At 45.4% G+C, this 144,179-nt stretch overlaps 1 protein-coding gene and 1 long non-coding RNA gene across 2 annotated transcripts; both read right to left on the bottom strand.

The window, feature by feature from the left end:
- Positions 1 to 3,201: 3,201 nt before the first annotated feature.
- LOC144798834 (uncharacterized) lies at positions 3,202 to 9,255 on the bottom strand. The gene is made up of 2 exons (XR_013603673.1): positions 8,372 to 9,255; positions 3,202 to 8,321 (listed from the first exon to the last, which is right to left on the bottom strand). It is a non-coding gene; the product is annotated as an uncharacterized LOC144798834 (long non-coding RNA).
- A 44,610-nt stretch (positions 9,256 to 53,865) lies between these two features.
- Positions 53,866 to 113,589, bottom strand: LOC144798833 (uncharacterized). The gene is made up of 5 exons (XM_078669883.1): positions 113,303 to 113,589; positions 94,565 to 94,657; positions 90,608 to 90,775; positions 54,843 to 54,865; positions 53,866 to 54,747 (listed from the first exon to the last, which is right to left on the bottom strand). Exons 1-5 carry the CDS (start codon positions 113,483 to 113,485, stop codon positions 54,705 to 54,707), a joined length of 510 nt encoding a protein of 169 aa, XP_078526009.1. The 5' UTR covers positions 113,486 to 113,589; the 3' UTR covers positions 53,866 to 54,704.
- Between the last annotated feature and the right edge of the window lie 30,590 nt (positions 113,590 to 144,179).

Here is a 144,179-nt window from a genome sequence, read left to right as displayed (position 1 = left end):
GAGAATTCGTTAATATTTGCGAATTCTCAAATTGCGAGGGCCTTCACCCTTCATGCATTCCAAAAGCAGATTTAGCGATCGCAAATGGCCGATTTTTGCGATTCGCACCGTTTGCGATCGCAAAATCCTTTGATGCATGTGCCTGTATGTGCTGTCATCCAGAGATGGCGGGAAAAACGATTTACATGAAAAACAGGGAGCTCTTATGGATGCAAAGGGCACAGTGAACTACTGGAAGGGCATTGGGAAATGCAACATTTCTGTGTATGTGATGGAAAGTTCTCAATGAGAAGATCAACATCCATGGAAATAAACAAATATGACTCTGACTGTCTGCTGCATAAAAGCTGAACAGTGTACATGCAGGGGCAGACAATTATTTTAAACAAAATGGCATCTAAGCCTAAATTGAGGCTTAGTTAACATAAGCCTGAAAAACACAATTCTATAAGCCATAGTGAATTTGTTTCAAAGGCATTAGCACCAAGTCAACATGTACTTGTAAAATCAGGAAAAAATCCATGTTCTGCACGTTGCAAATAATGCTCACAAATATAAAATGCACAACAATTTCCACTAATCATGTGACACAACACAGCCTATCCACCCCATTTAACGCATAAAGGCAGCTACAACCTTGTGCTTCATGCACCGCGGCCTCCTAACCTCACGCAAGTTACCAGCTCTATTTTTTTCAGACTAGACTTTCCACCGCACCAACTAAACAACATGAAGACAAGTACTTACCTATCCACTTTTTTGTTTTGTTTACGGAGTTTTATATAGTTAAAACTTGACCCGAAGGTATAGGGTATCAGAGCGCTTTACATAGCACCAGTTGCGTTACATGAGGACAAGTGAAGACAGTGGGCCTCATTTATGAGAAATGACGCATCGCTGCGTGAAAGCAGCGATGCGTCACTTCTCAGTGCGCACTCATTGTGATATACCTGATGCGTCATATTTAATGTATGACGCATCATGTCGCAAGGAGGTACAGATACGTCAGTATTTCTGAAGTATCTGTAAGCGCAAAAGTGACGCATTGCCAGAGTGTGTCACAAAAGTGATGCAACTTCAGCAATGCATCCTGAGTCAGTCTTACGCCTGCTGTGATGCAGGCGCAAGATTTTGACGCAACGGCGTCCTAGAAGTGACACAGTGAAATCTCATAGATTTCACTGCGTCACTTCTACGAGGCTTTTTGCGGGGTAACGCCCCCCCTGCATACATTATACCCGACGCAGGTATAATGTAGCGCAGGGGTTTACAAAGTGATGCATCTGCTTAGATGCGTCACTTTGTAAATAGTGCGCAACAGGAGGCATGTTTTGCGGCGCCGATGCGTCACAAAAAGTGACGCATCTGGAGCGCAAAACTGACGCAAGGCCTCATAAATGAGGCCCAGTAAGTATAATGCTGAATAAGGCTTGCCCTATGTGTCTCACTGCAACAAGTTCACCACCACACAAACAAATGACGTCAGGGGCTTCTACACCACTCCGGATTCTCTCTTGCAGTTCATACTACTTCCACACATTTCTTTAACCAAGTCTATAGGTCTGCTTTTAAGCCCTCCAGGCAGATGACAGCATTATGGGGCCAAGCAAAAAAAAAAACATAACACAAGCAGGATAGAAATAGAAAGGAAGAAAATGCCGGGGCCAACATTTACACACTGAGGTCTAAGCACACACCCACACCAAAATAATGATGAGATGGAAAATTAACTGGAAATATCAATGTTTCTGGAGTCAAGTCAAAAATATTTGCTGTAGGAATTGGTGAAGAGGTCAGGGACCTGTCCCATTTACTATTCAGAGATCATTATGTGACTTTGAACTGTAGGTTGTAAAGTTGTGCAGCTGATTAAGGTGGCCTTCTCCCAGAAGTTTGAAGTGCTCTGATGTCTTCGGTGCTAATATTCCAAGCTGGTGAATCTGTGAAGGTTCCTAGGCTGGTAAAAGAAGTATTTTGATGCAGGTAGCAGGAATGTAGATAGTGTGGAGCAGGAACCTCTTCCTTTGGTTTCAACACAGATCAAGAAAATGCACAGACCACATCTGGTTGGCAGCTACCTTCACTAAGGATGCCTCTCAGATGATATTATAGGAATCCTCAATGTATAGGAGTAAGGCTCACACACTTTTCTGTCTCAGTGAGAGGGTGATGTATGACTTTGTCTCATTTAGGGAGTGCACCAGACTAAGGGGGTCCTTTAGACTATGTCAAGCGCCCCATCAGGTAAGAAAAGGCTGAGGCTCCTGCTCCCCTGTGGAAGAATAGCTCACTGTATTTGGAGATCCCTACATCATTGAAACAATATGGTGGCTGTTTCTCCAGAACAAATGACCTGGACAAGCAGTGCATTTTGTACCTATGCATGAGGGATATTTGAGGGACATTTGAGAAGTTCCCATAACTGGGTCGACCTGCCTCATGCGACACTTAATAGGATGATGAGGCAACACCGGTAACTGCCAACCCAGTAGCACACAGCATTCCATGATCAAGTGGTCCCGTCTGCAGAACCAGCTAATGTTCCAATGACTGAAACCGGTTCATCTCCACAGCTTTACAAGGAGGGCAGCCGCTGGTTAGACGGTGAAAGCGCAACCGAATTCGTGGCTGTGCACTCACTGTGCCAAGCTCTAAGTGACTCGCAAAATGTGCGTCACACTATATAAAGGCAGCTCTTTTGTCCTGAGTAGGGATATGGCAGATGAACCAGTATTGTATTTCAGTAGAGAGAAATGGACGACATTACATCTTTGAGTAATGCAAGGTATGTGGAACCCCTAATCCTTTCCAAATCGCAAGAAAATAGTTGTAAGTGACCTATACTTATTTATTAGTACCAATATTACTAGTATTAGTATATTAATAATAATAAATACAATTATTGGTGTTGTTTGTTGTTGATATTATTATTTTTGTTTTTATTATTATTATTAATATATTAATTTGCCATTTCGTCATTCTACTACTCATAAAACACCTTCTGTTAATGCATGATGTAGATACTTGATAATCCTCCACACAAGAGATTTTTTTTAATAATGATTATTAAGCTTTGAATACAAGTTCACTCCTTTAATTCTCTAATACCATCATTAAAGTTCCCGCTGACTGCCAATCCCGGGAGAACAAAGCTGACGTCAGAAGGGAAATGAAAACTGGTAACAAAGAAAAATGAACATCTTTATTGTTTCTCAGATCTTGAATTTATTGCTGCATCATTCGAAATCTGAAAGTATCTATGTCTTATCCAGATATATTTATTTATCATTAAAACAATATGAAATGAATCTGAATGCCTTGCATCTGTAGTCAGAGCTGCCAGTGATCTGCATGAGTAATTATGAAATTACCCAACTAACATAGATTGAGAGAGTGCTTCGAAGTACAGAAAGTGTAAAGTGTCTTTTGTATATCACATACTTTAAAAATTACATAAAAACAACTTTTCTCATTTATTTGCTCTAGATGTTATTGCACCACATGTGGAAATGTTATACTTTGAAATTATGTTGGTTGAAATTAAAAGGTTACATACCTATATCAGTAAATATATTAAACAATCAAAATGTAAAGCGTAAAAATGTATAGTGCAAATACAGAACTTCTTAAAGAGATGCTATATCACAGGCGGGCCACAGCCAAATGTTTTGAGATTAAGTAAGGGTCAGTGATCAAATTCAACTATTATGTCCTCATTATGAAAAATATGCAATTGCAAAGCCAAATGTCTTGCTTCAATATGCCAGTGCATACAAACACTTGCATTAACAAATGCTGCTTATATGCATTGCATACATAAATTATGTTTATGTTATCGAAGACGGTCCTACTGACTGCCAATGCTGGGAAAACAGTAGCACAAAGAATTGTATTCCACATTCAATGCATATATATTAATTAAAGAACTGAATGTGAAAAACATTTGGATGACAGGACATACTTTTGAAATCTAAAATAATTCCTTATGCATTCCAATAGAAGTACACCCTGAATGGCAAAATGAAAAATAAAAGGCAAAATGAAAAACAGCCAATAGCGTGAGGTGAGTGAGAAATACTCTGGGTCCAGCCAAAACATTCTGTATGTTTATTTTAAAGAATTGTTAACAGTGAGCCTTACAGATTGATGCACTGTCATGCACACCCTAAAATAAATTAAAAACAGAGAAGCAGAACCAAGAAAAATAATTGTGAAATCATCATTAAAGTTTAAGCATAGAGATTACCAACCAAGTAATAAACATTAAGAGATCTGGCAAATAAAAAGATTAAAAACCCGGTCCCACCCAATTCTGGATCACCTACGATAAGTATCCAAGAATGGGTCTTTGGTGAAGACACGTTATGTTCACTGTATTTATTTAGTGCAACTTTTGCGAAGCTATTTGGCTGTCGGTTAAAAAGACATAAAGAGTAATAAAAAAGGCACAAAACATCAAGGTTAAAAGCTTCATGATGTACAAAACGGGATGGAGGACCTGCAACATGATTCATTAATGTCCCTGTAAGCATTCTCTCTTTCCAAACAATAAAGACATCTCGAAAGTAAAGAATGGCAAAAGATCAGTAACAACAGACACACTGCAGCAGACCAACTCCTTGGGGGACAGTTGGAACTGTGAGTGAGCCTGTAAGTGGAACATATGCAAATTCTCACATGTGAATAGGTTTTCAGTTCATTCATGTATTTATATTGTTCAAAACCGGGGCAAAACCAAGTACTTCTCGAAAGACAAAAACATGATTTCAATAATATTGCTAGACTTGATCTTGCAGTGTGTCATAGATGCAAACTCAAATTTAAGATGTGGTGCTCATAACCTAAACTGATTGAATCAGAAAGGGGGAGGAATTACTATAGCCTTACAGCCCCGGCTATTAAAGGCCCGCTCCTGCGGTAAAACGCCAAAGGCGAAGGACTTTAAAAAGGGAACGGGACTTTAATAGCCGGTACAGCCCTTCTACGAAGGGCTATAAGGCAATTAGAACATTCTGCCACTAGAGGGCAGAATGTTCTAACAAATAAAAGGAAGGCCTCTTGAAGCTCGCTGGGATTTAAATCCCCTCAAGCTCAGAGAGGCCTTTGGAAAACATTGGAATGGTGCCCTGCGGGCCTTTACCGCCCTGTAGAAGCAGGAAGCACTCCATTGTCTGCAATTGAGATCCCAACATTCCAATGTTCTAATGGTCCTTAAATAGTTTAGATGCATCAATGTTTCCCTTTAAGCAGACCTCTAGGCCAAGTAGGCAAATGTGGACATTTCCCTCCTCTACACATCCTTGCAAGAAGTAGTCTGTGAAAATTCAGGGAAAGTGCTTATATCTCACCATTCCCTTTTGATATGTCTGACTGGCATTCAGATGCACAACTAGTGTCAAGGGATCTGTTATCTGTTTGCAATTTCCCATATTAGCATAACATGCGGCAGAAACTAAATAAGACTGTTATGGAAGGCCAACTAACTAGTAGGGTAAAAATTAGGTATAGAGGCTCAGAATGTTCAAAGCAGAGTATTCAAAAAAAGGCCGAATGTGAAGATCTGAAGTTATTCCCCAAAACCAAGATTAATGTTTAAAGTGTCTTCTTTTACCTTTTTAAGTGATTAAAGACCAAATCCCAACATTTTTCATCTACGGCGGCCGGTAGTACCATAGATCCTTCTATCTTGCATAGTAAATAGTTATACATTGGGGAACATGGAGGATCTAGCAGAGCTAACTAGCAGATCTACTGACATCAGCCATCTGAGTATAGTGGATTGTGCATGCAGCTATATATGCATGTTATATATGGCTGTAGATCACAATGTCCTTGTATTAGTAGGTGATAAACTGCTTGCCGTTCACTTGGCATGCCTGATTTTAGTTTTGTAGTAATGAAGGTACACTCCAAGATGATTAAACTGCTCTTTTTCCCCCGGAATTTTATATAGCACAAACTTGACCTGAAGGTATCAAGTATCAGAGCGCTTTAAACGAGCACCAGTTGCGTTACATAGGGAGGCACGGGGAGATTAAATGATTTGCCCAGAATCACAGGATGTTGAAAGTCATTGCCGAGGCTCGAACCCGGTTTCCCAGATTTGAGATCGACTGCCATAGCCCGTTAGGCCACATCCTCTCCCCCATTTTAACTGTGGTACCTCATCATTGCGTATATGTCTTCAGAAACACAAATATTTTGGGGAAATTTGAGAAAATGTGACAGGCAAACAAGAAGCTGGCTATGAATGACATGTACATGCCATAAATAGATATGTCAGCCAGAAATGTTTTCTACTACGCTCATCAATAACAATTATGGCGCCTTATAATTTATGGGGGGGTCTATGATGTGGATAAACAATGGGCAGGTCTATGTCAGTCATCTGAATATATGGGTTTTGCTACCATCTTAAAGTTGACTGCAGAACACTGTGCTTGAACTCATTAAGCCAGCAAACATTGAATTTATTTAAGGGCAATATATTCCATGCATACATCTTTGCATCTGTGCACATATCATCGAGGCCTTCACTGTGTACATACATAGCTGTGATCTGCTTACTAAGCACCTATCTCTGAAGACTTTATATTTGCACACCTGTACAATGCATAGAATTCTCTGATGCCTACACATTGTATACAACTCCCTGAAGTATTCTTTGAATATATCCATGTGGCCTACATTAGACACACACATTTTGAGACCTCTGTGCTGTGCATATAGGTCTCCAATCTGTGTACTATGGCACCATGTATAAAGGTTGTGTACTATGTACGTGTTACTGCCACCAGACCACTATGATTATGCTGAAATATATATATTGTGTCTTCACCTCAAGTCTACAATATAGATATGTCTGTGAATTGAGTAACAGGTGGAAAAATCTATCTATTGCGCAGAAACCAATAGGCAAGCTTTTTCTGGCCTAGTAACTTATTGACAGGTATGCTGTGCAGGATGCAAGCGCAGTAACCAATGGACAATCATTCCATGGGATAAAACAGAGGGCAAGCATTGTAGGCACAATAACCGTTGTAGAAAGTTGTTTCTATTTAGGCACTGTAGCTAATTTGTGTTGAGTAATCAATGACTATGATTTTTACCCAAATTATTGATGAGTAGACATCCACTAAACAGCTGCCAGTGAGAAACTATTCTGTGCCTAGTAAGTGATGGGCACAGAAGTTATTGCACAGCAACTAAGGTGCACCACTCTGGGTTAAGTATGTTTTAATATATTTTTTATCTTTCTTGCATATGTTAGATATTCTTACATGAATGTATTACATACAAATGCCAACACTGTTTCACATGTAGGACTTTGATGCAAACAGTAATTCACATTGATTGTCATTTTTGTGGCACTGGAACTCTCATTAGCATAGTTAGGTGACAGAAGAATTCTGACGTATATGCTCTCCAACAGGGAGAATTTTGGCTACCGTTACATTTCCTACGTGAACTCTGATGGATCTTCATTCTCTTGGCAAATAAGTTATAAGAGGCATTATTTTTTTAAGTGGGCATGACAGCTACTGCAATAGAATATTATTTTTCTGAGCATTAATTGTTTGTTCTTAGCACAGAATGCTGCTGATGGTTACATACTGTATTTTATAGAACAGACTATATGCTTTTTATTAAGAGGCAGGGGTCCCAACCTGTTAATGAATCAATGCCTGATGGCCATAATACATGTGATTCAGAAAAGCAACAAACACTTAAATATTCTGGTGCATGGACAACAGAAGTGTTCAAAAACTGGGGTAGGCATAGAAGACTGGTGAATTGTGGCACTAAGGTGTCGATTATGATGGCGGACAGACCTGTGTCCGTCCGCCACCCCCGAGGTTGAGGGACCGTCCGCAGGGGCAGTGGCGTTCCCTCCATTGCGATTAGGATGTGACCGCCACCCTGGCGGTCACATCCCATATATTTAACATTGCGGTGGGTGCTGCTTGAAGCAGCACCCGCCGCAAAGTTAAAAGTGCATGCTGTGCATTTGCATGCACAAAGCGGCAGGCACCGCGTGGTGCCTGCCACATTGTGCATGCAACTGCAGGGGGGTACCATAGGTACAAGGGGCCCCCAGAAGCAAAGGTCCACAAGCTTTTCAACGGCAGAAAAGCCGCCGCGGAAAAGGATGTTTCTGCACACATCCTAATGTGGCTGGCGGTGTCTTGCAGACACCGCCACCATATTATGGTCCACACCCCGCGGATCAGCGGCGGACGGACCTGCTGTCCGCCGCTGATCCCACCGCCATCATAATCTGGTGGTGGGTGTTTTCTGTGCGGCGGGGGTGAATCCGCATCCTCCGGCCCGGCGGTGGCTTCCACCGGCCCGGAGGATGCGGATTCACCACCATCGTAATCGACCCCTATGTCCCTCACTATCATAAATTTCAAGCTCCCTGTAGCGCTCTGAAGTATTAGAAGGGGATGCACATAGGGATGCACATAGCTAGATAAAACAAACAAAAAATGCATACGTTTATTTAATGCATTAGATAAATGTGCCTCTTAAAGCCTAAACTCCCAGGAGGATTTTTATTTTTTTCTCACCAATAATTCTATAAAGCTGGAAAATGTCCTTATACATTCCACAAGTAAAACCTTCTTTCCTTAAAGATTGGTGCAGTAGTTATAGCAGTGGATTTGCTAGTCGATAACATCTGCCTTTCATTATTTACAAATCCTGGGGTAGATTTACAAGAAACTGACGTAACTGCATTTTAGCAGAGATGTGTCAGTTTAATTGCGTCACGCAAAAAAACCCTTGCTCCACCATGGATGCGTCACATTAACAATGCGGCGCACCGTGGCGCAAGGATTGACAGATGCGTCACGCATCTGTTGGCGTAAAGGTAACGCATTGCTGGAGTCATGTTGCAACCACGCCGCAACTCCAGCAATGCTCTGGAATGCCTATTCCTATTGTGCTGCCTCACTCCTTACGCCTGCTTCAAGCAGGCCTAAGGTTTTGACGTAGTGGCGTCGTCGAAGTGACGCAGTGATTTCACTGCATCACTTTTAGGAGGTTTGCTTGCGTCGGAACTCCCCCCCTGCGTACATTATATCTGACGCAGGTATAATGTGATACAGGGCTTTACGACGTGATGCATCTTCCTAGATGGGTCACGTTCTAAATGTGTCACAACGTGGCGCATTGTTTATGATGCCGCTGCATCACAAAAGTGACGCAACAGCGGCGTAAAAGTGTTGCAAGGGGCTTGTAAATCTGCCCCCCTGTCTTTCTCCTGCTTCAGTATAGCCTTATAGCTCACTGACAAAGGCTAGACAGGTTGTTAAAGGCCCTGAACCTCCGATAGAGCCTATTACGAGGGGGATGGCCTTTAACAACAGGTATGGTCCTAGGCAGAAGGGCTATAAGTAACGCTATTAGAAGATTCCACCCACTTAAGGTACAATGTTCTAAATAAAAAAGGAAGAAACATGAAGACAAACATTGGAATGTTAGAGCCATCATAAGCCCAGAGCTACTCCATTGTCTTCAATGGAACTCTCAACATTCCAAAGTTCTTATATCTATTTATGCATGTATATGTTATTTCAATAGCGCAAACTTAACCAAAAGGAGGTGGAGCACTCTACATGGTCAAAGGCAGTCTTACAGTCAGTGAGTAATAGAAGAGGCTAATTTGTGGAGCATTAATGCATATACTGTAGTGATTTAAAGAGGTATCTCTTCAACTCTTTCCTAAAATGGAGCAGCATTGGCGTGGTTCGATGGATACCGGAATACTGTTCTAGATCCGGAGTGCAAACTGGAAATGATGTTGTCTTGTTTTTACTTTTTTACACTTCCTAATCGGCATTCTGGTGTATTATGACCATTTTTATGTGTGAAATGTCCATTGCATGCCACCTGCCAAGTTTTTGTGCATTATTTGTGGTAAAAGGCAGTCCATTGTTCTGTTCTTATCTTTCACATACACATATCTTTCCAATATGTGGACTATCATTAGAGCTACCAGTATTATGGTGTTTATATTTTGTCATTTCCGTCTGTATTTAGCCATATTTATTTTTTCCACATTTTACCTGTATTTATCCATATTTATTTTAGATTTTGAGAAACAATTAAGCTGAAATGTGTATATTTCTGCATTTATTTAACAAGTTCATGTACACTTGTGCCTGAACGTCTGACAGGTTTTAATATCTTCACACTCGGATGATAAAATATACACATATAAGAAAACATGCACATTTTAGTCCCAAGGTTGTGCAAATCTACTGCTGTTTAAGGCTCTTTACTAAAATTAATAAATTTTTTTAATCCCCTTATGTGTCAATCTGAACAGCTATTGGCCTGTCAGTCATGATAGACAGCATTTAGAGTCACTCAAAAACAACCCAATTTCTGTTTTTATACACATTTAAAAATAAATACAGACAGGAAAATAAATGTTTTTTCTGTCTGTATTTATCTGAAAAAATCACTAAAATCAAAAACAGGGAGCCTTAACTATCATCTACATTTACTTTTTATGAGCAAATACTAATGATTATTACCTGTCAGTGAATACAGCCTGGAGATTGAGCAATATTAGTAGGCAAATGAAAAGAGACTTAAAAAATACACATCAAGATAACCATATATAATAAGGTGATCACTTAGACACCTGTGGGCAGTCTGTCAGCCCTGAGGTGTGGAGAATTTTCTCAGTGTGTGTCGGAGACACAACTTGTTTTGTTCCTCTTGACGTCTGCCATGCCTCAGAAGGTAACCTCAAGCAGGAACAATTCAGTAGGCCCATCCAAAATATGGCATACACAGCTGGAAGCCCTTTGACGTACACAAAGGACTTTGACTAGGGGCTCTCAACAGTGGAGTCAGCAGATACTCTGCAGTCAGACCCGCAGCGGTTCGACCACCTCTGTGTGTGGATCAGGTATTTGGTGGCACTGAAGCTCAGACAATTTATGGTGGTACTTGCATCCCATCAAACCGTCAGTAAATGATCTCCTAAGCAGAGTCTATTGAGTTGCAATCAATCAATCAAAAAATCATTATTTCGACAAGAATGTCATAAAAGCATACATTATTAAAACAGTAAAAGTAAGCGGTGGGATTTAAAAATGGAGTTAAAACACATTGAGTTGCAATATGAGAGAAATCCACAGAACCCATAGTTGGGGTTATTTTCCTCCATCATTCCTTGTCCGTATGCCTGACGTGGGTATGCTTATAACTACAAACAGCATATAACTATATAGAAGAACCTGTGTGCATGGATATAGTGGTGTATTTGAAGTGATGAGTGTCTGGTCAACGATTCTGGATTAGATGGGGACACATAGGTGGGTGGTGTGAAAGTTGGAAAGGCAACTACTTTGAGATGGGGAAGCTCTACATGATAGCTGAGGAAGGAGATTTTAATTCTACAAGATAATAGGATACTTGCCTCGTGTTTGTTTGTTATAATGCCAAAAATTGGAAGTATTAATAATTAGGATTCAGTTGAAAGTCGGAGGAAGTAGATTTATTGTACTGCCACAATTTGAACATAAAATTTTGGTGTGCGATCTACAAGCATTAAGTTAAATATTTGTGTGTTGATGCTCTAATTACTATTACTAACAAGGGGGGGAGAGAGAGATATATATCGAAATGGATTCGTTCTCCCTGGTCAAATGTACATAAACAAAAAGAATGTTCTAATTACATCCTAATGAATGCTAACCCATTTTAATTGATGGCAAACAACCTCGCAGTAGAAGACTATACCACACAGTTAGTAAATGCACTCTTCAAGTCTCAAAGGGCCTATCACCTTGGAGGGGTAGGTAGAAACTGGCATTCCCCAAAGTAGAAATTCTACAATGATTTTAGATAATATCATTGACTGGGGAAAGAATTTTCTATATTAAATAAAATAAAACTGACAAACAATATCTCTCTGGGTATTCTTCAATGTAGGTCACAATATTCAAATGTTCAAATAGTCATTAAATATTCTCCGACCTGCAAAAAGAAGACAACTCTGGAAGGAGTAATGTTTCCATTATCGTCTGCATAATATATATGCAATTTAGTTTGATTTATGCCCTTTATTTAATGCCTTGATTATAAAGCAAACCATGCAAAATAAAAACGGCTCTGCTGGTAAGCAGGGATATTCAGTCTTAAAAATCGAGGATTTACATGGTCTTAATTTTGGCTCTGCCTCCTATGTTCTCCACCCTTGTACATAGGGGGCAGCGTCAAACACAATCGGTGTTGCGGTGGAACGCCCACTGGAACTCCCACTGCACGCCCTTTTCACACTAACCATAGCGTGAAAGGGGGTATTATGTACAAGAAAGTGTTAAGCGGCTTAAGCCTGCTTTGTGTATAAGGCACAGCCCCTATCGCCACTACAATGTCAGTAAACGTGACGTTGTGGTGTCAATAGGGGCTTGTACATTTGCCCCCTAGTGTCACTTGTACATTTTAACGCGAAAGAAAACAGCATGATTTGAAGTTTGTGAAGATGTTGGAAATGGCATTAATACGTAAGTTCATGTTCAAGTCATGTTTTACCAGAACTGCAACTCTCTGGATCAATTTGTAAAATGTATTAAAGCGATCCAATAAAGCATGAAGAGTAGAATTGGAATTCAGCAGCTTGTGCCTTGGTGTTATTTAGCTGAAACCCACTCCTCCAATTAACCGAGGCACCTGAATCAAGAATCAAGAGGGCGGCTGACTCGAAGATCGATCAGTCTGACGTCAAATAGGACACGCTGTGCCCTTCCAAAGGAACTGGCCGCTTTCAAGGAGAGACCTGAAACTCCTGTGTCTTGGGTTCCATAGTTGGGCTACATAGTGAATGCCTGTGACAATATGGATGCAATGCTTTTTTGACAAAATATCTTCTGCTTACTGGATTAATCATAATGAGAGCGATTTAGGCTAAAGCTGCCTATCCAACATTCATAGTGGCGAGAGCATTAATAGCCAGTTTTCCATTAGGGGAGCTGTTTTTTTTAGCAAATACACTTTTGAGCAATTTAGGCACTTGGTCAGCTTTCAACATTTTTATGACAAACTGGAGCAACTGTTTGACCTTCTCATGGACTGCCCCTACAACACCTCCCACAATCCCTCCAACAAACCCTGCTGCAAACAATGGAGCAACTGCTGCTGCCGCCACTCCTGCCAGCCCTCCCACCACCCCTCCCACTGCTGCTTTGCGATACATATTTGAACCTCTGGAATAATGATCTACTGCGGCTGCAGCCGCACCTCCAGCTGCTCCTCCCACACCTCCAACTATTGCTCCCGCTACCAGTCCTGCTGGCCCAGCGGTCAGTCCTCCTCCAATCGCACCGACTGCCCCACCTGCAAAAAACCCATATCCCATAGCACATAACATTTTAATTACAAAAGTTTCTACCTCTTCTTGGGTTGGTTGCTGATGAACCTCTGGCTCGTTTCCATGTGTATCGTTATTTGTTGTCGCTGTGTTTCTACCCCTACGGCGTAATCCTCCATGTCTGGAGATCACTTGTTGAACCGCCTCCCATCCCGTTTCAAACATTTCATTTGTAAAACAAGAGCCCCCATTCTCCTCCACCATCTTGTCTATGATGGTGAAAAGTTCAGCTACCTGCTGCCGACTCTCCGGTCTTGTCTTCTTATTGTCAAAGGCACAAAACCGATCTCCGCACCCGGCCACCAGCTGGCTGAGCTCGTCGCTTTTTTCAACATAGTTTTGTATCGTCTCATTTTCTAGTTGGTCTCCTGAAGTGAACAAGACAATCGTGTACTTTTCGGCTCCAGGACCAAACATATCTTTCACTCTTTGAACAGCTTCCTTTTCTTCATCCGTAAATCGCGGTCACCGACAGCACGAGCACAATGGCATGAAATCCCTCAGGACAGCGCATGCAACACTTAGCTACAGCCGCAATGGTAGCCTCTACAGAGGTGTTTGTGTCAAGATGCCCAGGACTATCAACAACAGTGACTTTCTTCTCAGGACAGCTCGCTTTCTGACACTCTTTGGTGACTGATGCAGGACTTCTTTCAGATTTAAATCTCTCTTCCCCAAGAATGGTGTTTCCTGTGGCACTTTTCCCCACTCCAGTTTTACCAACAAGGACAATGCGCCGCTCTTCTTTCAGCGAGTACCCAGCATCCTCAGTAGTGGGATCTGCAAAAAGTGGATTTTACATATTTCAATCATAGTTAGGGAATTAGAGCTACAAGCAACCTAAGGGGCACGTCCACTCCCCAAGCAAGCCCCACAAACACATAGGCATGCACGCGGCCAACTAGCAAGTGGCAGTATAGAAGGAAGCATGTCCACCAGAAACCATCAGCTATGTATTTATACTTATAGTCCTAAGGTACTGCATGGTATGATATAGGACACTGGTTCCTAACCTGTGGTACGTAGACACCTAGGTGTCTATAGAGAGTGCTATTCAGTGGCTCCGCCAACACATACGACCTAACAATTATTTTCTATCAATAAACTTAAGCATGTCGATGTAATCAACTTTATAAAGGTGGCTCTTTCTATTAGAACAATTGTTTGTCAGAAGGTGATTGCTTGTTCAAGGAAGAACATTTGTTAATGTCCACAGGCACTGTCCACATTTAGACAATTTTCAATGTGGGTTAGCAGTTTGCTTCAGATTAAAAACACCTTTGATTTTTTTAATTCCTAGAAAATCTGCACGATAAGACAACCAGTGTTTTAACCACACAGTGATCTATGATTGTATATGAAAGAAGACGATCTAAAAAAGACCTTGCTGGCTGCACATTCTGCAAACTAGTGTTTACAGACTCAAAGCGCTTATATTTCCTTTATTGGAAAGGGGAGACAGCCATCACAACGCGGTCTTTACACCGCACTACCTTTACGAAGCGGCCATCACAACGCAAGTCGTTACAACGACTTGCGCTGGATGGCGCTATATACTAAGGAATAGTATGATTTACTATTCCAACACCTTCCCTACTGTTACGTAGGCTGGAGTTGGAATAGTAAATCATACTATTCCTAAGTCCAGCACCTACAGCCCAAGTCGTTGTAACGACTTACGTTGTGATGACCGCGTTGTAAAGGTAGCGCGGTGTAAAAACCGAGTTGTGATGACATCCATCCATTGGAAAGAGGGCATGCATGCACTTTGTAGCAGCAAAGTAACACTTCTCAGTAGGCAACATGTACTCTGGAAAATATGAGCACCCGGTCTTCTAGCTTTTATGCAATCACTATCTTTGTCACCCTTTTACACATAAAATCTTCATGGTCTCCAGCTTGGTCCATATCAAACTCAATTGCTGTCTGTCCAAGGCCAATGGTAAGACAGTTACTACTTCTGTCCCACCACTTCTGCTGAGATCTCCGATTTTGCATGATCACCCAATGATTATTGAATATGATCTGGATCTTAAACTGGTATGTAGTAACTCTCAAATGTAAACATGCAGTTGCAGGAGAGTGTAAATGTGCTGAGTACATATCTGTGTGAAAGAATTTTCTTTTCTGGCTTCCTTAAAAGGGGCTCGACCGGGACGAAAAGCCTGCTTAGAAAACACAAACTAAATAGGTCAAACTATTTACACTGATTATTTGGGAGGAATAGACCCTCTGGAGGAATATATAATTCTTTGTTTAAGCAAAGCAACTGACATCACTTAATATCCAAGGGAAAGTGATGATGTCCTTGTCTCTGTCCTGAAGAGGCCTTTCAAGTAGATAGGTCAAAACTTGTCAACAACAAAATTTGATGAGTGCTCAAAGGATCAACTTTTAGGCTTCATTCAATGTAAAAGACACCTGGACAAACACATTTTCATCTAACAAAATCTTGACCTCCACATGCAAGAAAAGACACGGGAAGAAGAGGAGTGGAACCAGATAAGCAATACTACAATTTAAAGATATTCACGAATATAACACTAATGCACTTAAGGACAGATAAAATAATGATGTCCTTAATGTTTTTGATTTCAGTATCGCTCTTATTTCCGAATCTAAGTGGGACAAAGGAGCTGAGTAAATAGATTAGCTAGAATGAAAGAGTGGGTGGAAGGAAGACAGATGTAATCCAAGGCAGTTATCTGACAAGGATCCCACTTCTCTAGGAAGGATTTCAAAACTGAAACTGATTACTCTAGATGGAATCCTTAGCATTAAAGAGACACTGCAAAGAATATGCCTTTGCTGTGAGACTGTGACTTTGCTACTTTACTACAAGTATACGCGGTCTGTTATCGAGCAGGCCAATTTTGTGGGGCAGCAACGGATTTAGTATGTCCACTGGCACACCGAGGCCCATCTTCAATGTTACAGCAGTAGCATTGTGCACTCCATTGGGAGATAAAGGACACTACAAGGTCCATAATGCTCTGCTAGTCGAGGCAGAGTGTCCCATTCAGGGCATGCATTGGAGCATTTAAATGATGAGGGCGGTGTCCTATGCGCCTTCAATTGCCGAAGTCTCTGAAGAGAAGTGGGGACACTTCGAAACGCGTCAGCATCCATGGCACATTGACCTGCTTAAAGCTATCGTTGTACTGGTGGGCTGAATACCATAAAGACTCTTTAGGAGCATGTTGTTGCTCGAGTGCTCCTTGTACGTTGGGTACTTGGAGCTTGGATATATATATATATATATATATATATATATATATATATATATATATATATATATATATATATATATATATATATATATATATATATATATATATATATTATATATATATATATATATGTGTATGTATAGCTACAGCCACAGATACATATATATAAATATACATATGACCAAGCCCAAATAATCAAAATTGGTGATCACTCAGAATGTCAACGATTCAGTGGGTTGCTGCTTATGACTAGTGAGTAAACAATTGAATCACTGACATCCTGAGGGAGCACATATTTGGCGTACTTGTACATATGTAAAGGCAGAATGCTACTTCTGGCACCGCGATACACTCAGTTGGGTAAGAAGGCTTTTGCGGAGCATTGCAACTTGGAGATGGATGGATGAATAGATAGATAGTTCCTGGACATAGTGGGTATCTACCTATGTACAGAGGATACCTAAATTATATGTTAATAGCACCTATTTTTCAGAACATTATCTGGCACTATTTTCTTTTTTGTCTGAAGTAGAGACATGTTTATGAAATCTGCAAATATGATATTTATGGGTAGGGGCTACATAAGTGGCAAATGCACAAAATCCATAATTATGCAGCCACAGAATCATATAAATTAACTGGAACTCATCATTGCCTATTTGTTATCACCAATTTATTAATTGAAGGTTAAGGAAACGTCAACAGTATAATTCCAAACAGTGGCCATTGTTTTTTGATCTTATGAAAAAACTGCCTTTTTCAAGCCGAGTACCCCAAAATATACATTAAATATGTACTGGGTAACATATGTAATATGGTCCTTTGGGGTTACCATGTTGCTGTCGCTGGGCCGCTGATGGCGCCGACCACCAGTTTCCGAATTAATTGTGTCAGAGGAGCAGGCAGTGAGAAAATGAGCGCTGGCAATTGCAGAACTGAAGTCTCAACATAGCCAAACTGCGGCCCCCGGGGGAAGTGAAGGTCGTAGACCAGTCTTCCCCTGGGGTATTCGCAATAGTGGAAGGACAAGGTGGGGGTGGGACTAGAGGGGTTAAAGGAGGGGGTGGGAGTTGGTAGGGCATATAAGGTGTCAGGAGAGGAAGATCGGCCTCTTCTTGACACCGGAGCACCACCGGGGGGAGATAGAAAAGTTTGTGGTCAGTTGGAGGGTGGCTGGGGGCTAGGCTGCCGATTTGTCGATCGGTGGGGGTCTAGGAATCAGCAGCTGTCTGGGTAGGGTCAGGGCGAGTGCTTCCATGGATTGTGGGTGATGAGAATATCCGACGCAGCGGTTGGCTTTGATGTGCTACATGCGCGGGTCCGAGTGGACCGGGAAGAGCAGGCTCGGCTGGGTGTGTGCAGCAGGCGTGGGCCTGTCGTGCCTGTGTCCACAGGAGGACGAGGGAGAAGAGGCTGCTGCGGTGGTGGCTGGTGCATGTGAGCCACCACCGGGAGCGACAGCTGTCAGCAGGTAGGGGGCAACCTTTTTCTGGTGACCGGGAGGTGGGGGGCGGGCGGTGGAGCCTTGCGCGCGCCTGCCCGCTGCAAGGGGAGGTTGCCCCGTGCAGCCTGCTCAGCTCGCTCAGCCCTGCGGACTGATTGAATCTGGTTCCTCGCCCCGCTCCCGCCGAGCGAGCCCACTCCTCTCCGGCGGCCGCCCTCCGCCTCACCGCAGGCCGATGAACCCTTCCAGGCTGACGGGCTCAAGGCGCCAGGGACGCGGCCACAGAGCGCACGGATGTGCCGCCCGGTGCCGGGCTCAAGGCGCTGCGCACGGACGGATTTTTAAATAGTTTCCATGTTAGACTCGGGGTTAAGGGGGGCTGCTCCTTGGAGTACAGGGCTGGGTGCAAAGAAGTTGTGATGCGACCAGGTGCAAAACCTGGTTATGAAGGTCCGGTGCCCCTATTGAGCGCTACTGCTGTGGTCGGCGGAGGCGAGAAGGGGCTAAAAGCCGAGATTGCTCCCTCCCTGCTCGGCATGTTTTCAAGCGGCAAGATGGCGCCCGCGATCGGCGAGACTGGCACCAGGCAGTGAGGGGGACTGACGAGTCTGATGGCCGCACCGGAGACGCTAGGACACTGCTGCTGAGACCGGAGGGAAGGCTGCTGCTCCCGCTTCTGACTGTGGTGAGGAGGTGTCCCATAGCGGCGGGCGGGGGCCCTACAATTGCATCTGATCTGATTTGCCATGGCTGCCTATCCTTAAGATGGTGGCGCCCGGGACAGGGCAGGCGCCGTTTGAAAATCGGCACGATTTCCTCTATTGAGGGCCCTACAAGTTCTCCACTGCAGGCAGTAGGGGGCCTTACATTGACTCAGGCCCAGGGCGCCTTGAGGAGATCTGAAGAGCGTCCAAGGCAGCACCTGAGAAAACCACTCTTCCCCGTGCCTGGAAGGTGTCTGGTTCTCTTGTAAAGCGCTGAAGTGCTCTCGAGCCAGAGTCATGCTATATAAAACTGCAAAGATATAGGAAAACAATCTTTCGAAATTAAAGGGCCATTACTCACTGTGGATCATAAAATAGTGCCACCTACAGACATTTATGAGAAAGGTGCTCCAAAATGGCGCCACCCGACTCCGAGCACAGCACTGCTGAAACTGCCTGAAACTGCCTGTTTTAGCTCAATCTTACTGACACAGCATCAAACGGTCCCCATTTTGGCTCAGTACTGCTGTTTCACGACCAGCCCATGCCACCTGACCTGAAATTGGCAGAATTTGAGACCTCGACGCCGCGCACGGCGGTGAGCCAGTGAAACTTTTACTCAGCGCGATTTCAATGCGCGTCCGGTGCCGCTTGCCCTTATGTTACACCGGCATACCTGCAGGCCCGCCTATTGGCACCTTAAATTGCGGAAGTGTGAGCGGAGAGCCCCTGTTGACTCCCGGATAAGCCCTACAAGTTTGGCAGCATTTGCACATGTGCCCCAAAATGGCGCCGCCCGACTCCGAGCACTGCACTGCTGTAACGGCCTGAAACTGCCTGCTTTAGCTCAATCTTACTGACCCAGCCTCAAACGGCCCCCATATTGGCTCAGTACGGCTGTTTCACGACCAGCTCATGCCGCCTGACCTGAAAATGGCGGAATTGGAGACCTCGACGCCGCGCGCAGCGCGCACCTTCACGCCTAATTACCGAGCTGTATTAAGTGAGTCCACAGCCTGTCTTCCAGATGTTTCATCTTCACGGCCAGTGCTTCCTGCAGCAATCGGACAGCCCTGCGGGCGTCTGCGAGTAATGCATTCCTCCATCAAAATCGCCATCCGCTTAACTCTTTAATTGTGCGGTATTTATTTTAAACACTTTTACAGCTGCGCAGCAAATAGTGCCAGCTGCACCGTTTAGGCCTTTTACAGCTGCGCAGCAAGTAGTGCCAGCTGCACCGTTTAGGCCTTTTACAGCTGCGCAGCAAGTAGTGCCAGCTGCACCGTTTAGGCCTTTTACAGCTGCGCAGCAAGTAGTGCCAGCTGCATCGTTTAGGCCTTTTCACAGCCTGACGGCACATTAACCCGGATTCTGCGCCCCCTTTTTGCCCTCTTATTTCTCCTCACTACCGCTCTCCCAGTAACACCCCTCTCATCTCTCCCCCACCCTCCTTCGCCTCATCTTCTCAACATGGCCACCTCTCGAGTTAAGTCTGGAGCCAATTGCTACAAAATCATTTATCCTCCCGACCAGTCTAAAGCTACAATAAAACGACTGAAGCATAACACTATTGAACGTTTCCCGGACTCCCTTTTTGTGGATCAATTTTACAATGGCCGTCTTGGGAGGCTCAAAAACGATTTCATCTTCTTCACTCGCGACACCCCCTCTTGGTCCAACAGTTTTTACAATTCCCTTAACGTCATCTCCTCCTCCTCTATCCCTTATGGGAAACAACTAAAAATTTCCCCCTCTGGGTGCTTTAATGGCTACCTCACTATCTCACTCTATAACAACGGTACCGTCATGATCCAAGGCAAAGACTCCTGCCTCTCGCTCTTTGACCACCTCTTCCCCTCCTTACTCCCCTTCTCTGCAACCGGGTTTCCCCTTGACTCTCCATACAGCTCCACCCATTACTCCCTTTCTCCTCCGCTGACCCCACCTCACTCCAATTGGCTGCACTCTCGAGAAGCGCAGGTCGGCCCTCTTCCCTCCCCCCCCACTTACCTCATCTCCTATTCCTCCCCCCCACAGTATGTACCCTCCCACATTACTTCAGCCTTACCACTAGCTAACACGCTCCTCGTCCCATCTGCACTATCACGATACTCCAATCTCTTCTCCTCCCCCATACTTCTTCCCATCACCCCCTTCTTCTCCTCCCCCATACTTCTTCCCATCACCCCCCTCTTTAGTCCACCTCTCCTCCAACACTCTCCCCCAATTAACTTTCCCTATGCTCCCCTTAGCCCTCCTTCCATCCCTCCTCTCCAACCCTTCATCCCCTCGTCATTCACCCCGTTTTTGCCACATTCCCACTGCATCTCTCTCCTCCCTCCTACTCCTCCAGTACTGCCGCACTACCCCCTTTCCCCTCCTAGTAACCCCTTCCATCTCCCTCCCTCGGGCCCAGCAGAACCACTTCCCCTCCTCAACTTCCCTTTCTCTCAACCCCCCTCACTCTGCCAGATGACTGTTCCCTCACTGCTACCTCTCCTAACTGACAGGACCTCCGCAACCACTACACCTCTCTTCCTCCCAAACCTCCTACATTCCCATGACGCCACACAGGCCTCCCCCCTACTACTTCCCTACCGACGTGTTTCGCACCTTTCTCCCTCTAAATTTGTCCTTAATTCCTCTCCCTCTTGCAACACCAACAATGACAACTCTCCCTTAACCCCCAATTCACTTACTCCCGCTCCCAACCTCCACCTTTCCCCACCTGTGAACCCCACCCCCCGACTCACCTCCTGTCCCCCCACCTCTCCCTGCCTTCCACCACCAATTCCACCCCCCCTTATTTCAATCGAGCCACCCAACCTTCCGTGCTCTGCCTCTTTCTCACTGGAAAATAAGCTAGGCTCTCTTATCACCTCCATCTCCCAGCTTACAGCTGCCATTTCACTTTTATGCTCTAAGATCTCCACCCCTCCATGCACCTCTACTCCCTCCCAACTTCCCCGGAGATGCACCTCGCCCCCTCACCCCAACACAGCCAAGCTCAACCTTTCGTCTGCAAACGTCGTTAACTCACACAAGCCCTTGAATGCCACCCTTCTTTAACAGGCATACCCTAGCAACCCCACTGTCTACACTATTCCGACCATCACCTCTGTCAGAACAAAGCGTCCACCTAAACCCTCCCGAGCACCCCGCAAATGTACAATATCCCGATCACCCTTCAGAGCCCAAGTGCCCCCGTCACCAAAACAGTCTTGACAGAGCTGCGCTGTATGCTTCACAACTGCAGATCTGCAGTAAAACACAAACTTGAAATCTCCGACACCATCACCCTTCACAAACTTGACATGCTCTTCCTCACAGAAACCTGGTTCAAAGATACCTCTCACTCTATTTTTGATCTCCTGTTACCCACAGGTTATTCCATATTTAGGAATGACAGAACTGAAAACACGGGGGGAGGTGTTGCAGTCATCTTCAGAAACGCCCTCCAACTTAAGGCCTCTCCTATCAGCTCCCCCCACACCTTTGAATGCCTTTCTCTTGAGCTTCAATTGCAACACCGTTCACCGCTCAGATTCCATATCATTTACCGCCCGCCTCGTAGCGGCTCTTCGTTTATAGAAGATCTCAAAGACTTCATCAGCGACCAATACTCTCAAAGTGACAATCAGACCATCGTGGGTGACTTCAATCTCCACTGGGGCGCACCGCAAGACTCCTCTGCGAACTCACTGGCCACCTTCCTCTCTGCAAATGATCTTATCCAACACTGCACAGAATCAACCCACTCCAAAGGCGCAATCCTGGACCTTGTTATTTCTAAAGCAGGCATGCTTTCTACTACTACCCCAATTCATGTAGACTGGTCTGACCACCACCTCATCCCATTCTCTCTTCAACTTTCACACTCTATAACTCTTGGCCAACCCAACAGGGCCATCTCCTGGTTCCGTGATGCCAAAAACATTGATGTCGGTCCCCTCTGTGAATCAGCTTTGCTATCACTTCCAAGGCTAGACCCGAACATAGCTGTTGACGATCTCACCTCCCAATGCCTCACAGTTCTTGCAGCTGAAATTAATAACGTCGCTCCACTCAAAAGCAAAAGGATAAGGCCCACTCCCTCAGCACCTTGGTTCAACAAATCCCTTTATGAGGAAAGGAAGCAGCTAAGATTCCAGGAGAAGAAATGGAGGCAATTGCCCTCCACTGACAATTTAGCCATGCTTCGCACAGCAAGATCCAAGTACCACAAGCACATCTTCCTTGAGAAAGCGACGCACTTCAAAACCCTCCTTGATTCCGCCAAAAATAGACCCAAAAAACTATTCGATCTCATCAAGACTCCGAGCTGCTCTCCCCCAACCTCCAAGGTGGAGGATTCTTCAAAGAGAGCAGCAGATTTCGCTATTTTCTTCGATGGAAAAGTGAAATCACTTGTGGATCAGGTTGCTCATCCTACACCTCCAGAGGAGCGCAAATCCTTAGCCATTTGGCAGAGCTTTGACCCCATATCTGAAGATGCCCTTCTCAAGTGCATACGCGAAACAAAGCCCTCCAACCATTCTCTTGACCCTATCCCCAGTGCCATTGCCTTTGACTTCTATACCCATTCCCTTTCCTATTGGATCACTCTGATCAACCTCTCCCTCTGGCAAGGCTCCCTTCCTGTCTCCTTCAAAACTGGGCAGGTCACCCCTCTGCTTAAAAAGCCCACTGCTGATGCGAATGACCTCAACAACTTCCGCCCCATCACTAACCTTCCCTTTCTTGCGAAGATCACAGAAAGATGTGTAGCAAAACAACTCTCTCGTCATATCAAGGACAATGATCTTCTTGACAATTGTCAGTCCGGCTTCATCCAAAACTGCAGCACTGAAACAGCCCTACTGCAAGTGGTTGATGATGCACTGAGGATACTAGACTCAGGGGGGTCCTGTCTGCTAATTCTCCTTGACCTTGCCGCAGCCTTCGACACTGTTAATCACAACACCCTCCTCAATATTCTTCAACAGAGAATGGGCATGGAGGGCACTGTGCTTAAATGGTTTGCATCCTTCCTCTCTGACAGATCTTAAATGATCAAAATAGCAAACAGTCTTTCTTCTCCTGTGGCGGTGGGTCAAGGTGTTCCCCAAGGCTCTATACTTGCACCCACATTGTTCAATCTCTACTTAGAACCACTGGGAAACCTCCTAAGCAAATCTGGGATTCACTATCATCTCTATGCAGACGACACTCAACTCTACCTCAAGGTTGCCTCCACTCATGATCTCTCCATCCTAAGATCTACTCTTGACTCCATTCAAAACTGGATGTCAACTCATCAATTGATTCTGAAACCCTCCAAAACTGAATTCCTCCTCTTCTCCTCCTCACTCTCTCCTCCCCCGGTTCAATCATGGATGGATCAGATGAATCTACTAAACAATAAAACCCATCATTGTCGACAGTTCAAAATCCCTTGGTGTCATTCTAGACAAAAAACTCAATCTAACTCCCCACATCAATTCTATTGCAAAATCTGCTCGCTACCAACTGCGCCTTCTTTGGGGAATCCGTCGCTTCTTCCCGGAGCAGGACCTTATAACCCTGGTGCAATCGCTGGTCCTCTCCAGACTAGACTACTGCAATTCTCTTCTTACTGGCCTCCCCAAATCTCACCTGTCCCCACTTAAGTCTGTCTTCCATTCAGCAGCTCGTTTCATTTATGGGGCCAAAAGAAGCGATCACATCACACCGATGTTATCCACCCTCCGCTGGCTTCCCTTCGAGGCTAGTGCTATCTACAAGACCGCTTGTATCACCCACAAAGCCTTGCACTCCTCCTCTCCCCGCTACCTGGCGAATAAACTGAAACTCTCTGGAGGCTCTAGACCTTCACGCAATGCGGAGAATCTACTGCTTGAACCTCCCACTTTCAAGAAGGAAAGAACGATGGCCCAATCCTTTTCAGGCAACGCAGTGAGAATCTGGAACTCCTTTCCGCCTCAGCTCCGGACCACCACCTCCTCCCAGGCCTTCAAAAGGGACCTCAAAGTTCTCCTCCTCCAGAGACACCTCCAAAAGTAATTCACGTCCTCTTGCTATTTGTGAGGAAGACTTCCCACTACTGATAATTTCTACTTTCCATGACCATGGAAGTGCCTTCCCAGTGTATTCCTGTGGTTGGAGTGTCTGCCTTTTTGCAGTATTTTCCATGTACTGGTGTTCGGTGCCCTTTTGTAACATGCACACACCACTCTGCCCTTGTAACACACGGTTGCTACCTCTCACATGTTTTTACCTTTGATACTTGCACAAGTGCCACCTTGCCTACGTAACGCTTGTTCTTGTGCCTGAGTGTCTAGCACTTATTGCAGTACTATACCTCAAATTATACTCTGTTTTCTCTTATAACTGCACACTTGTCACTTTTCCTCTTGTGCACTTTTGACTACCTCATGTATTTTTGGTTGCTCACAATTTTTACTACCTCAAGTATTTTGTTTGCTCACAATTGTCACTATTACCTTTACTACCTCATGTATTTTTGGTTGCTCACAATTTTTACTACCTCATGTGTTTTGTTTGCTCACAATTGTCACTATTACCTTATGTAAGTAACATATGTTTTTGTAATCTGTTCTTTTGTAATGTTTCTCATTATGTTTCATTTCTGTTCCTAATGTGAAGCGCTCTGACGCCTTCGGGTAAAGTCTGCGCTATATAAAAATGCATAAATAAATAAATAAATAAATAAATAACGTTCTATGGTTTATGCATGTCACAATCACCTGCGTGGTGGGGGGGGCGGGTGGGACTCCTGAGTGCGTGGCTCGGGTGGAGGCCCAGGGTCGTCTGGAGGCATGGGTGGGTGGGCAGGACTTTAGCGGATTTGCACGCCTGGACGCTGAGCCAGGCTGTGTGTGGAGGGGGGGTGCCGGCGGCAGTATGGGTGGAGAACAGGTGTTGCTCTCAATTGTAGGGAGCTGGCCATCCGTTCAGGGTTGGGAGGGGGGACTTCAGAGTGCTGTGAGGCATTGTGATGCTTGGACTTCGGGTTACAACAGGGGGGGCACTCATGCTTTGCGGGCTATTTGGGGCCTCCCTACCAGCGGACTTGCACCGCATTAGGGGGGAGGCCCGGGGGTCTGGCTGGTGCGCCGGGCGGGCCATGCGGGGAGGGGGGGTGGTGGGGTGGGAGATGGGTCCTGGCGGGGGTTGCTGCCTAGTAGGGAGGTTGGGGGGGCGGGGCCAGGGAAGCGGTTGGGGTTTGCAGGTGGCATTTTCAAGGGTACTTGGGGCAGGGATAAGGGACTGCCTGCACGCCACGAGGCCCGGTGGTGCTTGGGGCCCACCTGGTTTGAGAGACCTGGTGGGGGGATCCAGGACCGGGGATTGAGCCCGGCAGTCGGGGGGATGCCAGCGGGGCGCACAACGGCCTCAGAGCGCTGGCTAGAAGCAGTAGGGGGATCCACCGTGGCCTGCCCTCTGTTGAGGGATCACGCAGCGCACAATGCACTGTTATGAATTTTGCAAAGTTTGATGATAATTTGTGTGAGATGGCATTGATGTTGTGGATAGGAGTGGGGGTCAGTTGGCATGGATGTTGAGGGTCGAAGTGGGAGCTATGGGACGATGTGCGACGGGGGTGAGGTGTGGGATGGCAGTTGTGGTGAAAGGGGCTGAGGCTGAGTGGGTTTGCTACAGAGGGTGAGGGGGGGTGCATGGTAACCGGACTGTTTCATTGTTGTTGCAGGGGTCAAGTGCGGCCACAGTCTGACCTGAGGGCATGGAGACTGAGGGAGCAGCAGCTCTGGGCAAACGGAGGAGGTCCTGGACTGACCCTCAGGTACAGGATTAGGGCTGGGGATGGGGAAAGCGATATGTGGGGACTTCGGCTGGTCAGCTGAGGTGTGCGATGGGTGTGAGGATTGTTGCGGAGACACAAGTGCTGCTGCGGCAGGAGAAATGATTAGACCTAGCGCTGGGTGGCATGGGTCTGAGGACAATATGGCGACCAAGGGAGAGACGAGTGTCAACAAGGGGTCACTGATCACGACATCACATGGGGCCAGAGGTGCCGTTCGACACACAAGCGGTCATTGGTAGCAAAGCATTGAGGACGTATATGATGGTAGGGCTCAGGGTACGGGCACGTGCCCTGGCGGCAGCTGGGTGGCGCAGTGAAGGGCGAGAAGACTGAGGGGTTGTTTCCGCTGGGCTACGACAGGTGGGGAGTCAGGTCAAAGTAGGCCGAAACGTGGCAAAGTCAGGGGTGGCGTCAATGCAAGATGCAGACACTACCCGCAGCTGGGGCCTGCTGGCGATTTTGGCGGCATTACATGGGCTCATTTCAGTAGCGGAGACGGGGGCAGAGCAGATTGATCCGGGGGGGGGCGGGGGAGGTTTCCGTGGGATGTTATATACCGGACGGGTCCCTTCCGGGAACAGGGGACCAGATACCCAATGACGTTACGCAGGCGGTTGGGGGGGGGGGAACGTCGGGGCACGGAGATCCTTCCTGGTTAGCTGGAGGCCATGGGTCCATGGCGCTGATGTCTCCTGAGAGGAAGCCAGGCGGCGACGTAGGAGGTGACATCACAGCTTACTGAATGTGCGGTGTGGGCTTGTTGGATAGGCTGTACACACTTGGTGGGGGCTGGTTGCGAAGTGCTATATAACAGAGGGTATAGGGGTTAGTATCGGGGACTTGTTGCATTGCATTTTCTCTATGAGGGGCGGGTTACTCGAGCCAAGTGCGGGATGGAAGGCACGGTCTACGACAGTGAATACAGGGTTGGACAGTGCTACGCAAGGGGTACGTGGGGTGAAGGTACTAGGGGGATGGGCGGCTGACGCACAGGCATGGCCAGGGTAGGTTTGCTGTACAGTAGGGGGTGTGGTTTTTAGGCGGGGGAACAAGGGGATACTGAAGGCATGAGTGCAGGGGTGCAGGCGGAGGCTCGGAGGGGGACATTGTTTGGACAAGTGCAAATGGTATGACAAAGGCGTGTAAGGTGGGGTTTGTGCGGGGATGGCCGAGGAGGTAGGGAACAGGAAGCCGGAACACTGTGGTAGTATCGTAGAGATGCTGACAATATAATATAGTCCAAGGGTTTTTGTTGAACTGGGTGTATGGTAAAGCAAGCCCTGGAGGCGTGAGGTTATGGTCCAGGTGGAGCTGCAGACAGAGGGGGCTGTGGTGAGGGACAGGCTATGTAGCGCCGGGCGTTTGGAGGTGACAAAATGGGGCACATGAATTTCGAGAGGAGCAGCGTTGGTGCGGTACGGAACAGATGTGAAAGAGGTGTGCCCGGGAGTTGGGCAGTTGGGGAGGGGTGTAGCGGCTCTGTTGGTGGCAGTTTTCGGGGACAGGGGAGTGTGTGTCAAAACAGCAAGGGGAAGCAGAGAGAGTGCATGAGGCGGCGGTGATTGGGGGGCATGAGAGTGAAGGCCATTGAATGGGGACGTTGTTTTTCCGAAGGGGGAAGGTAATTTCTACAGGTCATTATTGGCCTTGTACGAAGGCCGGGTGTTTGTGATAGGGCTATCTTACGGAGACATATGGTTCTTGTGAACTGGGGGCTGTAGTGTCAGTCGGGCCCTGGGGTGGGGGGAGGGGACTGCAGAATGTGGACGACAGGAGTACAGTAAGGTGGGATGTATGACGTTACAACGCAGGCTATTACAACGCCTGCCTTTACAATGCGGTTTTTACATCGCAATCCATTACAACGCATAGTGCTTTTGGGTGTTGGATAGTGATTAGTTTAATTTACTATTCCAACTCCAGTCCCCGTGGACACTAGGGAAGGTTATTCGATAGTAAATTAACCTATTCCCTATCCTAGAGCGCCCCCCAGCGCAATGCGTTGTAATAGTTTGCGCTGTAATGACCGCGTTGTAATGGTAGTGCGTTGTAAAAGTTTCGTTGTAAAGGTTGTTTACCAGTAAGGTGTTCTGAGGCGACATAGGTAATGGGCTTGGGGCTTTTCGGATGGTTTTAGGACGACTGCCAAACGAGGGCCGAGAGAACAGGATGTATTTCTTGCCAGACTAACTTTTCTTATTCTACCATAGGACTTGGGAGTAGAGCGGGAGCTAGGGCGGTCCCCTGGATGGGGTGGCCATTCTCCCGGCAATTGGACAGCACAGGAGGCGAACTAGCAGGTGTACAGACGTCACCGCCGGGGACCGCAGTCATCAGGCTGTAAGATGATGGGGGAAACAGTCGAATGAAATTGGGGGGGTGTTGTTGCCAGTACGGCTGACATTGTGTCACAAGAAATAAGAAGTTGCCCCGATCTGAGGATACATGCGGGGGAAAAAAGTTTTCTGGGATATGACAGGACTGGCGTTATCCTATGGTGCATGGACGGGGATATAGTTCAAGGGAACGGAGCATGGGGCAACCTGGTCACGTAAATGAATTGTGAATTGCAGAAGACGGGATTGGGAGGTTATTGAATTGGCTGGCCAGGTAATGGCACACTGGTGATGAGACTGTTTTCAAGGTGAAATGGGGGCCTATTGTTCAAAACGGGGCACCTGTCACGGACAAGGATTGGTCGGGAACTGTTCATCATTTACATTGGGACACAGGTGCAGGTGGTGGATGGTCGTCCACGGGGGACAAGGGCACCTCTCATGGATGAAGAGTGGCCCGAGCATGTTCCGTGTTTACAAGGACACAGGTTCAGTTGGTGAATGGTCATTCACTGCGTTGGGGGCACCTTTTCACAGACAAGGAATGGTCCAAAATGTTATTGTTTACAAGGGACGCAGGTCCAAAGGGTGGATGGTCGTTCACCGCGAGGGGGGCTCCGTGTGTGGGAGAATGGATTGGCCCAAACATTTTGCTCGTTTGCTGGGAACACAGGTCCGGGTGGAGTATGGGCGTCCACTGCGATGGGGGCACCTTTTTACAGACAGGGATTGGCCCGCAGATGCTAATTGCTTTCAAGAGAAACAGGTACAGGTGGTGGATGGTCATTCGCCGCGAGGGGGGCATTTTTCTTGGACAAGGATAGGCCCAAAAAATGTTGCATGTTTACATGGGACCCAGGTCCAGGTGTTGAATGGTTGTTCACTGCGATGGGGGCACCTTTTTTGCAGACAGGGATTGGCCCAAAAAGGTTACTTGTTCCACGGGATGCAGGTCCAGGTGGTGGATGGTCATTCACCGCGAAGGGGCCCCTTTTTCGGTCAAATGATTGGCCCAGACATGTTGCTTGTTTATATGGGACACAGGTCCAGGTGGTTCATGGTCGTTCACCGCGATGGGGGGAACCGTTTGCGGCAAGGAGTGGCACCATGAAATGTTGCTTGTTTACACTGGACACAGGTCCAGGTGGGTGATAGACAATCACCGCGTTGTGGGCACCTTTCATGGTTGAGGTTTGGCCCAGGAAAGTTCCTGGTTTGCAAGGGACGCACGTTGAGGTGGATGGTCATTCACCGGGTGCTGCAGAGTGGGGAAGCGTTTAGGTGCACAGGACTGAAGGGGCACGTGGTCCCTCTTAGGATGGGCACCTTTCACGATCAACGTTTGTCCCAATAATAGTAATTTTTCTACGGGACACAGGGGGAGGTGGTGGATTGGTCGTCCACTGTGGGGCTGCAGGGTCGGCTGACAGGAGGCGAAAGGTGCCCAGGAACGTGGGGGTGGGGGGGTGGGGCAAGGAACCACCCTAGGGGGGTTCCCTGGTTGGCGGTACTTCGGATGGGTGGTGAGTCACATACGGGCAGATCCACCCCTCGGTGGGGAGACCGGTACACAGGTGACTGATAGCGGGGCGCAGGAGGCAATGATCAATGAAGATAAAGTCAACAGAGGATGCTTGGAGGGCAAGTGAAGGTGAGAATGGGGAAAGGAAGGAGGTTACCGAGTGAATGGGGAAGAGTCAAACAGGTGAGATGGTTTTGAGAAGGCTGAATGGAGAATGTGGGGCTAAGGGATGGGAAAGTATATTTCTTGCATTTATGTACTGTTAATAAGCCTAAATGATTACAACCTTGTCATAGTAAAATGGCCTTTTAGGCTTCAAGTAACAGCGTGGAGTGTAGTTATTGCGCGATGCGGCCCCAGGGGGAAGTGAAGGCCGCAGACCTGTCTTCCCCCGGGGTATTCGGGCAATAGCGGAAGGACAAGGTGGGGGTGGGACTACAGGGGTTAAAGGAGGGCATATAAGGTGTCAGGAGAGGAAGGTCCGGCCTCTTCCTGACACCTGAGCACCACCGGGGGGAGATAGAAAAGTTTGTCCACCCACCCACCCTACAGATCTTAAGCAAAGGACTAGGGGTGTTTTTTTGGGTCTGAGAGTGCCAGTTTAGGGCAGGTTGCGGAGCAGAGACCTAACTTTGGAGGGGTGGTGAGTCACATACAGGCGGATCCACCCCTCGGGGGTGGTGGGGAAGAACGGTACACAGGTGACTGATAGTAGGGTGCGAGAGGCAATGAGCACTGAAGGCAAAGTCAACAGAGGATGCTTGGAGGCTAAGTGAAGGTGAGAATGGGGAAAGGAAGGAGGTTACCGAGTGAATCGAGAAGGTGAGATGGTTTTGCGTGCGTGCCCAGCGCCTTGAGACCCTCATGGGTGTGGTGTAGCGCGCTCTACAAATGTAATGATTGATTGATTGATTGATTGAGAAGGCTGAATGGAGAATGTGTGGGTATGGGATGGAAAAGTATATTTCTTGCATTTATGTACTGTTAATAAGTCTAAATGATTGAAACCTTGTCCTAATAAAATGGCCTTTTACGCTTCAAGTAACAGCGTGGAGTGTAGTTATTACGCAATGAGACTTCGCCCAACTGCGCTGCGGACATACCAGAGAGAGAATTGGCCCATGCCCTGGATGATAGCCACCAGAACTCTGGTCTGGCCCTATTCTTAACCTCATCACTGCAGACCAAGTGATTTGACCAGAAATAAGATATCTGTTTCATTAATTTTCACAGTGGGTTTGTATGTGAGCATGAGTGGGGCCTTAACGTAACTGTATTATAGGCATTACATACTCACATTACCTTATCACATATGGACACTTCACACCCCAGTTCCCAATGGACTTTCTTATTTTTTATGTGTTATGCAGTTTGTATTTGGTCTAGTGCTTGTTCTTGTTCTGACCTGGGGATGGGAGTTTGGGAGAAGCATCCATCACAATAGTCCGTATAGGGAATGCTCTTGTGGAACGGAACTCCTTGAGGAGATTCTCTGCCGAATACCACTATCTGAGGGATTGTTTTTTTTTTTTTTTTTTTTTTTAAGAACCTTTATTGTTATAGTACGGAGATACAAACATGGGCCTACAACCAGTCCGGCCGGCCGCTATTCAAATCGATTAAAAACAAAGTAATATAAAAACATACAGCGGTCCGGAGTTCAAAGGCTGAGTAGCATCCAGGATATATCATATAATGAAAGCACCATGCGAGAATAATGAGCAAAGCCGGTTCATTTTGTAATAACGAAAAATAAAATAAAAATCAATGTCGCATAATCACACACACCCCTGATACAGCTATCTAAAGCAAAAGATTTTACGCCAGTGATGTACATAAATGAAAAAAACGGGGGAGGGGGTATACGAGTCAGGATAGATGCAATAACACTAAGCAATCATGGCGAACTAGCCCCACCCCTCAAGGCGAAACACAACATGGGAGACATGGAAGACGACGACATCGAAAAAGGAAAAGGGCAAAGGGCCATTGAAACAAAGATAGAACAAAATAACAAACCCATCCCCCAACCCTCAACCCTGCACCCCTGCAAAAGGCTACGGCCTACCCCCCCAGCAGCGTGCCTGTCGCCCTAAATAAGAGACCCGAAATACAGAGAAGAAAAGAGAAAAAGAAGAGAAAAAAATACAGGAGAAGGGCCCACGATCTGGTTGTCCGGCCCCTCCCACCTCCGCGTGCAAAAATCGAATAATCAGTAATAGTAGAAGAAGCACAGGTAGCAGCAATCACGTATAACGCAATCAATGACATCCCCGCTAAGCGCCCCTCAAACCACCATCAACCAGCCATGAGTCCCTCCATGTTCCAGGCGAATTCACCCCTGGCCTCGTTTGTCAATAGTAACAACGTTGAACCATCCCTCAAACGGGATACAAAGCAGCACAAAGGGTCCGAAAACACCGGGAGGGCCAGGCAGCGTCGCCGCTCCATAGGACCCCGGCCACCGAAACTTCACCGATGAGGCATGGCGGAAGTCTGAGTGGAACAATGTCAACACCGCCAATAGTCGCGGGTCCGAACACAGTCCCACCAGACACGGAAAGGGAAACACACGATGCGGGAAGCGCCAAAACCCCCGCGGGGCCGCCCAAGCCGTGTAACGAAGCTGTTCCTCCACTTGCTGATCAGAGAAAGGCCCCGGTGAGACAATCGCATGCGCCACAGGGGCATCCACAGTAAGCTCACGAACCAGTTCTATCCACGTCCCTAAGAATGGAGACTCATCCGGGGAACACGTCGATGAAGCAGAGGCAGACACATCGGCGCCTCCTTGAGAGCAATCCGTGCCATTACAAGATGGCGGGACAACAATGGTGGCCATCCTTTGTCCCAAATCTCGGGCCTCCAGGATCAGGGCCGTCTGCAGGGTTGTTAGTGCAGCCAATACATGGTGGAGCGTGGGCGGTTTCTCACATAGCCAGACCCCGGGAGTCTCTTGTGCACCGGTATCTCTGCCCGGGTGAGGGGTGCACGGGACAGTATCATCCGCCATTGCAGCCGTCACGTTCTCTTTCCCCTTCACCGCACCTCAGGAGCGGGTCCGACCCCCGGAATCCGCAGGATTCACAGCGGGATCTCAATAGTCAGGGCAGGCAGCAGAAAGGAGAGTCACCGAAAGGCTAAACAAGCTCCCCGCTGCCCGGGAGTCACCCACCGGTTCCCAGGGAGGGCTGTTAGCATAACCGGGTATCACACCGAAGGGGAACTGGGCATCATGGACTCTCTCCGTCCCAGCCACGGCGCACCTCCCGCAGGGCAACCCACTATTGGGAGTGGGTTGGTATCACCTCTTCCGGCTCGCAGATCTCAGGTTCTCTCCAACTGGCTTCCCATCGCAACCAGGGGCCGCTGGTGTTGCAATTGCGGCCGGACACTCTCCGCACTCGAGATCCCGGCCCCAACACCTCGAAGGCCGCCAAAGAGACGGGGACAGTTCTTCGGGTCTACTGCGCGGTGGAGCCTCAAAAGCAGACGGTAAGTGAATGCTTCCCTTCACCTACTTAAATTAGCAAATGCTGCTCAGGGTTATCGACAGGATATATGTGCGGGGCGGGAGGGCTCACGGAGCCAAGCGGTTATGCAGCCATCCCGATCGCCATCTTGGCTCCTCCCCTATCTGAGGGATTGTTGAGCGTGCAGAGAATGTTGGATAATGTCGTCCCAGCTCCCTTGTTTCTGGTCCCATTGATCCTCCAGACATTCCTGCAGCGGTCTCATATGGGGGTGTGCATGTGGTGTGAAGAAGATGCAAGAAGCCATCGACCCCAGAAGAGACGACACCGTCCTCACTGTCGTTGATGGAACGGGCATGAGAGCCTGAGCCTTCCGAAGGATCGATAAGTGACACTCCTCCGAAGGAGACACGCTTGCCCTGAGAGTATTGATGGAGGCTCCCAAGTACTGCAGGCACTGAACAGGAGTCGGAACGGACTTGGACATGTTGATGTGTAAACCCAGCTGGTTCAACAGAATGGCCGTCCTGTTGAAATGCAATTGCGCTTCCTGGAAGGTGGAGGCTTTGATCAACCAGTCGTCCAGGTACGGGTAGACAAACCCCTTGTTCTTTCTCAGGTGCGCTGCCACCACTGCCATGCATTTTGAAAAAGTCCTGGATGCAGACTTCAGACCAAACGGTAGTACAGTGTACTGATAGTGATTGGTGCCGACTAGGAAGCGCAGGAACTTCCGGTGTTTCCGTGCAATGGGCACATGGAAGTATGCATCCTGCAGATCTATTGCACAAAGCAAGTCTCCTCGTTGCAGCTGAGGATAAATCTGGTGCAAGGACAGCATGCAAAATTTCTCCCTGAGAATCCATTTGTTTGCTTGTCGCAAATCCAGAATGGGCCTGAACTCGTTTTTGTCCTTTTTGCGTACCAGAAAGAACCTTGAGTATAGACCCTTTTCCCTTTGAGACAGAGGGACGTCTTCTATCACCCTTTTTCTTAACAGGGTATCGGCCTCTGCTTGAAGTGCGAACGAACCGGTGGAATAACTGGAGGAGGACTGACAAAATGAAGATTGTATCCATTGCAAACAATATTCAGCACCCACTTGTCCTGAGTCATTTTTCTCCACTCTGCCAAGTAATTCTGTATGCTTCCCCCCACCGGAGCAGGTAACGGACGAGGGGGAAGTAACTCCTCAGGGCTTAGATCCGGCCAGGCCTTATTCGCCGAGGAGGCCTACTGACCGCCTCTGCCCCTCTGACGCTTCTGGAAGGCTTGTCGCTGGTATTGCTGCTGCTGTTGGCCAGCTTGGCGACCTTGCCCTCGCTGATATCTCTGGGAAGAGTAATACCTCTGGAAGGGGCAGAAGGACTTCCGCTGTTCCTTTGGTTTCTCCAAACCTACAGCTTTCAGCGTTTCCACTTCCGCCTTCATGTGGGCCATCACTTTGTCCGCAGGAGTCCGAAGAGGGTAGATCCTGAAAAGGGCAAGTTAGCAATCCGCTGTTGTGCCTCAGGCTGAAGAGAGGAAAGACGCAGCCAGAAGTGTCGTCTCAAGTTTATGCCATGGCAGTACCCATGAGCAGCCAGGAGAGAGGCATCTGCCGCCGAACTGATGACCTGATTCGAGACCATCATGGCCTCATTTAAGATCTCCTGGAAGTCTTCTCTCCTGTCCTCGGAAGGAGCTCAATGAATTGCTGCAGGGACTCCACAAGGAGCGGTCATACCGACCCAAAAGCGCTGATGAACTCGCCGCTTTCATAGAGGTGGCCGCTGTACTGCAGACCTTCCTTCCTGCCGAATCCATTTGACGGCTCTCCTTGTCGGGAGGGACTGTAGACAAAGGGGCAGTAGAATGCTGCTTCTTGGCCGCTGTCACAATGACAGAATCCGGGACCGGATCTGATCTTAGGATCTTTTGAAGTCGAGACGTCGCCGACTTCACCGAGTCCTGGCACCAAAGGCAGCAAAGGGCGAGAGAGGTGCCTGCGCTACAACGTTTCAAAGATCACAGTGGTAGAAGGGGTGGGCACCGTCAGTGTGATCCCCAACTTCGCTGCCCCCCTCAGCAGCACATCCTGGAACGTCACAATGTCATCCACTAGCAACACTCTCGTAGGAGGAGAGTCCGACAAAGTGGGAGAATATCTCCAGTCACTGGATGAGTCTGTGAATCTGGACCGTGACCTCTCCCTCCGCGGGCGATGACGTGACCTCGTTGAAGATCTACGCTCACTGCGAGAGCGATGCCTCCATCTGGATCTTGACCATGGCTTTCTGGGCCTTGCAGGAACCACCGGCCCCGGAGGCTGCAGAAGCAGAAGAGGCTGAGCCGGAACCAAAGGCTACGGTTGTGGAGGCCGAGGCGGTATTGGAGGAGGAGGAGGAGGTGGAGAAGGAGGTGGAGGCGGAGGAGGCGGTGGAGGAGGAAGTTGTGGAAGAGTAGGAGGCGTGGGCGTCCTGGGCCTTGAGGGCGAATAGGTCCGGAATAATCAGAGTCCGGTGACCTAAGAACTCTCCTCTTTTTACGAGCAGGCCTCGGGGAGGATGCTCTGGAGGTAGATCTCTCTGAGGACGAGTGCCGGTGCCACCGTGATCGGTGACTCGCTGATGATGATGAGATGCTATCCACAGAGGGACTAGACACCGTTCTGGGCCTCAACTTCCTCTTTGACGTCGACTTGTCGTTCCTCGACGTTGACCTCTTCGACGTCCGTCTTCTCGACGTCGACGAACTCCCCGACGTCGAGTGTCCTCGCCTTGACGTCGATCTGCCTCTCCTTGACGACGAGCACTGGCCTCTTCGGGACTCATCGAGGTCTTGACGTCCTGCCCCTCGTCGCCAAACATCGATGTCACTTCGACCCAGAGCCCTGGGTCGACGGGGAACAGACGGTAGTCCTATCTCTCGACGCCGACGTCGAAGCCATCGATGTCGACCGGGACCGGTGCCTTTTCTGGGCCTTTTCTTGAGTGGGGAGCCCCCCAGAGGCCGATGCACGGGCAGAGGATGATGAGAGAGTCCCTCCATGCCCAGAAGTCCCACCTGGTTCTTGATGTCTCCTCTGCTCCAGGCCTTGGAGACAAATCTTCTCCCTGTCACGCAGGGTCCTCCTGGAGAAAGAGTGACAGATATCACAAGAGTCAGGGACATGGGTAGAAGCGAGACAGAGTATGCACACTCTGTGGGGGTCAGATTTAGCCTTCTTCCTACCACACTCAGGGCACTTGTCGAATAAAGCTGGCATTTCGACAATATAGAGGTGGCAAAACCGGTCAAAAAAGACAGCAACTGGAAGAGGAAGAGCCCAGACATCGAGTGGAACACTCAAATCACTGGAAAAGATCCAAAAATTGAAGAAATACCCAAAAAGGTCAATGCACCAGGGTCCTGCTAGCAGGAGCCGGAAAAAGAACTGAAAGTGAAAGGCCTCTGGCTGTGCATCCTGGGATACCGAGGGTCTCTGGAGAGTTCCTTAAAGGCATGGTATCCCTTTTCCAGGCACATAATGGCAGCCTAAGGGGGCTTGTCTGTCCAACCCTTCCTCTCTATCATGAGAAGGATTTTTGTGAAGGGGAGTTTCTCTATGTGTGAAACTTAGCAAAATGTGTAATTTGTAATATTATTTGGCTATCCTTTTCACTTCAAGTTGAAGTGCTGGCCAATGTAGCCTTGTAGTTTTAGGTTGCATTATTTGTCTTTGATTTTCTCTTAAGTGTCTATGCAGGACTGCAGAAGAAGACAACTTAAGAGACTATTTTGATTGCTACGGGGTCCACACACATGGGCGGGACTATTCACAAGATTATGACTATACACAGAGATCCCCTACTACAGAACCAGAGGTGTCATTTCCGCTTATGGAAGAGCACCCTCTGGTGTCACCCCCGTATGTGCCTCTCCTTAGACATTGAAAAAGCCTGCAATATGCTGGGCTGGCCTTATCTTCAGGGGGTACTATTTTGAATGGGCATGGGACCCAAGATACCGAAATGGATACATCTCCTGTACAATGAAGTTGCCAGAGTGTGAATGGGCAGAGAAATCTCTGTGCCCTTTCAGGCGGGCATGGGCACCAGACAAGGCTTCCCACTCTCACCGATCATATTTGCCCCGGTGTTGGAGCCACTTGTGGGATTGAACAGGGCAACAGGGACACAATGGCGGACACCGAGTGGATCAGGCAACAGGGACACAATGGCGGACACCGGGTGGATACACATGGGAGGTGATCTAGCTGTATGCTGCTGATGCCCTGATATACCTCAGAGACATATGTAGAGACTTACCCCGAGTGATGGAAGAGTTATACCAGTTTGGAACAGTCTCTGGCCTAAAATTGAACTAATTAAATCCTGCCCTTTCCCTCGCTGTTAACTCCCAGTACTAGAACGGAAGGAACCAACAGTATCTAGGGTTATTATGGCAAAATGACACCTTCTGATATCTGGGTATCGATGTTTACCATTCGTACGATGAACTGGTGCGGGGTAATCTCGGGGAGTTGATAGATGTCATGCATTGCCCCTAGCTATGCTGGAAGTCTTTACCGCTCATCAAATGGGAAGAGTTGTTATAGTGATAATACTGATACTGCCCCAGTTGCTCTACCGCGTTTCGGTGCACACGATTCCCCTACCCCGATGATTCTTTCAGCTCAATACTGTTCTATCCGACGTGATCTGGGTTACAGGGAGAAAGAGAGTGGACCTGTATACACTAAGTCTCCTTGGAGAGAGAGGAAGCTGGGGCCTCTCATTACGAGCTGTTTTATGTGACAGTGCAGCTAAAGTGGCCCGTGTGCTGGCTGTCGAGTGGGCCCAACCCTGAATTTGTATCTGTTACACAAACCACGAGTTGTGGCATATTAGATTGGCTTATGGATCCCGAAAGAGATGCTTCAAACACAGGAGGTCTCGCTAAAGTAGCCTAACGTTGTTGACGCATGTATGTGCACTCCAGGTGCTGCCACACATATGCACCTTCCCTACCACAGTGGATACTCCTGGCATTCCGCAGAGTGGCAGGCCATCATACTACAAGACCGTGGACGGAGGCGGACATCCTCAAGATAGGCAACCAGTATGAACATAGAACTCTGCTTACCTCTCAAGACTTCAGAGAGCGGTACAATCTAAATGAGGGCTAGTTATTGACCCACAGTGCTATGACAACTGTGATAGAGGCTCTATTCGGCCGTGATCATACAGAACCTACAGAACCCACCATATTTTTAATGCTACAATTGCTACTGGATAATGGTTTGGGCAGATGTGCAATTACGTTATTCTACAATAGATTACTAGTAATGTACAAGATTACATTACCCTATTAGAGTTACTGAAAGTCAGTACCCCAATCCTACACACCCTGAGAGATAAATGGGTCCTCTGGATGAATGAATGAATGAATGAAACATAATTTGTAAAGCGCGTGGTTACCTGGAGGCATTTCAGTGCTACGAACATTATCAGCTAAGGCAGCAGCGAAGTTATTCGGAGAAGAGCCCTGGTTTTATTTAGGGAAAAAACAGATCTTAAGCATCCTACGGAATGTCATGTAATTGGGTTCCTTTCCTAATTGAAGCGGGAGAGAGTTCCAAAGATTGTTGGCGTTGTATGAAAAAAAGGGAGCCGCCGCTTCTAGCCTTCTTAATTCTGGGGACGAAAGCCAGATGAAGGTCGTTTGAACATAGTTGCCTGTTTGCATGGTAGGGCTGGACCAAAGAAGAGATGATAGCTGGTCCTTTCCCTCCAATCAGCCTGTGGACAACACAGAGGGCTTTGAATCGGAATATTTCACACACTGGGAGCCAATGGAGAGTCTTTAAAGCCGGCTTTTCCAATTGGCGGCTCCGAATGCCCATGAGTGTCCTGGCAGCACAATTTTGCATTGTTCGAAGCTTAGCCAGGATGAGCAAGGGGCACCTAATTACAGGGCATTTCCGTAAACCAGGCGAGATAGAATAAGCACTTGGACTACAAGAATTCTTGCTTGAGCAGGTAGCAAAGGGAGTACTTTACGCAACATTCTTAGTATGCCAAAGCAAGATGCTACAACCTTCCAGCCAGAAACCAAGACTCTTTATCTCCAGTTTAGGGGCAGGGATGGGACCTGTACATGCTGGCCACAAGAGAGCTACCTCAGAAGGGGAGGAATTACCAAGGAGCATGAGCTTGGTTTTGTCTCCATTTAGTCTTAAATGGGAATGTTGCATCCATCTAGTCACCTCTTCGAGGCAAGGGCCAAGACAGGTGGGGGCTCTGTCTTTATGGTTCAAGCTGACCACCAATTGGGTGTTGTCCGCATAAGTGACAATATGTATCCCAAAGGGGAGGACGATATCCGCAAGAGGGGCCATGTGAATATTAAAAAGAGTAGGGCTCAATGACGAGCCCTGGGGCACCCTACAGTTGAGGGGCCAGGGGCTTGACATGGCCTCGTCTCCAAATACTTGAAAATATCTGTCCTCCACGAAGGATAGCAGCCAGTGTAGAGCGACTCCAGACAAGCCCATATTTTGGAGGCGTTGGACTAAAATAGGGTGGTTCACTGTGTCAAAGGCCGCGCTAAGATCTAAGAGTAGCATGGCCAGAGAACCTCCGGCATCCAGAATCCTTCTGAAGTCTTCCGTGACTGCCAATAGGGCAGTTTCAATCCCTTGGCCCGGTCGAAACCCGGTTTGGGACGCATGCAGAAGGTTACCAGATTCCAAATGTCTGGAAAGTATCTGGTAGACGTGCTTTTCTGCCATTTTACTAACCCCGGGAAGTAGCGAAATAGGTCGGTAATTACTGAAGCAGTCAGGGTCTAAATTTGGTTTTTTTTCAGTAATGCTTTTACCAGCGCCTTTTTCCAGGAGGGGGGGACCAGTCCAGAGGAAAGCGAGGCATTGATCGGGTCCATTATTATAGGGCCGACTGAATCAGCCGCTAGTTTCAAAACATTAAAGGGGGCAGGGTCTCTGGGAGATCCACTCTTAATCGATGCAAAGATAGCTTGAAATGCTCCTTTGTCCAATGGGGGGGAGCATACTAAATGAATGTTCTCTGCTGCCGACATTAGATTCTTCCGTTCAGGGGGTAGGAGAAGGGTCAGAGAAGGAACAACAAATAGTTTGAATTTTGTTATAAAAATAGTCAGCAAGTTTGTTGCAGCAGCATTCAGTGGCCTCATGGGTGTCTGAGGGGTCACAGGCTTTCAAGAGTTTTTTAATGATGCTAAAAGTCTACAGAGGAGAATTGACTGCACCAGCTATTTTTTCACCAAAGTATTTTTTTAATGTTTTCAACTTTGTATAATTTAATATTATCCCCTTACTGCTTTTTCCTGGAGGAAGAAAAATCTTTCCTCCAGCGTCTCTAAGCTCTCTTACACGCTTGCTTCAGCTCGCGAGTATCAGGCTGATCTATTAGGCCCTGTCTTTATCTGTAAATTCTTCTTGGGCAGAACCTGGTCTAAGGACCCTTCGATCCAGCTATTGAATTGATCATTGGCTAATGTAGGGTCACTATCAGTAGGAGGTTTGGTATTTTCCAATACCGTGACCCATTCTTCTAATATGAGCTTAGGCCAACTGCAAGCGTTTTTCCTAGTTGGTCGAGCAGATGAAATAGCAAACTTGGGGGACCAATGGAGAGAGATAAGATAATGATCTGACCAAGGGATGGGGATGGGTTTCAAACATCGTAACTCTTGTAAATTAGAGAAAACCGGGTCAAGAAGGTGCCCTTTAGAATGTATTGCATAAGACATTTTTTGAGTACGTTGGAGAGCTGCGAGATCGGAGGGAAATTCTAAAGCGGCCCTTGAAGCAGAGTCATCAAAATGAATGTTACAGTCGCCTAAGATAGTAAAATTAGAGGAGGAACTTACAAGCGTAGTAACGGTTTCTGACATGGAGTTATGGAACTGGCCCAAGGGTCCAGGAGGTCGGTAGATTAAAAGGCCTGACAGAGAGAGCATAGGTGTAAGTCCTATCAAGAAATAGAGGTTCTCACAGTCAATCAAGTGTTCGACATATAAGATGGCTTGGGCAGGAGCTCACATATAGACAATGGTTCCTTGCACTGGAGCAGGTCTGGAGGGTCTCGAGGAACCCAAGACTAAAATATACACAGTTCAACTACCTACATCAAACTTATCTCACACCCACACTGGCTCTTTCAGGAATAGCCCAAGATGATGGTGTATATGCCCGGAGGCAGACTTTTAGAATACGGTGTTGGCCTGCCTAGAGATTGAACATTATTGGATGGAAACAGTGTTGACGCGAACAGATATAATGGAACAAACCCTTCAGGAAGATCCCTTACACCGTTTACTGCTAACGTCTTGCACACATAAGAATAAATAGATCACAGAGTTTGTGGACATAGTATTCATTCCATTGAAGCACCACATAGCAATGATATTGAAGTCCGCTGTGGCTCCTGCACTATTCCTGTGGCTTAGGGAACTTCTTCAATGGGCAACCATGGACACGACTACTTGGTGCTCAGTCCTGCTACAGCGAGGAGCAGCGACACATTGAAACACTTGGGATATACATTTAGACAAACTGATGGCGAAGACAGACGAGCGACCACCCTTGGGTCAGGCATATACTGATCAACGCCCGGTTGTGCAGCTGCAAGGCATGGAACGAGGAACCCTCCTTTAGCAGCCAGCAATACACCAACAGAACACCTGGACTCGCCTCTGAAACCCTGTGCCACCCTCTGCCCTCACGCGCTGCCTACAATTATACTTTTTCCTGAAATCAACAAGGGACAGACAGGGCTCCTCTGCCTCCCCCTGTCGACACCATGACAAATTTAAGGCATGGTACCGCCCTCACAGGGCACCAATAGTTTGATTCCACAAAACAGACACTAATGGTTATGCCCTCTTAGGGCACAGGAAAATTGTTGTTCAGTTACTATGAAAAGTTGTAGTAGAACTTTAGTGTAGGAAGCACTGGGGGGGTGCTGTAGAGCCCACAGCGAGATGGCCGCGCTCTGCCGGCCAGGATCTAAAATCCACCAAGTATCCGGCCACCAGCCCTAATTGCAACTTATTTCTCAGTGACATGGTGTGAGGAGAAACTGGGGGCGCAGACGTCTTAAAATTTCTGGATTGCAGCAATCCACGGGTGGTTCTGCGAGATGATCATAGCTGATGACCACACTGGTCGCGGGCAACAGACAAGTGGGCAGAGCCACGGCAGTAGTGTGGGAGGCCACACTTGCCCCTTCTGTTGATTGCCTGGGATGGAGAACCCTGAGGTGAGACCACAGGCTAGAGGAGCTGAGCTCGCGGCTGCGCGGAGAGCAGCATCATGGCCTGAGTGGACCCTGAGACGAGCGGCAAGCCAAGCAGGCCTTGGACTGCAAAGCATGGAAATTGGCCTGCCGGGCGGATACCGCTTACGGCCTAGTACGCAGAGAAGAGCATCCAAGAATCCCAGATCGCCTAGATGAGCTACAGGGCCTTGCTGGAGAGCCGGGCTGGGGCCACTAGATAAACTGCATGGGCACTACCTACACACAGCGAGTGTACGTTGAAGGCCTACACTTCCAGGGCCTGCCTGGCGGCGAGTCACTGAGATAGCCCTGAGGCTCTGGCTGGTGCTCTGGTTGCCTGGGGCCCTCTGGGGGTGCCACACAAGATTGGCTGTGGATCTGGGCAGCTCCTTCCTGAGGCAGCTGGACTTAGGAGCATTCCACCTCTTCTTAGGGCCTAACAGCTGGATGTAGTTGTACCCCTCCAAGTCCGGAGCCTGCAGTAAGCACCGGCTGGAGGGCCAGTTAATCTGGGTGACTGCTGGTGGAGTCCCAGGCCGGATTATATAACACAAAGCACAGTGACGGCCTGCTATAAACAGTGCTAGGTCAATGCCCTGGGTCATTATGCAAAAGACAGAAAAAGGCCAAACCCATCTAACTCTCTACACCAAATGTCTTGCTGGTCCTCGCAGGCCGATCGGGCTGATCAGGTGCAGGGTCCTGCGCCCCGAGGAGCAACTGCGCGTGAGGCAACGCTGCGGGCCATGAAACATAGCCTAGCATTAATTAATGGGAAAATTGAATCACTAAACTTGCGAATAGATCTTATGGCAAAGAAGCTCAAAAAAGAAAAAGCTGGAATCACAACAGCAGAACAGCGCATATCCACCACTGAAGATGACCTGCACACGGTTTCTAGCAAATGCCTGAACATGGAAAAAGTACTTGCAGTCACCCAGGCAAAGAATAAAAATTTAGAGCTGCAGTCCTGCACAATGCATCGCAGGCATTCCTGAATCGACGAACACCGGCAGGATGGAACAATATGTGAAAGTATGCTGACCTCACTTTTTGGCTCCAACTAACACTTGCTGGTGGTAGAGAGAGCCCACAGCTCACTGGTAGCACACCCGCCTCAGGGGACCCCTCCCACACCCCATCAAAGCGAAGCTGTTGAATTATAGGGACAGAGATGCGGTCCTCAGACTGGCCTGGGGAAAAGGGGATCCCAACTATCAAGGCAACAGCATCGCCTACTTCGCTGAATAAAGTATGCAAATCTATACCCTGCATGCCTATGTATTTACCATCAAGGGCACCAGAAGATCTTTGCAGCTCCAGAAACAGCGATGAACCATCTGAAGTCGGTTAAAACTAGCCAGCGGAATCCATCTGAAAATGTCATGGAAGAAGATGAACACTTACCTCTGGTCTTCGGTCTGGAACATTGACAACCAGACCCTTTGAGCCCACCTGTGTGCGGGCCCTTTTGGCATTCACCGTGCACCCTGGGTTGCAATAATCCCTACAGTCTCTTTTCATATAGGGACTGAAGTCATAATGTCCTCTCCCAGCCACCTCTGGGCACTGGAGGCTGAGCTGGGCTACTGGTGCCCCCCCGTGTGAACACCACAAATCTTTTCTGTTTCACATGTTATGGGGCTCTGTAGTTGACCATACAAATGCTTTCATATGCCCTGTTCAGTTCTTGATTTTGAGTAACGGGAATGTCGTTGGCATGACTGGGATGCTAATGTGGAGGGGGGTGTTTATGTTGGTTCTGTTACAATGCTATTACTGCCACTTGTCACCAACCTGTGAACCATGCATCGCAAATGTTGAGTTTCATTCTGCGCCCCTCAATAGGATGACAAGCCACCTCCACACCGGGGACATATTACATTCCTAACATGGAATGAGCAAGGCCACAACAATACATGGAAAGCAAGGCAGATGTTGGCTTACTTAGACCATCACAATATCTATGTTGCGTTTCTGCAAGAAATACATCTGACACAGCAGACGGAGGGCTCCATGAGCACACTGTGGGCAGCACACAAAATAGCTTCCTCCTACTCCTCCTGTTCGGGGTGTGTGTCAGGATCATAGTGAAAAAGGGGCCATCCTTCCCTCTTACTAACACAATAACTGATGATCAGGGAAGATATGTAATAGTCTAGGGAATGCTCTGTGTCACTCCTGTCACTGTAGTGAATACATATGGACCCAACATAGATGACCCTGATTTTTTCATTGCATCATTGCGACACCTCTTCCAGCTCACAATGACCACTATCATAGGGGGTCGAGACCTGAACACATATCTAGACCCGACCCTTTTATGTTCAGCAGTGACACATAGGCACGGCAAGCAATCTACCCAAATCCACCGGGCTAGGATGATGGAGCATGGGATTGTTGATATTTGGAGGCTATGGAATCCCACCAAGCAAGAGAGCACGTTCACTTCTTCTGTTCTTGGATTGTGGTCTAGTTTGGACGTCGGTTTGGCCACCAGAGATGTCTGTCCTTGGGTGACTGATGTGTCCCACTTACCCAAAACATTGTCCGATCACACTCCTGTATGCCTCACATTAGTGATCCCTACTTACACCCCCACAAGTTATGTGGTGATTCCAACTAGCGGCTCTCTTGGACCCTGTTATCAGGGAGGATTTGAGCACAGCCATCACCGAGTATTTTGCACATAATGTGGGTTCTGTGGATGGGGTGGATACACTCTGGGATGTCTTTAAGGTCACTATCAGGGGGGTATGCATTAGCACACATGCTGGTGTGCTGAAATCGATCCATAAGCAGTTGCAACGATATAGAAGAGGCTACGATCCCTTGATTGGGAGAATGAGTCTCATTCACACCCTAGCATATGGGCTGCCATTGAGAGAAGGTTATCAACTTCAATGACACTCTGGCGCAGGAGGTGCATTACCTGTCCAGGCACCATGTAGCAAGGTCATAAGGAGAGGGGATGCACCCGGGCCACACTCTAGCTGACAAGATCAAGGCCTCTTGGGCTCACACTCATGTTGTTTAAGAATACCTCCCCTGCAGCTCCCACTTACACTCTTAGGTAGAGAGCCCATGTACAAAATGATCACTCTACCCAAATTCCTCTACGCCCTACAGAACGAATATTACCCAATACCTGCGGCTGTCTTCACCAGGATTCATGCAGATCTGCGATCCTTCCTCTGGCTAGGCAAACATGCCAGGGTGGCTCTGTCCACGCTTCAGAGACACCAGTACAGTGGGGGGATCTCGCTCCCTAACCTAGAGGCCTACTACTGGGCAGAACATCTGACACCAATCAATGATTGGCTCCACGCCCCGGCTGACCACCCGACTTACGCCCTGGAGAGAACAAAAATGTCGTCCAAAAACCTATTGTGTTATCTCTACGGGGGCGCTGGAAGGGCACTCCTCCTCCCGGCAACGTCTATAACACTCAATGCATGGACAAAGGCCACAAGACGCATGGGATGGGATAAGAAGCCCACACGGCAGACACCGCTGTGGCACTGCCAATGGTTGGCAGAACTTAACAAGCTGCGAGGTTTCCAAAGGTGGGACGACATCGGCATCTCCACTATAGGAGATGTGATAGCCAAAGGGGAGCTGAAATCTTTTCAAGTACTCACATCAGAGTTCGGTCTACATGCTACACAGCAGTTCAAATACATCCCACTACCGCACGCGTGGCGAGCCCAAAACATCACACTCACGGATATCCCAGAATATGCACCACTAGAGGGGAGGCTCCTCCAAGAGCAGATAACGGGGAAGGCAGTCTCCCAACCCTATAAAACCTTAACTAATCATATGTTGGGGGACCTGGCGAAACTCAGAGGCACGTGGGAGGCGGAGGTGGGAGAGATGGAAGACCTGGATTGGGAAATAGTGCTGATGCATCCCCGAGAGGTGGCAATCAAATCGAGACTGCGACTCATTCAATTTAATGTACTCCATAGAACCTACTATGATAGACTACGGCTTAGCAAAATGGGGAAGGTAGAAGACCCACGGTGTCTTAGATGTCACCAGTGCGATGGGGACTTCTATCATACTATATGGACGTGTGGCACAATACAAACATACTGGTCACAGGTATTCAAGGAACTAGAGAAGGTCTTAGAGGTTTCGATCCCACAGGAACTCAAGCTGGCACTGCTAGGCATGACTAATGAGGTAGACCTACAGAAAAGGGGGTGGTGATGAACAGAGTGTCTGAATTAAGCAGACCACTCTTACCCAGTCCAAAGATCAGGGCTTGATCCATCACCGTTATTTATCTCACTGCCCCATCCCAGCTCAGAACCTGGCTATATGCAAATTAGTCTGTCCCTGGCCCAGTGCATCATGGGAACAGGGCAGACCAAACTACCAAGCCAATTCTTCACCAGAAAGGAGACAAGCTACCGGGGACCGGTTTCTGGCATTTCAGCCTCTTCGGCCCGGCTTGCTTGAATCCTGATGGAGCAGTGAGAAAGGGACTCATGTCTGAGTATACCCTGCCACACCTATAGTGGCCAAAAACGATACAGAAAAGGGGGTGGTGATGAGCAGAGTGTCTGAATTAAGCAGACCACTCTTACCCAGTCCAAAGATCAGGGCTTGATCCATCACCGTTATTTATCTCACTGCCCCATCCCAGCTCAGAACCTGGCTATATGCAAATTAGTCTGTCCCTGGCCCAGTGCATCATGGGAACAGGGCAGACCAAACTACCAAGCCAATTCTTCACCAGAAAGGAGACAAGCTACCGGGGACCGGTTTCTGGCATTTCAGCCTCTTCGGCCCGGCTTGCTTGAATCCTGATGGAGCAGTGAGAAAGGGACTCATGTCTGAGTATACCCTGCCACACCTATAGTGGCCAAAAACGATACAGAAAAGGGGGTGGTGATGAACAGAGTGTCTGAATTAAGCAGACCACTCTTACCCAGTCCAAAGATCAGGGCTTGATCCATCACCGTTATTTATCTCACTGCCCCATCCCAGCTCAGAACCTGGCTATATGCAAATTAGTCTGTCCCTGGCCCAGTGCATCATGGGAACAGGGCAGACCAAACTACCAAGCCAATTCTTCACCAGAAAGGAGACAAGCTACCGGGGACCGGTTTCTGGCATTTCAGCCTCTTCGGCCCGGCTTGCTTGAATCCTGATGGAGCAGTGAGAAAGGGACTCATGTCTGAGTATACCCTGCCACACCTATAGTGGCCAAAAACGATACAGAAAAGGGGGTGGTGATGAACAGAGTGTCTGAATTAAGCAGACCACTCTTACCCAGTCCAAAGATCAGGGCTTGATCCATCACCGTTATTTATCTCACTGCCCCATCCCAGCTCAGAACCTGGCTATATGCAAATTAGTCTGTCCCTGGCCCAGTGCATCATGGGAACAGGGCAGACCAAACTACCAAGCCAATTCTTCACCAGAAAGGAGACAAGCTACCGGGGACCGGTTTCTGGCATTTCAGCCTCTTCGGCCCGGCTTGCTTGAATCCTGATGGAGCAGTGAGAAAGGGACTCATGTCTGAGTATACCCTGCCACACCTATAGTGGCCAAAAACGATACAGAAAAGGGGGTGGTGATGAACAGAGTGTCTGAATTAAGCAGACCACTCTTACCCAGTCCAAAGATCAGGGCTTGATCCATCACCGTTATTTATCTCACTGCCCCATCCCAGCTCAGAACCTGGCTATATGCAAATTAGTCTGTCCCTGGCCCAGTGCATCATGGGAACAGGGCAGACCAAACTACCAAGCCAATTCTTCACCAGAAAGGAGACAAGCTACCGGGGAAGGGTATACTCAGATGTGAGTCCCTTGCTCATTGCACCATCAGGATTCAAGCAAGCCGGGCCGAAGACGCCTGAAATGGCAGAAACCGGTCCCCGGAAGCTTGTTTCCTTCCCAGTGTAAGAATTGGCTTTTGTAGTCTGGTCTGCCCTGTTCCCATGATGCACTGGGCCAGGGACAGACTAATTTGCATACAGCCAGGTTCTGAAACTGGGATGGTGCAATGAGCTAAAAAACGGTGTTGGATCTAGCCCTGATCTCTTGACTGGGTGAGAGTACTCTGCTTAATTCAGAGACTCTGTCCATCACCACCCCTTGTTGTAAATAATTTTGTCCACCCTAAGCATGGAAGGGTATACTCAGATGTGAGTCCCTTGCTCATTGCACCATCAGGATTCAAGCAAGCCGGGCCGAAGACGCCTGAAATGGCAGAAACCGGTCCCCGGAAGCTTGTTTCCTTCCCAGTGTAAGAATTGGCTTTTGTAGTCTGGTCTGCCCTGTTCCCATGATGCACTGGGCCAGGGACAGACTAATTTGCATACAGCCAGGTTCTGAAACTGGGATGGTGCAATGAGCTAAAAAACGGTGTTGGATCTAGCCCTGATCTCTTGACTGGGTGAGAGTACTCTGCTTAATTCAGAGACTCTGTCCATCACCACCCCTTGTTGTAAATAATTTTGTCCACCCTAAGCGTGGAAGGGTATACTCAGATACGAGTCCCTTGCTCATTGCACCATCAGGATTCAAGCAAGCCGGGCCGAAGACGCCTGAAATGGCAGAAACCGGTCCCCGGAAGCTTGTTTCCTTCCCAGTGTAAGAATTGGCTTTTGTAGTCTGGTCTGCCCTGTTCCCATGATGCACTGGGCCAGGGACAGACTAATTTGCATACAGCCAGGTTCTGAAACTGGGATGGTGCAATGAGCTAAAAAACGGTGTTGGATCTAGCCCTGATCTCTTGACTGGGTGAGAGTACTCTGCTTAATTCAGAGACTGTCCATCACCACCCCTTGTTGTAAATAATTTTGTCCACCCTAAGCGTGGAAGGGTATACTCAGATGTGAGTCCCTTGCTCATTGCACCATCAGGATTCAAGCAAGCCGGGCCGAAGACGCCTGAAATGGCAGAAACCGGTCCCCGGAAGCTTGTTTCCTTCCCAGTGTAAGAATTGGCTTTTGTAGTCTGGTCTGCACTGTTCCCATGATGCACTGGGCCAGGGACAGACTAATTTGCATACAGCCAGGTTCTGAAACTGGGATGGTGCAATGAGCTAAAAAACGGTGTTGGATCTAGCCCTGATCTCTTGACTGGGTGAGAGTACTCTGCTTAATTCAGAGACTCTGTCCATCACCACCCCTTGTTGTAAATAATTTTGTCCACCCTAAGCGTGGAAGGGTATACTCAGATGTGAGTCCCTTGCTCATTGCACCATCAGGATTCAAGCAAGCCGGGCCGAAGACGCCTGAAATGGCAGAAACCGGTCCCCGGAAGCTTGTTTCCTTCCCAGTGTAAGAATTGGCTTTTGTAGTCTGGTCTGCCCTGTTCCCATGATGCACTGGGCCAGGGACAGACTAATTTGCATACAGCCAGGTTCTGAAACTGGGATGGTGCAATGAGCTAAAAAACGGTGTTGGATCTAGCCCTGATCTCTTGACTGGGTGAGAGTACTCTGCTTAATTCAGAGACTCTGTCCATCACCACCCCTTGTTGTAAATAATGAGGTAGACCTGACTCGCCCACTTCTTACATTCCTAGTCCTTGCACTGGTTGTAGCAAAAAGGGACATTGCAAAACATTGGGAACACCGGAACCACCGGGACTGGAGGAGTGGATTAGATCTATATATGGCAGCTGAGAGGGTTACCTATAAGGCAAGGGGGTGCCCCAAAAAATTCCGGAGAGTTTGGTCCAAGTGGCGACACTACCACGCGCTGGATGGGGGGGGGTGAGGGGGGCTTTTAGGGTGGGTATAGGTCAGAGCACGGGGACATCATTGACACCGCTAAGATGGATACGACGAGACAAAATAAACGTGCAGAGTGCCACTTGGCACCTGAAATCTGAGGCCCCGAACTGTGATAGACTCTACGGGCACGGAGGGATGGGGGGGGGATTTAGAAGTGTAACTGCTGCTAGTATCGTATATGCATTGTTGGAGGTTTAATACTGTGTTTACTGGTTTATTGGGGGGGTTAAAAAAGAAAAGCAGATGTTCGGAATGCTCTTGGGACGCTCACTTGTGTGCACGAGTTTGTATTTACAACGCTCTAAAGATACTTGCCGCCCAACCTCCGGGGTGTGGGCTAAATGGCTGTGTGTTCTTTTACTGATTGTGAGACGCGCTAATATTGGTGAATAACTGGAATAACTGATTGATTGCTGGTAGCTTCCTGTGAATCTGCAATAAAAATAATAATAAAAAAAAAAAAAGAATAACCTCCCCTGAGGGGACAGACCAGTATGGCACGCGACAGTTCTGGTGAGCTTTACACGCTACAACACAAACCTGTATAGCGCGCGGGGCTCTGTCTCAGTAGGGTATATTGCTGATTATTTGGAGAGTTGCTCTGGCGAGGAAATCTTACAGGATCTATAACAATTGATGATATTAAAGGTGCCATATGCACGCTACCTAATGGCAAGGCCAAAGGGATTGATGGCCTGAACAGTGCACTCTACAAGGGATTAGCAAATATCATTGTGCCCCATCAAAATGCACTATACGAAGAAGCACATACCAAGTGGCACTAATTATCACACTACTTAAACCCGACCGTTCTCCTTAAGGATGTTAATATCCTTGCCAAAATCCTTGCGACCAGACTGCAAACACTCTTGCCTAGGTTGGTGTTGCCGGTCCACTCTGGATTTGTCCCCAACTGCTCAAATACACATAGTTTGCATACAATCCTTGAAATATTGCACCAACTTGAATCGCTCCCTTAAGGTGGCAGCAGACCTTTGGATGCCGCTAAAGCCTTCAACTACATTGAATGGGAATACATGTTTACTATCTTCAGCCGCATGGGGATTCCACTGCCCTTCTTACAATGGATTCCCTTGTTATATACTAACCCAGTGGCTCGAATACATAGCAATGGGGCCACATCTGAGGTAGTGCAGATCCATAGAGGCACTAGGCAGGGGTGCCCTTTATCCCCATTATTATTTGCGATAATTTTGGAACCACTAGCGTGCATCCTACGCCAAAAATAGGCCACCTCAGCATTAATATTTATATTAGCAGCCTCTAAGTATTTCATTGCATGTGGACGATATGTGTTTGTATGTGAAAGACCCCGCTACTCATTTAGCACCCATAATCTGGAAATACATTCACTTTGGTCATTATTCAGGCCTGAGTGTTAAGTGGTCCAAGTCCATCATCTTCCCCTTTACTCCGACCACCTAATATCCATAGAGTTCCCCTTGTTGAAGAGCACCGACCCTGTGAAATATTTAGGGATCTGGATTCACAATGACCAGGAACTGGTGATTCAATACAACTATGGTAGGACTGTGTCACAGCTTGAGGATCAGATGCAGAGATGGGGAAGGCTGTCATTGTTATTGGCAGATAGAGTGACTGCTATGAAGATGGTTATCATGTCCAGGTTTTTTAAAATCAATTCACCAACATCCCGATCTCACTACACTTTTTCAAGACACTAAGATAACACTGGCATAAGCGCGTAAACAACCCAGGATTCAATGACGCACACTCATGTTACCATATGCGCAGAGGGGGTTGGAGCGCCGAACTTGGACCTCTACTACCTATGTGTGCAGGCACACTTCGCAAACTATTGGTATTTTTTCTCATGATTACATCCCACACCAGGCAATTGAACATGACGATGCTAGTCCACTCCCACTGAACACCATTGTGCCACCCAACTTCCCTCCTATTGCTAGGTCTGAATTGAACACAATTCACTGCACCAGGAAAACGTGGCATAATCTGGGAGCACGGGCCCGTAAAGAACCACTATACTTCCCAGCACTTTCCTTGCTGCAAAACCCTGCCACCACGAGCACTAGAGATCCTTGGCAGGGTACGTTTAAACAACATGGTGGATATTTACTCTGGGGGGGGGGGGGCATTTATCGCTTAAGAAGTAATATTGCATAAACAGCGGCATACCCCATTGCTGACGTTGATTTACTTTTACCTCTGGGCTGCTATTTCGGAGCTGTACCCACAGTTCCCGCAGCAACCCCCTATGCTCAAGGTACTACATGTCTTACTGAATAGTGGCACACGCAGGGGAATCATTACTAAGTTGTATGCCTCAGTACAAAATGATAGGCCCCCAACCCCAAATTTGACATGCTTAACCCTAATTGTAACCCACATATAATTAATTTCAAATATTGCCACCAAATGTATTTTACAGTGGTGAAGTTGTAGAAATTGGGTTGTGAATGGAGGACACATGTTTGAGGTGCGCGGCACTTGATGCTGATTTCCTGCATTTGGCATGGTTCTGTCCCCCTATACAACGGTTCTGGATGCAAATCCCAGGTCCCTTGATGGTCATGGTGCTGGAGCCAGTGCCATCTCGCCCACATCTATGTCTACTGGGCCTAGTCAAGGACCTGCAGTCAGCGCATGCCAGACTCACTGCAGTGGCAATATTGTTGGCTAAGAGGAGAGTGGTGATGCATTGGGGCAAACGGTGAGTGCCCACCACAAAGAAATGGCTATCAGACATGGTATACTGCAAGGAGGAGTTGGAACTGTATGCTGAGGAGCTACCAATGCCCTTGTGGCTAAAGACATATGGTGGCCTTTGACCACTTATTGGCTTACCACCCCGGGCCTCGCCTAGGGGTGCGAAGGATGTATGTGCCTTCCTACACTGGTTCAAACTGTAAAAACATGTGTTTGAGCGACATATATACAGATGTACAGATTATGTACTCCATCTGCTAAAAGCTGCACTTTTGGGTTTGTTATATTATTTGTATTTCAAATGCATACTGCTTGAAATGCCAGTAAAATAATAATATATATATATATATATATATATTTTTTTTTTTTAATGGAGGAATGAGCTTTCCTAACCCAACTACCTGTTGAGCATATAGGCCTCGGACACTTGAACGATTGGTTAAACATATCAGGGCGTCTCAGATGTACAGACACTCACGGAGGACTTTGAGACTGACATTTACACTACATAACTGTCATTGCTATCTGGTTCTGGTGACCTAAATTATACTCCTGAATGTATATATTTATAGGTTGCAACACTTAATAAAGAACTACTGGGGAAAAAAAATTAAAGCGAATGGCCAGTCATCACAGGACTTCCCTGATGGTAAACTATTGAATGCAATGTGGAAAAGGTCCACGGGTCATCCCTTGGAAGCAAGTATGTTTTGGGCGCTATGCTAAATGTAACAAAAGAGCTGACTTGAAGAAGGTGAATGACATACACTTTTAGACCCGCATTTAGAAAAGAAGCACAGATTAAATGTGAAGTAAAATATTGCATATATTGAAAAGAATTCAGAAAAGATTTGTATGCTTAGCTTCAGTCAAATTACCAGTTTAACATTTTAAGAAATTTCCCAATAAAAAAGTAATGGAAGATGTAGTTTAAGGAATTGGTCATGTTTTTTTAAAGATCTGATATAGGCTACAGGTGGTGCTCTGAAAGGAATGTTCGTTAATAGAATTTTTTTTAATTTGGTTTCAGTACTTACCTTCTGGCGCCTTTATTTTGACTTCCTCCAACCTAAGAAGATACATTATAGTTTACTTGCATGCAACAAGGAATTACGAGCAAATATTCTCAAGTGCTTAAAGTAGATCACAAAACATAATTCTTACATTTTCTGGACACGCTTCACATCCTGAAAGAGAAATTTGAAGAATTGTTATCCATACTATTATTCCATACTTTAGAATTTTCATTTTATGTGACTTTGAAATTTTCCAAGATCATTCTTATGCCTGTTAGCTGAGTCTGAATCATCAGAAAGTACACTGTGAGCACAAATGCATTCATAGCCCTTAGAGTACACTGAATTAAGTATATTATTTTCACTTTTCATTGTTAGTATAATACCGTAGAAGTCCAATGATATTTACTTTTAGCCATTAATTTCATTTTGATCTGGCTTGCCTTGGAAAAGCTCTTAATTTTGTCCAATTGATAACCTTGTAAAATAAAATACATTCTCAACGTATGCACTTAGATTAATGTTATCACATTTTTAGCATGCATCTGTCATGGGCAAATATACATAAATATGACTTTCAATGAACTTTTCACCAGCATTTTAAATTTAATACTGGTTATTTTCAATGCTGTATCATCCATTTTTTAACATTAATTAATCCAAGACCAACCACCGGTAAACATAATATGTAGCACTCTATGAAGGATTCTGAATTGATGTTCTAGATATATCTCAATAATGCCACATGCATTATTGAATGTGAGTCAAGGTTGCATTAGTGGATATAGTTATGTTGCTGTCTGTATAGTGGAATTATCAACCCCGGTAAAAGCCTTCGTAGAGTTAAATGAGGCAGAGGTTTGTTAGAATACCAATAACAAAATATCTCCTAAAAGAGGTATGTTCAGAATGTCGATACACAATGTAGACAATATCTTGAAGGTAAGTATCTTTAGGTAATTATAGGTTTACTGTTTTTAACTCCATGTCATATATGCATATGGGTATATATACTCATATATACATACATGGGTATGTATATATGAGTTAAGAATAGTAAATCTATAATTACCAATAAGTATTTTTCTTCCTTATGCTGTGGTGGTCAATATTCTGGGTTTGTTACTTTTGATGAATGATATTTAAAGCTTGATACTTGGACAGAATACCTAATTAGGAATATTAACATTGGTGTTTATGAAATGTGACCTTTTCTTTTAAACTGTACTCTCAGAAACTAATATTCACACACCACTTCCATTAGAAATTACCCCATTTGGAGGGTTATTTATTTGGTGTCTTATTATCAATCTCAGCCAAAATATTTGAAGAAAGCATGTGGGCAACAAAAAACTGTTTGGCAAATTTGCAACAGACTGGTAACGTGAGAGAAAAGTCATGTGGAGGGTTTCAAAAGTGTGCATTTCCATCCTACTTAATTTTTTGCGTGTTAACTGAAATTTGGTGAGCAGTCTGCATTAGGCTTTATTTGATGCATCTTGCTGGGTGGAAACACATTCATTAAGTGTTTATTAAAATAATTAAAATGTAAATGGTGAAACATAATCAACCCTTCTTATAGGATGAACTTTCAAATTGTCCATCAATCAATAGTATTTTGAGTCGCAGATCCTGTAAGAAAATTACGAGAGCAGCTATTTGCTTCTCTTGTTCACATTCTCTAATGGTGCAAGTGCTCATAAACACTGTGAGAATTAAAAAAAGGATTTCAATGAATTCCAAAAAGGAGAGCTGCGGAGAAGCAACTAGCTTTGGACTTAGTGTGTTATTTATGAGTAATCAGAGCAGAACGCAATGTTTTGCATTTTATTTCATTTTGAATACGCGGACTTGAGTCTGGTAGCCATTTCATAGTGCTGTTGACACTCTAAACAGTTATTGTTCGGTCGTGCACCTCCCAATTCGTGGGGCACATACAGAAAGATTTCCTCAGTCCCAAGGAGACAACCTTCTGAGGGAAGCTCTTATCAGCTGGGGTTATATGCAGGTCCGTGAAACCTCACCCTGGCTCCTGAAAATACAAACATACCTTTTGATGTTTTATGTTATTTTGAGAAAGTCTTCCTTTTGTCCTGTTCACCCCCATTTTTTGCTGACTGGTACTGAAGTTAAAGGACTCTGACTGTGCCCTGGGCTCTGGTAACCAAGCCCAGGACTAGTGCTCTGTTTAAAAAGGTACATGTAATTGGGTACACTTACCATTGGCAATGACAGACCCCTGTGTGTCCCTAGTTTATAATAGGACCTGGGGAAATCAATCTACCTATAAGTCCCTACTAGACAGACCCCCCAGGATATAGCGGCATGGATTCACAAATTTAGCGGCACAAATATGGAAATTTAGCGTTACAAATATGGAAATTTAGTGGTATTTTGCTGCACTTTATTTTACTCCTTCCAGTTTATTCCTGCGTTTAGATGTAGAACGTCTCCCACCCCCTGCATGATTTGCTTCAGTTGGAATTAAAACTGTCTCTCTCACTTTATTAAGTGTGATGTTTGACCTCGGAAATCCTGTTGGCGGGTTAAGGAGTTTCCTCAGGTCAGGTCAGACATGGGCAGCGAGGAGGCTACTTCGAAGATTAACATTTAATAAGAGCATGCATCATTCTAAGATATCTGTCAGAGCGTGTGTATGCTTACTCACGAACTGCAGCCATCTTGGAATGATTTCAAGATGCCTGCCAGTGCATCCATACTCAGGTGTATGCAGGGGCAGCCATCTTGAAGAGGTTTTGGAAATAAACTTTATCAAAATACATAAGAATTGACAAAGCCAATAGCTCTATTCCTCATTTTACAAGGCAAGACCTATTGACCGTGCCAATGTTTGCTTACAATTTAGCCTTTTTGATGCTACCTTGGCTTGGAGTACAGGCCAACCTTTTATAAAAGAATGCAATGGGGGTAAAAAATGTCTTGCTCCAGACTCAAATATTTAAGATATGGGCATTTCATTTGAATTTGTCATGAAACAACGATTTGTACTCAATGTCCCGAAATACCATTGTGTAAACATTAAATAGCACTAAATGCAAAACGCAGCCTTCAATTTTGGGTACGTTTTTAGTCACAGTTAGTCATGATGTGTGTTTTTAGGTATGCTGTAAGCTTATGTGTGTACGCGAGCAGTTACAAGTTTCACCTTGTCTTTTATTTATTACTCTAAATGCTGATGAGTACAACCAAACAAAAGGAGATCTAATTGAAGCACCATTATGTGCATAATTTATTGTATTAATTTAGTGCATGATTAATTGATGAGTGTGATCACCAAACAGCACAGAATTTCTTGATGGACCTTATAAATAGCACACTATTACCTGACAGCAATCGTGTCCTAATGCAACCAATTCAGATTATATACTGACCTTTACCAATCTAAGTCTGACCTCAGGCAGGCACACATCACCTTCCAATTTCACGGGCACTTTTGTAAAAATCGCGGCATTTTTACAAAAGTGCCGATTTCGAGGGGAACTTTCGTAAAAATCGCAGCATTTTTACAAACGTGCTGATTTCGCGGCAAACCGCGAAATCCTGGAGGGTCTGACTAGATAATAGGGCACGGAGTATAGATGCCCAGCAGATTTCCTGCACTTGCATGTGTGCACTGCTGTAGGTCTGCTGACCTTTTTAAGGCAGCCCTGCCTTGCAGTCTGTCATTAAAAATAAATTCTCACAATTGGTACTGACAGACCCTATAAGCACTTGGTATATAATAGGGAAGGGGGTTCGAACTACCTATACGTCCCTAGTTTGTAATAGGGCATGGAGGTTTAGAGGCCTAACAGATTTCCTTCACTTGCATGTGTGCACTACTGAGTACCTGCTACCATTTTAAAGGCAGCCTTGCTTTGCAGACAGTCTTTAAAAATAAATTCAATGCAAATTCGACTTTCGTGGTATAAGCACTCTTAAAGTGATAATCCACCTTATGTTTACATACGAGTCGGCCCTAAGGTCTCCCCTAGGTGTCCCAGGATGTGGCCTTACGGCTAGAGTGGTCGACCTCTAAGCTGGGGAACTGGGTTCGAGTCTCGGCAGGGATGCTCAATATCCTGTGATTCTGGGCAAATCACTTAATCTCCCCGTACCTAACAAAAATGAATGTGTCCATCTATAAATAAACTGCTTCTCATGTAAAGCGCTGTTGGTTTTCATCCTTTACAACGCAACTTTTACCAGGCAGTGCCTTTACGACGCAACTTTTACAACGCAAACCATTACAACGCATTGCGCTAGGGGGCGCTCTAGGATAGGGAATAGATTTAATTTACTATCCAACACCTTTCCTACTATCCACGGGGACTGGAGTTGGAATAGTAATGAATATGCTACTTACCAGCATGCATCTGTTCTTGGCATGTAGGGCTGCTAACATTCATATCTTTTGCATTAGATCGCCGCCTAGTGTTGGGTCCGGATGATCGCACATTGTTGTCCTGGAAGAGTCTTCGAAGTATCCTGAGATAGGTGGCTCCTCCCCTGGACTACAGTGCGCATGGGCATCGGCTCCATCCCCAGATTGTTTTGAGCCATTGTGGCAGAGATGGAGTGTAAAGTGTAAAGGATGTCCATGCTAATGATTGAATGCAAGAGTATGTCTGCAGCTGGGACAGGCACCGGGGAGGAGGGTGGGCGATATGAATGTTAGCAGCCCTACATGCCAAGAACAGATGCATACTGGTAAGTAGCATATTCAGTTCAAGGCATGTGGGCTGCTAAATTCATATCTTTTGCATAGAATATATAGCAGTCCCTCCGTTAACGGCGGTTGCCCGTGCCAGCTGCAGAAACTTGAAAAAGTGTTTTGAGAACAGCCTGTCCTACAGCTGCTTGCTGCTTGGAATGCACATCAACACAGTAGTGTTTTGTAAAGGTATGTGGTGTAACCCACGTGGCTGCTCTGCAAATGTCTTCTAAAGGAATGTTCCCCAGGAAAGCCATAGATGCCCCCAATTTGCGTGTGGAGTGCGCCCTTGGGGGTATTGTCAAGGTACGTTTAGCCTTTTGATAACAGATTTGGATGCACTTAACAATCCACCTGGCTATTCCTGCTTTGGAAATAGGGTTGCCCTTGTGCTGTGGCGAGAAGGCAACAAAAAGTTGTTTTGTTTTCCTAAAGTGTTGTGTCCTGTCAATATAGTACATCAACGCCCTCCTGACATCCAAAGTATGAAGCATTCTTTCCGCCACCGTTTGTGGGTTTTGGAAGAATGCAGGCAAGTCAATAGTTTGGTTGAGATGAAACTGTGACACCACCTTCGGAAGGAATTTGGGGTTAGTACGCAGTACCACCCTATTTGGATGAATCTGAAGGAATGGCTCTTGGATTGTGAGCGCTTGCAGCTCACTAACCCGCCTCAGTGACGTAATAGCTATTAGGAAAGCTACTTTCCACGTTAGGAACTGGAGTTCACACGAGTGTAGTGGCTCAAAAGGTGGTCCCATCAGCCTGGTGAGGACCACATTGAGGTTCCACACCGGAGCTGGCGGTGTTCTTGGGGGAATGACTCGTTTCAGACCTTCAAGAAAAGCCTTAATGGCAGGCACTCTAAAGACAGAGAGATGCTGCCTGTTTTGAAGATAAGCTGCTATGGCGGATATATGTATCCGAATGGAAGTGTACGCTAGATTGCACTTGTAAAGATGTAACAGATAGCAAATGATGTTAGGGATAGATGCATCTAGCGGGTTGATGGTATTGGCCGTACAGTAAATGACAAAACGCTTCCATTTTGCAGCATAGCATGCTCTGGTAGTAGGCTTTCTTGCCTCCTTGATGATGTCCATGCATTCTGGAGGTAGGTGAAGGTATCCAAACTCTAGGACTTCAGGAGCCAGATCACCAGGTTGAGCTGGTGCGGATCTGGGTGCTGAATGTCTCCATGGTTCTGCGTCAAAAGCCTGGGCGTGAGGCGCAGCCTTTGATGCGGCACCACCGAGAGTTCCAGAAACGTGGTGTACCATGCTTGGCGCGCCCACGTTGGAGCAACTAGGATGAGTGTCATCGAGTGCTGCCTTAGTTTTCTTGCCACCAGCGGTATCAGGGGGGCTGTCGGAAAAGCGTACGCAAATCTGCCTGACCAGTTCATCCATATCGCATTTCCCTGCGACTGCGGGTGTGGGAACCTGGCGGCAAAGTGTTGGCATTTTGCGTTTTCGTTTGTGGCAAACAGGTCTATCTTCGGATGACCCCACTGCTGGAAGTACGGGCGGAGTACTGATGGATGTAACTCCCACTCGTGCATTTGATGGCTGTATCTGCTGAGCAGATCTGCCATCTGATTGTCCTTGCCCGGGAGGTGTTCTGCCATGAGGAAAATGTTCCTCTGAATGGCCCACTTCCACATGCTCTGAGCCAGATGAGACAGCTGTGGCGAGTGGGTGCCCCCCTGCTTTTGAATGTAGTACATCGCGGTCATGTTGTCCGTCCGGACTAACACTACCTTGTTGCACAGATGTACATTGAAGGACTTGAGCGCCATGAAGATTGCCATCAGTTCCAGATAGTTGATGTGCATCTTCTGTTGCTGTGTCGTCCATAGTCCCTGCACTGTGTAAGTGAGCAGATGAGCTCCCCATCCCTGGAGAGACGCGTCCGTTGTCAGGATAATCTGTGGCACTGGCTCCTGGAACAGTCGGCCCTTGCAAAGGTTGTGTGGATTCCACCAATGCAGAGAGTCGTACGCCCGACTGGTAACCAACACTAGGTCTGTTAATTGTCCCTGAGCCTGTGTCCACTGATTTGCTAAGCACTCCTGGAGCGGACGCATATGTAAACGTGCGTGAGGGACTATGAAGATGCAGGAGGCCATCATGCCAATCAACTGCATGAACACTCTCGCTGGAAGCGAGTGTTGTGGTCTGAACTTTTGGATCAGAGACTGCATGCTGTCTATCCTGACTTGGTTTGGCTGAGCCACGGCCGTCAGGGTATTGATCGTCGCACCTAGAAACTGCCGGACATGTGCCGGCTGAAGATGCGACTTTGGGTAGTTCAACGAGAAGCCCAGGTTGTGAAGGAGGTGAATGGTAGTCGACATGTCCGCGGCGCACTGTTGTTCCGACTTGGCTTGAACGAGCCAGTCATCTAGGTAGGGGTAGACATGGATGTTCTGCCTCCTGAGGTGCGCCGCTACTGTCGCCAGACACTTGGTAAACACTCTTGGGGCTGTGGTCACTCCGAAGGGCAGGACCTTGAACTGATAATGCTTGCCTTGGATAGTGAACCTGAGGTATTTTCTGTGGGACGGGTGTAGTGCAATGTGGAAATAAGCATCCTTGAGGTCTAAGGTTGCTAAGAAGTCCCCTTGGTTCAACAAGGGAAGAATCTGTTGCAGTGTAAGCATATGGAAATGTTCTGACAGTATGTACAGGTTGAGGGGACGCAGATCCAGAATGGGTCTGAGAGATCCGTCCTTCTTTGGAATAAGGAAGTACAGGGAATATACCCCTGTTCCTTCCTCCTCGACTGGCACGAGCTCGATTGCGCCTTTTTGCAGCATCACCACTACTTCTTGCTGCAATAAGTGCAAATGCTCTGCGGACATAGGCCGTTGCCTTGTTGAAATGTTGGGTGGAGTGGACTTTAACTCTAGACAATAACCGTACTGGACAAGTTTTCGTACCCACCTGTCTGTGGTGATGTTTGTCCAGACTGGCAGGAACTGCTGGAGTCTCCCCCCGACAGGTGTTAAATGGTCGGGGGGCAGTGACAGAGAGTCACTGTTTGTTTGGGGCAGAGGAACGGGAATTGTTGTTTCCTCTGCCACGTCCTCTGGTGTTGTTTCCTCGATTACCCCCTTTGTTCTGCTTGGGGTACGAGGACTGTGCTCCACCTCTAGAGAACTGCGACTGTTGACCCATCTGTCCTCTGGTGACTCCACGCGCACCTGAGCGACGAAAAGTGTTGCCCCGGAACTGTTGTGATTGTAGGGCCCCCATAGACTTAGCTGTTTCGTTGTCTTTCTTAATCTTTTCGAGGGTGGTGTCAACATCAGGACCAAACAGTCTATCAGGATTGACTGGCTGATTGAGTATGGTTGTCTGAATGTCCGGTTTAAACCCCGATATGCGGAGCCACGCTTGTCGTCTCAGCATAACGCTAGTGTTAATAGCCCTAGCTGCTGTGTCTGCGGCATCAAGTGCACACTTTATGGCTGCATTGGAGATTAGTTTGCCCTCTTCTATAAGCAGTTTGGTACCTTCTTGAAACTGCGGAGGCAGGTGTTGTAAAACTTGCTCTAGGGTGTCGTAATGCGCCCTATCATAACGTGCCAATAGTGCCTGTGTATTTGCAATACGCCAGAAATTGGCAGCCTGCGCAGCTACCCTTTTGCCCCCTGCCTCTAGCACTTTTGACTCCTTGTCCGGGGGAGGAGCTTCACCCGTCGTTTGGGAGTTCGTCCTTTTGCGGGCATTTGCAACCACAAGGGAGTCAAGTGGCAACTGTCCCCGAATGTATGCAGGGTCTGCAGGTGCTGGTCTGTACTTCTTTTTGATGCGTGGATTGACCACCCTCGCCCTGGTAGGTTCTTTAAAAATGTCCGCAGCATGCTTAAGGACCCCTTTGAGCATAGGCAGTGTCTTTACTGTCCTTTCAGAGACTGAAAAAGTGTCAAATAGAAAGTCTTCTTCAACTGGGTCAGCATGCATGTCCACATCATGATTAGCAGCTGCCCGTTCAATGAGTGCATGAAAACCTGCAGAATCTTCTGTTGGGGATGCACGTGCAATGAAAGGCTGTGGGTCCTGCCCCACATTTTGGGTATCTTGGTCACCTATGTCGTCATAGGAATCTTGCTGTGCATCGGGTTCATTGATGGGGAAAGTGTATTGGTCATCTTCTCCATATCCCTCACCCTCAGAGTGTTCTGGGGAAGGTGTTGGGCTCCTTCTAGGAGTAGGCTGTATAGGTTCTATCAGGGCTGAAGCGTCCTGAGCAAGCCGTTTCTTCTTCAGTGGGATAACATAAGAGTCCACTGGCTGTGAAGTGATCTTTCTTTTGTAAAGGGTCAATTTGCCCGTGTCTGCGTCGATAAAACGCTCAGAATCTTCTCCTGAGTCGAGTAGTCGACCGGAAAGTGCTCCAGACGTTGATGATTCCGACGTCTTTGGCGCCGTCTTTGGCGTAAAGGCCTTCGGTGCCTCCTTTGGCGGCAGAAGGAAGAGAAGTTTACCAGCAGGCTTTGCCGGCAAGTCCATCGGCTTCTGGTGCGACGGCGTCGGAGCCGACGTTGCAGAGGCCTTGTCCCGAATTCTCTGTAGTGAAGAGACGATGGGGGACGCGTCACTCACAGCGTCACTTGGCGCCGCCGAGGAGGCCTTCACCCTGCCTTCGGATCCGACGTCTTGTTGGCCCTTTTGAGTCTTAGACGTTGATGCTGCAGCCGTGGACACAGAGTCCTTGGACCGATGTGTTGAGCTTTCCGCTGTCGATCCGTGTGATTTTGCAGTCGGCACCGGAGTCTTGTCGCTGTGTTTGGCGGGCTTTGACGGCGTTGCACCGGTCGACCCGTGCCGAACTCCCTTCTTAGAGGAAACCTCCTCCGCCGACGATTTCGACACTGTCGAATCGACAGTTTTCTTCGACTTCTGTGGACCGGAGGCCGACGGAGTCGATGAGGCATCAGGCTTTGGTGTTTTTGGTGGAGCGGCCGCCATCTTAGGGACGCTTGAGTTCGTAAGTTTCGGTTTCGGGTCGGCCATTTTAGGTGTAGTCGATACCGTTTGTTTCAGTTTCGGTTTCGATACGGGCTGCGCAGCAAGTATGTCCGTGGCCGGGCCTGAAGGCGGGGCCGTGGCTTGCGGTGCGGGGTCTTGGGTAAGGCCGACTGGCGATCCCGTGACCCGAGCCTGATCCGTGTAACCTTCGGGGCATAGCTCATCCCCTGAGCTATCTTCCGCGGCCCCATAAACTTCTTCGACGTCCCCTACCTCGTCGACGTATTCAAGGCCTTGACCCACGACTCCGTCGTCGTCTTCCGGATCCGCCTCGATGTCCGTCGCGGGCGGTGAAATTTGAAGATGATGGCTCTGGCCCTCCTCTCCTTGGTCGCCGAAGATGTTTTCTGGATCCGGGGCCGCTTGTCTGGCCTCAAGGCGCACCGCGCGCCGAAGTTTGAGTGTCTTTTTTGACCTGAATCTGGAGCAGGCCATGCAGTTGTCCTCGTTGTGGTCCGGCGAGAGGCACTTGTTACAGACCGGGTGCACATCGATATGTGGGTATTTTGACCCACAGACGGGACAGTATTTAAACGGGCTCCGCTCCATGCTAAGAAGTCGCGGTCGTGTTGCGATGAGAAGGCCTCGATGTCCGAAGAGTGATACGACTCCGTAGATTCCGACTCAAAGAGACGGAAGAACTCGAGACCGTACGCAAACAATACCGGCGCAATGAATCTAAGGCCTTTTGGCCTGAAAAAAGCTAGGTTTCTCGGTTCCGACAGAGAGACGTCGAGACCGCATCCGAACCCAATGGCGGAAAAAAACAATCTGGGGATGGAGCCGATGCCCATGCGCACTGTAGTCCAGGGGAGGAGCCACCTATCTCAGGATACTTCGAAGACTCTTCCAGGACAACAATGTGCGATCATCCGGACCCAACACTAGGCGGCGATCTAATGCAAAAGATATGAATTTAGCAGCCCACATGCCTCGAACATTAAACTATTCACTATCCAGCGCCCCAAAGCACTATGCGTTGTAAAGGTATTCGTTGTAAATACCGCGTTGTAAAGGCATGCGTGGTAAAAGTATGCGTTGTAACGTCATACATTCAGCGCTGTTATACCTGATATCTTCGGGTTGATTACGCGATAAACAAAAAAACTATAAGCAGAGACCTTATAAAAGGTGTTTTATATGCCTTGATGAGTGAAAACTGTCCATTTCATTTTCCCCATTGTAGCTACTTAGCTCCATAGTTTGACATTGCAATATTTTATGTAAGTATAACTATTGCTAGGAAATGTATCAAATGTCATTCAAGGACTTATAAGATTGGTACTGATGAATTCAACAACTTGTAATGGTTGAATTTGTCATAACTAGTACAGAAAATAAGTTATAAGACTTTCTTTTCTGTGAGGCAAATTCCAGCTTTCTAGCAAATCTCCCCTGATTAGTAAGCTCTAACAGGCTTAGCCAGGCTGCTTTCATTAGGCCATAAGTGGCCTGGCCAGAGCAGAGGTTATCTGATAGTGGGAATTCTGCAGCTGCAAAGGCCAGGCAGGGGAGATGGGTAATAAATCATGGGCTGCAATGAGACGAGGACAGTAAAGGAATGCCAGGCCTACCTACCCCACATCATGTACCCCCAGCCAGATGGAAGGCTTAGGACAGGAATTTACAGAGATCAGGAGCAGGAGAGCTAATGGAAATGAGCCATGCTATGGGTTGGTTTAGCCAGCTCGTACTTCTCTGGAGAGAATTTATCCATGTTGGAGTTTGGAAGTGCAGTGCTTTGTGGGATAAGAAGATGTCACTCATTGGAGGAAGTTGTCATGCTTTTGGGTGGCAACTCATTGGACAGAGGTGCCCCCTTCTTGTCGCCCCAGAACACTGAATAAATATGTGAAAGTTGCATTGCCTCTCAGATCTGCTGCCTGAAACTACAAGGAAAGAACTGCCCTGCTGGAATCTGGACATGCACCCACTCGGAGTAATTGCACCTGCTGCCTGCACAGTCTGGTACTACAGCCTAAAGGACTTTGCCTTGCTTCAAGAAGGATTAAGGAGTAGAATCATTTCAAGCTAAAGGTTTACAGAGCCCACCTGCGTCATCTCCACCATGAGTCCCCAGCCTGGAGTGCATCCAGTGGGCTTTAAAGGATTTGGCCAAGTGCATTGTGGGAATTGCAGACCAGACCTCCCAGAGACCACGTGGGAGATTCCAGAACTTTGGATTGGTGTTTTGGACTCTTTGAAACTACAATCAAACCGTTTGGAAGAACTTTGGGAAGTTTTGAGAACTTTTGTGAAAAAGCTGCATAAGGTGACCGACTCGACGTCTAGAGTCAAGTCAGCCACCCTGAAACGCAACCGGTCCTGGATTTCAGGTTCCTCCTGCTGAAAGCTCTGGAGGACAAGACTTTCCAGATCTGACCAGGGGGTTCACAGAAACTCAAGTCGGCAAACTCTCACAGAATCTGGCCGCTTGAACTGCCTTGCCCGACGTCGGAAGAAGTTTTTCTAAGTGTGAAGGGAAAATTTTGATCGGGGCCTCCCACTTAGTGTATCTGACCAGGGCTCATTCGCGGTCGGCCTCCAACTTTGACTTTGTCTGATCAAGCGCGACCAGATATCCCAAGTGAGAGCTATACGTTTTTAGCCACTATAAAGTGGTTAATCTATAAAATGTATATCTACGGTTCCCTACACTGGAGTTTTGTCGTTTTGGTGTCATTATAAAGATAAAAATATTTCCTATTTTTATAAATTGGTGTGGGATTTATATGGTGTGTTGTGTTATGTCTTACTTATTTCATGTATTGGTGTTTTGAAATGCTTTACATACCTGTCTCCTAAGTTAAGACTGACTGCTCGCAGCCAGCTACCAAGGGCCTAATTTACTGAGACCGTTACCGGACCTTGTATTGTGTTGGTGGCCTTATTGCTGGTGGTAGGTGCATACGTACCCCTACCAATAACCCACTTTCTGTCAGTTATGTTAGTCCAATTACATTTCTACAGAGTGTGTTGAAGATATTATGTAAGATATTATGTATGTTAATTGGATGATGCAGATTGAATTATGCCTGAGTCTTTAGTTTTACAGTATTAACTCAATAAAAAGTTTCGCAAAAAAGGTTTAAAGTGTGACTGTAACCTTACAGATATACTGCTGCTGGGCAGGAGTCTAATTGCAACATCATAGTATCAATAAACAACTAATGCAAATATACCCAAGGTTACAGGGTTTTCACAAATAAGAGCAAATGTTGTGTTATGTGCAAAGAGAGGGGTTTGAATTCCACAGAGAAGCTGTTCTTACTGAGAATGCTCTCCGCCCTAGTCTCAACCTACTAAAGATAAGTACTTCTTTTTTTTCAAAACCTTTTTAATGTTTTATCATAAATGGAAAACATTGGCGATACAGGTCCTTTACAGCCGAGAGAAACAAAACATTACAGATCATATAAAACACATCAAACCCATCCAAATGCTTAGACCAAACTAATAACAGATTCATCATGTATGTCATTTCCCATCCCCATGATTATCAGGAACACCTGCCACAACGTTTCAACAGATGCATATTCAATATATGGTTGAATATTAAAAGTGGTTAAAATCAGCTGATTCTGCTGGACACTAGGCTTTATAATCTCGGCGACAGTCTTAACGTATCCAGCAGCAGGAGGCTCTCTTTTTTTAAGTCTTTTCTCCTTACTAGTTGCATAGTACTCGGGTCAGTAAAATATTCTATGTTGCCTAAGTCATGCAAATCTCAAACGTACTTTACCGACTGAATCTTTAAAACCCTTTCCAACTTTAAGCTGTCCATTAAAATATCCCTATTTAGCTGGGTCTCCATTTTTGTCCAAATCAGGTGCCATAAAAGGACAGGCTCCATGTTTATGAGGTTAGAGAAGTATGGTAAGCCCAGCTCAGCATGACAAGCGTACGAAGATGTGCTACTCGGAACCGACAGAATGAACAAGTGCAGTTGTGGTTCTTGAAAACACTAATTTTTTGTAGCTAATACGGCTTGAGCCCATGAATCATTCTGATCAAAGATTATTGATCAAAGATTATTCCAAGGTATGAAAATCTCTTTGTGGGCCTTTTTTCTGTCCATCCCCAAACATATCCCTGCACCTCCGACTGCCACGACCACACCACATTATGAATGTCTGTGTGGTGTTCACCTTAATACAGAGATCACTCATAAAATTTGAAAAACTATCTAGCACCCTTTGCAGACCTACTTGCGTATGTGACATTAAAACCGCGCCGTCTGCATAGAGGAGGGCGGGTATGGGGCATCCCGCTATCTGAGGACAATCTTTGTTATCTTTAAGCAATGCGTCTCCTAGGCCGTTAATGTAAAGGTTGAAAAGGACGGGGCCAGGACACATCCTTGTCTAACCCCCTCCTTAAGGGAATGGGGGCAGTGCAGTCACCACTCAGACCGAATCGAACTCGCACCTGAGCGTTAAAAGCGTTTGAGAAAGTGGATGATTTGTGATTCTACCCCCATCACCTTAAGGATCTCCCAGACCGTGGCAAGCCTTATGGAATCGAAAGCTGCAGTGAGATCCACAAAAGCTGAAAACAGCCATCCATCCTTCACTCGTGTAAATATCCCAACAAGGATGGCTAAATTTAAACTCTGCTCAATCGTCCCCAAGCCCTCACGAAAACCATATTGAATATAAGATAGGACTTTATTATCCACTTCCCACACATGTAAACGTTCTAAAATTATTCAACCCACTACTTTAGTCATAGAATCCGATAATGAAAGGGGCCTATAGCATCCAGGGTCCTGGCGGTTCCCCTTTTTAAAAATTGCCACAATAATTGATTCAACCCAGGTTGACAAAAAAGGTGCAAAACAGCTGGCATTGATTACCTGGGTGATAATTGGCCCTCAGAAAGTCATGTTTGACTTAAACAAGTCTACCAGAACACCGTCTGGCCCAGGAACCTTCCCACCCAGGCTTTCAGAGATTGCCCAATTCACTTCATCCAGTGTAAATTGGAGATCAGAATATTGAATCAGGGAATCCGAGGAAATTACCTCTTGGTTGTTATCAATTCCGCCCACACCATTAAAAACCCTTTAAAAAAACTCAGTCCATTGGTCCTCGCTTATCGCAATTTCAATTGTGGGACCACCTCCAGGGGTCAGGAAAGGTGCTTTAACAGCTTTCCAGGAAGCCGAGCTATCTCCCAGTAAATAGGCATCATACAAGGATTCCCATGCTTCGTTTCTAAGGGCTGTTTTTCTTTCCGTGAGAGCTAACCTATACTCCCCTCTTGCCTGTCTCACAACATCTAGTTTTCTAGGGATCTTATGTAATAATTTTTTTTAAATTGGAGTAAGCTCAATTGCAATTTGAATCAAACCATCCCTGAGTTTTTTCTTTTTTTTATTTCTGAACAAATAATTCCTACCTTACAGCACTGGATATAGATTGAAAAGAAGTCAATATACTGTCTGGGGCAGCTGTATCACTCAGGCAAGTCTCAAAAGCCAATTTACATTTAGCTATCACTTGTTTGGTAATCAATAAGGGGCCCACCATTGACCAACGCAAAGTATAACCATTTGTCTTATCAATTGTGATGTTTGCTAAAACCCGGTCAACTTTATCATGTCTATCAGTATTACTTAACAGTAATGATACAGAGAGACACAATCAGGGTCGGATTGGGATCACAATTTGGCCCGGGCACTGACAAAAAAAGTGGCCCACATTCAAGGGGCGTGGCCCAAAATTAAGGGGCGTGGCCCACAATCAAGGGCGTGCCCTTTCATGGAACACCATTTGGTTACTCTTTGAGGTCTAATTTGTAGAGAAATATTGAGTAAATTAAGCCTTTTAAAGCTTACAGAGCAGGTAACATTGGTAAAGACTAGGAGCACTGCAGTTCTGATAACTGAATACTTACTTGCAGTCTTAACGCCCTGCACAATGCTGTTAGATACTCTTTCCCAACCAGCTATGTCCTAGACTCTAATCATCACATGAATCAGAAATCTAGCACAAAGTCAAGGAGAAAGGGTAAGACTGGAATCTCTGGGAATAGAACACGTAATAACAAAAGTAAGAATTCACAAACGCGGAAAAGGCAGTCTGGGGTGTAAAGAATGCTGGAAAATGTATCTGTACAATCTAGTCATAAATGTATTTCACAGCCAGCAGGTGATGTCCGTATACAAAAAACACAGTTCTATTTATGAGTACCAATTACAGTACACATGATCCGATTTTTTATTAAGGGCCTGGGCGATGAAGTGATCTGCCCAGAATCACAGGTTGTTGAGCAGACGCTGGGACTCAAACTTGAATCCCGATCCCTGCAACTCTGGCGTCAGGCCACATATGCCTATGCACAGACCAGCGACATTTTCAAGGCATGGGCAATGTGGGCTCTGGCCCAGGGCCCCAGCCTTTTAGAGCCAGCTCTGTTCAGCAGAGAATATTGCCCTAATGACCATGCATACTCCTTAAACAGATTGTTTTAAATACCATTTTTTCAAATTTATTTTTAATATGGGCGATGAGTAAGAACCTATCACAGAGATTATGCAGAAAAATGTGTTTATGTTTCATGCAACATCCATAAAAAATGTCTTTGAGATCAAACAGGCCATCACATATGAGAAATGGGAGGATGTCACTGAGATTATTTTCAGTAATTTTAGTGAGCTGCTACTGTGTTGTAATATTGAAAACACACGTCAATGTCCTTGAATATTAGATGTAAATACATTAAGAATTTGGACAAGTATGGTAGTGCTCTGTCCAGTGACCAGCTGAAAGAGGGCATCAAAGAGCAGAAATTGGATTATAAATTCAAATCTGTTCAGAACAGGGGCCCAAAATATGTTTGGCCCAGGGCCCCCAAAATCTTTAAGATGTTTGGCACAGACAAGGAATGAAAGTGAGAGGATACTCTTCTTGCACAGGACACAGGGCCAAAGTGACAATGCCCTACATGCTGAGCAACTAAAAAAACAGCAAGGCCCCTTTCTGTCACAAAATTATTCGCGAAGGAGCACCTAATAAGCAGGAAGCCCCTGCCATTACTAACCTACACCGCCCTCCCCAGACCTTCAGCTCAGGAGTACATGAACAGCAGTAAGGCCCCTGCAATTAGTAAATTACTCAGCCCTCCCCAGCCCTCCAGGCCTCAGGGCAATGTCCTGGCAGGGGAGCACAATACACAGCTGCTGGGTCATCCACTTTAGCCAGGGGGGGCTGAGGTGAAGATGGTGCAAGTTACAATCATCACCTGACCTCCACAGGGAGACCCATTCTTCCTCGCCCACTGTGCCCTGAATGTGAAGGGCTGTGGGCGAGGTGTTAGCACAAACACTGTTTCTGGACTGTGTGAGCCCCAGGGGGGCCTGAGGTGAAAATAGCTCAAAGGCCTGAGCAACATCTGCCCCCCTGGGAGGCCGATTCTTGTATACAATCACCCCTCCCCAGCCACCCTCAGCGTGATTGCTTCGCAGGGCAGGGGGTGAAGGAGAGGCCACCGCGGATAATCGCTGCCACCGCACAGTGAAGCTGCATTCATTTCTCTGTCTCTGTCTCTGTGCCCTCTGTGGGCCGTTTTTTTTCCCTCCCCTTTCCAAGTCCACAGTGAGCACGGAGACAGAGAAATGAATGCAGCTTCACTGTGTGGCTGGGAAAGGAGAGAAAACAAAACGGCCCACAGAGGGCACGGAGACACCGGCCCTTCGGCCCATTCCCGAATGCCCGCATTGCCAATCCGCCCCTGGACACAATGGGAAATGATCACTCAATGAATTGTCATCAATATGGAAAGCGCGAAGTCTAGATGCATAATTATTCGACACTAGTATGTAGTCTATAGTGGAGCATAAACCCCTTACATTGAAGGTGTGATGCATGGGGGAGGGAGTGGCACATAGCTCGTTTACAAATCCTAAATCAAGCCCAAAAACCATATCATTATACAACTTCCCCAATGTAGAGTGACAAAAGTGGATGTTACTAATCCCTTCTTCAGTTATAAGACCGCACAATTTTCCATCGACATTTGGGCACAAGACACAATAAAAATCCCCTCCCACAATTACCGTTGTATCTTTGGTGGTATTACCACATAACGTTTTTATATCATAGCCCAACTTTTTTACTATGAACCCCACTTTGGTAGGTGAAATATTGTTATAAAAATGTATCACTGCAATACATTGCTTATTATCTATGTCAATTTTAATCAGTTGATAATAAATTTCCTCTATGTACAACTATATCGTTTTTATTTTCAGCCTATTGGATATGTAGGTACAGAGCCCCCCTATACACTTCCCCTTAGTCCCTCAACTGCCGAGGTCTGAAAGGTTTTAAACCCGTTAATATGGATTATTTCTTTGGCCCACATTTCCTGAAGACATAATACATCATGGTTTAATAAAAAAATCACACCAGACGGGATTATTCACCTTTAAACGTAATCCCGCGATGTTCCATGAAACAAAATTACAGGTTGCTTCAACCCCCATACCAAGGGAGCTAGTTAAAGCTACTGTGCTTGATGCAAGGCCATCATCATTAGTAGATACCCGTTCTAGGGTTGTATGTTCAATATCCTCAAGATACACACCCCGAGTCGCATTACTAATGCCCGTGCCCTCTTCCCTTTGACCAATAAGGGCCTGATATAACGTGTGAGTGCATAAAGCTGTATGAGACAGAACGGGGTTAGTTTCATTATTTTGTGGTTTATGACCTCGGTACCCCTTGTGCTCCTGCTTATTAATTAAAGGAGGGAGTCCTGGATCAGTCAGTCTGTCTATGTATTCTAATGTGTTAAAGGTTTCGTAACGATTACGGAGTGTAACCGCACAACTAGGCTGCCTGTTCTCTGGGAGTATCTCCCCCACCCTCTCCCCCTCCGATTATAACATTGATCTCTGGTAGGTTGATTAAAAAAAAAAACAGAGTGAGAATGTTTATACCATCAGCCGTGATGTGCCGGATTCCAGCCCTATCCAGGATAAGCTGCACCAGACATGGGGACCTAAAAGTTAGAACCAAATAATCACCAGGTAAAGACTTAGGGCTATATGTAGGTAAAACATGAATACCGATTCCTTAATACCAAATTTTACCGATTCGGTATTAAGGAATCGGAAAATGCGATGTAGATAAAAAAATCGGTAAATATTACCGATTCGTTAAAAATCGGTAAAAAATACATTCGGAACGAATCAGTAAAAAAAAAATTACCGAAAAACCAATACCGAATCAGAATTACCGAATTCATTACCGAATGGGTAAATACCGAATCGGTAATTCAAAAAATCGTAATTCGATGAATCAGCCAATCCTGTGTCACCCAATCACCTCCCAAACAGGAAGTGGCCACACCCAGGCAGATGCACAGAACCTGGAGCTTACTGTGAGGCAGGTAGGTGTGCTGAAGAGCCAGGAGCAACAGAGCCTCACAGCTACAAACCAGAAAAAAAAACTGCTTTGAAATGGCAAGCCAGGACAGGGAGAAGGAGGGAAGTGAGAGGAAAAGAAAGCTGAAGTTCAGCGAAAAGGAGCTGGAGGTACTGATCCAGGATGTGAGTCAGGACCATGACAGGCTTTTTGGTAAGCAGTCCCTCCATGTGCCCGAGTCTCAAAAGAGACAGATCTGGATTGGCATACAGGAAAAAATAAATGCCATAGGTGTGACCCAACGTACCATTGAGGACATCAAGAAGAGGTGTTACGACCTCAAGAAGACGGCGAAAGCAAGGATGGCAGAGAGGCAGAGGCAGGCTGGCAAAACTGGTGGAGGAAAGAACAGAGCACCAGCACCAACACCACTGGAACTGATGGTGGAGTCCACCCTCCAGCCGGAGAGTGTGAGTGGAGTGGGAGACGCAGACAGCTCTGCCAGAGCAGCAAGGAAACAAGGTAAGACGCATGCCCAGCATGCTGTGCTACCCCCTCCCCAACCCCAATCCCCATAGTGGCATAGGGGCTCCCACTCCACTCCATGTCTTACTCATTACCTGCTATGCATTGTGGGAGATGTAGTTCGAGGGAACTGATGTATAGGACAGTCAGGCTACCAAACACAATAGCATGTGAAAGTAATTGGCAATCTCAGGACAATCACTGTGATCTGTAGGCATGATGTTTAATGTAATTCAAATGCAGACAGAGCAGTGAGTATATCTACATTTGTGTCATTACAGGCGAGACATCTCGCAGTGCTGCAGAGGGGAGCAGAGCAAAGACAGCCAGGCCAGAGGGGAGGCAACATGAGGAAGAAAGCATGCCTGCAGGGACCACAAGCTCCGCACAACCACAACCACCACCACCAAATCCTCCATCACAGGCATCACCACAGCGCCAGGGAACGCCGTCATCCCCTCATACCCAGTCCCCACTGCGACGATCACCAACACCACCACCACCACCACTGTCAGGCAGGAGGCATGCCGTGGCCACCCTCCAGCAGATGGAGGAGTCGTCGGAGGAGGGCACAGGGGGCCAAAAGTCTCCAGTCCATGAGGGGGGCAACAGGGAGAGGGCTGGTACTCCATCTGAGTTCGCCCACAGTTCATCCAGACGCCGCAGGGCAAGGCCGGACAGTCCTGAAGCATCCGAACAGGGTGAAAGGCAACATGCTGAAGGTCCAGCGCCTGCAATGGAGGGAGATGAGATCACTGCACAGGGAGGTGGCACACATCAACAAACACATGCACAGGATGGAAAAGGGCATCAGTGCTATGGGAGACAACATGTGTGAGGGAATGCAGAGAGTTGCAACCTCTGTGGACAACCTCTGCAGCCAGTTGGAGCAGGACCGTCTTGGCAGGCGCAGGGAGAGGCAGAGGCTCCAGGCCTATACCAAGGCACTGAACCGGCTGGCCACTGCAACCTCACTGATGTGTCGCAGGTCCATTGCCATGCAGGAGGAGATGGCGCATTGTAGCAGGGATGTGGCCATGGGCATGGTTTCAATGACCTCCACAATGGAAGGGGGGGGACAGTGAGGAGGCTACCAGCCGTGGTAGCATAACGCCCTCTCCCACCGAGGGCAGGAAGCGCAGCGAACGCCACGGCGCCTCGCAGGAACAGTCTGACACTACAGACAGTGTTGGCAGGGAACATGCACATGCAGCGCGTGGACGCAGAAAGTAGGAACCACTGCCAATTGCCAAACATTAGATGGGTGATGTAACCCATGTCCAAATCGACACTGCTTACAATACTGGTGGTGTGCTTATTAAACACCATTACAAAAATGTTTTACTGGCTCTGTCTCGTTACTCACTCAGAAATAGTTTGACGTTATCTCTGCCCGTCTCTGTCTCCCATCATGTTCAACTGAAACACCAGCTGCGCAGGGCTCTGGCTGAGGGTTGTCCTTGTCCTCAGAGTCAGTTAGTTCCACTGCTGTTCCTTTTTTTGTGGCCAGATTGTGTAGCATTGCACATGTAGCAATAATTTTGCAACATTTGATGGGGCTGTACTGACGTGCACCTCCACTTTTGTGGAGGCAACGGAATCTGATTTTAAACAGTCCAAAGGTGCGCTCCACCACGTTGCGTGTGCTCTTATGTGCCACATTGTATCTCCTCTCCCTTGGGGTGGTTGGGTTGAGATATGGTGTGAGTAGGTAAGGCCGGAGGGCATATGCGCTGGCACCTAAATACAAAAGAAAGTGCCTTTAATTTGTGTGACCAATAGCTTGAGCCAAGGTGTACATCAGGGTGTGTCACATTGATTTACCTAGTAGGTATCTTTCTCCAAAATCACCAGCAGCCAGACGTGTATGGATACCACTGTTCCGGAATATGTACGAGTCGTGGGTACTCCCTGGGAATTTGGCCACGATGTCAGTTATGATGAACTTGGCATCACACATCACCTGCACATTAATGAAGTGGGTGGATTTGCGGTTGCGGTAAATGTATTCTGTTGCTGCAGGTGGGCAGATTGGTATATGGGTCCCATCGACGCAGCCAATGACGTGTGGGAACTGCGCCAGTTGGTAGAAATCCAGCTTGGTCCTCTGCAGCTCCGCCTGTGTACTGGGGAAGGTAATGTAATGTTCCATTCTGTCCATCATGGCATCCAGGAAGGTGTTGAAAAAACGGGATAGACAGCTCTTTGACACACCACCTACTGCGGCTATCACACCCTGGTAACTTCCTGATGCCAGGAGGTGCAGGCAACATAGTACTTGGACATGGGTGGGTATTGCGTGCGACTTGGTGTCTGATGCTCAAGATAGGGTTTGAGGTCCCGTATTAGGTCAAGGATGGTGTGTGGGTGCAGCCTGTACCTTTCATGGATTTCTGGTTCAGTCAGTTGAAACAATGTGATGCGCAGTCTGTACACCCGCTCTTCCCGTCTCCAGATCCTCACTCCTGCTGCTCTCAAGCGTAGCCGCCTTGCTATGAGGTAGAGGCCCGTCATTGTGTTCACACTGTTGCATTTTGGGGCTGTTTTTATGCACTGCACCTGATTACCACCTGCTCAGGATCAGTGGTAAATACCGAATCGTTATTACCGATTTTGGTCAAATTCGGTAATACCGATTTTTGCTACATCGCATTTTGGGATTTTTACCGATTCGTTATTTACCGATTCAGTATTCATTGTTTCGGTGTTCTCCAATCGGTAAATAAGGAATCGGTAATTATTTACCAATTCGTTATTACCGATGCCATTCGGTAATACGTACATCTCACAGGGCCAAATACCGGTCGGTAAAGCCGAAATTTACCGATTTTCGGCTTTACCGACCGGTATTTGGCCAACTACATATGGCCCTTAGTTGATTTACCAACCCAGGCTACTCTTCGTGCCATTTTAAACTCTGAGAAAAGAATGTCTTTTATACTGGTCCTGGAGCTCACTAGATGTAACAACTTATTCCGTAATGTTGACCAGTGTTCATAGGCATTAGACGGTAATGAGGGAGCATTTACCAGGACGACCGTATAAGGAGTTACTTCTGGCGGGAGATGCAAATTCAAATTTGAGTTGGGAATGATTCCCTGATTAGATATCTGATGACTGTGTATGTGTGGCTCTCAATCCTTCTCCTGATGTAGTACTCCCCTTAACAATTGGAGGCCCATTTGAGGGATTTAAAGTCTGGGTATGGGTCGAATTTGAATCTACTAAGCAATGCTGGGGCCCTAAGTAAGCTGGTGGAGGAGGTATGCCTCCCTGGGGTGGGGGGCTAATCGGATCTAGTTCTATAACTATGCCAGCAGATGATCTAGGGCAGTGTGCATTACTTATGGGATCACTAGCCACATTTCCCTTTCCCCTCGTGGGTGATGTATCAGAGCCCCTACATGGGCATGCATCCAAATTATCTATGGGAATGCTAGTGATGGGCTGTTCTACCTTTGTAAGTCTGACTTCGATTAGAGTCAGTTTCTGTAATAATGGATCCAGCAGAGCTGATACCATTGTCTCTAACCATTTCTAAGACTCCTCCTCATTTGACCATAAGGGAATCCCGTTTGTGGCAGTGGTTGTTGACATTGTGTTGGACCTCTGTTTGCAATCACGATCACTGGAGTTAGTTTTACATCTAATTGCCCTGGGTGATTGCTGTTTTTGTTTCTGTGGGCTCTGACCCTTTCCTGTTTTGGGAGGAGGTTCAGGACTATTGTCTTGACTTATTTTTGCCTTCTGACCCCTAGTAGTTATGTTAGACTTACATGGTCCGCTTGCTGACTCAGAAGATGTAGTTATTTCAGGGTCTAGATCTGGGGGCTCTGTCTGGTTAGTTTGAGGAGTAATATATTCAACAGAATTTAGCAGAAGAGGCCCTACCGGTGTATTGCGGTTCTGAAGAAATTGGGGCTCTAAGAAAAACCTGCATTCAGTGAGCTTGATCTCGTGGATGAGTGCCGATTCTACTCTTAAAAGAAAAGCATTGAGTGTCCCCACAACCCCAAGACCTGCGCCCAACTTGCGCTTACTCATTTTGATGGAACCAAATAGTGATAGCGATAACAATATATAACACAATACCTTCCAGAGTAAGAAATCATCGGCCCGAATTCAAAATGTTAATAATGTGGCCCAGCCCGGCCTCCTTCGGGCTCGGGCGGGCGCGACCCGGGCACACTCGCGCGCGTCCCGCGCTGAAGGAGGCCGCGGACAGTTTTAAGCATCACCATGCGCACGGGAACTGCGTTGGCCCCCCCGGTGCTTGGACTGCTGGGAAATGGAGTCCCGCTACTGTTTCTCGATCCGGTAAACTCAAATAAAGTGAGGACGTGCAATGTCTAAAGAGCTGCTGCTTTCTGGCTGGAGGGAGCTCCCGCGCTGCGGGAGGCCGAGGCCACTTTTAAGCATCACCAGGCGCACGGGAACTGCGTTGTTGCCCCCCCCCCGACACTTGGAACACTGAAAAATGGAGTTCCGCTGCTGTTTCTTGTCCCAGGTAGGTCAGATAAAGTGAGGACGTGCAATGTCTAAAGTGGTGCTGTTTTCTGGCTGGAAGGGGCTTCAATAAAGTATGCACTCATACCATGTACTCATACATACCAACACATTTGGTAGCTATGGTCGCATTTCTTTAGTGGCATCCTATTTAAAGCTCAATGAGGGTAAAGAGGCAGGTGGACCTTGTAGTAAAACTTTCATCAAAAGGTGCAAGCATAGAGATCAAATGGGTCAGTATGTATGGCAGGTATGAGTATGGTGAATGGAAGTTTCACAATTTCATCGAAGGAAATGACCTGTTGCATGATACGCAATCTGGGTTTCGTGCAAACTTTAGCACGGAGTCGGCTCTTCTCGAGGTCACAGATGCCATCAGGGAAAGACTCGACTCTGGGGGAAGGGCCATGTTGGTCATGTTGGATCTGTCGGCGGCTTTCGACACCGTTCCTCATGATCGCCTCCTCATAAGACTCTGGGAGAGCGGCATTCGGGGAACGGTGTGGAAATGGCTTAAATCCTTTCTGGCCGACCGCCGGCAAACGATCTGGGCGCCACCATTTTCCGCTGATATGGCTCCGCTAGAGGTAGGGGTTCCGCAAGGTTCCATTCTTAGCCCCATGCTATTTAACATCTTTATGGCACCTCTGGCGGGAGTCGCGGAATCCTTTGGCGCCCAGATCGTATCCTACGCCGACGACACCCAGCTCCTTTTCACTTGTGATAGGGGTGGGGCATTCGACGGCGTAAAGATCAGGGACTGCCTTAGTGCGGTCTTTGAGTGGTTCAGGTGCAATGGTTTAAAGTGCAACTCCGACAAGTCGGAGCTGCTCTTCTTTGGATGCACCTGTGAACCAGATTGGAAGGCTTGGTGGCCACAAGATCTGTTCCCTCCTGACAAGGTGTCTCTCAAGGCAAAAAATTTGGGAGTGATCGTGGACAGTGAACTGTCCTTTGGGCCACATATCTCGTGTCTCTCAGGCAAATGCTTTGGCATTTTGCGAATGCTGAGGAAGTTTCTTCCTCTGGTGTCTCACCAGCACAGGAAGATTATTGTTCAGGCCTTGATCGGATCTCGACTGGACTACGCAAACGTTCTCTTCTTGGGTTTACCAAAATATCTTCTGAACCGTTTGCAAGTAGTCCAGAACTCCGCAGCTCGTGCTATCTATGGACTGCCGAGAAGAGCAGGAGCTACGGTTTTACTGAATTCTTTACATTGGCTACCGATCGCCAAAAGAATTCTTTTCAAGTGTCTGACTTTTGCTTTTAAAGCTCTACATGGAACTTGTCCTAAGTACATAGGGAAACACCTCTCCCGCTATGTACCTAGTCGATCTCTGAGATCATCTTGCCTATCTAAAATGACAGTCCCAGTAATCAGGCGTGCAAGGATTGGTGGTCGATCCTTTCGCTATTTAGCCCCGAAGGAGTGGAATGAACTACCACTCTCTCTCAGACAGACCCCCAATCTTCTTACTTTTAGAAGAGAGCTAAAAACGTGGCTGTTCACGAAACAAATGTGATCCCTCTCTTGTGCCTGCTTTTAAGTTGTTGTGTTGTTGTTTACTAGCTGCTCTTTCTTCACCAAAGCGCCGGGATGCTCCTCGGAGTCGCCGAGCGCTATAGAAGAAATAAATTAACATAACATAACATAACATAACAATTGAATGTACACAAACAGGATACTAACTAGATCTTTTTGCGTTCCTGATGAAAGCAAATTAGTCCAGTGAAGCATTGGTGTGATGGCTGAAACATGTTAATCCAGGGATACAGAGGATACTAATTTCCTTAGTGCATCCCCACGTGTTTTTAATTCCACCAGGGTGCCCCTTGAAAATAAAATTAACCCCCAGGACAGACCCCCGGCCTAGACTATTTTAAAGGTTGAATCCCATCCAATAAACAAAGAGCTCCCTTGGAAACCAATGTTGAGCCCATCCAGTTCAGTATCTGAACTAGGATTCTGTGATGAAGCATGCCACTTGGAATCCTAGTGGGTGAGAGTTCTTTTAACACCATAGGGTTATCCCCTTGGGTGGGTACGGAGAAATATGCTAAGCAAGGTAAGGATTTCCTTGTGTTGTTTTTGTATTTCCTAAACAGCACTGAGGGTTAGGGAAAAATATATGTTTCCTGCCCATCCACTATTGTTGAGCCAATTACCTCGACTGATTGACATGTCTAATATCACAGGACACGCATGGTAACCAAGCTGCCAAGCGCCACACATTTAACAATGGTAAAGTACAATGCCCACTACACCAAAGCACAAAGATTCTAGCTCATCCGTAAAGTTCTGAATGGGGATCAATGAGTTTGGGTAGTTTAGAGTTGTAACATACGGAGTGGAATCTTTTGGAGGTCTACCTTACACATCCATAGCCAAACTGAATACTGTATATCTCCATCGTGGGAGCTGTGGCATTCAATATTTTCTCCTTTAAAGAGCTCCTATGTTATATCCCCTGTAAGGACTCTCTAGACCTGTCTCTGGAAATGACAAAGCTATGAAAGTATTTTTTTTTAAAACTGCTTAACCAGGTAGGGTTGTGAATTTGTGAAGAGGGGACTGAGGCCCCAACTTACAAGCCATAAGCGCTTCAATCAATCAAGTAAGATGGTTCCCAGCGTTGTACTCAAGAATCAAGTGAATTTAAAATTCCTATGAGTTTTACATGGATAGGTCTTCTTTTTCTCTGGTAATTGGGTGGGTATCAGTTTCATCTGGGAAATATCAACTACTGGACAGATTGCCAAGATTAAGACAAACAACCACAGGATTGATAATCGTCTGTATTGTAAAAGGTACAATGTATCTGACTTGCACTTTTTTTAAGGTATAGGCTTTTGGTGGCCAGAAAGACTTTACCATCCCTACACAATGGCTGGACTACACACCAATGTGCAATTGCATCATTCCTTAGCCCAAGGTCAAATGTAACATCATTTGTTGAAACTCTTTGTGCAAGTTCTTGACAAATTCTTAGGCCTGCGGTACAGATGGTCAATTTACATGCAAAAAAGTAGATTTCCTGAATGATTACATAGTACATACAGATGTTGTTGACAGTAGGGTTGATTCTCTTAGTTATTGTAAGCTCAGCACGCCACAAGGAGTGAGTGCACTCAACCTTAATATGGACTTGCTTTTTAAGGTTTTCAGTTTTGCTCAATTACCTTGTTACGTTACTCCAGTACCGATCTTTGGAAATAGATTCCACTGTGATATGATGTGGAGATGCTTACCTCAGATTATGAGTCAACAGTTGAACAGTGAATGAAAGCTCGATATTAGAGGTTGCAAGAAGTGTGCACTAGCAAAGGTTTCTTGTAAGCAGTGAAAAGCATCCCAATTGTTGTCCTCTGCAAATGATTTCCTTTTTTGAAACAACTTGGTTAATGGAAATATTATTTTTTAATAGTGGTTAAACGTCTAGTAGAGCAAACCCTTAAATCACACAGTTTGAGATGCGTTGCACACAAGATGAATGAGGTCGCTCCAGAATGGTCCAGTTCACATTTTGTTGGTTTAGTACATGATTTAAATTTCTGTATCTACGTATTCTTATAAATTCTGCTAATTTGTAGGTTTTGGCAGGCAAACCTTGTTGTTTCTGGCTGGGGTTAAGAGTCAAATCTCATCTAGTATATTTATGCCATTTAGTTCGCGTGAGCTTGCAATAGGGGAATATTTCACTTTTTTAGTTGTTGTGTTTTTTGTTGTAAATTTTGCACTTATCCAATGCGCTTCTACTTAATAGTGTTTCCTGCAGTAGTGGGTTATGACTGATCTCAGTCCCTTTGTCCTAGTGATGTTTATAACAAAAATCTATACCTACTTGTTTCTGCTGAAGTGTTGCATACTTTAGGTCTGTTGTGCTTATATGGGTTTACATTCTTCTGAGTTCCGGGTTAGCAACTTGAGCTTTCGTTCTTCCTTTTGCTAATCCAAAACCATATGTGATTCTTACGAGTTTGGATTAACTTGCTTTTGGTTCAAGATATATGCTTTATGGTTTCATGCCGATTACATGCACCTTATTCTGTTTTTTATGTTGGGTGTCATTTTAGCTGTGAGCTTTGGCTTGCTGTTCTAAAAATATATGTGACAGGAGGTGTTTTGGGCGTTCTTGTGCAATAGAGAAATACTTATTGTTTCATAGTTTGTAATAAGTATACACGGGAAGAAGATGGGATTTGGAATATGTTAAGAAGAGAAGAAAAGTCAGAACTTTTTTAATGTGTCAAGAAAGGAATCCTGTATGTGTTTTGAAAATAATTTAGACGTGCTTAAATGTATATTAATTGAGTTGAAGGTCACAGAGATATATCATATGTTTTGTATGTGACATATACCATAAGAGCAGTTGAGATGAATTAAGTGCAGAAGTACTTTCTGCTTACAATCATAACAATGCTTTCTCTTGTGAGCTTGTGTGCACCATCACACTATGTACTAAATACAAATGTGCTTTCAGGGAACACATTGGAAGGCTGATCATTAACATTCTGATTGTTGTTGTTGTACTACTTTATTCGATATTTGCATATCATAAAAGTACAAACAGTACAAACATAAAAACACATATTTTAAAAGTTATAGTATTCAATATTCATTACATATCATTTCATAGTGTAAAAGAATAAAATTCAGAATATTTACATTTAAAACAGAGGGATTCAATGATACATTTTACAGCAGTGGGTATATACTTCGGTTTGACTGCCCAAGCGTAGATTTTGTCATCAGCTAACAGTCTTGCACGGATAATCCATGCGCTGGCTAAATATTTAGCAACCCCGCAAAAAACTAGCATAGATGTAGTATCTGTTAAGAAAATGCGTAAAGCAGTTCTGCACTCTCTTACTCCCAGCTCTCTACATACCGGCTTTAGCCATCTTGTTCTTGGTCTTTTGTAAGCCCTACAAGCGAACAAGAAATGGGAAAGAGATTCGCTCGTGCATGGGCACCCAGGGCAGCTAAGTGAATGGGCATAAGCCCCCCTTCCTTTCCACCCCTCGATGAACTTATTCAAGGGTAGAGTCCCATATCTCATTTTCAGGAAGAGAGACCTATCCCTTGGGTTTTGGATAAAATCTAGGAAGGGCTCAAGATTCTTGCAAGGTTTGAATTCCATAAATTGAGTTGTTAGTGCCCTCCACTTTGCATATTTTACTTCCTCCTCCTGTACCCAGTCCCAATAGATTTTTTTGATGATTTGCTTGTGGGGAGGGGACTGGGAGATCCAGAATTTACCCAAACCTAGCTTCAAAATCAGCTGCCTCAGTTTGGTTAGCCACGGTATCTTGTTTGCACTATTCAAGGTGATCAGCTCATCCAGAACCAACGCATAATTTGCTAGTTCTGGCGTCCTTCGCAGGCGCACCCAGAACAACAAAGGGCGAAGGCGCACCACGTCTGCAATGGAATGTTTGCCCCTGTCTAAAAAGAGGGGTTTTAAAGGTGTAGAAAGCGGGAGATCAACCAGGTCCCTCACAAACGTATTCTCTGCTCTTACCAGGTCAATGGTGTTCTCGTATCCCCACAGCTCTGAACCATAGACGGCTGAAGCTACGGCCTTTCCTTCATATGCTGCCAGAGCTGGGGCTACTGGTCTGCTAGTAGATAGGCGTTGGTGTCTCAGAATCGCTCCTGAGGCTCTTTTGAGGTTCAGGAGCATTTTAGCCACATGGGAATCCCATTTCATTCTGTTGTTGATCCTGACGCCCAGGTAGCCGAACTCCTCCACCACCTCAAGTGGGGACCCATTTAAAGTAATACTCGTTCTCCTAGCTTTCTTTTGTGCAGACAGCACCATCAGTTTGGTTTTAGCAGTATTCACAGTGAGGCCCCTCTCATCACAAAACAAACAAAATCTGTCTAATAGCTTCTGGAGGCCCGAGGGGGTTTTAGACAAAAGGAGGGTGTTGTCTGCAAAGAGTAGGGTTGGTGTTTTCTCCCCCGCCAGGACTGGGGCATCCGCTGAGTCCTCCCTCAAATGGTCTACCACCCCATTAATAAAGAGGGAGAACAATGTCGGAGCCATCACATATCCCTGGCGGACCCCCCTCTGTACAGGCACCCTCCCTGTTAGTTGCCCTTGGTCCCCCCACCTAATTCTGGCATAATTTACCTGGTGCAACCTTATGATCAGCTCCAAAAGGTAACTAGGGAACCCCATGTCTAAAAGCACCTTCCAGAGTTTGTCACGTGGGACCAAATCGAACGCTGTCTTTACTTCGATGAAAGCCAGGTATAGGCTGCCCTTGGCAACAGACACCGTCTTCGAGTATACAGCACAAAACCTAAAGACCTGATCAATTGTTCCCATATTTTGTCTAAAGCCAGCCTGGAAATGGGAAAGAATTCTACCCTCCTCTATCCAGGCTCCCATTCTAGTGACAACCCTGCCAGCTACTTTCTGGATTGTGTCAATAAGACTTATTGGTCTGTAGTTGGCAGGGTCCTCTCTGGTACCCTTCTTATATATGGTCACTACCTCCGCGCCCTTCCAAGACTCCGGGACAGGGTGTCCCTGGAGAATCAGATTCATTAGGAGGGCGATGAAGTTCGACCATAATTCTGGTGCGTACAATAATAAGTCACCAGGTAGCCCATCCGGGCCTGCTGCCTTGCCTGGGGAAATATTTGTAATGGCCTCTTGTACTTCCCTGGCAAGAAAGGGTTCAGCTATGCCGGAGACTTCTAATGCAAATACGTTTGATGGCACTATAGCTTGCCCTGTGGGTTCTACCTCACAGTACAATTTTGCAAAATGCGAGTACCATTGATCTTCACTAATATGGATAGGTATGGGCTCTAACCCCCTTTTCTCAAGTTTGTTTATTAGGTTCCAGAGCATGGTAGAATCTTTCAGGCAAGCCGCTTTTTTGAGTTGCTGCCAATGTTCTTCCTCCCACTCCTTTTTGCTATTTTAATGCTTTTTTGTAGTCTTTTCGGGCTTCCCTTACTGCTAATGGGTCTTTATTCTTAATCGAAGATGAAATCGCCTTTCTCTTAGCCCTACATACGGCCGTATACCATGGGGTCCCCTTCTTTTCAGATTTACTTTTTAGGGCCCCTCTATTCTCGCCCATCGTGAAAAAGGCCCTAATATTCTCAATTAAATTTTTGAGGGAGTCAGCTAATTTGAAGCTTGGGACAACCGTCTTCATAGACTCGAAGGTCACCAAATCACTAATTTCTGCTTGTACTAACTCCTTAATGCTTGAGAGTTTATCCTCATAGCACTGGACTTTATTCCATTTTAGCTTACGATTACAATACGTGGGGGTTACTTCTTTAGAAAACATTAATGGGCCATTCGTTTCGCCCTTTAATTTTCATACAAAGTGGATTATGATCGCTATCCTGCGATTGTATGACCTCCATGTCTATTAGTTTCCCCCAAGAGTTGGTGTCGAGTAAAATATAGTCAATGCGGGACGGGCAACTAAGTCTGTTATATGTCATCGCCCCGTTTGGGTTGGAGAATGTTCTCCCATTTAAGGCACGCAGATTATGTTCCAATGTTAGGGCATTCAGTTGGATCGCTCTTGCAGACCATTTCTCCTGATTGGTATCAGTGGTTTTACAGAGCTTCAGTTATGTTTTTCAAAGAGTAAGTCATCAAATTTTACACCTTTATTTTGCAAATCATGTCACTTTTTTAGTGGTTCATCCATAAACTTTTGATATCAAATGAAACAAAATAGAAGATAATAGTTAGGTGAGTAACCAGGATAAATCCTTCTCACTTTTGCTTTTCAATCATGACATCAAAACCAATTCCAGCACCTTCAACTGTGTTTAAAATCGTGCCAAATTAAGTGTCCGCTGAGCCTGCTCCAGGCGAGGTCGCCCCCCACGCGTCACCGCTGTTGCCGCTGCCTCCCTCCTGTTTTCTGCCTGTCTCGAGCGACCCAGCCGCCGCTGAGCCGCCCGCTTTCCACAGTCTTTCCCGCCGCTGCCTCCCTGCGGCCCCGCCCCCAGCCAGCCCATTCGCCGCCCCGCTCCCGCCACCCAGCTGACCCGCCCTCCCGGCTACCTTCTTAAGGGGACTGCGCTGTCCACGAGGGAGTGACCGCTGAGCCTGCTCCAGGCGAGGTCGCCCCCCACGCGTCACCGCTGTTGCCGCTGCCTGCCTCCTGTTTTCTGCCTGTCTCGAGCGACCCAGCAGCCGCTGAGACGCCCGCTTGCCACAGTCTTTCCCGCCGCTGCCTCCCTGCGGCCCCGCCCCCAGCCAGCCCATTCGCCGACCCGCTCCCGCCACCCAGCTGACCCGCCCTCCCGGCTACCTTCATATGACGCCCACGCGTACGCGCAGCGGGCGCGCCGATTGTGCGCCAAAGGCGTGCCAAAGGCAAGCCCGTCTGCGCCCGTCCGCGCCCAGCGCCAGGACCCCTGGCCCTCGCCGATGCAAGACGACCCGACAGACCTACGACGCCGCCGCCCTCAACGCACTCAATGCCGGCCGGAACCCCGCCTGCTGCCGGGCCACCCCGAAACGCATCCACGGACCCTTCACCTGCAAAATCTGCAAATTCACCTAGCTCCGAACCTGCACCGCACCCGCCAAGCCAAACACCAGCAGCAACCACCTCAAGTGTATCCTGCTCAACACCCGCTCCGTCCACAGACACGCCGTGGAACTCTGGAACCTCCTCGACACAACATCACCAGACATCGCCTTCCTCACGGAAACCTGGATGAACGTCTCCTCAGCCCCCGACATCGCCATCGCCATCCCGGACGGGTACAAGATCATCAGGAGGGACCGCATCAACCAGACCGGAGGAGGCATCGCCATCGTCCACAAGAACACCATCCGCATCACGACCGATTCCAACGACACCTTCATCACCGCGGAGCACCTCCACTTCCAGATACACACCGACCCAAAGACGACCCTCAGAGGCACCCTCGTCTACAGACCCCCGGGACCACGCACACAATTCAGAGAAGACATCACGGACTTCATCAGCCCGCACGCCCTCCCCTCCGCCGACTACATCCTCCTAGGGGACCTCAACTTTCACCTGGAGAACAACAAGGACCGCAACACCGCCGCCCTGCTGGAAAACCTCGCCAACCTCGGACTCAAGCAACTGGTCAACACCCCCACCCACTACGCCAGCCACACGCTTGATCCCGTCTTCTCTTCCAGCAAGCACATCACCTTCAGCCACGCCACCGGACTCCACTGGACCGACCACAGCTGCGTCCACTTCAGCTTCAGAAGAACCACGACCCACCACCACCCGCAACAGGTTCCTCACAGGAGCTGGAGCAAGATCACCGCCGACCAGCTCACCACCTCCCTCAGCCAGAGCCCACCCGCCAGCACAACGGACCCCAACGAAGCAGCATGCAACTTCAGTGGCTGACAGCCTGCGCCGACGACCTCGCACCACTGAAGAACCCTCCCAGCAGACCCAGAAGCAAGAAGGCCTCCTGGTTCACCGGCGAACTCAAGGATTCCAAGAAGAACTGCCGCACCCTCGAGAAAGCCTGGATCCTCGACCAGACCACAGACAACATGATCGCCCTCAAACAAGCCACCCGCAAGCACCACCAGCTTATCCGCACCACCAAGAAGAAATCACTGAAGGAACGACTTGACAACAACGCCCACGACAGCAAGGAACTCTTCAGCATCGTCAAGGAGTTCTCCAACGCCAGCACCGGCAACAACGACATCACTCCTTCACAAGATCTCTGTGACTCTCTCGCCTCGTTCTTCCACCGCAAGATCGCCGACATCCACAACAGCTTCGGCGCACCATCCACGCACCCAACCGTCGAACCAACGCCCCCCACCGCCACCCTCCGCACCTGGACCACGGTGACCACCGAAGACATAGCCCGCACGATGAACACCATCCACTCCGGATCTCCGACCGACCCCTGCCCCCACCACGTCTTCAACAAGGCCGACTCCACCATCGCACCACAACTCCGGAACATCATCAACACCTCCTTCAACACCGCCACCTTCCCGGAGAGCTGGAAGCATGCCGAGCTCAGCGCCCTACTGAAGAAACCAACAGCGGACCCCACCGACCTCAAGAACTTCCGCCCCATCTCGCTCCTCCCTTTTCCTGCGAAAGTCATCGAGAAGATCGTCAACAGACAGCTGGCCGCCTTCTTCGAGACGAACGGATCGCAGCCACCGACGACATCCGAGCCCTGCTCGACAACGGGGGAACAGCGGCACTCATCCTCCTGGACCTCTCCGCAGCGTTTGACGCTGTCTGCCACCGCACCCTAGTTCAACGCCTCAGCAACACCGGCATCCAAGAGAAGGCACTGGAGTGGATCATCTTGTTCCTCGCCGGAAGAACACAGAGTTCGCCTCCCCCGTTTCGATCCGAGGCCACCGAAGTCATCTGCGGCGTACCACAAGGATCATCACTCAGCCCCACCCTCTTCAACGTCTACATGAGACCTCTTGCAGCCATCGCACGTCAACACAACCTCAACATCATCTCCTACGCCGACGACACCCAGCTGATCCTCTCCCTCACCAGGGACCCCGACACCGCCAGAACCAGCCTACACGAAGCGATGAAAGACGTCGCCGAGTGGATGAAGAACAGCCGCCTGAAACTGAACTCGGAAAAGACGGAAGTCCTCATCCTGGGACCATCTCCCTCCGCCTGGGATGACTCCTGGAGGCCTCCCGCCCTGGGCACCGCTCCCAAACCAACAGACCACGCACGCAACCTGGGCTTCATCCTGGACTCTTCCCTCTCGATAACCAGACATGTCAACGCCGTCTCCTCTTCGTGCTTCAACACCCTACGCGTGCTCCGCAAGATCTTCCGATGGATCCCGACCGAAACCAGGAAGACGGTCAACCAGGCACTCGTCGCCAGCCGACTGGACTACGGAAACACCCTCTACACCGGAACCACAGCCAAGCTACAGAGGAGACTCCAACGCATCCAGAACGCCTCCGCCCGACTCATCCTGGACATCCCCCGACGCAGCCACATTTCCGGCCACCTGAGGGACCTGCACTGGCTCCCCAGCAACAAGAGGATCACGTTCAGGCTCCTCACCCACGCACACAAGTCTCTCCACGACCTGGGCCCCAAGTACCTCAACGACCGACTGACCTTCTACACGCCCACCTGCCAGCTACGATCTACTAGCCTCGCCCTCGCCGCCGTACCACGCATCCGAAGAGCCACCGCCGGAGGCAGATCCTTCTCCTACCTGGCGGCCAAGACATGGAACTCCCTCCCCATCCACCTTCGACTGACCCAGGACCATCTCGCCTTCAGGAGACAACTCAAGACCTGGCTGTTCGAGCAGTAGCGGACCCCCTCCCCCAAGCGCCTTGCAGACCCTCCCGGGTGAGTAGCGCGCTATACAAGTGTTATGATTGATTGATTGATTGAAATGGCCTTGAACCCACTAAATACATCAGATGGGCTTCAATACCATCTATGGAAGTCATCAATTTCCTGACTAATGTTTCTGTTGATATTTATGATGTTTCACTCCTAAATTAGTTCATCAAGTTCCGGTGTACTCATTCCAATAATTGTGGGTTTACCCTATGACCTGCACATCCATTCACAATAGTTTTTGATTATATCATTCAATAAGGATATTTCTTTAGGCTGCTCCCATGGTGTCACAATACACACCAACCAAGTTCTGGTGTACCTATGTATGCAAGCTTGCACAACCCTTCCTTCATAAAATCAAATGAGGGAAGTGGCTGCTGAAAAATCCATCTCTCACCTTTAGAAGTTGCACTGGGCTTTTTGTAATCATCTCGTCTATCTCCGCTACCTTTGTCTTTAGATGGTTATACTCCTCTGACAGTTTTAATAGGATGCTCTGCTTCAGAATTTCCTTTTCCTTTGAATTTTTTCGAACTATTCGTCTCCAATCATCAGCTCCCTGGATCTTCGAAAAGTGACAAAAAAGAGAATAGGTCAATCTAAGGAGCATTCAACAAAAAACAGTTTTTAGGTTTTAGAAATTAAAAAAACTGCATTGACAACAATTGATAAACTCTCGAGAAATATTATAATTTGTCCAGAGTGCTGCAGTTGTGCATGATTGAGTCAGCTGAATGTAGTGCAATGCAAGAAACCCCTTATTTTCTCAGCTGTAATGTTCCCATCTATCAGTCTATTTCAGTGACCGATCTCCCTCTTGTCACCATCACTTGTCAACTTTGCTTCCAATCATTTCCATCACACTGTGTGGTCTAGCTGTAATTCTTTCCTGTCCAGACACTCACTATTATTTGTTTCACTTAATACTGTTGCTCTCTAGTTCTGCTGTCACTGCTCTGTTTCATCCCCCAGCCCTGCTCTCAACCCTCACTGTCACTCGATGGATCTGCTGTCTCTCCTCCCAGCCACACTTTGCTTCAGCTCTCATTCATGCCTAAGTCTATCTGAGCCAGGTCTCAGCCCCAATAGCCACCCACTAGTTCTCCTCAGCTCTACTTTAATTTATTCCTGTTGTTCTTTGGTCCTGACTTCGCTCTTCAATTTCACCCCATACCTTTGCTCTCAAACCTCACAGTCACTCTCTGGTCCTCCGCACAGACCTTCTTGGTGCTCTGTGGTCGAGCTTCCACTCCAAGGCATCACTCTTTTGTCACCCTTATTTCTCCGGTACACTCTCTAGTTTTGAACACCTTCCTTGCGATCACGCTCTCATTGTCCTTTGAAGTCGTCTTCTCAATTGCTGCAAATTCTCTTTCCTGTCACTCTTTGATCTTGCGCTCATTCCTTGCTGGCACTCTCTGATATGACTTTCTCTCCTCAATGACACGCCCCAGTCCTGATCTCTTTCCAAGCTATCACACTTGTATCTTGCTCTCACTACTTTATGCCAGTCTCTGGTCATGCACTCATCCTCTCTGTCAGTATATTGGCCCTGCTGTTATCTTTCCCTGCCACTCTCTTCTCCAGCTCTCCCTCCTTGCTGGCACTCTATGATACTACTTTCGCTCCTTGCTGAAACTATGCTCCTTTCTCCTGCCTGATCACTTTCCATATTGACACTCTCTTGTCATACTCTCACTCTTCAGTTCAATCCTCTGGCCACACTCTCATCTGCTCTGTCAACCTATCTGGCGCCCTGTCACATTGTAGTCTTCCTCTCACTCATCCATGTTATTCATAGGTAATGTTTCTTCACTTCCTTGGCAGTCTCCAGTCCTGCTTTCAATCTTCTCTGACATACTGTCATATTTCCTTGTCACTTCCTGATCCCGCTCCCACTCCTTGCGTCACTCTCAGACTTTGCTCTCCCTTGCTCCTACTCACTCTCCGATTCCTCTTTTAGCTGCTAACTGCTCAGGCTCTCTCGTATCGCTCCAACTCTAGCTTGTTGTGATGTTACTTCTCCCTGTCAATTTTGGATCCTGATTTCCCTATTTGCTGTCACTCTCTGTTTCTGCTGCCCCTCTGAAACGTTTCTGTTCATCCCTCGTCAGAGTCCAGTTTAGCTCTTCATAATAGAGCACACAAAGGGTTGGATGGATGGAATGCTTGAAACGACATTGACTTAATCTCCGTCACAGATACTTACTCTTGGCCGAGTCTATTCCTTGGCTTTTAGTTCGTCTACGACACTGTTATCTACGGCTCTCATAGACACCCTCTATCGTTCACACCAAATTCTAAATCTGGTAACTCACTGCTCTGACATAGCAACAGTTGATAACATAACTGGTTACCCACTTCTGCTGCATCATAAAGGTCTTTCAGGCCAGGTTGGCTTGGTTCACTGAGAGACACTAGTGTGAACACTACATTCTAAACATGGATACTCACAGCTATGAAGTAACAATCGTGGGTAATAAAATTTGGTGCCCACTGTTGCGAAGTCATAAAGGAATTCCGGGCTGCTCTGACATGACTTTTTGAGAGACTGTCATTGCATCGCTGGCTCTGTGCTTTGATGGAAAGCAGGGTGGACAGCTTTGGGGGGAGGGGGGAGGTGGTGTGATGGGACAAAGCTTGCTCGGTTGGGTGGCTGGAGGTCAGTTATGTTTTTTTTTTACATTTGGGAAAGGGAGGAGAAGGCATATCATGTGAGGCTAACCATTACTCCTCTTTCTTTGTACAGCAGTGGATAGAATGGGTAGATGATTTTGGGGGCCTACATAATATATAATTATAATTGGGTAAATAGTGAATCAGTAGCGGTAGGCAGGGGCGGCTCTAGGCTCATGGTGGCCCTGGGCAGGGAGCGTAGGTAGGGGCCCCGGAAGTAGAGGCCCCGGAAGAGGCGCGGAGGCTTATATCTTTGGAAGGCGGTAGTGTGTTACCTTGACGACCCCAACCATAAGGTAGCAAGCCTTAAATATAATGAGATGGTGCTTCCTCTGAAATAATCCTAGTCTAATATCATGTGATATACCTTTATTAATGTCACCAAAACCAAAGGACACTGCTCCTATGCAATTTTTTTACATACATTTAAAAGCATTGAAAACAAAGCAGGGTTGAACATGAAGAATATTATTTCTAGTTTGGAAGCAATAGTTAATTATGATACAGTTATGATGCAACACAACTTGCAACAAATCCCTGCCAGGGGCCGCCACGTAAATATGTATCCAACCTGAGGATTATTATATTACGGATATATATTGGCGTGGTGGCCCCTGGGGTTTGGTGGCCCTGTGCAGGTGCACAGCTTGCACATGCCTTAGGCCGGCCCTGCGGTAGGTGGTGGGAGTGCTGCCGGGCGGTGACGTGGGGCAGGGGGTAGTAAACTACAGAATACGACCAAATTCAGGTAAGTAAACATATAAAATAAATAAAATGAATTTCGTTGCGCGCACTGCATCACATTCATGTGCACTTACATAGTGCCCACCACTCCTTCCCCTGCTCTGAGAGCAGAGCAGCCCCGCCCCACAAAGCTGCTGCAGCATGTCATAATAACAAGTTATTATTTTATTTTTCCTTTATTCACACTGCTGAAAAGCAGTTCGGGATGGGAGGGTCCTACAATTTTACATTATTTAAGGGAATTGGAGTAACGAAGATTCTTTTTGAAAAACTGTTCGGATCTTACCTTATTACACTAGGAATAATGAGAGCTCCCTCCCACCCCCAAAAAAAGTGAACAGAGACAGCCAGCCGTGCTGTTTTAAAAGTCATCAAGGAACAATGTGTGTGTGAAGGTCACCCAAGAGTACCCTCATCTCCAGACACTATCATTTGATTAATTTGTTTTTGTTCTGGGGTAGCTCAAACTTGACCATGTATGAGGGTACTAAGGCACTTCATATATTCACAAAAACAGTTTAAATATGTTATGTGTGTATGTGTGTGTATCACTGGATGACTGCCAATGTGCTACTCTGCATTACTTTAGGGCTACTTTCCAGGACAAAACATGTTGTGCACTTCAAAGAAAACCTAAAATCAACCGGTTGATGTGGTGACACAGACCTGACACAATGTGCTGATAAATATGGTCCGTAGTGTGTACAAGTGTGTCCCCGGCAGTGGTGACAGGAGACAGAAGCTGGGAGGAATGGCTGCCAGATGGCAATGGGGTCTATCAGCATCATCTCATCTTTCCACATGTTACTGGAGTATAGAAGTTACTTTTTTTACCACAACTTGGAGGTCTTTTTGTTGCACACATGTGAGAAAGCCACATTCTCACTAAGACAACCACATGGACAACTGTAAATCCCACTCATGAGATTCCTACCTCAAAATCCACCGAACGCTTTTCACTCTCCAGCTGCTTGGAAATATGATCCATTTTTTCCATTAAACGACACTGATGTAAGCGAAGTTTGTCCTAAAATTAGCAAAATAAATAAAGAAAAAGTTAAAAATACAATCATTAAAAAAAATGGCAGAAACAATTGTGCTGTGACTTTTTTGTATTCGTTGTACGTCAATATTTAGGATAATATATTTAAATTATGTATTTACTTACATTTCCTATGACATGAATAAGACCCATCCCTATGTCGGAGCACTTTTCAGAATAGTATATAACTAACAGCTGTGGTAGTTAATTGGAACAGATATTGCATGCTGTCTCATAGTTAACAGTTTCAGAGAGCCGCCTCAGAGATGCCTGTGACTGATGGAATGGGGCGAAAGAACTGACAGTACCATATGTGCAATGTAAGGGTGATCATGAGTGGGGTGATAAAGGCTGGGCGCTTTCATCGAGGACACCAGAGAGGCAGCATAGTGGGGATCTCTGACAGGAGGCAACGGTACGGTTTGGTGTCGTTGCTACAGTATGTTGTCGCGGTAGGGTCTTGATAATGAACAAACCAGTAGGGCTTAGAATCATATCCTTAAATACAAGTCCAGCAAGAATGTATACTCCTGTATCAAAGGTAGCCAACGTAAAGGATCAATCCCAGCTAGTAGGTAATGTCTGGTAAGGTAAGTGCCTTGCAAGATGGTCTTACAAGCTTTTGTCCTGCACAGTAGCTTAGCTGCTGCCTTTCTCCGAGCAGTCCACTGGAGCGCAGAAGGACAACAGACTTAAGAGTGGAGCACAGGAGCAGCAGCACCACTGTTGGGAACAGGATACTGTGTATTACATCTACTGTGGCACTTGTGTCCTGATTATTTTTTAAATATGTTTTATTGATTTGTTTTCCTTACAATATACAATCACAACACATTACAATGCTTCCAGCTGTAAACTTATACAAACCATCCCCCCAATCCTTCATTACAATCACGTAGCGCAGTGATACATTTAGAAACATTAGTCACATATTACATTGCACAGGGCTAATAAGGAGGTAATATGAAAAGTATAAAGTAATCTTAATTAAGCTCGACCTATTCGAGTACTGCTGTGCTGTTAAGAATGCATTCCCACTGCACTTCACAGTGGATACGGTGCGGGGGGGGGGGGGGGGGGGAGCTGCGCGATAGTGGTGACAAGTTCGCTGCATTATGGGTTGCGGTTGTAGAAACAGTTGGTGTTGTGATAGTCAGTCGTGAGTAATTTGCTGCGTCTACGAGTTGTGAGGGTGGCATGTAGCCCCTGGTCTGTGTTTTGCAGCGTGGCTATGTCTCGTGGGCTTGCCAGTCCCACCGTTGTTACTAGACCTTGATGAAAAGACACGACATTCTGGATGCTCTGCCTGTATGCGTTATGTTCCGAATACATTCCGGTATAAGGGTGAGATATTCAAAAGCTTATAATGCGAACAATCAAACAAACGTGTCCTACGGTTAAGCCTCTTCAACACCAAAAACTAAAGACCAATTGCATATGAGGAATAAACAACCCAAAGACAATATGGTTAAGATGAAGACGGGTGAATGCAGGTCTAAAAATAAAAAATAAAAAGGGGGGGGGGGAGAAAAATGGAAAAGAGAAGGGTGGTGAGTGCAGGCAGTGGGGGTGTGTCTCTTTCGTAGCGCGTGTCTCAGGCGCTGTGGGCGTAATGCTTCTGGGGTGGGGGTGCATGCGGGGGTCCGTCACAACCGCGAGTGGTACTTGTGTCCTGATAAAGAGAAATAGATAGAGGGACAAAGAGCGATAGAGAGGCAGTTAGACTCTGCAATAGAGTTTGAAAGGGCATAGGTAGGTAGGGTCACAGTGCAAGTCTTACCTTCTTATCTCCTGTTTGAGTGTTGTGACTATGGAATATGTAAGCATTGGCTGTACTTGGAAACATGAAAGCCATGCCTTGTGGGATTACTACAGTAAAACAAACCCACAATTAAGAAAAGTGAGTGACAGGAAGACAGCACAAGGAAAGGAGTGTGAGAAATAGTGAGAGGGAAAAGAACTAAGGAGACAGTAAAAGACAGAAAGGGACGCACTTTCTTTATCAGATTAAGGCAGCTCATGTTAAAATTGGCCTGGGCTGCCAGGCAGGCCAGAGTGCAATGGGGGGTCCTAACGCTTCCGTGTCATATGGGTGGACTTGGTGCGCCAGACTTGGAATTGTACTACCGAGTGGCGCAGGCTGCGCACCTTCACACTTGGATCCATGGTGACGCGAATGTACCTTATCTTCGCATGGAACGACTATTCGCAGAATCTATGCCTCTGCCAGCTGTTGTTTTGGAACAGCCCGATCGTAGGACGGGCGTCGTGGACTCCTTGAATCCAACCAGACATGCTTGGCACTGGTTATTGACACAGCAGGTAGGTGCGCTGCTGTATTCTCCGGCTATGCCCATAGAGTGGTTGAGATGGCTGGGCCCTTGCACCGAGAGAGGCGTGATTAGGGCTTTACACGCTCTTAATATTAAGGTGGCGGGCAACCTCTTTTGTGAGGGTACGGCTCGAACTGTGGAACAACTTGAGGGGTTGCCAGAAAGTTACACAACGCTAAACAAATTCCAATTTCACAGAGTGAGAGGGGCACTGAAAGCGCTTCTGGGTGAGAATATGGCTGAGCCACCTGAGGTTTGCGAATTGTTATATGTGGTCAAGTCCCCTTCCCCTCGTAAGATGATTGCGGCTCTCTACAAGAGGGCAATGGCTCATAGGGTGCATAAATATACGGCTGCCAGACTAGCTTGGCAAAGAGATTTGAACACCCAACTGGACGATGCTAAGTGGTCCTATTGTTGCATGAATATTAGAAGGATATCACTACATGGCAGGCACCAGCTGGTGCAATTTAAATACCTTAATAGAGTATATTATACCCCAGAAAGACTACATAGATATGGGGTGCGAGACACTGCTGAATGTGAAAGATGTCATGTGGAGGTTGTGGACTTTATGCACTTAGCTTGGATGTGCCCAGGTGTATACTCCTTTTGGGAGGCAGTGTCTGCTGAGCTGGGTAGGATTGTGGAAATGGAACTCACAGCGGAACCACTGATGACTCTCCTAGGCTACACTAAGCCCCTTCCAAAGGCTATCCGCAGACTGGTGGACATGGGAATACTTATTGCCAAGAAAAGAGTAGCAATGTGTTGGTTGAGGGCCCCTACCCCCACATTACAGCAGTGGTCCAGGGATATGCTCTATTGCTCCACGCAATCTGAGCTCTACAGTGAGCTGCTGCCGCCTAGGAGTAGACCAAAAAATTTCTGGGGCCTATATACAGCTTATTTGGCAGGCGGGAGGAGTGAACGCCTGGACGAGTCTGGGGATGGGGTTGTGTTAGACGCTTCTAGCGTTACTGAGCCGGCTGGCATTGGCTGAAGCGTTGGCTGGGATTGGCGCGTGGGGCGGGAGGACTGGGAGGATGGATCTTACTCGTCATGTGCATTTTGCAATGGTATGGTTGGGTGATGTGTAATGATGCTCCCTCACTTTGGGTCTGCTGTAGGTTCTCCTCAATGGTCTTTGCTGAACTGTACACCAAAGTATACGAAGTATAACGCCGCCTGCCCTCTGACGGGATGTTGGCATTATGGCTGTGTTAGTTCAATAGTATCAATGATGAACGCTACAAGTGGTTTTGCCCGGGGCTAATGTTTTGGTGGGTGCCTTCATCTGCTGTTGTATTTTTAATATACTTAATAAAGCAATTAATAAAAATAAAAAAAGACAGAAAGGGAATCTGAGCAAAAGAGGGGGACTAAAGGAGAAGGAGACAGTGGTAGCACTGAAGTGAGTAATAGAGAAAGAGGCAGACAAATAGAGAGAGAAAGAGGCAACAAGAGGCAGAGTGAGCATGCTAATAGGGTACCCGGGAAAAAGACTGGCTTTTATTTTGGGGAATTTGAAACATTCATGCAAAATATGGAAATATGGAACATATAACAGCACAAATGTGTATTTTATGAAATTGGAAATCAATTTTTTGTAGGCAAAACAACAGAATTATCGAAAGATTTATGGTAATAATGCATGATAAGTTCAGAAGACTTGCTCCCAATATTGGTTCTTTCATATCAGAGAAACCCTTTTTAGGTCAGGCACTGGCCTGTGAGGGGGTATCGTTCAAGAAACACATGCTCTTCAGAGGCTTTGTTAGCGAGTGGAAAGTAGTAAGGAAATCTTCTAAAGTGACCATAGACGTTTTAAGGTATGGGCAAAGTGGACACTTGCCCAGGACCCACACTTTCCAAGGTGCCCCACGAGCCAAGCATGTTTTAACACAAACTTGGGGTCACATTTACTAAGGGTTTGCGCCAGGCAAAGGCATGCATAGTGATGCGAAGCAGTGCAAATTCTTGCAAGCATTCTTACATTCCAGTGCTGGAAAGCTGCCCCTTTCCCAGCACAAATGGCACTTTGAGTCACTTTGCCCTTAGGGAGCATTACCTTGGTGTAACCTGGCCAGAATGGAGCAAAGACGTATAGTTTTTGATACAAAGCCCTATCTACTAAAATAGCAGGACCGGCAAAGTGCCAAAACATAATGTCTCCTTGAAGCAGGTGCTGATTTGAAGAAGCATTTTCATTTCTGAAAATATTCAACACATTTCATGTGTGCTGCTCTGTACCGCACTTTAACAAAGTGTGGAATGTTTAAGAATTTAACTAGGTTTAGGACTGAGTGCTGTTAGGGTATGATTCAAGTTCAAATCCTATGCTAAACACCACATACCTCTACACCATGGTGCAAAGGTTATGCACTGAATGCAGGGGTAGCGAGCAGCATCAGGTCATTTTCAATAACTATGGCTCTCTGAGTTGTGCTATAAAATAAACCTTCCATTATTGTACATGCCTGGCCTGCCCAGCCTAACCCAGGAATTTGGTGGCCTTTAAAGTGCAAAATAAGCTTTGTGGCATTTCTCTTTCCTTACTTCACCTCTTCTACCTCAGTCATCTCGCTTAACCTGTCGCTCACTCTCCATGTATTGTCATTCTCTCTCTCTCTATTTCTATTCTCTCTGCCACAGCTTTGTCTACTTTCCCTCTGTCTCAATATTGAATTCATGTCTCTCTTCCTTTCTGTTACGCCCTTGCCCAGCTTAGTACCACTCGCTATGTCAGTCAATATCTAGATTTATCCTTCTCTATCCCATCTCTCTAACTCAGGTCTCTGTCTCATCCCACTCTCTGTACCTCACTACACTTTTTCATTCTGAACTCCCTATTTCTCTCCTACATCTACACAACTTCATCTCTATCTTTGCCTCACCTCTCTACCACTCTCTATCTCTCCAAAACTCTACCATCTTGCTTCTCAAACAGCCTTTTCTCTACCTTACCAGTCTGACTTATCTCTCTATCTCATTTCTACCTACCCTGCCTCTCTGTATCCCACTGCTTTCTCGCTGATTACCAAGCTTCTAAATTTACATCACTATTAGTTCACTCTAGGTTTCCTTTCTCTCTGTCTACATGTTCTCTTTCCTTCACCTCTCTAAATGTCATAGCAAAAAAAAATACAGTGGTTACCATTTAATCCAGCAGTTGACATTTATAAAACACAGGTATGGAGAGCAGCCCTGCATGGGGCAGAACTATGGGGATACTGCAATCCGAGTATCCTGGTGTAAAGGAGAATAACGTACTTGGCGGTATTACCGGGGTGGGGAAGGGGACCCTCCCCTTGTTGCCCCTAGCACTCGACCTTGTAATCTAACCTATCGCTGCGCTTTCAGCTTTAACACCACTGTTGTATGGGTGTTTCCACTGACCACTAGAGAACTGCAAAGCTATAAGTCTGGTCTTGGCGATGTCATGCGCTGGAAAAAAACAATGCACAAGATCAATTGGCTAAAGAATCTGAGAAGTTCATGGACTGAGATAGGATTACCAGGGTTTGTGGACGACCCATCAACTATCCTGACAAATGCTGCTCCAATGGTTAAACAGAGATACTGGAAGAAGGCATGTTTTCGGATTGAACAGGCCAGTGTTAGACAATCACTGACAAGGCATTTTTTAAAGCATAAAGCAGTACCCAAGGTTGATGATTACTTGGGATTTATTAGAACAATACACGCCCCCAACCTGTTCCTGCAGTTTAGATACGGTATCCTCCCTATCGCTGCATTCATTGCACTATGGGCTTACATAATAGATGGTACTAAGAGCTACAAATTTGGTACTACTATAAGAGTGAATTCACCCTAGTGGTATTGGTCTCCGTTTCCAAATTTCTATTTAAAGCCTGGGTCATTAGACAAAAAGAACTACTAAAACTCTAATAGTTCTAGCCAAGAAGTCGTGAGTGCTAAGGCAGAAAGTCTATTTTCTCTTTTAGCTTTTTAAGTATGCCATTTCATGGATGTTAGTAAACCAGGGCTGCTTTTATCATTATCTTTTAATGTTTTTAACAAATGTATTTTATATGTTGAAGTGATGGGGAATGGTTTTATCTGCTAACTGGTGAGGAAATAATTGATTTCAATCCGTCAAACGTAAATATACTCTGTTCTGGATACCTCTATTTCTCTAATTCAACCCCCTTTTCTCTATCAATTCCTTTGCCACTCTCTCTCTGTTTATAGATTTCTCTACCTCAGTTCTTCCTCTTTTTTAATCTCAACTCTACGTTCCTGCATAAACTTCTCCTCTCTTTCTCTAATTTGCGTGTCTCTCAACTTCATCTTTTCGCTCTGCAGCACATTTATCTTTCTAATCTTCACCCCTCTCTCTACCTTTCTCTCTAACTCCCACTATACTTTATTTCACCTATTTGTCTACATCTCTTCTCATTTTACTATCTCTGTTTTTTTGCTCAAGTTTATCCATCTATCTTCTGCCGCCGTTAACTCTCTCTCTCTAATTCACCTCTTTTTGTACATTTCCTTTCTCTCTTCGTCACACTATTTGATATTGAGAATAAAATTCAATGCATATACCCTTGCTATATAGTTGGTCTTGAGGGTATGCAGACAGACTATTGAGTTGTAAATGTCGACCTACACAAATATCGAGTTGGAAATATCGTGACACAGAAATATCAACAGCAAGAATATCATGGTCAAGAATATCTAATTTAAGGTAAGAAATATCATTTTCAAAAGTATTCAAAGTCATTAATATTGTTGGCAAAAATATAGTTGAAAATATCGATTTTTTTAATTAGATTTATGTACTTTAGTTTATATTTCAAATGTATGTTATTTTGTATAAGTATTGTTAATTTTTTTATTAATATATGTGTTATATGTTTAAGAGTTATCAATTTTATTGTAATAACATTTTGCATTTTTAGTTCCGTGGCGGGTTGCCGGTTTATAGGGTGGGAAGTAATTTAATTATAATAAATTAATGAATATTTTGTATTTAATAATATTTATTTAATTGAGACTTTTTAGTGTTAACTGTGAGAAGTAATTTATTTGTAATTAATTCGTAATTGGTTGTTAATGCTAATTAATTGATTGGTGATTAATTACGGTCATTGTGTAATTATTTTTAGGTGCAGGATGTGGGGTTTATAGGGGTAAATGGTGGGAAGTAATTTTTGATTAATTAACAATTAGTTGTTAATTTATATTAATTAATTTATTGAAATTTATAGAAATTGTGTAATTAATGTTAGGTGCGGGTTGTGGGGTTTATGGGGGTAAAGGGTGGGACGAAATTTATGTTTAATTAATTATTAATTAGTTTATTATTATTAATCAATTAATTGATATTAAAATAGGGTATTTGTTTATATTTTTTGTGTGTTGGTTTCACTTTCATAGGGGTAAAGGGAGCAGAATAAATTAAGTTTACTTACATTATAATTAGTTGCTAAATACTATTAGTTTTTTAATTGAAAATAAGTTTTAATTTTGTAATTAACTTTTATTAAGTCTATTTTTGTTGTGCGTTGTGGGGATTATAGGGGTATGTGGGAAGTTAATCAATTTTTATGAGTTTTAATTTATTTTTTAAATAATATTTATTTAATTGGTAATTAATTATGTTAATTATGGAAGTACATTTAAAAAAAGTTAGATGTGGTTTGTGAATTGTGTGCTGTTATAGGGTAGAAACTAAAAAAATTACAATTATGTAATAATTAATGTTTTTTTTCGAAATAATTTTTAATTAAGAATATTTATTTGTTTGGAAATGCTTTTTTATTTTATTTAATATAATATTTGTATGTATTTGTCATATGTATTTAACATTATAATATGTATTTATTTTAAATACATTTGTATTTTAATTTTTAACACATTTATATATTTTTATAATATTTTGTTTTCTAAACATTTTAGTTGTTAATATTTTGTTTGTTTTTAATTTTGGACTGACTTTAGTGAGAATATTTAACCCTTTGCGTGCGTTGGACGACCCCCGGCCGTCCGACGTCACAGTGGGCGTGTGCGGGGCCGGCCGGGGGGCATCCGAACCACGCTCAGTCATAAATCACCCGCACCACGGCGGAATTCCCGCCGCGGTCAACGGGTTAATTGTTACCCCTCCGCAAACGAACACTTTCCCTACTGTTGCACTCACTGGAGTGGAAATAGTAATTTTACCCCTCCGCTATCCAACACTTTCCCCACTGCTGCACTGACTGGAGTGGGAAATTTAAGTTTAAAGATTTTTTAATGGTTTAATGTTTTAATTTATAGTAGAATGTTTTTTTAATTAGATTTTATGTTATTGGTATATATATATATATATATATATATATATATATATATATATATATATATATATATATATATATATATATATATATATATATCCATAACCCAAGAGGATCCTTCTTGAATGGCTCCCGTAGTCAGGTGGCGCATATGCCGGCAGGACCCCAGCGCCGGTAAAGTTTGCACAGATTCCAAAATTTCCCAGAAAGGATTTGATGCGCACTCGGAAAGAGGGTAGAAAACACCAAGTTTATTTTTTAGTAGTCGACTACTCAGTCAGTCAAAGTACTTTTATTCGATTTTGATGAAAATCATAAAAAGACATTTCATACAAAAATTCATGAATACGTTTACAAATACATCAAGTGCAATCATATTAAAAAAGATTAAAATGCATGACCAAGGCTTTACAATACAACCTTATAAAAAGCAGTTTACATATTTAAAAGTCTAAAAGTATCCGCAACGGCAAGTGCAGTGCAAATAAGCGATTTAGTCTACGACAAAAGAAAGTCATTATATGCTGTAGATAGATACAAGTTTGCCTTTAATGCGCGCTGCTGCGGCCAAGAAACTTCCCATACAAAAAATTATACGAATAGTGCTCATCGATTGTAAGTATAGGAGTGTCGGTTTGACTTGTTTGAAGCCTGCTTCCCTTAAAATTGGGAGCAAGTATTTCTTTCGAGGCGCTGAAAACAGTGTGCAAAACAGGGCAAAGTGCGTGGTATCCTGTATTGAATGATTGTCACAAGTGCACAGAGGAGCTGACTCTGGCTTAGCCCAAGATGGATAATTTCCCAATAGATAAGGGATCAGATTTAATCTAAATTTAGTCAGGAGGTACCTATGGAATGGTCTTGTGAGTATTGTGAGATAAGTTTCCATAGCGGGGGAACATTTTGTTAAATAATAAATCCTGACAGAGGGCTTCAGCAGTTCTATTTCCTCTCGGTTAGATCTTGCCAGGGACAAAAATTGCTTTTTAATCGAGACTACGTCCTTGTGTGTTATGCTTTTAGGTGATTCAAAAAGTTCCAATCTTCCTAACCGATCGAATGACCTCCTCAAATAGTCCATCCAGGGGATTTTGTTATGATGTTCCAGTGACATAACGTCCTCCATAATAGAATGATTCAAGATTACCTCTTTGTTAAGCCACGTTTTCAGCCAATAAATCAATGGGGCCAGGTTTATCCTGTCAGTTATATAATCCAAGCCCACCTCCGAATGAATTGAATAGGTTGGGGTAGATGGGGGGACTGATAGTAATGAACGTAAAAACCTGTTCTCTGCTCTTTGGATCGGATCAAGCTGTGCATAGCCCCAGATTGGCGCTCCATACATGGCTATTGACAAGCATTTCGAGGTGTAAACCTTCAGTAGGGCCTCCATTGGCCTAGCACCCAGTCTTTTGGAAAAGGCCATGAGGACGGCCGATGACCTGGACACCGATAGGCTTTTTGCTCTAACCTGTGGACCCCATGTCCCCCTCTCGTCAAAGAGCACCCCTAAGTAGGGAAAAACTGCTGTTCTGGAAACCTCCAGGCCCTTGCATCTAAAGGTTTTAATCGTGCTTTTGCGCCTGAGTACTCCTACTATCATTGTGTGCGATTTGCCCACATTAACCTTCATGTCCAAATCGTCCGTGAAGGTACCAAATGCATCAAGCAGGCACTGCAGGGCATTGCCAGTATGGGCAATTAGGACTGCGTCGTCCGCGTATAGGAGTGCTGGAATCTTAGATACTCCTACACGCGGAACATCACCCCCAGTCTTCTCTGGGCACTTCTCCAGTCCATTGATGTATATGGTAAACAGGAGGGGGGCTAGTATACATCCCTGCCTTACCCCACGCCTAGAGTTGAATTTGGCGCTGCATCTTCCCTCCCTGGTGACCCTGACCTTAGCGGACAGCTCCTGATGTAATGAGGCCATGAATCTAACCAGGGCCTCATCTATCCCGATCTTCAATAACATAGCCCAGAGCTTTGTTCTGTTCACCAAATCAAAAGCCGAGGAGAGGTCCATAAATGCTAGAAATAAGGACCCCTCCTTGGCCACCGTATACTTGGCGATCAGGAGATGGAGATTGGAGCACTGTTCCACTGTGCCCCTCTTTTCCCTGAAGCCATATTGTATTTCGGCTAGCCCACCATGTTTCTCTATACTTTCCCTCAGCTTGGTTAACAGGACTCTGCCTAAGATTTTAACGGCAGAGTCCAGGAGGGATATGGGCCTGTAACAGGCTGGGTCGTCCCTGTTGCCTTTCTTAAATATTGGGACGATTATAGATGTTGCCCAGGAAGATGGGTAAAAGCTACTGGTGGCCGCGTTAAATACGTTGGTCAGATCGCCTGCCCAGGTACCAGGGGAAGATTTATACAGATCGCCCGGCACTCCGTCAGGGCCTGGTGCTTTGTCCTTTGAGGTTTCGTGGATAGCCTTTTCCGCTTCACCTATATTGAAGATCAGGGCATAAGACTCTGGGGCGGGTGATGGATTGGGGGTACTGTCCATGCTCTCACCGCCATATACCGCGCTAAAGTGACTAATCCATTTTTCACCCGGAATCACGCAATCCAAAACTGAATTGGGTGTGTCCGCGAAAAAGGGCTGGTTTATTACGTTCCAGAATTCTTTGCTGTCCCTGAGAATGTCTACGTTCAAAAGGTTATCCCAGGCAGTTGACTTTATCTTTTCTTTCCTTGATTTAATGGCCAACTTGTACTGTTTCCTAAGGTGTGCTATATTTCTCTTGTCCCTTATAGGTTGCTTTAAGGCAAGCATCAACAGACTATGGGCCTTGGAGCAGTTTGCATCGAACCAGCGATGGGGTTTGCTGGTTCCCCGTCTCGTGCTGACCGTAAGATCTGTCACAATTTGGTTACAAATTGCTTCAAAGGCCCCCTTGATTTCAATGGCTGGAGATGCGGTATTTTGGCAGACCTCTAGATAACCTTTGATTTTTGGTAGAAGCTCAGTGTAAAAAGTGTTTGGCACTACGTTAGCCCACTTCAGCCTTCTTCCCTGGTCGGTTGGGCGTACTAAGATATCTGCCTCTTGTGGGTGGGGTATAGGGCCCATATGCTGTCCCCAAGCTACCTCCGCTACTACCGGGTTATGGTCACTATGTACCGACACCAGTGTGTTATATGATGTTACCCTGTTCAGGATCCCTGGGGTCATGAATATGTAGTCGATGGTGGACCCAGGGATAGTACCTTTGTAGGTATGAGGTCTAATGGTGCCTTCGGGTGAGTTAGGTTCGTACAGGTTATGATAAGCCACTAAGTCTTCTAACTCTGCCCCCATGGTAGAGTGCTCAAAATGTGGCCCTACTGGCCATGCAGGGTCTTCCCTGATCGTTAAGCCGCAAGGGCCGTTGCATGGGTGAATATTAAAATCTCCTAAAAGGATAATTTCATAAGTACGACATGTGTTTTGACTGACAGAAACTAAAAAAGCGTCCAGGCTGGCAATGCTATTGTTACTAGTGGCCTTATTCATTGAATTGTAACAATTAATATAAAAGGTGCTCATGGAAGGGGGAACCACCCTTTCAACTATTAGTAAGTTCGGACAGGGATTGTTGACCAATTTCAACAAGCCTTTAAGTTTCAGGGAAAAAAGAGTTATAAGCCCACCCCTGGCTCTACCTGAACTGCTTGGGGATGCGGCCTTAACGAAACTAGTGAAGCCGTCCAGGAAAAAACTATCTGCTGTGTCCCAATTCTCCTGCATGGCGATACTAAAAAATAAACTTGGTGTTTTCTACCCTCTTTCCGAGTGCGCATCAAATCCTTTCTGGGAAATGTTGGAATATATACATATATGTGTATGTATATATATATATATTTATTTTTTTTCTTCTCTCTTTCCCTTTGTAAAAATCTGAAATCATATCTGAGAGACACCATTGACTTCCTACAAAAAATTCAGGATGTGACCATGGGGGACGATCATTGGCTAGTATGTCTTGAGGTAGAGGCATTATACACGAGCATTAAACAAACTGATGGTTTGAAGGCGTGTAGATTCTTTCTTAAAAAGCATAATGTTGAATATCTTGAAAATACGCTAATGCTTCTGGAGATGATTGAGATATGTTCAAGGGAAAATGTATTAATCTTTGAAAATTATCATTTTAAACAACTACAAGGGACTTCTATGGGCACCTGCTTCTCCCCGAGTTAAGTCAACCTGATGGTGGGTTGGTGGGAGAAGCAGGTGCTCTGGATTGAGGATACAGAGCGTTGGATTTTTAATGTAAGAAAATGGTTGAGGTATATTGAGGATATATTCTTTGTCTGGAAAGGGACAGAAAATAAACTTAACCAGTTTACTGACTCGCTGAATGCAAACTCGATCAATCTGAAATTCACTAGGCACTACAGCAAAGTATCCATTGATTTTCTTGACCTTAAGCTTACTGTAGAGGTTGGTAAGATTAGCACCAGGCTTTTTATGAAGAAAACCGCTGGTAACTCGATCTTGCACGCATCCAGCTCGCATCCACCTAGTTTTAGATGAGGAATACCGTCTAGCGAGTTTTTAAGGGTGAAACGTGACTGTAGCACAATGTTGGCTTACGAACAAACTAAACACAGGATGAAAGAAAGGTTCAGAGAAAGAGGCTATTCCAACAAGGCACTGTTGGAGGCTGAATTGAGAGTAGAAAAGTAATCCAGGGATGAGATCATTGAACAGATTACATCCAAGAGAATTCCCAATGAAGCGACCAAAGAACCCATAAGGTTCATTACGAGATACTGCAGCCAGGCAGACCAGTAACGTAAAATCTTAAGGAAGAGATGGGACATATTAAGGCAGGATCCAATCCTGAGAAATAAGGTAGGAACTATGCCCTCTGTAACCTACAGGAGAAGTGCATCTTTAAAAGACCTGCTCGTACATAGTCACCTGCAGACAAAGGAAACAAATTGGTTTAAACACACCAAGGGCTTCCACAGATGCGGTAATTGTAAAGCCTGCCAGAATAGCAGCAATGTGTCCGAGATCACCTTAGAGAGAACCAAGACTCACTGGAAGATTTCTAAACTGATTACCTGTAATACTGATTTAGTGGTATATGCTATTGTCTGCCCCTGTGACCTCTGGTACATAGGTTCAACAACTTTCCCGGTTAAAAAGAGAATCTTTGAACACTGGAGGGCCATCACGAATAGGGATCACAGCTACAGTACAGCTAGGCATTTCACCACAAGCATGAGGGAGTCTGGGTGAGAGCGAGATTCTTTGGGCTTGAAACAGTGAACCAGAATCCTAGAGGAGGCAATCGCCAAGCAGCCCTGTGTAAATTGGAATCTCGTTTCATCCTCCTGGCTGGCACGAAATTCCCTGATGGCCTTAACTAAGATGAAGAGATGTATTCTCATTTGTGAATCATAAGAATACGTATATCATGTTTTTTTGGGCAGATGAGTCACACCCCACCTCTTTTCCTCTACCATTTTTGTAACTTTGTAAAATTGTTCACATCAACGATTGCCATATGAGTGGATGCTTTTAAGTGGATAACCATCTGTCTATATAACAATGTGTTTCACAAGTAAATGCTGGAAACTTGATATGTTGACTTTAGGGGTAGTAAGCTTGTGCTAATGAGGACTCTCTTTGTACTTTTACAGATTTAAGTGGCAGAGACTTCACACAGAACAATACACCCCGGCTAAAAGTATGCGCACTGGAGTTGATGGAGATTCTTTGGTCCCTCACTACTCCTAGTCACTATAGCCAACACGCTGTATTCCTCCCAGCTTTTGGACTCCAAACTTCACATAGTTACTTAATTTACAATAGGCACTATATCTGGGTAGTCTAACTGGGCTGTTTCATGCTCCTACTTCGAACACAAGTGTAAGGTGCTATACCTGCATCCCAGTTAGAGCTTGCAAACCCTCCATCAGAAGAGAGCAACTAGTATAATGGGCACTAGACCCACATTACAACACCCATTTACAATACAAGTATAAGGTACTATACCTGTATCTCTGTTAGAGATCACAAACTCAGTCAGTACACTAGCTGTCTGAGTTGCCCAATACCTGGGCTTCCATCAGAGGAAAGCATTTATCACAAAGGGCACTAGACCCACACTACAACCCCCACAACACAGTTGGTCATAGTAGACCTAGTTCCAGCAAGAAACATCATGGACCCAAACTTCACATGATACATATCCATTGTGCATCCAATTATTATCATATAAATTCATTAATATAACTTCAGGCATCCCCACACAGGTACTGGCAATATTGTTGATTTATATTGTTTTTTTATCACACTGTGTAACATTACAGAAATGTACACTTGTTTCTATGTCTACACCAACATGTGACATGTACATACCTTTAAGTAGAGGTATTTTGGAGGAGGAAGTCATGTGACAAAGATCACGAACGTGGTTGAAACGTATTGTCCTTTTCTGCTGTGTGAATAAAACGTTCCTGCATACGATCAGTGGGCTTGTGGAAACTTCTTTTTGTGCGTTTCCTTGACGTTTTGGTATATATATATATATATATATATATATATATATATATATATATATATATAAATAATTTTAAAAAGATAAAATAAATTTAAATTAATAGTTTATTAATTGTGTTACAGTAAATATATATATATATATATATATATTAATTATTATGTATGTGTGTTTAACTTTTTTAATTACGTTTATTTATGTTTGTTAAAATGTATATTAAATCTACTTTATTTTCTTATATTGATTTTTTTATTTAACATATTTAATATTCATTATTTTATTTTATATATATCTAAAAATCGATATTTTGTACAACTATATTTTTTACATCTATATTTTTTTCTGATATTTATGAACTTACTGGTTTATGTATAGGGAGTCGATATGCTTTCTATATGTTGTCATCCATATTTTTAACAACAATAGTTTGTACATCGATATTCTCTCAGTGAACTGTCTTGAGAGCTGTCATGTATTTAAGCTTTGGGCTTCATGCAACTTATTGCGCTTTTAAAATTGTTGATTGGATTCCATTTGTTTCTTTGTAGGTTTTTTCTTGTATTTACTGTAGAAACCTTGTTTGATATATAACGTAATAGTTTTAGCTAGTTTTAGAAGGTTGTGAAATGCTATGATTTTAGCTCAGTCTCAGATTGGGTATGCCGTAAGGAATTGGCCTTTCAGGTTGGCCTTTCGAGTCACGCGACATACAGGATGCCATCACTGGATAAAGAAGGAGCTGTGGTTCAAACCTGGATCATGTGAGTGCTGTTTCCTTCTTCGTTTAGGGATTGTATAGAAAAAGCATTATTAAAGGTAGGCATGTGCTGCAAGCCTGTTCGGAAATTGGGATAAATCCTAAACAAATACAGCGGTGTAGCGCAGGGGCCAGAGTGTCTGACTCCGGAGTGCTAGGCTCACGGGTCGATTGCCAGATCAACTCGGCATCATGTGACTCTGGGCAATAGCCCACCTAATCTCCCCTACGTCCCCCAGCACCTAGGCACCCTTAGGGATGGGATGTACATCGTTACAACGCAATGTTTTACATCGCAGTACTTTACAACGCATGTTTTACAACGCAAGTCGTTACCACGACTTGCGTTGTTGGGGGCTGGATAGTGAATAGTTTAATTTACTATTCCAACTCCAGTCCCCATGGATAGTAGGGAAGGAGTTGGATAGTAAATTAAACTATTTACTATCCTGGAGCGCCCCCCAGCGCAATTCGTTGTTACAACTTGCGTTGTAAAAGTTGCGCCGTAAGGGAACTGCGGTGTAACATCCGCGTTGTAAGGGATGTTCCCCTTAGGGATGATAAGTTTGTACTTTACAATGGAATTATTTTTATTATCCAAACAGACTAAGGTCAAATGGTCAACTAAATTATGCCAACCACAAAAGTACTGCTGCAGAGCAGCCAGGGCTCGAGTCGGGGTACCACGCGGGTGGACGGCGTCCCCCCACTTATTAGACTGGGAGCTCGATAACTGGAGCAAATGGAGCCGCACATTCACTCTTTGGCCTCTCTGGGGCGAGATCGAAGCCCATTCAGAACGCTGCTCATGCCCTGGCTTCTCTGATGCAATCGCATGTAAGGGGTGAGCGAGGGGAGGCAATGAATCTGATGGTGCAAGCCACCTTTCATGACGTCTCTACCTGTCATGACGTCAGCGTCCCCCCCACTTCTTTTTTTTAGGATTTGTGCCCTGAGAGCAGCTTTGTCGATTGCATAAACTGCTGATGTGACATCACAGGCAAGGCATGCATACAATCTTAGCAGCCAGTAAACGTACTCTAATATAGAAATATCGATTGGTGTGGGCCAAGTTGTTATATGGGACCCACATAGCGGCCATTTTGAGGTAGTGTTCCTATTTTAATTATTTATTTTATTTTATGCGATTTTCTATAGCGCGAACTTTACCCGAAGGTGTCAGAGCGCTTTACATAAGAACCAGTTGCAAAACATAAGGACTTAGGATTACATGCGTTACATAAAAGATACAAACAGAAAAAATAGCAAATATACAAGATGAAGTCACACAAGGAAGAGATACAAACAGAAAGAAAAATTGCAAATCTACAAGTAGTAAAGTCACTCAAGGAAGAGATACAAATGGATATACACTGAGTCACACAGGAATGGTAGAGAGTACAAAGGTCTACTGCATATACTAGTGATTAGAGTTATCTCTATATACATATATATATACACATAGATTTTCTCAGGTCAAGACCCGAAAAAACCAGGAGAGCAGAGTTCCATTAAGTGGGGTCGGAGGGGACACGCAGTCACAGCACCAAGGGAGGGTGGGAGGGATACACGGGTATGGAGAAAAGGCAATTCAGAGGATCATCAAGGGGGAAACGAGGGAAAGTGTAAGGGACAAGATGGCGGGTCAGGGTCCAGAGAAAAGCGGCCGAGAGCAGCAGCAAAATGGCGGCCAATACAAAAGAAAAAGTTAAGAAGTCCATGGCGTAGTTTCTTTCATTCGAATGTGGCTGCAGGGCTGCTGCCTGCAGCTGGTGTTTTCACGGCCCGGCTGCTTTGTTTTGGGGAGGGGTGTGTGTGCCCAGATAGCCTCTCCGCACGGGCCCTCTCTGCTGGCCCAGAATTGCGGGGGCTGCTGCAGCCGTGGGGCGGCCGGGGAGCGCGGCAGGGCTCACCTTTCTCGGCGGGGGCTGCATGGTGATCCTGCAGGTCCGGGAGAACCATGAATCCCTGGTGTGGAGAAAAGCCTCAGGTGCTGCTCTGGCCCCAGGGGGCGCGGGGAGCCCGGGCTCCGCTTCCGAGCGGCCCGGGGAGCCACTGTTTTTGGGTGGCGGGTTGGACGCCAGGCTGACGGGCACCGCGGTTTGCGCAGGGCGCGGGCGTTCAGGACATCCGGAGGGAGCAGGGTCGGCGCCCAGGCCGGGGGCGGCATCATAAACTGCACAGGAGCAGGACAAGTCAGCCATGTTCCAAAGGCATGAAGTTCATAACCAGTTTTTGGCTTTACTGAGACACCAAGCAGAAGCCTACTGACTGTCCCACTGATAGAAAACCAAAAGTATCTGGCAGACACCCAAGGCTCCTAGCAATTTGGAACCATGGTGAGAAACATTGAGAAGCCCGACTAAAGTTAGGAGATTGAACCCGGTCTTAGGCTGCTAGCATGGGTACCGAAGTTGTGGGATATATGTAAATCTCTTCCGAATAAAATCTGCACAAAAAAAAAAAAAAGACCCGCTGCTGCAGTGCACTGGGTTAATCAAAACAGGAAGCGCACAGAAAAGAACTGGAAGAATTCCAAACTCTAAAAGAAACTCAGAATGAGTAATGAATATAAAAACAACCACATAAAAAAAACACAGATCAAGACAAGACCAGTTCGAAACTTAAGTAAAACTTAGAACGTGGCAAAGGATAATAACAGGTGTAGAAACGTCGGAGGTTTATTAGGAAAGATTTTTCCTGCGATTCGGAACAAAACAACTCACCAGGTATCGCTTGGCGGCCTCTTCTATCGGAACCCGGCGGTGCTGATGGCATTCCTCACAGGCCGCACTCACGACTTTCTCGTCTACTTCGCAGAAGTAGTTTAACTCCAGGTAACGCTGCTCCCAAAATTCGTCAGAATTTCCGGACGGAAAGGCGAGTGGTTTTGAGTTTGTCGGAGGCATCCTCGGCGGAATAGGGCCTCTCCTTCTCCGAGAAACAGCGATTTCTCGAGCCTCTTGACAACAGCTGCTGTTCACAAGGATGGTCGTCGCCTTTTCCGGTTCGTTTTTTTTATAATCCATTTTGCAGTTTCACTTTTGCTATTGAAACAAACAAGTTTATAGCCATGCGTGGTTGCTGACCTTTGTATTTTCTGTTAGTGAGTCATACATTATAGCCTGCGTTGCCATGCCACCCCATTTTCGATTACCTCGCAAACTACTTGTTAGCTTTTTAGGTGTCTCTTCGTTTCTGCACAACCACGTGTTGTTGTATTTTTTCGGGATGTGCTGTACCCAATCAAAACAAGGCAAGGGCAGATGTTACAATTGGTTCTGTCGTGTAGTCATCCCGACAGAAAGGTTTATCGACACACAGAGAATGCCGGGAGATAACAGGAGGAATTGCCACTCATTATTGCATGGTGTCTGTAGTGAATGAATACCCACCAAGTTTGGTAATAAATCTTCTTTATTCCTCAAGATATGCAGTACAGATAAAAAGGTGCTGCCAGCTTGTAAACGAACTCCAGACTGACCAGCACTCCACACACAAGCATAGTGACATACACACATTCTATGCATGACCTACAACAGTTCTATCATTGCAAAAGAAGCACTTCTAAAAATAACATTATAAGCATTACTACACATCCTCCTCCTAAAATAATAAAAAACAAAATCAACTTAAAGAATTATTTACAGACAAAATCATTTAAAAATCTTGGAGTAACAACACTTCTACCACTTCTGGTAAGAACAAGAGGTTGCAAACTCTCAGCGACAGGAGGATTGTGATCACATTGAATTAGAGAAGAAGATGGCACAGAACAAGGCTCTTTACCAACGTTCTGAGGTTCTTCGACCAAAGACTCAGATCCAGGAAATGGAGTTGAAGACTGACTAACAATATTGTCACCGTCAGAGGGAGTTGAAGACTGACTAACAATATTGTCTCCGTCAGAAGAATCTGTGCTGGAATCCAAGGACACAACTGGAGTCAACCACCAAAAGTCACCACACACATCCCCCTTCTTGTTTTTACAAGGATCAGACCCTCTGGCAAAAGCAATCTTACTCATGTGATGAATGGAACCATCATCTAACAAGACGGTATTACGCATTACTTTAGTGATTGTCTTGGGATCAGAAAATCTAGGTTGTAACTTCCCAATTTTCTTGGAAGATTTAACTCTAACCAATTGGCCAACTTCAACGTGAGTATCTTTAGTACCATGTTTTCTATCATAATACAATTTGCTTTTATCCTGAGATTTGCAAATATTCTCTGTGACCTTGTCAGAATTCCAAGCATACTCTTTGCTTCTCCCCATCCACACAGGATTTAATTTGGAATACGGAAATCTGCCTCTCATTAAACCAAATGGACTTTCACCACACGTTTCATGAATAGTGATTCTATAAGACCATAACATTTTGTCAAGTTCGCCATACCAATTTTTTTTGTTCTTGTTGGCTAATTGCAAGGTTCCTTTAATAACCCTGTTGACCCTTTCTACAACAGAATTGCCTTGGGGATGATAAACAGCAGAAAATCTTTGCTTGATACCAGATGATTCCATAAATACCCTCATGGTATCAGATTTGAACTGAACGCCGTTGTCAGTTAGAATAGAAGCAGGAAGACCTTCTCTGATAAAACACTCATCCAAAAATGATATAACAGTTTCAGTGTTGACTCTGTTAACTACTTTCAATTCGATCCATCTGGAGAATAGATCTACTAAGACTAAGATGAACTTGATAGAATCATCTTGCCACACAATAGGTCCCATAATATCTAATGCTAATTCCTCCCAGGGTAATTTGGGACACCTAAGTGAGGACATTGGGGGATTAAGCGTTTTTTGACTTTTGTCAGAACACTCACATTGCACACAGTCTCGAACAGACCTTTCGATCTCCAAGTCAATGCCTGGCCACCAGTACAAGGCTTTTATAATTCTTTTTGTTCTGGATATTCCAGGATGTCCCTCATGGCCCAAAGAGATAATTTTTTGGCGTACTCCTAACGGTGGTATGAGTTTGTCACCACGACATAAGAAATCACCGTCAAGACTGAGTTCATCTTTGACCTCCCAGAATGGCTTCAATTGACTGTCAGTTTTAGTTAAGACAACCCAACCTTGGTTGACTCTTATTTTAACTGTTTCAAGAACATTATCCTTGCCAGAAGCTGAATTCCACTCATCCTTTGATAAGCCATGAGGATCAGAAAAAATTCCAGCAACACAACAATCATTCCAAGAGTTCAAATCAATTTCCTTCATTGGTAAGGGTAATCTACTTAAGAAGTCAGCGACCACATTCTTTGCACCAGGTACATACTGAATAGTGTAAATGAAATCTTGGAGTCTCATGGATAAACGAGCAATCCTGGCTGAAGCTCTGGACAAACCTTCCGTAGTGAGGAGCTTGGTCAGAGGTTTATGGTCTGAACGTAAAATAAACTGTTTACCCCAAATAAATTTACGAAAATGCTCCATTGCCCATACCACAGCAAGCGTCTCACGCTCGATCACAGAGTACTTTTCCTCACAAGGTGACAATGATCGTGAAGCGAAGGCTATGACAACTTCATCACCTTGTTGAGAAATCTGTGAGAGAACACTCCCCAAACCAACTCCACTAGCGTCAGTGGTCAAATAAGTTTTGGCGCACGGGTCAAAACCTTGTAGCATAGGCGCATTCACTATGGCATATTTGATTTCTTTAAATGCAGCACTACATTTCTCATCCCAAACAAAAGGTGATTTGTTCTTCATGAGAACACGCATGTGAAATGTTTTCTGTGAAAACTGATTAACAAATTTAGAGTAAAATTCAGCTAAACCAAGAAATGATCTGAGTTCATCTTTGGACTTAGGTTCAGGTGAATTCACTATTGCTTCAACTAATTTTGTTTTAGGTCTTATCCCTTCATCACAAATTTCATGACCTAAATACGTAACAGAGCTCTTGGAAAACTTGCACTTGCTGAGCTCCCCAACCAAACCATTATCAGCTAAAACCTTAAGAACTTTTCTCAGGAGATTGTCATGGTGATCTTTATCCTTTCCCATAATTAAAATATCATCCTGGAAAAAGATTACCCCTTTGATGTTTCCAAAAAGGTTGGTCATTAGCCTCTGAAATACTGCCGCAGCAGAGGCTAAGCCAAACGGCATTCTTTTAAATCGAAAACATCCAAATGGAGTAGCAAATGATGTAAGATGTCTACTTTCTGGATCAAGAACAACCTGATGATAAGCTGCTGATAGGTCCAAAGTGGAAAAAACTTTTGCATCTTTGGTTAAGGACAACATTTCATCAATGCGTGGAAGTGGATATTGATCAACCAAAATTTGACTGTTCAAATATCTCAAATCCACACATAAACGGGCCTTGCCATTGGCCTTGCGTGCGACGACCAATGGCGAAACCCATTCAGCTGCTTCAACAGTCTCAATAATATTAGCATTTAACAATTTATCAAGTTCGGATTTAACCTCATCCCTAATGATGAGAGGAATATTCCTGGCTTTGTGAATTTTAGAAATAGCATTGTTTTTAAGTCTGATTTGATGTGTAAAACCCTTCAGCTTGCCAATAGTGCCAGTAAATACAGAAGGAAACTCATCAATCACCCATTTCTTGGTGTCTTCACTTATGCAGGAAACCAACACTTGTTCCTTGCTATTGGGATCCAAAATTATGTGTAGACTTTTTTGATCCCTCCAACCCAACACTGAAGGACCATCCTTCGACACATACAACTTGCAAGTGGCATGCATACCTTTAAACTTGAAAATTAGTAGTCTGAACCCTAAAATCTCTATTGTGTTGTCGGTATAACTAACAGGTGAGATATCAGAAGGTTCCAACCAACTTCCAATTTGGTTAACAAATTTCTGATCCCAAACATTCTTGTTCACAATAGTATAGGGTGACCCAGAATCTGCAGCAAGTTGCGTCATGACTCCACCTAATGAGACTTGGCATAAGGGTTTACTAGAATCAATATCAGAAATGTTCAATACTACCTTTTTTTTAACTGCATTTTGTACAAGTAGAACTTCTTCATCAGAAGATGAGGTACAATCCTGTGCTACCTCTTGAATGCAAGCAATCTTACCTTTTGAATTTTTAAAGACTTTTCTTTTACAGACCTTAGCAAAATGCCCCATAACCCCACAGTTCAGACATTTAGTGTTCTTAGCAGGACACTTAGGATAATGAGCAAGGTGAGAATGACTACCACATCTATAACACACAGGTTCAGAGGTTTTCTTATAGTCAAAATTTTCTTTTTTAGCATTAGTAGACCTGAAATCTTTGTTACTTCTAATAAAAGATTTCCCTTCAGAAATTTTGTTTACGATTTCAGTTTCCTTTTTCTCACTGGAAAGAGAAGCCTTTGCGCAACGTTCTGAGAGTTCAGCTTTTTTAACCATGGCGATAATTTCTTTCAAAGTTCCATTACCTTCAACCCATAGTTTATTCTGAATGGTTTTAGTTTTAGTGTACATGACAACTTGATCTCGAATAAGATCATCATGAAGTTGAGCAAATTTGCACTTAACAGCTAATTTTCTAAGTGCGGAAACGTAATCCTCAACTGATTCGGATTTATTTTGCTTGCGTTGAAAGAAGGAATGTCTGGTGACAGCAATGCAAACACAAGGAGAGAAATAATCATCGATATCCAAAAGTGCTGAATCGAAAACATCAATGTCACCAGCAGATCTATCAGTCTTGTCCAACTGATTGTAGATTCTTAATCCTTCAGGGCCAAGACCTAATAATAAAATCCTTTTTTTTCTTTCAGGAGTGAAAGGTCCACTAACATCTTCAAGATTTGCAACATAGTTCAAGAAATATTCTTTCCAATCTAACCAAGCAACAGGAGGATCACCAGGAACAACTAAAAATTCTCTTGGAGCATTTAGGTTCAGGCCATGTACAGGCTTTTCACCAGAAGAAATGGCACTGTTAGTGTCAGGCATAATGACACAAACCCAGAAAAAAAATAATATATGTAAATATCAATGTATATCTGTTTTATCTTATTGAGGAAAGATACAAAAATTATTGCAGGCAGCACCTTACTTGAATTTGATATTGTCAAAATAAATAATACTGATAAACGTTTATAAATACCAGAAAACAGCAATTGCCAGCGTCCAGAATCAAATCGGTGTGAAACGCGATGAAAATGAAGAAAAATCGGCATAAAACCAATCTAAAATGGTCGCCGACGTGACCTTACGTGGGGTCGTACCCACAATTCAATGCGCGAGTACCCACAATTCCATGCGCATGTAGTAGTGATGAGCAGTGCACTGACGCGCGATGACAAAGGAAGGTTCTGCAAGATGCCGCGACGTTCAAACTCACTGGAGCGGGAGCTAACACGCTGTAGCGGTTTGTGAAACGGAGGCGTTTGAAAGATGCAGAGTGGGTAGGAAGCTAAAATAAAGTGGTTTTCTTCATTTTTTTTTTGAAAAGATAAATGAAAGTCTCACCGCACTAAGGCACAGCTGTTTTGAAGAGAAACGAATAGTTTTCTTTGAAACGAAGAGTTTTCTTGAATCCAGGATAACAAATGTAGAGTTGTATGAAGCAGGATATCAATTTCATTAGAAAATTGCCAGTTTCCCTCGTCGCCAAATTTGTAGTGAATGAATACCCACCAAGTTTGGTAATAAATCTTCTTTATTCCTCAAGATATGCAGTACAGATAAAAAGGTGCTGCCAGCTTGTAAACGAACTCCAGACTGACCAGCACTCCACACACAAGCATAGTGACATACACACATTCTATGCATGACCTACAACAGTTCTATCATTGCAAAAGAAGCACTTCTAAAAATAACATTATAAGCATTACTACAGTGTCCTACTACTAAGGTCAGGGATAGCCTCTCACGCAAGATCATGAACGTGATTGTGTCCTTCTGCCCTATATTCCGTCTCTATTCCTCCAACTTCCTGCCCCTGACTCATCCGGGACCCCCGACCTCAGGTGGCTGTCCTATGTGCAATCTGAGGACATTACAGCTCTCCCCCGAACTTGAATGGCTGTTACCTTTCTTCTTCATTTAGTTTGCCTTCTGGTTTCGCTTCAGTGTGCCCAGTGGTTGGTTGGCTCCATCTGGGAGATGGGCGTTCGGTGCAGGCCTCGCTGTCGAATTCTGCGAGTGGTTTTTGTGCTGTGATCCTCTGTGTTATGCGGTTGAGGGTAGAGTTGGAAGCGTGAGATGTTCCAGGTTATGTTTGCTCTACTTTTTGGCGCTCACCATTTTCCTTTTAATTTCAGTTACAGTTACATGCATGAAATTGTGATCATATTTGACGCCTGTCTTCTTGCTCTCGTGCTTTCTCACCAGTACTCATTTGTCTTTTTGAATGTCAGAAACTTGAACATGTCATTCTGTGCACACCTGCTTTTTCCTTCTTTCTTTCACTTCCATGTCCCAGGTGGGTTTTTTGGAGGCCAGCTTCTGGGTTTCTTCCTGATTTAATCAGTGATTCCAACTCAGTGTTCTGGTCCTGAGTTCACATCCATAGATGTGGGTAGCGGGCGCTGACCACTGGTGCTTTGTGTTGAGTTCCGATATGCCTGTAGAGATGTGTTTGGAGTGACAGGTGTCCATTAATTGCTTGCTGGGTTGTCCGAATGAATATCTCAACCATTCCATTTGCCTTAGGCTTTGCAGGGTTATTTTTCGGGGCACGAAGTCTAGATGTGCGGCAAATTCGGCATACTCATGCCCTTTGAACAGAGGTCGATTGTCAGTCTTAATCATCTCTGGGATACCATGTTCTGCACATATCTGATCCGGTGTTGGAATTAGTGTCTTTGGGCTTGTGGATGAGATTTGCTTTTCTATGAGGAATCTTGAATATTCAGGCAATCACAAATGTTCCTGATTTTAGTGGACCAAAGAAGTCAGCAGCAATGTTGTGCGATTGCTTTTGAAAGGAGAGGCATTTTGGTGGTGGTTTGGTTCCCTCACTGACAACACTGCAGGGTGTCATCGACCATTTGGTACATTCCTGGAAACTACGCAGAGTGCTCATTTGATTGCCACCATCCCTCTGTGTCCTCAATTCTTTATGAAACCGAGGTATTCTGCGACTCATGATGTTCTACTCTGGATGGTTAATGGGTACCAGGACATAAAGTCTGCAGGTTTATTGTCTTTTCCAGATTTGTGCAGACTTATATATGAGTATTCTTGCAGGGAACTTCGCCATCCTTCAATTCGTAGCTGACATTTTTGCTCTGAGGTTCCCAAAAATCATTGTGAGTGGTGATGGTCAGTCACTATTTTGAAGTTCTTCCCAAGTATGAAATATGCGATATTGTTTGCATGCCCGGATTACTTCCAAGCTTTGTTTTCCTGTTTGTGAGTGCGACCTTTTAAAGGCCAATAGGCTACAGGTGGCATAGGATACTATTCAACGCCGATCTTCATCTTGAAGATGTCCTAAATTGTCTCCCAGTCCTTCTGGGCAGGCGCCTACAGTGAGTTGAGTTCAGTTCATAATATTGGATTGAAGTAAGCCAAGTTTGTGGCACTGCTGACCCGCTTTTTGCTCTCCTGGAATGCCCACCCACATCGGACATAGATGCTGGCCATCCCTATGAATGATCGGATATCACCGACATCCTTGGAGGCTGGTGTCTGATTTGGGAAACAGCCATTACAACACGGCTGTTTCCACGCAGGGCCTTTACCACACAGTCATTACCACGCATACACTGTTACCACGCATAGCCTTCAACACACATTTTTTTACAACGTAAATGGTGAGAGCATATGCTGGTAACAGCACCTCCATGGTCAAAGCTATCATCGTTGTTAGGGGAGTGAAGAGATCCTTCCGCTTCCTCTTGACGCCCTGTGCCTCACAAGAGTTGATTTGTCGTTCTGTGACGTCTATGATAAAATCCTTATCAGGCAAGGCAGGCCGAGTTTAGTGGATTCCTTAATTCGTGTGTCATCCTGGAAACGTGTGTTTTGCTCTGCTCAGGACAGGCATGCGCCCTTTTAAAATCGCGGGCATCCATCGTCAACGCTGAGTAAACTTTTAGGATAGACTGCATCTGTTTATTGGATGAAGTGTTCCCCTTTCAAATTTGGATATAAAACACCGGACCATGTAAGCAGGGGCCTAGATTTAGGGCTTAGGGCAGGGTTGGGTATTTTTAAAACAGGTTGGGCGGGGGCGTGCGCAGGGGTCAAGATTTAGGGCTTAGGGCTGAGATTGGTATTTTTTAAACAAGGTGGGGAGCGCGCTGGGGTCTAGATTTAGGGCTTAGAGCAGGGTCAGGTATTTTTTAAAAAAGGACGACCATAAATGCTTTACAACAAAATACGTTGTAAAAGCATGCATGGTAAAGGTTATATGTGGTGAAGGCATTCGCGTTGTAATGCATGTGTGGTAAAGGCATGCATTGCAACGGAATGCGTTGTTCCATCATACAACCGACTGATTTAGGGTTTTGATTTTGTCAGTATCAGGTAGCAGTCCTTGACTCGAGAATACATACCCGTAGAACTTCATTTGTGTTCTGTATGTTTGGCATATTTATTCTCATGCCTGCTCATGTTCTTCCCTCATGATTTCAAATACCAGGATGTCTTCACTATAGTTTATTGCATGAATGCCTGGACTGGTGACCTTTCAAATGGCTTCTTGAAATATTTTTGCCCCTGAGGGCACCCCAAAGCTGAGTCCTATATAGCAAGACAGACCCAGGTGTGTGATGAACTTTGTGAGTTATCTCAAGTCTTCGTGCAGTTCCAGCTTGTGATATCCTTTAGTGACGTCTAGTTTGAAGAATACTCGTGCACCATAGAGAAGTGTTATTATGTCAGCCAGATGCATCCCAGGGTGTTATTCCCTTTTAATGGCTAAGTTTGGCAACCTTATGTCCACTTATAGATGCATCTAACCTTCTGTGTTGCCTTTAAGAACCACTACCCCCGGGGCTACCCAGGTAGTCTACTCTGGTGCCCTCTCGATAAATTCAACAGTTAGGAGTTCTTGGATTTCTTCTTCAACTGCATTTTGATTGTGAAAAGATATTCTTCTGTGGGGTTAAAACAACAGCTTGACCGCTTCATTTATGTGCAGTCCTACTTCAGAGTATTTCATTTTCCCTAGTTCTGTGAAGAGTAAGATGTTGACTTATTGCTAGCGGGATATCTTCATTCATGATTAGGACAACAATTACCTTCAGTTGCTCTGTGATGGGAAGGCTAAAGAGGCTGTCACCTGGACTCGGCCCTTCCATGACATCTATGTTTGTTTCAACAGTGCGATCCCTCTATGGGAGTGTTGTCACAAATTACTGAGTCATGGAAGTGTTTCTCTGAAGTTAGTATGATCCACCAGTAAACTTCAGGAGACCAAGATGAGTTCACAAGTTCTAAATTGTATTAAGGAGAAACTCCATCCACATTAGCCCAGCTCCACAGTGCCCACTGTAACTGTCAGATCTTCAAGCTATAAAATGCTAACCATTCCTTTGAGAACACGGCAAAAATACATCAGGGCATGCATTGGAACAAACCAGTATAATACTCACAGAAAAAGCCATATCACACCACCCCCTCCCTTAAAGCACAGTATACCTTCCAAACACGTACATATTAGTAAAAAGAAAAAGAACAAAGAAGGCAAATTAATTATTAACGGCTAATCTATTAAAATTCCAAATTCTCCAACCATTCAGTTTCGCAGCTTCCTTGAACACCTTGACGCAATGAAGATCACTATAGTTAGATTTTCCATGCATCTTTCTAGGCGATTTCATTTTAACAATGTCGCCAACTTTGACATCTGCATTTTGACAGCTTTGCGAGCATCATAGCGTTCCTTTCTATCCATTTGCAACAGTTTTCTCCAACCTTCACTTCAGTGATTTTCTCCTAAATTGTGGGAATCTGACTAATGTAAGCTGTGACCCAAGGGGTACACACTTTGGTATGAGGCTTACGTTTACAAACACCTCAAAAGGACATAACCCTGTTGTAGACCACAGGGTGAACCTATACTTCTCCACCCTACATTCAACCATCTTGATCCAGTCAATCCCATTCAGTCTTGCATTTTGAATGGTTTCTTTCAACGTTCTGTTGAACTTTCGTACCACCCCATTTGTTTCGGGATGATATAAAGCACACTTCTTGTGCACGATTCCCGTCTCTGGCAGCTACCTCTCCATTTCAGAAGAGGTAAATCACACTTGTATCTGTAAGACTGCAACAGGGATTACGTTCTCCAACAAACACCCCGGCCAAAAACGTACACCCTGAAAGACTGGAGATGTCATGCACCACCTCAACTTCAGGCCACCTGGACAACATGTCCATCAGTACCAGCACATACATGATCAAGTTTCCTTTCGTATCTCTGGTCCCCACAATGTCCAAAGCTATCTCCTGCCACACTTCCCCAAGAATCTCAAGACAAACCATGGGTGCCTTGGTCACCTTTTGAGACATCAGTTAATCTGCATTCACATCTGTTAGAAACGGGACCCCCGGCCGGCCAAGGCTCAAGCCAAAGTCAGTCAGGGATCACCATTTCTAAAGTCAGGGCAAGGGAGTTACACACCAAGACAACCCCTGCTCACCCTCTAGGTAACGTGACGCGAGCAGCAAGGCTAATCTCGGAGGCGATGTGTAAAGCGTTTGCACGCGCACCCCAGCGACAACACCCTAGTCCCACCACAAAGGAAACTCCACACAAGGTTATATCAAAAATAGCCTTTGTATTATAATAAAAACACATTAGATAAGACACACACTTTACAATGTGCCAACAGGCACGGGCAAGATTTACAAGGGATTATGTACAGGACAGGGCCACCTGGACCACTGTCAGGGGTATGCACTTTTTAGAAATGATACTTGTTGTAGGTATAACACTTAGCACATAAAACATATAATGACTGTAGCACCAAAATAGTTACATGTAGCACACAACCAGGAATTCCTGGTAATGGGTAAATACCTCCTATGCAACCCTAAACACTGTAGGAAAATCACGCAGGGAACTAGGACCTTAATATCAGGACCTATGGAAGGAAAACACCATCACCTAAGCATGTCACATTTAGCAAAGGGAAGGAAACCTAAAACAATCCTCTATGCAGGTCACTTTTAGCAACGGGGAAGAAACATAAACATATTGCACATGACGCATTTAAAACACATTCAGAGGTGCAGGTAGAACATTTGCGCAGGAATCACATAAACAAGTAAACCTTAAATTGCGCAAGGTGCACATAGGCACAACACTAGAATTGTCCCTCATGCCAACTGGCCTCGCAAGGGCTGAAATGCCCTGAGTCCAAATGTCAGGGAGGCTGCGCAGGCAGCCAGGAACACAAGCCTAAACGTAGCAACTGTCCACTAAGTGCTGGACAGTTGTAGATCAATGATGGCCAACGTTGGAGCCTCGTGGGCTCAAAAACAATGGTGAGGGCAACACAGCGTGGGAGCTACGGGGCTCTCACCAACTGCCTGTGTCCCCCCCAAGAGCCTCTCAGGACTCGCAAACAAATATGATAGCACTTGAGAGCTTCAGAGCTCTTAAAACAATCGTGGGCTGGGAGCCTCGCAGGCTCAAAAACGGAATGGCCCCTCAGAGCCTCGGGGCTCTGCAATAACTATGGGCGGGAGCCTCTCAGGCTCTGTAATCTCAAACTGCCCCCAGGAGCCTCGGGGCTCCACACACCAAAAATGCGGGCGTCGTTGGAGTCCTTCGCGGACTCGGAAACAAATGATGCCCCCGGAGCCTCAGGGCTCCACACACTGGAGGGGGAGGGGCGGGCACCGGCAATGTGCCCCGACGCCCTCCTCCCTTTACTCGCTCTCTCGGCCCCACTCACCGGGTCTCGCTGGGGACTTCGCTACGGTTTCCCAGCTCCCCTGCTGGGCTCTCCCGGCACTCGGGGAGCCAGGCGGGCGGCGGCACTTCTCCTTGGGGCGGCGGGGCTCTCCTCCTGACCACGGAGCCCTGCCTGCACCCTCCGTCGCTCCTCTCCTCGCTGCTCGGCTGCGGGGCGGGACTTCCGGTCCTTCTCCCGGAGGCCGCGCAGCGATTGGCCGGTCTGCCAATCACTTCCGGGTCGTCGCAGGCAGCGCGGCGGCCCGGCGGGGATGACAAAGAAACAAATGCCGGGTGGGCACCGGCTTTCTTAAATAAATACCTAAATCGAGGTGGGCACTCGATCGTGGCATAAAAGCGCTGCTAAGTGCTCGGGGAAAGAATTATCAGCGCGCCCAGCGCTATGACCAAAATAAAGTGCTCCACAGCGCTAGCAGGCAAATAATCGCTCCCAAGCGCTAGGGGCATGAAATAAAGCGCTCTCAGTCGCTAAGTAAAAGTAAAGTGCCCCAGCGCTAAAGAGAGCACAAAGTCCAGTAAAGTTCTTCAGGGAGGCAGGGGGGCAAGGCTGGGCCCAGAGCCAGCTCACTGGGTCTCCAGGCAGGGAGATAATCCAAGTGGCGGTCCTCCTGGCCACAGCAACAGCAGCAGCCCCCTCAGCTAGGATCCAAAAAGCAGAACCAACTGTAAGGGGACACAGCCCCTTCATATATCACTAAATCCTTTGTCTTCAGGGTGCAGGGTGAGGGGAAACCAGTTGCAGCTGGTTTTGGAGCACCCTTGATGGCCCAACCACCCCTTTCATTCACTGGGGAGGCTAGGATCGTTAGACTCACCACGGGGGCCGGAGCCAGCATTGTGTGGGGAAAGCCCAGCCCCATCAGGAACCAGGTGCAACCCTCCCACACATCACTCATGCTGATCTCTCCACTCACTCCTGGGCAGACCGATCCAGACTTCCTGGAGCCAGGCTTGCCAGCCAGCTCCAGCCAATCACGCTCCAGCACCCTCACTGCACACACACATCAATGTCTAGAAGTGGCACTTCCCCACTAGACACATACAAGCCGCACATACCATCGCGCAGCATTCACTCTCACGAGTTCACACATACCAAACCCGAGCCTGCACTCCCCACACATCAGGAACTAACATGGACACACACATTCCCCATGCATTCCTATCGGAGGGCAGGCCAGCCATACTACACGCACGCACTTTACCCTGGGACACAGGTAAAAAAGTGCGCAGAGACCCAAAAATCACTAACACAGATCACATACTAAAAGCAAAAAGATTAGGGGTGAACCTGCCATAAGGGCCAAGTCCAACACACATCATTACCTGACCAGCCTTTCAATTTATAGATCCATGCCTGGCCACCAATACGCACTTCTCAAACCTTCTTTTGTTTTACAGGTACCCTGGTATACCTCATGAGCTAGACTCATCAAACGACCCTCTCACATCCAGAGGAGGTACCAATCTGTCGCCCGCATGAGAGCTCACTTATAACTTTTTTGAAACCTCCGAGACCTTTCCCATCCTAGGTTCCCACAATCTTAATAACCATTTTGATTACATCATCTTTCTCAATCTCCTCCAACAATTAATTCTTAAAAACACATTCTCCGTAACCACACAATCCTTATATTCTTCTTTCTGCCACAAGCAACCCTCATCCTCATCCAAATCTTTAGCATCCCGTAAAAGTCGTGAGAGAGAATCAGTGATTTTTTTCTCAATACCTGGAATGTACTCAACAGAGATATTATAATCCTGTATTGCAACCCTCCATTTCATGATCCAGGTCAAAATTCAATCCAAGCTCTTTCTACGTTTAAGTTAGTAGTTAAACTGTTGCTGAAAATAAAGCCATTGTCCTGAAGGAATTTGACTCCTGAAACTTTCCATGCCTTGTCACCAATGTGTACCTCTCAAACGTTCTTTTGTTTTACAAATACCCTGGTGTCCCTCATGAGCTAGCCTTATCAAACGGCCTCTCACAACAGAGGAAGTACCAATCTATAACCCCGCAATAAAAGTTAGTTGCATACTCAGAGCTCACTTATAACTCTTTCATAACCTCTTATTTCTTGCCCATTCTAGGCCCCCCTTTCTTCCAGAATTTCAATACCCTTTTTGATTACATCATCTTTCCCAATCTCCTCCAACAATTCACTCTCAGAAACGCATCCTTCAGTAACCACACAAACTGTATATTCTTCTTTCTGCCACCAGCAGCCCTCATCCTTATCCAAATCTTGAGCATCCCTTAAAAATCGAGAGAGACAATCAGTGGTTTTATTCAACACTTGGAATGTACTCAACAGAGAAATTATAATCCTGCATCGCAACCGCCCATTTCTTGACCCTGGGCAAAATGCAATCCAAGCCCTTTGTACATTCAAGTGAGTAGTTAAACTGTCACTGAATATCAAGACATCATCCTGAAGGAATTTGACTCCTGAAACTTTCTCTAAAATATCATTCAGCAATCTTTAAAAGCTGAGGCAGCTGAGCAGAGACTAAAATACATTGTTTAAAATGATATACTCCAAATGGCGTTATAAAGGCAGTGACATCCTTTGAGTTTTCACTCTGGCCAGCCTGTTGATAAACTGGATTGGAGAAAATTGCTCCTTCCATTATGTTAAGCAGAGGAAACCTGTCCCCCCCCACCTCCTTATTTAGATGCCTGAGATCCACGCACACTGTGATCTCTCCAGAGCTTTTAGTTGCTATCACAATTGGGGCAATCCATTCAGCAGCTTCCACTGTTTCAAATAGACCCTCTGCACACAAACGCTCAATCTTAACTTCTTCTTTCAAGTTTGTAGAAACATTTCTGACTTCACCTACAACAGGATCTGCATTCTATTTCAAATGGATATGCTGCTTTCCTATTCCAAAATACCAACATTGCAAAATTATAGGGATAGGTAGAAAATTGTTATCCAAACGTTTGATAGATCTCTCAAACTAACTAAGAGATTGTGATGCATCTAAATTAACATCATTAGATTCAAAATTAGTCAAATTTTCACATATTTCCTGCCCATGAGCCCCTAAACAGGGGAGCAGCATAGATGTGTTTTTTGTCAGGTGACAAAAACGGCTACACACTCTCAAGTAATTTGTAAATACCTTTTTCCATTTGGCCCAAGGCATTAGAGGTTTTCCATATGAAGGCAGAAAAGCAGAGGTGGCGGAACATCTTGCACAATGGAAAATACAATGAAAAAAAGCACAAGGAGTAGAAAATAAATTAATAAAAAATAAGGAGAGAAAAAAGGAGGAAGAGGGGACAAAATACAGAGAAGCTAGAAAACAAATGTTGTGCTAATAAACCTCTGAGACATGATATTGTGTCCGTAGTCCCCCTAAAAGTAAAACTAATTTATTAACAAAGCAATATACAGTCCTTCTTCTGGCAAAGAGAAACATAGTCTGCCCATTGTTTCCTTGACACAGAAAGGTGGAGCTAGCCCAGCTGCAGCCTGGGTAGGAGAATTGCGATACAAGAGTTAGACACTTGCGGCAAAAGTAAATCCTGAAGGTAAGTAGATTGCAGAGAGCGCATAATCCAGCACAAACTTCAGAATTAATTTTTAGTGCGCACCTGAGAGGGAGGGGAAGACATGAGCACATGCAAAGAAAGTGTGCTGCCTGTCGATTCCAGTAGTGGAAGTCGAGCTACTCGACTGAAGGCTGCGGTTCCGTGCTCAGAGAAGGGAGCCACAGGCTTGAGGGTCTGCTTCGAAGAGGGAAGCGGGCACTTGAAGAAGGCAGATGATGAAGTGTTGAAATTTCTCCGTAAAGCCATATAAAAATGATCAGGTTGTTGAGCTCGTCGCTAGTATGGAGTTAGTATGATCTGCCAGTAAACGTCAGGAGACCAAGTCGTAGACAAGTTATTTATTGTTAGACAAGTTATTCATTGTTGAAAGGAGAAATTCCATCCACATAAGCCCATCTCCACAGTACCCACTGTAACTGTCAGTTCTTCAAGCCATAACATTCTAATCATTCCTTTTAGAACACACCAACAATAAATCAAGAGAAATGCATTACAACGAACCTACATAATACCCAGAAAAACTACCATGCCACAGTTTCCTTGGCTGACCATGTGTAGACCTGTACCTTGGCTTGGTGTAACTTTGGTTTAAGCTTCATTTTGTTGTATTCTACTACACAGATTTAGTTCAACAATGCTTCACTGTTGAGCTCAAAACACGCAGAATGGGTGCCTATTCTAAATTGTAGTCATGGGTTTTTCTTTCTTGAGTTGTCATTGCGGCAGCCGTAAACAGGTACTCCTCTCTTTTTTGCCACTATAAGAGGTTGAGTTGCTGGTCAAGGTTCTGAATGATCTCTTTGGTTGTGTTGTGATCCATGTTACCAAGCAAAGTCAGGATGAGCTTCTGCTTTTATCTCTTACCGTTTTGTGCATGGAGTCACAGCAGTGGTTCCTTTGGCTTCTTTTGCTTCCTTTGGTGCACTCACTACCACATCTATTTTAAATGTTTGTCTTTTAAACATTTGTGAAATTATTCTCCTATTGCAGGGCATGAGCTCATATGGATTAGACTGACCATAGTGATAGCTTTTCTTTTTCTTGTCTGAGCTGTGTCATCTATCTTTCTGCTGATGACAATCCCTTGACCTTGAGTTTCATGGATGACTTTCGTATGCATGTGATTTCTGTAATCTATTTTGCTTCAGCTTGTAACGTCTGACCACAACCAAAATACTTTCCGGCTGTGCAATCTTGTGGGAGAAAGCTGCACATCCCAAAACTGATTCTCTACTCCACCCAGAGATCTGCAGCCAATGGAAAATCGGACACACCCTCCAGATGATGACAAGACCAGGGGGAAAGGGAAGCGGATAAAAACACACAAAAATGATGTCCAGGACTCCTCCTGAGTAACTGCTTTTATCCATATCTCTAGCGACTCCTTCAAGGCTTGGGTGTCAGCTGTCTATAAATCAAATACAGTAGAACTTAGTGTCTGATCTATGTGATCCCTGAAATACTCTGTATAATGAGGAAGTGTGTGTGCCTTACCTCACACCTCACACTTTCCCAAGTGTCTTAAAAGGCTGGCTCCTAAAAGAAGAAAAGAAAAACAATCACCCTGTGTGAACCTCTAATAAATAACAATAATGCTAGATTAGTTTAAAGTTCGTATACCGTTCTCCTAGAAACACTCTCCCATAAGTTATTATGCAATACCTCTATGCTAACTGGAGAAGCCCCAAAGCGAATGGTTTGAATGCTAAAAATACTTCTTCATAGGAGACTATTTACATTCACCTTAAAGGAGTTCTTATTTTCTCAAATGGTGTGTTTTAAATCAAACAAAATACAGTCATCAATTGTATTACAAACATTCACTATATTCAAGAGTCTTTGAGACTTGAAAATTACATTTGCTCAATTTTTTCCTTTTGCAGTCTCTTGATTCTATAAAGTACAACATCCAACTTGGAATGGACTGAGGAGTGCCTCCGAGACCTCGACGCAGAATGGTGAGTGAATATCCAAAGTTATTTAAGTGCATGGATCTTACTAACTGGGAAGAAAGATGTCTGGTGGTAACTGGTTTGCATCCGTATCCCCACAGGTGTACAAAGAACTAACAACTGCAACAATGCCAATAGTGCAGGAGCCGGCAGAGGGGAAGACTTTTTAGGGTTCAGGGTCAGTTTTCAGTTTTTGGGTAAAGGGGTATTTTTAGGGTTCAGGGTCAGTTTTCAGTTTTTGGGTAAAGAGGTATTTTTAGGGTTCAGGGACAGTTTTGGGTTTTTGGGGTACAGGGGTATTTTTAGGGTTCAGGGGCAGTTTTGGGTTTTTGGGGTACAGGGGTATTTTTAGGGTTCTGGGTTAATTTGGGGTTTTTTGGGGTACAGGGTAAAAAAAAATGTAAATTAATTAAATTAAATTAAATTATATTAATTACAATTAATTTAAAATAAAAAAAATATTATATACTTACCAATACTTACGTTGTAATGGTATGCGTTGTAAAGGTATTTGCGTTGTAAAAACATGCGTTGTAATGGTATGCGTTGTCAAAGTTTTTGCGTTGTAAACCATTTGTTGTAACGGTATGCGTTGTAAAAGTATGCGTTGTAACGTCATACATCCATATATTTAGCTTTAATCTTCCTCTGCTTAGCGGGTGCAAAAACCAACGGGGGGCATGAAAGTTACACAATGAATGAGGTGGTATGCACTCCATGTTATTCACATTTTTATCACAATTTTATTCTGTCGTTATTTCACAGACTTTGCTTCCTGCGTGCAGAATGGGCTGTGCTATGCCCTGAATGCACTGAGTAAATACAAACATATGGGGAGGGCCTCAACGACTCTCCACACCCAAACGCACTGCATCATACGGATACCAGATCCAATCGTTATTTCACCGTTTTGCCATTTCTCGAGTTAATCCAATTTTAATCCAAACTTTTCCAAACTATAACTAGTTTTTCTCCTCCACGTTAAACCCTACAATGTTTTGAAAAACTTCTCATATTCTCGTGTGTCCATCCGGACCTTTTCAAAAATACGATTCCAAAACAGACAAGTGTTCAGAGCAGCATTTCTTTATTTTAAGAAACCCAATGCATTTCGGGCTTATTACGAGCCCTTCGTCAGGGGTAGCTGTAAGGCAACAGTTTAAGAAGAATACATTATTACAAGGTTTGTTGAGTACACAATTAAACAATTCATTATGCGCGTATGACATTATTCATAAAACATATATTAGAAATGACATTTCATGGCAATTATATTAAAACGAAACGCAAAATCCCCGTGACCCATGAGCAATTATTCATCTCCCCCCTCAAATATAAACAGTGCCAGATAGTATCGAATTTCTATCAGTCTTTTTTCGTGCCCTTACCCACCCGTCTACTCAACCCTATTTGAAACTGAACTACGAGACAAATGCATGTTTTATATAATTTTCCTCCGATAAAATAATTCAACGTTTTCAATTGCATGCTTGCATCTGATTTCATATGTATTTCACACGCCGTTTTATAAGGAAAACCCCCACTGCACGCATACCTGCTCATTGCTTAATCTCCTAGCAGTCAAGTTCCCAAACCGCTTTCATCTCCAGTTAACCGGAACCTTCTTTGTAACGCACATTTAAACTACGGGAGCTCCACCCCCTAATTATTACAAAGTAATTCGTCACTTAATCCCCTGTGGAAAATGCTAAGAAAACTTCAATCCCCATGTTCCCCTGCGTCACGTCTAAAACAATTTATGCTGACCATAAACGTCACTCTAAATTTGATACATGTACACGAAATGTTAACAAATTCCTTTGTGTAATCCAACCAAAGTCACTCTGCAAATATCTTCTTTCATTGCCGTCATCCTTGAATGTTGCTGAGAACCGAAATATGTGGAGTCCTGAAACACGTATATATTTAGCTTTAATCTTCCTCTGCTTAGCGGGTGCAAAAACCAACGGGGGGCATGAAAGTTACACAATGAATGAGGTGGTATGCACTCCATGTTATTCACATTTTTATCACAATTTTATTCTGTCGTTATTTCACAGACTTTGCTTCCTGCGTGCAGAATGGGCTGTGCTATGCCCTGAATGCACTGAGTAAATACAAACATATGGGGAGGGCCTCAACGACTCTCCACACCCAAACGCACTGCATCATACGGATACCAGATCCAATCGTTATTTCACCGTTTTGCCATTTCTCGAGTTAATCCAATTTTAATCCAAACTTTTCCAAACTATAACTAGTTTTTCTCCTCCACGTTAAACCCTACAATGTTTTGAAAAACTTCTCATATTCTCGTGTGTCCATCCGGACCTTTTCAAAAATACCATTCCAAAACAGACAAGTGTTCAGAGCAGCATTTCTTTATTTTAAGAAACCCAATGCATTTCGGGCTTATTACGAGCCCTTCGTCAGGGGTAGCTGTAAGGCAACAGTTTAAGAAGAATACATTATTACAAGGTTTGTTGAGTACACAATTAAACAATTCATTATGCGCGTATGACATTATTCATAAAACATATATTAGAAATGACATTTCATGGCAATTATATTAAAACGAAACGCAAAATCCCCATGACCCATGAGCAATTATTCTTCTCCCCCCTCAAATATAAACAGTGCCAGATAGTATCGAATTTCTATCAGTCTTTTTTCGTGCCCTTACCCACCCGTCTACTCAACCCTATTTGAAACTGAACTATGAGACAAATGCATGTTTTATATAATTTTCCTCCGATAAAATAATTCAACGTTTTCAATTGCATGCTTGCATCTGATTTCATATGTATTTCACATGCCGTTTTATAAGGAAAACCCCCACTGCACGCATACCTGCTCATTGCTTAATCTCCTAGCAGTCAAGTTCCCAAACCGCTTTCATCTCCAGTTAACCGGAACCTTCTTTGTAACGCACATTTAAACTACGGGAGCTCCACCCCCTAATTATTACAAAGTAATTCGTCACTTAATCCCCTGTGGAAAATGCTAAGAAAACTTCAATCCCCATGTTCCCCTGCGTCACGTCTAAAACAATTTATGCTGACCATAAACGTCACTCTAAATGTGATACATGTACACGAAATGTTAACAAATTCCTTTGTGTAATCCAACCAAAGTCACTCTGCAAATATCTTCTTTCATTGCCGTCATCCTTGAATGTTGCTGAGAACCGAAATATGTGGAGTCCTGAAACACGTATATATTTAGCTTTAATCTTCCTCTGCTTAGCGGGTGCAAAAACCAACGGGGGGCATGAAAGTTACACAATGAATGAGGTGGTATGCACTCCATGTTATTCACATTTTTATCACAATTTTATTCTGTCGTTATTTCACAGACTTTGCTTCCTGCGTGCAGAATGGGCTGTGCTATGCCCTGAATGCACTGAGTAAATACAAACATATGGGGAGGGCCTCAACGACTCTCCACACCCAAACGCACTGCATCATACGGATACCAGATCCAATCGTTATTTCACCGTTTTGCCATTTCTCGAGTTAATCCAATTTTAATCCAAACTTTTCCAAAGAGAGCACAAAGTCCAGTAAAGTTCTTCAGGGAGGCAGGGGGGCAAGGCTGGGTCCAGAGCCAGCTCACTGGGTCTCCAGGCAGGGAGATAATCCAAGTGGCGGTCCTCCTGGCCACAGCAACAGCAGCAGCCCCCTCAGCTAGGATCCAAAAAGCAGAACCAACTGTAAGGGGACACAGCCCCTTCATATATCACTAAATCCTTTGTCTTCAGGGTGCAGGGTGAGGGGAAACCAGTTGCAGCTGGTTTTGGAGCACCCTTGATGGCCCAACCACCCCTTTCATTCACTGGGGAGGCTAGGATCATTAGACTCACCACGGGGGCCGGAGCCAGCATTGTGTGGGGAAAGCCCAGCCCCATCAGGAACCAGGTGCAACCCTCCCACACATCACTCATGCTGATCTCTCCACTCACTCCTGGGCAGACCGATCCAGACTTCCTGGAGCCAGGCTTGCCAGCCAGCTCCAGCCAATCATGCTCCAGCACCCTCACTGCACACACACATCAATGTCTAGAAGTGGCACTTCCCCACTAGACACATACAAGCCGCACATACCATCGCGCAGCATTCACTCTCACGAGTTCACACATACCAAACTCGAGCCTGCACTCCCCACACATCAGGAACTAACATGGACACACACATTCCCCATGCATTCCTATCGGAGGGCAGGCCAGCCATACTACACGCACGCACTTTACCCTGGGACACAGGTAAAAAAGTGCGCAGAGACCCAAAAATCACTAACACAGATCACATACTAAAAGCAAAAAGATTAGGGGTGAACCTGCCATAAGGGCCAAGTCCAACACACATCATTACCTGACCAGCCTTTCAAATTATAGATCCATGCCTGGCCACCAAGACGCACTTCTCAAACCTTCTTTTGTTTTACAGGTACCCTGGTATACCTCATGAGCTAGACTCATCAAACGACCCTCTCACATCCAGAGGAGGTACCAATCTGTCGCCCGCATGAGAGCTCACTTATAACTTTTTTGAAACCTCCGAGACCTTTCCCATCCTAGGTTCCCACAATCTTAATAACCATTTTGATTACATCATCTTTCTCAATCTCCTCCAACAATTAATTCTTAAAAACACATTCTCCGTAACCACACAATCCTTATATTCTTCTTTCTGCCACAAGCAACCCTCATCCTTATCCAAATTTTTAGCATCCCGTAAAAGTCGTGAGAGAGAATCAGTGATTTTTTTCTCAATACCTGGAATGTACTCAACAGAGATATTATAATCCTGTATTGCAACCCTCCATTTCATGATCCAGGTCAAAATTCAATCCAAGCTCTTTCTACGTTTAAGTTAGTAGTTAAACTGTTGCTGAAAATAAAGCCATTGTCCTGAAGGAATTTGACTCCTGAAACTTTCCATGCCTTGTCACCAATGTGTACCTCTCAAACGTTCTTTTGTTTTACAAATACCCTGGTGTCCCTCATGAACAAGCCTTATCAAACGGCCTCTCACAACAGAGGAAGTACCAATCTATAACCCCGCAATAAAAGTTAGTTGCATACTCAGAGCTCACTTATAACTCTTTCATAACCTCTTATTTCTTGCCCATTCTAGGCCCCCCTTTCTTCCAGAATTTCAATACCCTTTTTGATTACATCATCTTTCCCAATCTCCTCCAACAATTCACTCTCAGAAACGCATCCTTCAGTAACCACACAAACTGTATATTCTTCTTTCTGCCACCAGCAGCCCTCATCCTTATCCAAATCTTGAGCATCCCTTAAAAATCGAGAGAGACAATCAGTGGTTTTATTCAACACTTGGAATGTACTCAACAGAGAAATTATAATCCTGCATCGCAACTGCCCATTTCTTGACTCTGGGCAAAATGCAATCCAAGCCCTTTGTACATTCAAGTGAGTAGTTAAACTGTCACTGAATATCAAGACATCATCCTGAAGGAATTTGACTCCTGAAACTTTCTCTAAAATATCATTCAGCAATCTTTAAAAGCTGAGGCAGCTGAGCAGAGACTAAAATACATTGTTTAAAATGATATACTCCAAATGGCGTTATAAAGGCAGTGACATCCTTTGAGTTTTCACTCTGGCCAGCCTGTTGATAAACTGGATTGGAGAAAATTGCTCCTTCCATCATGTTAAGCAGAGGAAACCTGTCCCCCCCCCTACCTCCTTATTGAGATGCCTGAGATCCACGCACACTGTGATCTCTCCAGAGCTTTTAATTGCTATCACAATTAGGGCAATCCATTCAGCAGCTTCCACTGTTTCAAATAGACCCTCTGCACACAAACGCTCAATCTTAACTTCTTCTTTCAAGTTTGTAGAAACATTTCTGACTTCACCTACAACAGGATCTGCATTCTATTTCAAATGGATATGCTGCTTTCCTATTCCAAAATACCAACATTGCAAAATTATAGGGATAGGTAGAAAATTGTTATCCAAACGTTTGATAGATCTCTCAAACTAACTAAGAGATTGTGATGCATCTCCATCATCATTAGATTCAAAATTAGTCAAATTTTCACATATTTCCTGCCCATGAGCCCCTAAACAGGGGAGCAGCATAGATGTGTTTTTTGTCAGGTGACAAAAACGGCTACACACTCTCAAGTAATTTGTAAATACCTTTTTCCATTTGGCCCAAGGCATTAGAGGTTTTCCATATGAAGGCAGAAAAAGCAGAGGTGGCGGAACATCTTGCACAATGGAAAATACAATGAAAAAAAGCACAAGGAGTAGAAAATAAATTAATAAAAAATAAGGAGAGAAAAAAGGAGGAAGAGGGGACAAAATACAGAGAAGCTAGAAAACAAATGTTGTGCTAATAAACCTCTGAGACATGATATTGTGTCCGTAGTCCCCCTAAAAGTAAAACTAATTTATTAACAAAGCAATATACAGTCCTTCTTCTGGCAAAGAAAAACATAGTCTGCCCATTGTTTCCTTGACACAGAAAGGCGGAGCTAGGCCAGCTGCAGCCTGGGTAGGAGAATTGCGATACAAGAGTTAGACACTTGCGGCAAAAGTAAATCCTGAAGGTAAGTAGATTGCAGAGAGCGCATAATCCAGCAAAAACTTCAGAATTAATTTTTAGTGCGCACCTGAGAGGGAGGGGAAGACATGAGCACATGCAAAGAAAGTGTGCTGCCTGTCGATTCCAGTAGTGGAAGTCGAGCTACTCGACTGAAGGCTGCGGTTCCGTGCTCAGAGAAGGGAGCCACAGGCTTGAGGGTCTGCTTCGAAGAGGGAAGCGGGCACTTGAAGAAGGCAGATGATGAAGTGTTGAAATTTCTCCGTAAAGCCATATAAACATGATCAGGTTGTTGAGCTCGTCGCTAGTATGGAGTTAGTATGATCTGCCAGTAAACGTCAGGAGACCAAGTCGTAGACAAGTTATTTATTGTTAGACAAGTTATTCATTGTTGAAAGGAGAAATTCCATCCACATAAGCCCATCTCCACAGTACCCACTGTAACTGTCAGTTCTTCAAGCCATAACATTCTAATCATTCTTTTTAGAACACACCAACAATAAATCAAGAGAAATGCATTACAACGAACCTACATAATACCCACAAAAACTACCATGCCACAGTTTCCTTGGCTGACCATGTGTAGACCTGTACCTTGGCTTGGTGTAACTTTGGTTTAAGCTTCATTTTGTTGTATTCTACTACACAGATTTAGTTCAACAATGCTTCACTGTTGAGCTCAAAACACGCAGTATGGGTGCCTATTCTAAATTGTAGTCATGGGTTTTTCTTTCTTGAGTTGTCATTGCGGCAGCCGTAAACAGGTACTCCTCTCTTTTTTGCCACTATAAGAGGTTGAGTTGCTTGTCAAGGTTCTGAATGATCTCTTTGGTTGTGTTGTGATCCATGTTACCAAGCAAAGTCAGGATGAGCTTCTGCTTTTATCTCTTACCGTTTTGTGCATGGAGTCACAGCAGTGGTTCCTTTGGCTTCTTTTGCTTCCTTTGGTGCACTCACTACCACATCTATTTTAAATGTTTGTCTTTTAAACATTTGTGAAATTATTCTCCTATTGCAGGGCATGAGCTCATATGGATTAGACTGACCATAGTGATAGCTTTTCTTTTTCTTGTCTGCGCTGTGTCATCTATCTTTCTGCTGATGACAATCCCTTGACCTTGAGTTTCATGGGTGACATTTGTATGACTTTCGTATGCATGTGATTTCTGTAATCTATTTTGCTTCAGCTTGTAACGTCTGACCACAACCAAAATACTTTCTGGCTGTGCAATCTTGTGGGAGCAAGCTGCACATCCCAAAACTGATTCTCTACTCCACCCAGAGATCTGCAGCCAATGGAAAATCGGACACACCCTCCAGATGATGACAAGACCAGGGGGAAAGGGAAGCGGATAAAAACACACAAAAATGATGTCCAGGACTCCTCCTGAGTAACTGCTTTTATCCATATCTCTAGCGACTCCTTCAAGGCTTGGGTGTCAGCTGTCTATAAATCAAGTACAGTAGAACTTAGTGTCTGATCTATGTGATCCCTGAAATACTCTGTATAATGAGGAAGTGTGTGCGCCTTACCTCACACCTCACACTTTCCCAAGTGTCTTAAAAGGCTGGCTCCTAAACGAAGAAAAGAAAAACAATCACCCTGTGTGAACCTCTAATAAATAACAATAATGCTAGATTAGTTTAAAGTTCGTATACCGTTCTCCTAGAAACACTCTCCCATAAGTTATTATGCAATACCTCTATGCTAACTGGAGAAGCCCCAAAGCGAATGGTTTGAATGCTAAAAATACTTCTTCATAGGAGACTATTTACATTCACCTTAAAGGAGTGCTTATTTTCTCAAATGGTGTGTTTTAAATCAAACAAAATACAGTCATCAATTGTATTACAAACATTCACTATATTCAAGAGTCTTTGAGACTTGAAAATTACATTTGCTCAATTTTTTCCTTTTGCAGTCTCTTGATTCTATAAAGTACAACATCCAACTTGGAATGGACTGAGGAGTGCCTCCGAGACCTCGACGCAGAATGGTGAGTGAATATCCAAAGTTATTTAAGTGCATGGATCTTACTAACTGGGAAGAAAGATGTCTGGTGGTAACTGGTTTGCATCCGTATCCCCACAGGTGTACAAAGAACTAACAACTGCAACAATGCCAATAGTGCAGGAGCCGGCAGAGGGGAAGACTTGCCAAAAACACCTCAGAAATCCAACAGGAACAGAAAAAAAAGTAGAAGGAACTGGAACCACAAATTCAAGTACGTATAAAGTAAGTAACAATTACAGCTCCCGACCGGCTTCCGAATGCAGCTTTTGTATTCGGCCGCGGCTTCTGGGGGAGCGCGGACCTAAGCAGGGGAAAGCGTAACAGCTAGACCCTATCCCCAGCCTCGGTCTCTCCTCTTGTTTCTGATATAGCGATTGCGCCTTGCTCAAAAAATAGAGCCACTTAGCTGCAATCCTGGTAGAGCTTCAGCTTGGTCATTTACACAAGTCAGTGCCACAATGTCTTCTAGAGTGTAGCACTTCCACTGCAGATGAGATCAAAGCTATTCTGATTGCCATTGCTCTATGATTGGTACTCTAATGGAGTCTTCATCTGTGAATTTGTTGAACTCAATGAGTGCTCCCATTTCTTGAGATCCTAAGTTTAAAGTTTATCATCATCATCAAATCTGTTTATTTCGGATTCAAGAGCTATAAACTCACAACAATCTAAAACATAATATCTTTAAAAAAAATGTAAATTTCACAGGTGAAGAATCATTAAGAAAATAAAAAGAAAATCTAAAGTTTAAATTGATGACTGATAGTCCAGAGTACTGAGCAAATTTGCAAATTACACTGGCTCAGTATAGCAATTCTAATACTTGATTTATTAAAAGGATAAAATTCACACTGAGTAAATCGCACTCGGGGTAGCATTTAAATAAATCTAAAATGAAGTCCATTAAAAAGTAATTCTGGGAAACAAGTAAATTATCATAGAAAATAGAGCAATACCTTCTGCTAATAGAGCTAGGAATAACCATAGGATAGTCTAGCTCTATAGGAAATACAAACAAGAAAGGTTCTTAAGCAAAACTGGGCCAATTTTAGCAGAGAAAGAGGCTCACCATTGTCTCAATTGCTACTCGAGGGGTTACCAGCAGTGTTCAAAGGTGGTTTTTTTTTTTTACATGTAAGATATGCAGCATGTAGAAATATAGCAACACTATGGCAAACACACCTCTAGTATTAGAACTCAGAATTCCTAGGGCAACCTCATATTGTCTAAATCCTAACAATTGGCAATATCGGTTTGATCCACTTCTTATGTTAAGACCAATATGCACTATGAAAGAAGAAAAGATGCTGCTAGGCTCCGGGCTCTGACTTGCATGCAGGTCATAGGATGCTCAAGCTAATGTTATTTCACCAATTAGCAGTATAGCTGAAGATAGGTACGGTCCCACATCTGAATTTTAGGTACAGCTGCCTGGGTAAGAGATCCAAGATGTTATCAAAGGATGGTTTGAAAGCAGGGGTACTTTTATGATCTAAGAATCTGTCGTCAAGCTGCCTATCTTTCAACCCTTGAGTTCCTCCCTCCATAGATACTCTCTATACCTTCCATTGATCAATTGCTTGGATATTATGGAAGTTTCGTCTGGGAATTCCCAAAGAGAGTGCCGATCTAAACTGTAGATCATGTTTTCATTGTATGCTACCTAAAACATTCTTTGATGCCCTGGGTGTTTGATAGCTCCTTTAATGGTATTCCGTAGGCCTCTAATTCCTCGGTTGGCCTAAGCCTAGGCCTGAACAGCAAGAGCATCAGCTTCACAGTAAAATAAATTGGATAGATTCCCATGTCTAGAAGCAATGGTATACAAAGAGTACTCTGCGGAACGTTGAGTAAGGACCTAAAGAACATATTTTCTATCATATCTAGTCCTTTATCTCTCACATAGCCCTACAGTTCCGAGCCGTATTGGGTCGAACTATTAGCTTTAAGATTATAAGTTTCAATGGCTTGGGAAAGAATTCTAGATTTTCTTTTCTTTGCTAATTTAAGAACGGCCCCTGCTTCCTGCTGCAGTTTTAGGGTGCTCCTGCTTATATGTGGCCTCCAGCTAAGAATATGTGATAGATTCACTCCCAAGTAAACAAAGACTTGAACTTGCTTGAGAGGTACATTCTGCACTAAGATATTAGTTCTCACAGCCTTCTACGGGTTTAGCACCATAAACTCGGTTTTGCTGACATTTTACTCGAGCCCTCTATCAACACAGACTACTAGAAAATGGTGACGTAAAGCCTGAAGCCCTGCAGGTGTTTTGGATATAATAAGGGTATCATCCGCAAACAGGAGTGTTTTGGGCCATCATTACAGAGAAAGTGCAGGAACTGGACTAGATCATTAATATAAAGAGAAGAGAAGAGAAGAGAGGGGCCAGAACACAACCTTGCCAAACACCTTTCTCGATTTTAAAGGGGTGGGATTTCTCTCCCTTATTCCCATACCGAACACAAGCGTACTTACTTGTGGCGAGGAATCAAGTCTAATGCTGATTTTAAATCTACCAAAAACATGTATATATGGCACCCTTTCCCAATAGAACTGTTTTCCAGTAGATAATCCAACAAGCATTTGCAATGCAATAGGTCTCGCATTAGGAAAGTTTGAGCTATTGGCATTGTAAATGACAAATTTTGTATTTATGTGTTGGTTTTGAAAATAGATACATTAATAGCATTGTCATTTACAATGCCAATAGCTTAAACTTTTGCAAATGTGACAACTATTGCATTTGTAATGCAATATGTGTTGAGAGTGAGTGAGTGAGTCAGTGCGTGAGAATGAGTGGGGGAGTCAGTCAGTGAGTGGGGGAGTCAGTCAGTGAGTGGGAGAGTCAGTTAGTGAGTGAGAGAGAGTGGGTGAGTCGGTCTGTGAGAGTCTGGACAGAGAGTGAGTGAGAGTGGGCGAGTCGGTCAGTAAGAGTCTGTTAGTGACAGTGAGTGAGTGAGTGGGAGAGTCAGTTAGTGAGTGAGTGAGTGGGAGAGTTAGTTAGTGAGAGAGTGAGTGTTGGAGAGTGTCAGTGTGAGAAAGCGGGAGCAGAGCACGGCACCCTGGGCCCTAAATGGCTACATGTGAGCTGCCAATCGAGGCACAGTGTGACCGTCTGCTGGAAGAGTCATCAGCTGCAGCTCGTGGCAACACTCATGACAGAGGAGGGCGGCTATTGGACAAGGAAGGTCCTGAAAATAGCAGCGCCCTCTCGACCATACAGAGCAAGGTGAGTTCAGCAGGTCACTATGTTAGGGTGCACATAATATTACTTTTTCGACGCACTTCATGAAACATGTTACAATACTCGATGACCAAAAAAAACTCGCCGTGTTGTGCCTTATTGCCCTAATTAACGAAGCAGCTCTATATTAATATGTTCGTTCACGACCTCAAAATGCTTCTAGCAGGTAATTTTTTTAAAACAGTAAATAACACCAGAAAATAGTCATGGGAAAGCAGTTTAGTTGAACTGCTCAGCTGTGCTAAGAAAACATCGCTGCGAACGTTAAATAAAGTATGTAATGGCAAAGGCGGACTGGTGATGCCTGAGAAGGCAGAAACGCGAGGCCGCGTTCCCACCGAGAGCGCGCGGCGACGAGGCAAGTATGCACTGACGCCTGCAGGGGTGTCCGTGTCCCTCACCCGGAGGGAGGCATGTATGACTTCACCTTTATTGCGCAATCTGCTCTCTGAGGTCTAAGCGCTTGGCAGCTCCGCAATTACTATGAGAAATGAAATAATTTCTCATCTATGAAGTCACCAGCATTCCACGAACCTGACACTCACCTGGCTTTTCAATCTTAAGGGACGGTCAGTTTGACTGCTCGGTCAATCTCCATCCAATATTTTAATCGGCATGGAACGATCTCAAAAATCTTTCTAGCTGCATACGCCCAACACCGCACTCAATTACATTTCCGACTTGTGGCCCAAAAATCTCTCTAGGCGCAAATACCTCTGTTGTTGGTAATTTAAAAATCGTGTCCGGTGCATTGACGGCTGGTGACATACAGGGTGGTGGTATGGGCGCAAATCCCTCCGCCATTCCTTCAAGACAGCACACGTCACGCGAGACGCAACCACAGGGTGGACCACTGACTTTAGCATCAGCACGGTGCAGTGGAAGCAGCCAGGCCGCCGCTCAATCGCGGATCAGTGGGAGCTGCTCTCACAGCATGGGGCCTGTGTGGGATTGCCAATTCATTCTAACCTGGGTGCCGGAAGGTGGAGATCTTCGCAAGAGGACATGCGAACACCATGTAATACAAATCCCCCCTTTCACTGTTTGAAATCAAACTTAGGAAATGCATGAAATATTATGAATTAAAAGTAATAAATTACATAGAAAGGGGTTATATCATCGGAAAAACTTCACAGCACCTACACTAAAAAAGAAAGCATGCGTCACCTGCAGTTACAATTATATTACCTTATTGGGGTGTGCAGGTGTCTGTCACCTAGCCCTATTACTGCGGACAGTTCACATGGTGAACAAGCAAACTCACCGCCGCAGCCCAGCTTTAACAGGAAGCCAGGCAACCTTTGTTGGGACGGGGGAGGGGCCGGACAAATACAGGAAGCAGACGGGAGCTTACCCCGCGCTCCTGTGCCCGCCGGA

Source organism: Lissotriton helveticus, chromosome 12 (genome assembly GCF_964261635.1).
Source record: "Lissotriton helveticus chromosome 12, aLisHel1.1, whole genome shotgun sequence".
In the NCBI taxonomy this organism is placed as follows: Eukaryota; Metazoa; Chordata; class Amphibia; order Caudata; family Salamandridae; genus Lissotriton; species Lissotriton helveticus.
The sequence above is the reverse complement of the archived record's forward strand: the minus strand, read 5'-3'. Positions and strand labels throughout refer to the sequence as shown.

Coding starts and splice junctions, on each gene's coding strand:
- LOC144798833 (XM_078669883.1), bottom strand. CDS start 113,485: ATGCCTCCGACAAACTCAAAACCACTCGCCTTTCCGTCCGGAAATTCT. Junction 94,658..113,302: donor AGGCCGCCAAGCGATACCTG/GTGAGTTGTTTT, acceptor TGCTAATTTTAG/GACAAACTTCGCTTACATCA. Junction 54,866..90,607: donor GCCCAGTGCAACTTCTAAAG/GTGAGAGATGGA, acceptor TTTCTCTTTCAG/GATGTGAAGCGTGTCCAGAA.